Raw genomic sequence first — 104,349 nt, forward strand, 5'->3', positions numbered from 1 at the left:
ACTTGCAGCGAAAACGTATCCCAGTACAAAATTTAACTAGATTAAATTTCCTGCAAAATGGTCCTGCTCACTCTTTCTGAAGGATTAATAGGGGGTGTAGCGAGCGAGAGAATACGAGAATCTTACGCATGGTTTTTGAAGGCCAGCTATAGTGTTGTGGGTTGCGTAAAACGACGGTGGCAGGGGCAGCTGAATCACCCTTGTATTCGTCTCCATTGTTGAAATGCAGCATTCTTAGTCCTTTCTGCCGAAAATTTCCTGCATATGTCTTGTATTCTTTGAATGACTGATACTCTTCACTTTTGACAATGAATGTGACAACAAATTTCGCTCCACCAAGTGATTGTTGGCCAGAGTATCGAAGATAGAGGTTCATTTGTTCTGTCTTCAACCTGCTTGGGAAAAGGCATGGTCATTTCATCTTGCCTACAATGTACAAAATATATAACTGATTTATCCGGTCGCCTGGCGCTTCAAGTGTTATTTCACTATTTGACGTGTTTCTTAACTTTATCAACGTGATTAAGGCCTAGCTTTCGATGCCATGAATCTGTTTCCCGAGTAGTGGTTAAGATTTACGACAGGACCACGTCCACCCATTGAAATACTGGAGCTGAATTCGCTAAAGTAGTACAAATTGCCTTTCCTCGAAGCTTTCACGATTATTTCCGCGCTTTGTTTCACGATTCAGCTTCAGCACTTGCTAAGGATACCATCACCCCTCTATCGTCGCCTGAAGGACTGATATCAAATCACGTGTGATGTCTGGAATGTGCTGGATTGGTGCATAAGCACGTAGCGTTTTTCCGTAGGGTTACTAAACACAACAAATACACATAACAGACACTTGAGTCTTTAATAATATTTTCGCTATTTACAATATTCTGGCAAAGCTGGTGCAGCTTTTCGATTTCGTGACTGTATAAATCTTGTTTTCAGGCGAAGAACTCGTCGGGCCTTGTTTGGAGAGCATTTACATCCGAAAAGGAAGTTCCTTGAAGGTAGTTCGACAAAGAGCGGAGAAAGTGCTATTCTGAAGGTTCAAAAATGGTTCAAATGGCTCTGAGCACTATGGGACTTAACATCTATGGTCATCAGTCCCCTAGAACTCTGAACTACTAAAACGTAACTAACCTAAGGACATCACACACCACCCAGTCATCACGAGGCAGAGAAAATCCCTGACCCCGCCGGGAATCGAACCCGCTACCGCACGACCACGAGCTGCGGACAAGAAATTCTGAAGGTGCAAGATGAGGTGCATAATGGATGGGTGCAGAATGAGTTTCCAACCAACTCCTCTAAAGTGTGAGACATTGCAGACCACTCTCACTTCTAATGCAATATTATGCTGCATAATGTTCTTAGGGAAGTTGAGTTTAATTACTTGGTTGCTATACCTGGATACGATCTGACTTCGTACATCATGATGAAAGGGCGGGCAGTAGTTAACGCTCTTGCTTGTGTGCTCTAGTGAAGGAATAGCAGTAAGCTTTACCTGCATTCAGAGGAATAGGGTGCCGTTTTAAACGACTGCCGTAAAAGCGTACAGCGCCTGAGGCCTGAGGGGAACTACCAAATCCCACGGCTCATTGTGCAGACACGTTGGATGGCGCCGGTCGGTCGGCGGCCGCATCCACGTAGGCTGACTAGAGCCGAGAAGTCGCCGCTGCAATGGGCAGCTCATTGAAAACTGGCAATAAAGCAGAGGATGAGCCCTTGTTAGGCAGAAAGCAGAGGAGACAACTGTGAGCTTTCCGCGAATTTCTGTAGGACAGGTCACTGGCGCCCAGAATATTTATGAAGGCACGCGGCTTTTAGTGAGTTTATGGCCATTCTTTGGAAAGTTCGAAATGTACGCAACAGGGGAGATAACGATCTTTTTATGGGGGGCTGTGGTTCCATCCAGGTCATGCTGTTAGCAAAAGACATGGCATAAGCGCATGAGAAAGAGGCTGAAAGCTGAATCTTTTTTTCCTTTTCTCCCAATTAACTTTAAAGTCTCTTATTGGTCAAATATGTGTATGCAGAGCAAGGGGCAGTCTCCTATCTTCGACTGCGGCACTCCAGCTCGTGCTGACTTGCTCTAAAAGTGGGAGTAGTCCAAGATGTAAATGTGCTTTGCTACTGAGGTGGCGAGGAAAGTTGAGGGAAAGAGCGGAGGACACTCTTGTACTGGTGCTTTGCTAGTAAAGAACTGTGGGTCTTTGCCTAAATGGTGAGACTTGTTCCTTTGCTTGTGTGCCACTTAGAGCCTGTGCCAGTCACCTTCTGAACCATCAGATGCACTGCTTCAAGCATCAAGCACACAACGAGTGATGTGTGGGTGTAATTATTTGTTTTGAGTCGACCATCTAAACATTTGACATATTCCGTCACACATAGTCATGGCACAGAGTCAAATTGGTTTGGCAGACCAGCAAACGGGTCGACCTACACACTGGAATCCACCAGGATTTAAGATGCTCATAAGGAAGTGCCTGTTTTGCGAATTAGCTGAACGCAAGACCGCGTATTTGCATTTTTCGGGCGCGCGCCATTAATAACAGATTGCTGCCATCAATGACTTCAGTCGCCAAACACATCGTGGTGCCACCCTGACCACCAGAAAATAGTATTCGCCGCTATGACGTAGGGCTCCAATATATGCTTCTCAGCATCCTGTTCTTTGGAACCATATTTTTCTTTATGGAATAGTAGATGAGTTGGGTTCTTTGGGGAAGGAGACCAGACAGAGAGGTCATCGGTCTTATCGGATTAGGGAGTGACGGGGAAGGAAGTCGGCCGTGCCCTTCCAAAGGAACCATCCTGGCATTTGCCTGGAGTGATTTAGGGAAATCACGGAAAACCTAAATCAGGATGGCCGGACGCGGGATTGAACCGTCGTCCTCCCGAATGCGAGTCCAGTGTCTAACCACTGCACCACCTCGCTCGATATGGAATAGTCGAGTACAGCTGCTTGATTGTGGTGTAGTTTTTGTATCATACCCTGGATTCACATGTATGGAGTTACATAAAGCGATTAGTGTTCTGGTTAGTGTCGTGTGTCCATCCCCAGCTGATCACTTTGTCCACCATAGACCCCATATTACTGGAAGCGTTTGTCAAATAAAAATGTTTGTGTGACGTTTCTTTAGCCACTTTATTTGTCTTGTGATGTTAAGAATGAATAAATCTATTGTTATTTAGATCACAACTCCTCCCTGTGTTCTGATTAACATTACCTTGCCATTTATTAAAGTCCTGATTACAAAAGAAAGTAGACAGATTCCAAGTGTTTTTGTGAATCTAAGAGAATGCGGGTGGTATTCATCATAGAGTAGCATCACTTCACACAGACTTCCTGGCAGTTGCTAGTGGTCTGCTTCTGCAAGACGTCTCAGTGTTGACAAACGTCAGCAGTGTTGGTTATGTCTTGGGGAAGTAATTCGTAGTACAGCATACTGCCGCTGTTCCACCAGATGCGTAGCATTATCTATTGTGGATGTGCAGAGGGCTTTGTAAGGGGAGTTGCTGCTTCGTTTGGGCTCAACCATTCCATTCTTTACCTTATGTTAGCATAAAAGCACCATTTCTCGTCACCAGTAACGATACAGGATACGAACGGTTGGTGTTGTTCAAAAGTGAATTGATGAGGAGCAGCAGAGATGCAGATATGAATATCCCCTGGTTTTTGTGACTTTGTCTTAGAGCATACTGTGGGGCGGCGGGTGGAATAATAGAATAAATGTTTTGTATTTGTGCTGTTTGCCGTTCTCAACACTGGCTCTCTAACTACAATATTGGCAACCAGAAAGTGATTAGCAAAATGTGAAGCCTGTAATTAGAATTCCTAGTGCCCACTTCATCTGAGAAATACATTTATAGCTACAGTCTGTAAAATGTTCACTATATTCTGAAAGTCACAGACCAGTAAGAATCCAAACAATCCAACTACCAAGGCAGTTCAGAGTCTAATGCGCTGATGCAACTATAACTGTTCAAATTAAATGTTTCAGTGAATGCTCGCCATAATTTGATGATAATGTTCATCAAACGCCACGATAAATAATGGTAGAATGTTTGTCCTGCGGCGGCACGTGAAAATACAACATACGTAAACTAAAGATAGATCATTAACGTCATCCCAAAATTAACACTTCACTCGAAAACGATTTCATGGTTACGCGTATCCCGAGTAACTTATTACTGCAGCCGAGGCTGTTTATATCAACGATACCGACGCGACGCGACTCCCAGCACAGGTGGTGCGCTAATCAGCGTCTGGAGAGAACTGGGGCCTTCCTTCCTCGTGCAGCGTTCTTACATATAAAGCCGCGGTGCGGACGGCTAAGGGAACACCTGATCAAATCTGCTCTCCCGACTAGCCGCTGGGCTAGTAATGCACCACTTTAGGTTATCGAATAAATCATTACTTCCTTTGCTGATGGCCGATGAAGCTTTCAATTTAATTGTGCAATCAGCACACAAGTAAGTAATCATAATAAAAGTCTGACATGGCTAAGACAAATATTTTGGGCGAGAGAATTAATTTAATTACACTACACAAAACAGACGAACTCTGAACTTGCTCTTTGGAGATACGCTATCGCTATAGTTTTATAGTTATTCAGTTGAAACTTCTCACATCTTCATGATTATAGCGGATCTCCCTTCTACTTAAATGTAAACATCCTAGCTTCATTTATTCGCCTACTTAATCTATCTTGCTTCCTTAATTTTTAAGATAAAGACCAGAAAATCATGAATTTCAACTAAAATTTTAATTGGTGAGATCCAGAATACTGTTTCTACTAAATTATTATGCAAAAGGAATCTAAATATAAATTTTTAAGTTTCTAGCTCTTTTCTGTTGCGCCAATGATTTTTACAGGAAAACGTCCAAATTTCGAAAATGGTTAAAGTTATTGAACTGATATTCGACACATATTGATTTAGTATTACTCCTGACATGCTAGAAACGTTTCAGGTTATTTACTTGATTTTTAAAGTATTGCACAACATTTATGACGTCAGAGCTAGTTACAGCGGAATGGCTGGCACACAATGGAAAGACTGATGTGAATTTTATAAGGCGTGAGTAGGCTGCTTCCCTACAATACGGTACGTACGCAGTCGATTTCTGAATCTTCCCATCGCATGAAAATGTCGCACATTGGTGGAATGTTCACAGTTCATCATTGCCAGTTCTCGAGTACACTAACATAAATCATTGCGGAGTAATGCGTTTAAAAGCTCTCCATCAAACCGCGAAGGGAAGCTCTTCCTGAACGTGGGGAGTTACTAACGTCAAAACGATTCTCCTTCAAACGAGAACGATTTTCTTGTCGAGCTCCGCCCAACGGTATTATCCCCATACACGGCGCAAATGGTGCCGGCTGCCTCCGCTGCTGTCATCACTCTACTGAACTCAGATTAATACGTCGGAAACGTTCCGTATTCTCCACTTCGCACTCTATTTTCTAGCGTCCATAGCTCCACTTACTACTCCAAATGACAAAATGACAATATGTATACTCAAACAGCAACAGAGAACTACTAATAAAATATGACTCGATATACAAACGCATGCCAACCAGAATACCGTAAAACAAAAACGCTACGAACTTATGCACAAGCATAGGACGACTTATTGTGTAAGCCTGTTATTTGTCTTCCACATTCTCCTGATAGGTATCTTTTGACAGTGGCGAAACCAGAACTCTGCAGATATCGACCACCATCTACTTTTAGTGACTCTTCACGTCCTGTGAATAGTGATGAATTTATCACGTTGGTAAGTCATGTGGTCTGTTGCTCGAGAACACATATATTGTTTCTTTCATTTTCTCGGAAAGTGGACTATGTCGTATGTGAATGTTGGTGCCCAACGTGGTCGCACGCTGTTCATTTGTAGGATGACATTTTGTGTCATTGTGTTTCACTGTTAGTAACTCACTTTTGCTAGCTACTAGTGTTACAGAAGTTGAGGATGTTTTGTCTGGCCCCATTTATGGTTTACCTGCTCATTCCTTGAAACGCGATCGCCAAATTGTCGCCGATATTTACCAATATGTGCGTGCTCTTGACAACGAAAACTTCGTGGAGCGCGGTCATGTTTTTTTTATATAATTACCGTGACTGTTACCACAACGGCTGTTGCCTCGTCCCCTTTGAACAGCTCCGCCTGGTTTTTTCCCTCTAAACGACATTTTTCAAGTTTCTTGACAGAGAAGTTCGCCTCATTACACTGCATACTTTCTTGCAAAAGTTTCGCACGGTAGTAGATCCATCGAGGTATGCACAGCTGCTTGCTTGTCTGAAAACTCTACGCTGGAATTACGTACTCGGAACAGCGATGCATTGCGTCTCGCAAGCTAATCTAACTTCGATTCGTCCACTTTCTTCTCGATGTTCATATAATCCTTTAACGCAAATGCATATGGGAATTTTCGAACGTGCCCACACATCTTTTGCAGTCTTGTATACCAAGCGAATTATCGTCTACCATTGTCAGAATAATTCCTACCGCCCTTGCATTTGCTTTTCGTTCGTCCGCTGGGGGGGAATGCTTCCTACGGCAGAGTCGATCGAAAGCCAACATAGATTACTTACGAGAATTCCCTTAATTCTTCGCGACCAATGGCGGCAATTATCATTAAGTAGTCCCTACACGGTAAACAATATAGCGCAACATTATTGACGCTCTCTCATGACTATTCAATAACTTCTTCAATTAAATTGTGAATAATATTGCGCATTGCTACTGTTGTTCTAAATGTTGGGCGATAAAGATGCTGATGCTGTGGCAATTACTCTACGTTGTTGCAAGCAGAAAGGAAAGATGAATGAAAAATTGGTTCAAGGAGCGTACATGATCACTATGGTCACTCAAGAAGCCTTGTCGAGAGAACAGAGGTTGCACGAAAAAAAAAAAAGATTACATGTATGACAACTTCTTTATGTTGGTGGTTTAACATTACATTACATTGCCCCCTTCCCACCCCCCCCCCCCCCCAATAAATTTCTGCGGACGTCCATATCATCATCATCAAAAAATGAAATAACACAATGAGAGGCGCAGTTTCATCAAATCAGTGGTTATTTATTGCTTTACCTTACCTCGCTACTGACAGTTTCTTCAAAGGTTTGAAATTACAAGTGCAGTTTAACCTCACAGAATTTGAGACATAGTTATGGTACGCGTCATGTGACGTGCTTGCGCTAAAGGATTATTTTCGGGCAAGTATTGTGTGAACAGACATAAATATCTTTATGTACCTGTACTCACAGATTTCTACCGGTATTAATTAAATTTTTTAAGAACGTTTCTCTTTAAGACCGTTTCCTATATTTTCTGAGCAACAAATTATACTATTCATCTTTCATAACACTTCTGTTCTTCTACTCTTCCACCATAATATCCCACAATGCGGGCAGCGACCTATACATTTCGACGCACTTAATAATAATGGTCTATCGTCCATTTTTCACACTACAACAAACGTAGATCTTGAAGGTAAAATAAGGTAGATTCGAGCTCACACGGAGACTTACCAACACCTGTGGTATGCAAACTACCTTGCACACATACCGCAAGGTTTCTCACGGAGTACGCTGTATCTCGGTGTACGGTTTGTGTAGAACCGTATTCGCAATCGTAATTTGCGACGGTTGCTGTAATGGAATAGCTTCGTATTAGCAAGCCACGTAATTCTCCCAGTTTATATTTACGACGACAGTACGTAAGTTGTTGCCAGACTCACATCACTTAACGTTTACTGCCACTAACTGCGTGGGCAGTTCTTACAATTCGACGCGTAAATTCAATTCCATAGAGTGCGTTGCTTCTGCCACCTGGTGCCATCTAAGGCTTACTCCGTGAAATACGGCGACCGAAGTAGTTCACTACCCAGACACCAGAGCCGCTTGACGCAACCGGCGTTTCATTTGACAAAGTGCTAGCAATAGAATAATCTGCACCGCAGACGAACGTCATCTCTTTCGATTATATAACAACTGAAGTGTTCAGCAGACGTCGCTTCCAAGGCGTTTATGAGGTGTCACAGATCACAGTGGCACACGTGCACATTAGCACAACTGTTTGGGGATTCGTCCTCGTGACTTCGCCCAAGGTAAGTCTTGAACTTTCGTACACAGTCTTAAGCTGGTTTACACCGGAGTGAATATAGCGAGTCAACGTCGGCGAGTGACAGTCCTCTCAGCTCTAAAGAGTAGGCGAGTGCAAGCGAATTGCATTCGGTCGTGTTCGGCGGTTCACATTCGGGAGTGTTCGCTGGCTGTCCGTCTATTAGCGGATTAACAAAGGAAGTTTGCCTCCTCACCACTTCGGTGCTGACAGTACACAGAGCTATCGCCTGCTGTCTTGTCTACTTTAGCTGTTGTGATACGAGTTGCACGAGTGATGAAGTGGTGTGATGACAACATAATGTTGCTGACAGAAAAACATAGATATCATAGGTGCTTATATGACCAAAGACCTATTCAGCACAAACGCCGAAGGAAAAGGAAGTATGGGAAGAATGTGTATACAGAATGTTAAGTAATATTTGGGAAATCTCTGGGGGAATGGATAGATGCCCCAAAGAAGAAGCAAAATGCTCCGTGTACACATATGGTCAATTTTTTTATTATTATTATCTTAGTTGCAGAGACAGTTTTGTCGTTATATGTGTGTTTCGTTCCTTTTTGTTTTCATATTTCCTACTTTGCTCGACAGGTATTTCTTTCTTTTCTTAAATGTTTGTTTTGGGAAGTGTTGAGTTAAAGCCTATGTTTATCCTGATCGCCATGAAACCAGTAAATAAACAAATCATATTGAAAACACAACCAATACTGGAAGCTTACTCTTACAGTTCTTACTGGCCTGATGTTTAGTGTATTCTGAACATTTTTCCCCTCCAGGAATCGAATAGGCTACTTCCGAGAGGGGCGCCACCGAATAATAGTATGCGTTAGCCACCCCGGCTGGAGACCGACGTGTTGTGTCTGACTTCCAGCCAAGGTCGTGACGTCTGCTCTACCGATGTCGTGTTGGACTACTATACACTGTACATGAACTTGCAATTTGTGATGCGGCTGAAGCTAGACGTTCGTTTGCTGAAAGATTTCCTAACAGACACATCGAATAAATAAAACATCGACGTATTATTGAGACAGGCTCGTCCGACAAAAGGTTATGTCATTGTGGAAGACCGTATAGTTTTAGGACATCTGATTTGGAAGGCAGAGTACTACGTCATATCAAGGGCAATAATGGCAGCAGTACCGGCAAAGTAGCTGAACGAGAGAATGTGTCACGCGACAGGTTCTTGATCCAGCCATCTATAGAGAGTGGAAGGTCTTTGTGAAACAAATTTTCGATCCAGAAAAGCTTTTTGTAATTGATTGCTGGGACTGCGTGCTCAGGAGCTACACTTTCTGTCTACCATACTACTCACCGATGAACCAAAGTGTATCAGGAACAGGAATGGAGTGCCCAAGTTTTACAACACTAATATATGGGCCGATGAGAACCCTGTTGCAGTTTCAGAAACAAGAGATCACCAACAGTTCAGCGTTAATGTATGGGCTGGAGACAGGTTAAATGGACCTTTCATTTTCCGTGGAACAGTGAGTGGAGAATCTTAGAGTGAATTTTAAATGGAACATTTAACTGTTTTGTTGGAAGATCTCCCACTACACTTACGTCAGAACATGTGATTCATGCACGATAGGGCGCCACCTCATTTTGCGCTGCAAGCAAGAACAATTTTAAATCAGCGTTCGCCGGATAAATGGATAGGTGGTGAGGCAGCAACGTCTTGGCCTGCTCGATCTCCTGGTCTCAATCCATTGGATTTTTAATTTCGGGGGCATTTAAAGCACCTATTCGTCGTATTTTCAAGACCTCTCGTGAGTACTGACATTGTTCGCTTGACTTTCAATTAAAATGTTTTCCCGTGTGCAGGAATTACGTAATGTGTGTACGGGTGCAGGTTGTGATGCAGCCCAACGACTACATGCATGGAAGTTTCGATCCGGTTGTGAGTCGTTCACGAATAGCCTAAAGCGGTTAAGGCGACTTCTCGCCTGAAGCGGGAAATCCAGGTTCGAGTACAAATTTCCACTGCGACCATTCCCTCATACGGCTGATAGTTGTTCATATTCGCAGCTGCGAATACATTTCATGTGGTTGTTAGAAACTCGAATGAAGGATAATGGTAAACATTTTTGGCTCAAATGGCTCTGAGCACTATGGGACTTAACAGCTGTGGTCATCAGTCCCCTAGAACTTAGAACTACTTAAACCTAACTAACCTAAGGACATCACACACATCCATGCCCGAGGCAGGATTCGAACCTGGGACCGTAGCAGTCGCGCGGTTCCGGACTGCGCGCCTAGAACCGCGAGACCACCGCGGCCGGCGGTAAACATTTTGGAACATATCATTTGTTCAGCAGAAGACGACATTCGGACAGGGTAAAATACTTGTAGAACTAAGCTGCAAATTTGAAAACAAAGAGACAGGTACGAAGCAAACATATAACAAGGAAAAAAAGTGTCTGTAACTAAGAAAATAAAAAAAATTGACCAGATGTGCTTCATTTTAAGTCATCTGTTCTTTCCCCGAAGGTTTTTCATATCTTACTTAACACCCTATTGATTAAAATTAAAAATATACGAATCACATTTTATTGACAATATCTTCCTTATACATACGTGAATAAAATCCGGGAAGTGCTTCGCATATGTCGCTCTAGACATCAGAAACTATCTGATATGTAGCAGCTGCTGAAATGCGAAACAGTCACTAGAGTAAACGTCTTTGGCTGCAAACAGACAGAGTCTTCAGGTTCAATTGGGCACCGGTATTACTTTTCTGCGTTTAAATTTGCTCGTCAGTTGTAATGAGAAGCTAGCGAAACGCGTTAATAGTCACCTTTGCAAAGTTTCCGACTAATGCTAAGGGAAGCTGCAGTGGCAATTCTGTGTTGAGTTTAGTACCTCCACGCATTTCTCGCTCATATGCAATTTCAGACACCTACACTCTTCTTTTCCTAACCCTTTTGCCTTACCTCGTCAAAAATAGTGTACTTGGCATGCAAAATTATCCTCTCTGAATGTCAAAGTTTTGGATCGTGTGTCTAACATATATCTATAGTGCTGTAGCCTGTGTGCAGACTATTGGCGTCAAAAAAACAATAACATCACATTTGTAGAAACTTGTTCACGTGTACAAGCGAAAGGCACTGAACACTGGCGAATTGTCTATCAATGCTCATCGGCTTGTGTGCGCTTATGTTCGCTCCGGTGCAAACTAGATTTTATTACTGTGTGAAATAACTTGTTATCAGGTAATGGAAAGATTGACAGAGAAAAAACTTTTTTAAATACTGACGCAACGCGGTCTAATAGTTGGGATAACTCATTCCCTCTGTACTTTCAAAATATGCCACAGTACACGGTGAGCCAGCTAAGAAGACCCACCGAAAATACAGAGTGTGTCGAAAAGAAAACACGTATTCCGAACACTTATGTGTATAAAACTGTACGACATACAACTATGGAAACTGGGAGAAGTGTTTGCGAATCTCTAAAATTTAGATTACTGATATTCAAAATATCCTCAACCAGCGACAGGAAAAATATCGTATCTATACTCGAATTCTTCCCAAGCTTGTCCATCGTCACTGATATTATGGCAGTACGAATCCGATTCCTCAAGTCTTCTAGGTTCTGTGGTATTGTTGGTGCATAAACGTATTCCTTAATGAAACCCCACAGGAAGAAGTCACAGGGCGCCAAATCCGGCGACTGCAGAGGTCAGCTGAGAAGTGATAAGTCGCCGGCTGTCTGACGACTAATCCAACGGCGCGGTCGAGTTTCATTCAAATATTCGCGCACTTGGCAACTCCAGTTATGGGGTGCCCCGTCGTGTTGAAAAATTAAGTTATCGTCGTTTAGCCTAGACAACAACCAGTTTCATAACACTGCTAACCGTTCACCATGTTTCCATCAAAGAAGAATGGGCCGTGAACAGATGAGTGAGACATCGCAAAGAACACATTGACTTTGGGTGAATCTCGTACATGTTAGGTGTATGGATGTGGATTCTGCAGACCCCAAATTCGAACATTCTGTTTGTCTACTTTCCCACTAAAACGGAAAGTCGCTTCATCGCAGAACGCGTTGCGTTGTGCGAAAATGTTATCATCGTCAATAGCATTGTGAAGCTCTTCAGAAAATGCCACACATTTGCGTTTATCATCATGACGCAGAGCCTGTAACTGTTGCAACTTGTACGGCTTCATACTAACTGGTGTATCAAAAAATTCGCAACTGTAGTTGTCACTCTCGACTAGCACGACGAGTTGATTTTGTAAAACTACGTTGGACGGTGGTTTGAATTCGTGCGACATTTCGTCGGAAACACGATGGCGGCCAGAACTCTTTCTGTTACATATTGCTAGATATCATCAGTGAAGGCATGGAACTTCAGTCTGATACGTCTTAGCACTGTAATCACGGAATCACATTTCGCAAACTCGAGAATAGAAAATTATTTTGGCCATGTGCGTCACATATTATGATACTCGCAAACTCACTCATCAAAATTTATAGGTCAACCATCTGTATACATGTCGGATGGGCCTGGTGGGTTAGCGGTGAAGGGTGTGACAGCAAAAATGCGATGTAATCTTTTTTCAACATGTGACGGCAACCAAACAAACAGAAGGCAACCGACATCTAGCAGCAATGAACATAAACTAGACAATGTATTCGTTCCTCCAATAGCTGAACGCAGTGATCCAGAGTGTGACAACATAATACAGAGGGATAAGTATATCTTTGTCAGACATCATGTGTATTCGAAATATATAAATACATTCAAGCGTTGTTATAGAGGAGAATGTGAAAATTATTTGACATACACAAATAAGTTTACAGTAGACGAATTGGGACATCAGCTTTTTTCATTAAAACGACTTGTATCTTTCTAGAGTTCCTCAATCTGTAAAAAGTGGAATACCTATAGGATCACCTTGGTGTCCAGCTATCTGTCCAGCTTTTAAGACCACTTTTTCTTAGAAATAAGTAGACATACAAAGTTGAAATTTATGTCACATACTAAGTCTACGCCCCTTGTCGGTGCGATAAACTGAAGCTTCTAAGTCAATGCAGTCAAGAGACACGACTGCTTATGTCACACATTTCGATAATCGCAAACTCACTCATAAAATCTCATGGTTTTAACTGAAGAAGACGCCGGCCTTAAAACCGTACATTGTATGATCACTTATCAAAGTCTATAGGGTACTTACCGTTGACCTAGAATCGTAAAATTTGGGAAGATACAAGTTTTCACAATACAAATAAAGGAAAAAAAACCTGACAGTTGTAATTATATCACATAAAAAATATTTTTTGCCTGTCGTCCGTCTGTCTGTCGGCCCGTTAAGACCTCTTTTTCGAAGGAACGGCTAGACGTATGAAGGTGATATTACGTCAAATACTATTGTTAATAACGGTCCTTTGACAGTGTAAAAAAATTAAAACTTCTAAGTCAATACGACCAAAAATACTGCCATATATGACACAGGTTCTGATACAAACTCACTCATCAAAAATTGTGGGTTAACTATCTATACACATGTTGGGCCTGGTGGGTTAGCCGGCCGGAGTGGCCGTGCGGTTCTAGGCGCTGCAGGCTGGAGCCGAGCGACCGCTACGGTTGCAGGTTCGAATGCTGCCTCGGGCATGGATGTGTGTGATGTCCTTAGGTTAGTTAGGTTTAATTAGTTCTAAGTTCTAGCCGGCTGATGACCTCAGAAGTTAAGTCGCATAGTGCTCAGAGCCATTTGAACCTGGTGGGTTAGCGGCGAAGGGTGTGGCAGGAAACCGAGTGGTAGCGGGATCGAATCTCGGTCGGACGACAGAATCTTCAGTCTTCGTTTTACCACAGCCTTCACCACTAAACAATGTGAGGAGTCGCCAAGAAACAACACGTGATCCAGGTTACACGTTAAACTGTCCCGTTTCACTGATTGGATAAGGAGGGTAGGCTAGGGACATTCAAGTCGCCGAAATGGCGTCCAATAAAGACTTGCACCAAACCATTGGGCCACACCAAATATTATTATTATTATTATTTCTTTCTTGTCTCAGACGTTATGTCTGGTTAAAAATGGAAGGTGTAGCGGACCTTGATCAAGCGTGACTTCCTTTTAACTGTACGGTATATGTTACATTGCATTTAGGAACTTTCGGGTAATTGAACAAGTGTCAATAATTACAGATTTCTGTAGTTGTATGTATAAGTTTGGATGTAGCTGTATTGCATTGATGTACTGGTGGATATTGTGTGGTATGACTCCTGTAGTTGATAGTATAATTGGTATAATGTCAACTTTATCCTGATGCCACATGTCCTTGACTTCCTCAGCCAGTTGGGTGTATTTTTCAATTTTTTCTCCTGTTTTCTTTTGTATATTTGTTGTATTGGGTATGGATATTTCGATTAGTTGTGTTAATTTCTTCTTTTTATTGATGAGTATGATGTCAGGTTTGTTATGTGGTGTTGTTTTATCTGTTATAATGGTTCTGTTCCAGTGTAATTTGTATTCATCGTTCTCCAGTACATTTTGTGGTGCATACTTGTATGTGGGAACATGTTGTTTTATAAGTTTATGTTGTAAGGCAAGCTGTTGATGTATTATTTTTGCTACAGTGTCATGTCTTCTGGGGTATTCTGTATTTGCTAGTATTGTACATCCACTTGTGATGTGATCTACTGTTTCTATTTGTTGTTTGCAAAGTCTGCATTTATCTGTTGTGGTATTGGGATCTTTAATAATATGCTTGCTGTAATATCTGGTGTTTATTGTTTGATCCTGTATTGCAATCATGAATCCTTCCGTCTCACTGTATATATTGCCTTTTCTTAGCCATGTGTTGGATGCGTCTTGATCGATGTGTGGCTGTGTTAGATGATACGGGTGCTTGCCATGTAGTGTTTTCTTTTTCCAATTTACTTTCTTCGTATCTGTTGATGTTATGTGATCTAAAGGGTTGTAGAAGTGGTTATGAAATTGCAGTGGTGTAGCCAATGTATTTATATGAGTGATTGCTTTGTGTATTTTGCTAGTTTCTGCTCGTTCTATAAAGTATTTTCTTAAATTGTCTACCTGTGCATAATGTAGGTTTTTTATGTCGATAAATCCCCTTCCTCCTTCCTTTCTGCTTAATGTGAATCTTTCAGTTGCTGAATGTATGTGATGTATTCTATATTTGTGGCATTGTGATCGTGTAAGTGTATTGAGTGCTTCTAGGTCTGTGTTACTCCATTTCACTACTCCAAATGAGTAGGTCAATATTGGTATAGCATAAGTATTTATAGTTTTTGTCTTGTTTCTTGCTGTCAATTCTGTTTTCAGTATTTTTGTTAGTCTTTGTCTATATTTTTCTTTTAGTTCTTCTTTAATATTTGTATTATCTATTCCTATTTTTTGTATGTATCCTAGATATTTATAGGCATCTGTTTTTTCCATCGCTTCTATGCAGTCACTGTGGTTATCCAATACGTAATCTTCTTGTTTAGTGTGTTTTCCCTTGACTATGCTATTTTTCTTACATTTGTCTGTTCCAAAAGCCATATTTATATCATTGCTGAATACTTCTGTTATCTTTAGTAATTGGTTGAGTTGTTGCTGCCAGTAGTTTTAGATCATCCATGTATAGCAGATGTGTGATTTTGTGTGGGTATGTTCCAGTAATATTGTATCCATAATTTGTATTATTTAGCATGTTGGATAGTGGGTTCAGAGCAAGGAAGAACCAGAAAGGACTTAATGAGTCTCCTTGGTATATTCCATGCTTAATCTGTATTGGCTGTGATGTGATATTATTTGAATTTGTTTGGATATTAAGTGTGGTTTTCCAATTTTTCATTACTATGTTTAGGAACTGTATCAATTTAGGATCTACTTTGTATATTTCCAATATTTGCAGTAACCATGAGTGGGGTACACTATCAAAAGCGTTTTCGTAATCAATGTATGCGTAGTGTAGCGACCTTTGTTTAGTTTTAGGTTGATATGTCACCTCTGCATCTATTATCAATTGCTCTTTACATCCTCGTGCTCCTTTGCAACAGTCTTTTTGTTCTTCATTTATAATTTTGTTCTGTGTTGTATGTGTCATTAATTTCTGTGTAATGACTGAAGTTAATATTTTGTATATTGTTGGTAGGCATGTTATGGGGCGATATTTAGCTGGGTTTGCTGTGTCTGCTTGATATTTAGGTTTCAGTTAAGTTATTCCATGTGTAAGTGTATCAGGGAATGTGTATGGGTCTGGAATGTAACTGTTAAATAATTTAGTTAGATGTGAATGTGTTGAGGTGAATTTCTTTAGCCAGAAATTGGCTATTTTATCTTTTCCAGGGGCTTTCCAATTGTGAGTAGAATTAATTGCTTGGGTGACTTCATGTTGCAAAATTATCACTTCAGGCATTTGTGGTGTCATCTTGTATGTGTCTGTTTCTGCTTGTATCCACCGTGTATGCCTGTTATGTTGTACCGGGTTTGACCATATGTTGCCCCAGAAGTGTTCCATGTCTGTTACGTTTGGTGGATTGTCTATTTTAATGTGTGTGTTATCTATTGTCTGGTAAAATTTCTTTTGGTTTGTGTTGAATGTTTGGTTTTGTTTCCTTCTATTTTCACTTTTTTTGTATCTTCTAAGTCGTTTGGCCAATGCTTGTAATTTCTGCTTCTTTTCATCTAATTGCTCTATCACTTCTTGTTGTGAGATTTTACCTAACTTTTTTCGTTTTTTTCTGACATTTCATTTTTTATAAATTGTGTTAGCTGTCCGATGTCTTTTCTCAGTTTTTCTATTCTGATCTGTAGCCTGTGTTGCCATGCTGGTTTTGCGGGTTTCTTCTGTGTGTTGGTTGGTTCTGATCTCTGCCTAGTGTGTATATTTAGTGTAGTGAGTTCTCCTATATAAACAAGTAGTTGTAACTCTTCCATAGTTGTATTTTCATTTATTTTGTTGTGTATGATTGTGTTGATAGTTGTTATTGTTGTTTCGACTTGTGAGTTATTTGGTGGTCTTTGCAAGAATGGTCTAATGTCTGTATTTGTGTCTTTGTATTCTATATATGCCAGCTGAAATTTTTCTTCTGTATCTAACACGTGTGTCTCTTCGTGTTCTATTTGTGCTTGTTCTGGTGGCTGTCTTAAAATTTCCTTTTCCTCTGACTGTTTAATTGATGCGTGTTGTTCTTTGTTTGTTTGCTCTGGGATGTTTGAGTCCATTACTGTATTTTCTTCTTCTTCTGATTGCACATTATTTTGTTCCAGTATTTGTTGTACTTGTTGTTTGATGTTTTCTAATTCTGACTGGAGTATCCTGTTATTTTTTATTATTACACGGATCTGATCAGCTAGTCGTTGTTCTGTTAAAATTTTTAATTCTGGGTATCTATTAATAAATGTTGTGTATACTTGTGATCTGTATCCAGTTGTTTTGGTTCCTAGGTTTGTTGCTTGGTAATAACAGAACATGAGGTGTGGATTAACTTCATCTGACCATCTCACCCTCTGTCTTTGTTTTCCTTCTAGGGTGGTTGCAGGAAGCATATCCTGCAAAACACCTCTATTTGGATTTTAATCATTTTCCAGTTGGTAGCAGTGTCGTTACCATTGTGGGCGGGCATAGGGTTCAAGCGTCGTCCCCGACCATGACGGCGCTTGTCCGAGGCTTCTTTAGTTCTGTCCTGAACCAACCAATCACACTAAAAGGGGGGTTAGCCCTATTAGTGGTTTGTTCTTTTCGTCGCCTTTTACGACTGGCAGAACATACCGGAGGCCTATTCTTTTCCCGGGCCTGTTATTGTTATTATTATTATTATTATTATTATTACCTACATACATGGCTAAGTTTGTACGTAACTGTCAGATCGCGAGTACTAGTCGAACTTTTAAGCAAACGTGTGAGCCAGTCACGGGTCATGTGTTTACTATTTTCCCACGATGACCGGCTGCAAGCCCGAAATACAATTAGCCTGTCATAGCAAGTGCTCAGAAAGTTGATCTTGGGCGTTGCTACATGTTACATAGCGATTCTGGGCCGACAGTATTGCACCACTATCCCGTTTTTTACGGCAGTTCATGTCTTTAGGATTCATCATTGTTTCCTCCGCCTTTTGTTTCCATTTTCCCTACAGGTGAAATTCCGGAGATATTAAATGTGGTGAGCTTGTGTAAAACCCTCCCCTGGTGCTGCCTGTTCTTATTAAAATACAACCTCCTGTCTTGGCCTATACACAAACATTTACTGCTACTTCTACATTGCTGGCCGAAGTGGCCGTGCGGTTAAAGGCGCTGCAGTCTGGAACCGCAAGACCGCTACGGTCGCAGGTTAGAATCCTGCCTCGGGCATGGATGTGTGTGATGTCCTTAGGTTAGTTAGGTTTAAGTAGTTCTAAGTTCTAGGGGACTAATGACCATAGCAGTTGAGTCCCATAGTGCTCAGAGCCATTTGAACCATTTGAACTTCTACATTATTACTCTGCAATTTACAGTTAAGAACCTGGCTAACGGTTCTTTGAACCACCTTCAGACTATTTCTCTACTGTTCCACTTACAACGCTATACTATAACGGAACAAATAGTCGGCCGGCCGCGGTGGCCGAGCGGTTCTAGGCGCTTCAGTCCGGAACCGCGCTGCTGCTACGGTCGCAGGTTTGAATCCTGCCTCGGGCATGGATGTGTGTGATGTCCTTAGGTTAGTTAGGTTTAAGTAGTTCTAAGTTCTAGGGGACTGATGACGTCAGATGTTAAGTCCCGTAGTGCTCAGAGCCATTTGAACCATTTTTGAACAAATATTGCTGCTACGGGAAAATCCACGTGTAACATTATTATACAGGGAATTATGCATGTGGTGTGCACGTGTCATATTGACGGTACCCTTCTGACAGGATTTGACCGTGATGTATGACAAACGGATGTGGAAACCAGACTATTTTTTTCTTTTCCCAAGTGTTTTCCAGCTGTTAGAAAGAAACGCAGTAAAGTGGGATAATACTGAATCTAGGACCCTTTATACCAAATTCTTTAAGTGTCTGTTGGATTTACGGTTGTCAGGCTACCTAGGCAAGCAGATGGTTAAATTTCAGAAAAGTAGGAAGAGTAAATTCAGCCTACTTTCCTTCTGTTCCCTAATATAGCTCCACAAATAAATATTACCTTACAGGATATTTAGTATTTTATCCATCTTCAGAAAATGTAGTCCTTAGAAAGACACAGGAATCTTTTAGCTACTGCATCCACATTCGTAGTTGAGATCTAGAAAAGCCACGAATTTTTAATCATCACCATATGCTAAATAATTTTGGCCAGTGGGGGCTTCTATGTTTTCATTTTATATAACCAACAAATTAAATATTATAATAGCATAATCCGCACGTTTGAATTAATTAAGACACTTTGTTTATACTTTTCTCTTAACAAATGATCCATCAAAAGCCACCCGGCCGGCTGTCTTTCAGTATTTTTATGCAATACTGCTTCAGTGTTACTGAGCCACATAAACAATTGTCTTTTATAATTTATTGTACTTTACTGAATTTCATTTATAACTGAAATAATTTTATCTATACTATATGCAAAACCTATTTACTCACTTCCACTTTACTCGTTGCCACAAAGAGTGTAAGAATATAAAAATCTTTAAATTTGTCAGAAAAATGTCACTTCAGCACTTCTATTACGTATCATACAGTACTTTTACATTCACTTAAAAAATTAGTTCACAAATATTGTTTTCAAACATTTATTCAAAGATGAAAATTAGTGCTTGTAGATACTGATTAAAGCCCTTGAAATGTTTTTATAACAGGTTTGCTCAGAATTATCAAACACCAAGAAAGAACTCTGTATAGGTTAATGACTAGGAATAAAATAATCGGGTTAACCCAGTTTCATGTTTATCACAATAATTATTCAAAAAAAGTTAATTTTGAATTAATGGTTCAAGCTTTTACGTTTCTAGTTATACTGTTCGAAACTGTTATCTGTAGTAGCTGGGTTTGGCGGGTGGTAATGGAAGCTACACTACCCATGGTATGGTGTACATGTTTCTTGAAGTATGGACTAATTAAGTCTTCTTGGGGTCGTTTTAACGTCCATGACGTAGCTCAGAAACTTGTGCCAAAGCCGTAATAATTTAGCAGTCGTCATCCGAGGCTATTGTGAAACAAATTTCCAGGCAAAGCATCGCCTGTTCCGTCTGTGTGTTACCTCTTTCACCGCTGCCTGCAGACTACGTTTTCTCGTTCCAGCTCGCTCTACAGGTAGCGCGCCAAAAACCCAAGCCATCTTTTACGCTTCCCACAGTAGCTTCCGTACAGTACAAAAGCAGTCCATATCCTACACATTGTCCCCAAGCGCATAATACCGTTTTATACAAATGGCAGTTTGCAGATACATGTAAAACTTCATACACATACATTTTCATTTCAATAATCCATGATAAACTATATTTAGTAAATTATATATTTCACATATTTCCTTACATGAATTACAAAAAAAGATGGCAGAGCGTTGTAACTTCACATATATCACAAATTCACAAAAAATGTTTGCATATCCCATTTACGTTGCGGTAAAATTTAAATGGAAAGAATTTTTGTGAATTAGGTGACTGGTTGAATAATTGTGTTGTACACACTCTAACAGTGCATGGGCAAAATGAACACATAAATCTTTCTGTAAGAGTTCTGATTTATCTTATTTTATTACTATGATCGTTTCGCCCTATGCAGTAATAAAATATTTTCGCTTTTGGAGGAGAAGATGGTCACTGGAATGGTTCAAATGGCTCTGACCAATATGGGACTTAACATCTGAGGTCATCAGTCCCCTAGAACTTAGAACTACTTAAACCTAACTAACCTAAGGACATCACACACATCCATGCCCGTGGCAGGATTCGAACCTGCGACCGTAGCGGTCGTGCTGTTCCAAACTGAAGCGCCTAGAACCTCTCGGCCACACCAACCGGTGATGGTCACTGAAATTTCGTGAAAAGCTCTTGCCGCAAAGAAAACCCGCTTTGTTTTAATGACAGCCATCCTAACTTATAATATCCGTGGCACTCTCTCCCCTATTTCATGGCAATACAAAACGGGCTGACCTTCTTGTAGACTTCGCCAAAGTCGTTCGTCAATCCTATCAGCTAATGATCTCATACTGCAGCAGAGCACGGACGATCGTAGTGTAGGCATTTTATTTAGTAGAGCGGTTGCATATTCCAAGTGTTCTGCCAATAAAACGCAATCTTTGGTTTATCATCCCCACAACATTACATACACTATTGGCCATTAAAAATGCTACGCCAAGTAGAAATGCAGATGATAAACGGGTATTCATCGGATAAATATATTATACTAGAACTGACATGTGATTACATTTTCACGCAATTTGGGTGCATAGGTCCTGAGAAATCAGTACCCAGAACAACCACCTCTGGCCATAATAATGGCCTTGATACGCCTGGGCATTGAGTGAGAGCTTGGATGACGTGTACAGATACAGATGCCCTTGCAGCTTCAACACGATACCACAGTTCATCAAGAGTAGTGACTGGCGTATTGTGATGAGCCAGTTGCTCGGCCACCATTGAACAGACGTTTTCAATTGGTGAGAGATCTGGAGAATGTGCTGGCCAGGGCAAAAATGGTTCAAATGGCTCTGAGCACTATGGGACTCAACTGCAGAGGTCATAAGTCCCCTAGAACTTGGAACTACTTAAACCTAACTAAAGGACATCACACACATCCATGCCAGAGGCAGGATTCGAGCCTGCGACCGTGGCGGCCACGCGGTTCCGGACTGAAGCGCCTAGAACCGCACGGCCACTCCGGCCGGCTGGCCAGTGCAGCAGTCGAACATTTTCTGTATCCAGAAAGGCCCGTACAGGACCTGCAACGTGCGGTCGTGCATTATCCTGCTGAAATGTAGGGTTTCGCAGGGATCGAATGAAGGGTAGAGCCACGGATCGTAACACATCTGAAATGTAACGTTCACTGTTCAAAGTGTCGTCAGTGCGAACAAGAGGTGACAGAGACGTGTAACCAATGGCACCCCATACCATCACGCCGGGTGATACGCTAGTATGGCAATGACGAATACACGCTTCCAATTTGCGTTCACCGCGATTTCGCCAAACAAGGATGCGACCATCATGATGCTCTAAACAGAGCCTGGATTCATCCGAAAAAATGACGTTTTGCCATTCGTGCACCCAGGTTCGTCGTTGAGTACACCATCGCAGGCGCTCCTGTGTGTGATGCAGCGTCAAGGGTAACCGCAGCCATGGTCTCCGCGCTGATAGTCCATGCTGCTGTAAACGACGTCGAATTGTTCGTGCAGATGGTTGTTGTCTTGCAAAACGTCCCCATCTGTTAACTCAGGGTTCGAGACGTGGCTGCACGACCCGTTACAGCCATGTGGATAAGATGCCTGTCATCTCGACTGCTAGTGATACGAGGCCGTTTGGACCCAGCACGGCGTTCCGTATTTCCGTCCTGAACCGACCGATTCCACAATCTCCTAATAGTCATTGGATCTCTACCAACGCGAGCAGCATTGTCGCGATACGATAAACCGCAATCGCGATAGGCTAGAATCCGACCTTTATCAAAGTCGGAAACGTGATGGTACGCATTTCTCCTCCTTACACGAGGCATCACAACAACGTTTCACCAGGCAGCGCCGGTCAACTGCCGTTTGTGTATGAGAAATCGGTTGGAAACTTTCCTAATGTCAGCACGTTGTAGGTGTCGCCACCGGCGCGAACCTTGTGTGAATGCTCTGAAAAGCTAATCATTTGCATATCACAGCATCTTTTCCTGTCGGTTAAATTTCGTGATTGTAGTACGTCATCTTCGTGGTATAGCAATTTTAATGGCCGGTAGTGTATGTGATCGCTCCAATTTAAGTGTTTCGTAATTGTAGTTCCTAGGTATTTAGTTGAATTTACAGTCTTTAAATTTGTGTAATTTATCGCGTAACCGAAATGTAACTGGTTTCATTTAGTACTCATGTGGATGATTTTACGCTTCTCATTATTTTGAGTCTGTTGCCACTTTTCGCGCCATACATATATCTTCTGTAAGTCATTTCGCAATTGGTTTTGACCTTCTGATGACTTTAAAAGATGGTAAATTAAAGCCATCGGCAAACAATCTAAGAGGGCTGCTCAGATTGTCTCATAAGAAGCAGAGGGGCTTTAGAACTTCCTTGGGGAACAATGGATCTAACTTCTGTTTCACTTGATGATTTTCCGTCGATTACTACGTGCTGCGACCTTTCTGAAAGGAAATCAGAAATCGAGTCGCGTGACTGTGACGATTCACCGTAGGCTGCCAATTTGACTACAAGTCGCTTGTGAGGAACGATGTCAAAAGCCTTATGGAAATCTAAATATATTTATTCAGTTCGCCATACCCTGTCGATAGGCCTCTTTAATTACTTCGTGAGAATAAAGAGCTAGCTGTGTTTCACAAAAATTATATTTTATGAATCCGTGTTGGCTGTTTGTAAATAAATCGTTTTCTTCGAGGTAATTTATAGTGTTCTTACACACATATGTTCCAAAATCCTTCTGCAAATCGACGTTAGCGATTTGGGTCCATAATTCAGGGGATTGCTCCTACTTCCTTTCTTGCGTATTGGTGTGACTTGTGCGACTTTACAGTCTTTAGGCGGGGATATTTCGACGAGGAGCGGTTGTATACTGTTGCTTAGTATGACGCTATTGTATCAGTATACTCTGAAAGGAGCCTAACTGGTATACAATCTGAACCGGAGGTGTTGCCTTTACTAATTGTTTTAAGTTGCTTCGCTACACCGAGGGTGTCTGCTTCTAAGCTATTCATGTTGGCAGTTATTCTTGATTCGAATTCTGGAATATTTACTTCGTCTTCTTTAGTGAAGGAATTTCGGAAAATTGTGTTGTAACTTCGTGTTACGGCGTAAAGCCAAGCGCCGGCACGTGAGTCGGGAATGGGAGAGCAGAGATGGCTGCGAATTGCGCTGACAATTCCATCCGCGACAAAACTCCTTATTAAGTCGACAACGTCTCAAAATAGCTTCGATTAAACTTCTTCTAGTTTCAGAATTTGCTTTCGCAGTCATCTTCCCAAGTTACCATCTGAATATTGCTTGACATTCTTTCTTCTTTCCACATAAGACAAACAATTCCCCCACCATCACACCACCATCAAGCTCTGTCCACCACCAACACATTATCAAATGTCTCCTTCCTTGCTACCTCGATTATAAAACACAGATATTAAGTTGGACCGAACTGGCATACGTTTCGATTATACAGGGTGGTCCATTGATAGTGACCAGGCCAAATATCTCACGAAATAAGCATCAAACGGAAAAACTAAAAAGAACGAAATTCGTATAGCTTGAAGGGGAGAAACCAGATGGCACTATGGTTGGCCCGCTAGATGGCGCTGCCATAAGTCAAACGGATATCACCTGCGTTTTTTTAAAAATGGAAACCCCCATTTTTATTACATATTCGAGTAGTACGTAAAGAAATATGAATGTTTTAGTTGGACCACTTTTTTCGCTTTTTGATAGATGACGCTGTAATAGTCACAAACGTATAAGTACGTGGTATCACGTACCATTCCGCCAGTGCGGAGTATTTGCTTCGTGATACATTACCCGTGTTAAAATGGACCGTTCACCAGTTGCGGAAAAGGTCGATATCGTGTTGATGTATGGCTATTGTGATCAAAATGCCCAACAGGCGTGTGCTATGTATGCTGCTCGGTATCCTGGACGACATCATCCAAGTGCCCGGACCGTTCGCCGGATAGTTACGTTATTTAAGGAAACAGTAAGTGTTCAGCCACATGTAAAACTTCAACCACGACCTGCAACAAATGATGATGCCCAAGTAGGTCTTTTAGCTGGTGTCGCGGCTAATCCGCACATCAGTAGCAGAGAAATTGCGCGAGAATCGGGAATCTCAAAAACGTCCTTCCTCCTATAATGCCGCACCATACATTAACCCGCCGAGGTCGCTGATGTTCCACTTGTCGCAGCCATCGTGGATTTTCCGTTGCCCAATGGTGCATATTATGCCGGTTTACGTTACCGCTGTTGGTGAATTACGCTTCGTCGTTAAATAGAACGTGTGTGTCCTCGTCCCGTAATTTCTCTTGTGCCCAGTGGCAGAACTGTACACGACGTTCAAAGTCGTCGCCATGCAATTCCTGGTGCATAGAAATATGGTACGGGTGCAATCGATGTTGATGTAGCATTCTCAACACCGACGTTTTTGAGATTCCCGATTCTCGCGCAATTTCTCTGCTACTGATGTGCGGATTAGCCGCGACACCAGCTAAAAGACCTACTTGGGCATCATCATTTGTTGCAGGTCGTGGTTGAAGTTTTACATGTGGCTGAACACTTACTGTTTCCTTAAATAACGTAACTATCCGGCGAACGGTCCGGGAACTTGGATGATGTCGTCCAGGATACCGAGCAGCATACATAGCACACGCCTGTTGGGCATTTTGATCACAATAGCCATACATCAACACGATATCGACCTTTTCCGCAACTGGTGAACGGTCCATTTTAACACGGGTAATGTATCACGAAGCAAATACTCCGCACTGGCGGAATGGTACGTGATACCACGTACTTATACGTTTGTGACTATTACAGCGTCATCTATCAAAAAGCGAAAAAAGTGGTCCAACTAAAACATTCATATTTCTTTACGTACTACTCGAATATGTAATAAAAATGGGGGTTTCCATTTTTAAAAAAACGCAGGTGATATCCGTTTGACTTATGGCAGCGCCATCTAACGGTCCAACCATAGCGCCATCTGGTTTCCTCCTTCAAGCTAGACAAGTTTCGTTCTTTGTAGTTTTTTCGTCTGACGCTTATTTCGTGAGATATTTGGCCCGGTCACGATCAGTGGACCACCCTGTATACATCATAAAATTTACGGTAACGTTACATAAAAGTACAATAAAAATAATTCACAAAGGAAGTTTCATACAACAGTATACCCTCTAACACACACATACACACAAAACAGCGAGAGAGAGAGAGAGAGAGAGAGAGAGAGAGAGAGAGAGAGAGAGAGAGAAAGAGAGAGAGAGAGAGAGAGAGACCACGAAGGAACTCTTCGTTTGAGATGGAAATCACTAGACTGTGATTCACGTATACAGACAAACAAACGACTAAACTTTAATAAAAATTGGATCGTTTCTTCAAGAGAAACTGCTTCACAAATTGAGCAAGTCAGCAACTCTTGGATCCACCTCTGGTACTTGTGAAAGCAGTTCTTTTGCTTGGATCTGATTGACAGATTTGTTAGATGTCCTCCTGAGAGGTATCGCGCCAAATTCTGTCCAATTGGCGCACTAGATCGTCAACAACCCGAGATGGTTTGAGAACACTGCCCATATTGCTCCAAACGTTTCCAGTTGGGGAGGGATCCGCCGACCTTGCAGCCCAATGTGGGGTTTGGCAAGCACAGCGACAAGCAGCAGAATATCCCACTGTGCGGTGAGGAGGGCCATGGGGGGAGGGGGTGAGCGGCGGCATTGTCGTGCTGGAACTTAAGCCCAAGATTTCTCACATGAAGGGTAACAAAATGAGGCGTAGAGTATCGTCAGTGTACCTTTGTGCTGTAATGGTGCCGCGGGTGACAACCAAAGTGTTCTTATTGTGTAAAGAATTCGCACTCCCGGTTCTCAGGCTGTATGGCTGACCACAGTCGTGTTGCAATCCCACCACTGCCCAGGGCGTCTTCAGACCTGGACTCTCACTGCATTCAGTATAGTTGTCTTCAGTCATTAGTCCCACATGGAACTCAGCCCCAGTGACCAACAAAGATGTGTCTGGAGACGCCCTGGTCAGTGGTAGGACACCAACGTGGCAGAATCCTCCCACCAGATCTGGATTTCTGCGATATAACACACTAAATGGACAGATTTTGGTCTGATACCCGTCAGAACATTCAACAAATCAAATAATTCAAAGTCGAGTAACTGCTTGCACAAGTGCCAGAGGTGGAGGGATGCGTTATTGACCTGCTCAATTGGATAAGCTCACTCTCTTGGATAAATCATCCAATGTTTGTGAATTGTAATCATTTGCTTGTCTTTGCATGTACATGACTTCTACCAATTTCTGTCAAACTCGGATGATTTCTTCGTAGTGCGTGGTTTTTCTTTATATATGCATTTGTATTTTACTGGGGTACAAACAATAATCGGTAAACACATATGCAATAACTTTACACTGAACCAAGGACAGTCACCAAAACATGGATTGTTGTCGGATTAAAACATTGAAATTATACAAGAGGAAAATTCCATTTCTGCAATCAGTTCCTTGTTTGTAAGTGATACGTCAGTCAAGAAAATCATTCTGTAATACATTATTGAATGGAAATATGTAAACTGACTTAGGAGGTTGATTCGTTTGTTTCCAAGACTAGCAATTACTTGGTGCTTGTACGGACAGTGAGCCAGTGTTAGAAAGACGCGCTGCCAGATAAGTTCACGATGAGACAGCACCTATAGACATGGCGATTGCGCAACGTTAGAAAGACGGGCTGCCAGATAAATAACGTCTTGTTCACGATGAGAGAGCAGTATAGGCACGGTGATTACGCTGCCGCTTATAAAAAGTTACTGACCTTGCGTCGCACAACTGTAGCCTTCCTACTGCGCTCTTATAAGCCGTGAATCTGCTCCTCTGCAAGGTGAGCTCCCTTGCCGTGTACCACAGATTCATCTTTAGCCATTCGACACCCAGTACTGCATAAATGTCTTCTTCAGGCTTATCAATGCGTAACTGTCTTTAGCTGTAGCCAAGAGACTCATTCTGTTCGATTATGCTATTGGCGACAGATCACGGAAAATAGTAACCAGCGTAAAGTGATCAAAAGTATCCGGACACCTGGCTGAAAATGACTTACAAGTTCGTGGCGCCCTCCATCGGTAATGCTGGAATTCAGTATGGTGTCGGCCTGCCCTTAGCCTCGATGATAGCTTCCACTCTTGAAGACATACGTTTAATCAGATTTCTTGGGGAATGATAGCCTACTTTTCACGAAGTGCTGCACTGAGGAGAGGCATCGATGTCGGTCGGTGAGGCCTGGCACGAAGTCGGCGTTCCCAAAAATCTCAAAGGTGTTCTACAGGATTCAGGTCAAGACTCTGTGCAGGCCAATGCATTACAGGGATGTTATTGTCGTGTAACCACTCCGCCACAGGCCGTGCATTTTGAACAGGTACTTGATAGTGTTAAAAGATGCAAACGCCTTCCCCGAATTGCTCTTAAACAGTGGGAAGCAAGAAGATGCTTATAACATCAATGTAGGCCTGTGCTGTGATAGAACCACGCAAAACAAAAGGAGCGCAAGAACCCTTCATGAAAAGCACGACCACAACATAACAGAACCACCTCCGAATTTTACTGTTGGCACAACACACGCTGGGGCTGCAGATTCCTCGACTTGCGTCATTGGGTGGTGGGGTTTCGGGTTCCGTTGGATGGGTCAGGAGTCCACTACACACAGCAGGCGGCTACACGGGTAGCAGGGGTCATGTGGCGTGGACTGGGCGGTTTTTTTAGGTTAGATGGCCTCGGGCAAGTACAGAAAGTGCAACAGCCTCAAAGGGTGCGGGGCAAAGTCAGAACATGCGGGGACCAAGCAGCAATCGGTATTGTAATTGTAAACTGTCGAAGCTGCGTTGGTAAAGTACCGGAACTTCAAGCGCTGATAGAAAGCACCAAAGCTGAAATCGTTATAGGTACAGAAAGCTGGATGAAGCCAGAGATAAATTCTGCCGACATTTTTACAAAGGCACAGACGGTGTTTAGAAAGTTGCATGCAACCGGTGGTGTCGTGTATGTCGCTGTTAGTAGTAGTGGTGAAATAGAAGTGGATAGTTCCTGTGAATTATTATGGGTGGAGTTTATACTCAACAACCGAGCTAGGTTAATAATTGGCTCGTTTTACCGGCCTCCCGACTCAGCAGCATTATTGGCAGAACAACTGAGAGAAAATCTGGAATACATTTCACATAAATTTTCTCAGCATGTTATAGTGTTAGGTGGAGATTTCATTTTACCAGATATAGACTGGGACACTCAGATGTTTAGGACGGATGGTAGGGACAGAGCATCAAGTGACATTTCACAGAGTGCACTATCCGAAAATTACCTCGAGCAATTAAACAGGGAACCGACTCGTGGAGATAACATCTTGGACCTACCGATAACAAACAATCCCGAACTTTTCGACTCTGTAAGCGCAGAACAGGGTATCAGTGATCATAAGGCCGTTGCAGCATCCCTGAATATGGAAGTAAATAGGAATATAAAGAAAGGGAGGAAGGTTTATCTGTTTAGCTAGAGTAATAGGAGGCAGATTTCATACTACTTAACAGATCAAAACGAAAATTTCTGTTCCGACACTGACATTGTTGAGTGTTTATGGAAAAAGTTCAAGGCAATCGTAAAATGCGTTTTAGACAGGTATGCGCCGATTAAAACTGTGAGGGACGGGAAAAACCCAACCGTGGTTCGACAACAAAGCTAGGAAACTACTGCGAAAGCAAAGAGAGCTTCACTGTCAATTAAACCCCGCCAAAACCTATCAGACAAACAGAAGCTAAACGATGTCAAAGCTAGCGTAAGGAGGACTATGCGTGAAGCGTTCAGTGAATTAGAAAGTAAAATTCTATGTACCGGCTTGACAGAAAATCCTAGGAAGTTCTGGTCTTACCTTAAATCAGTAAGTGGATCGAAACAGCATATCCAGACACTCTGGGATGATAATGGCATGGAAACAGAGGATGACACGCGTAAAGCTGAAATACTAAACACCTTTTTCTAAAGCAGTTTCACAGAGGAAGACCGCACTGCAGTTCCTTCTCTAAATCCTCGCACGAACGAAAAAGTGGCCAACATCGAAATAAGTGTCCAAGGAATAGAAAAGCAACTGAAATCATACAACAGAGGAAAGTCCACTGGACCTGACGGGATACCAATTCGATTCTACACAGAGTACGCGAAAGAGCTTGCCCCTCTTCTAAAAGCCGTCTAACGCAAGTCTCCAGAGGAACGGAAGGTTCCAAACGATTGGAAAAGAGCACAGGTAGTTCCAGTTTTCAAGAAGGGTCGTCGAGCAGATGCGCAAAACTATAGGCCTATATCTCTGACATCGATCTGTTGTAGAATTTTAGAACATGTTTTTTGCTCGCGTATCATGTAATTTCTGGAAACCCAGAATCTACTCTGTAGGAATCAACATGGATTCCGGAAACAGCGATCGTGTGAGACCCAGCTCGCTTTATTTGTTCATGATACCCAGAAAATATTAGATACAAGCTCCCAGGTAGATGCCATTTTGCTTGACTTCCGGAAGGCGTTCGATACGGTTCCGCACTGTCGCCTGATAAACAAAGTATGAGCCTACGGAATATCAGACCAGCTGTGTGGCTGGATTGAAGAGTTTTTAGCAAACAGAACACAGCATGTTGTGCTCAATGGAGAGACGTCTACAGACGTTAAAGTAATATCTGGCGTGCCACAGGGGAGTGTTATGGGACCATTGCTTTTCACAATAAATATAAATAACCTTGTAGACAGTGTCGGAAGTTCCATGCGGCTTTTCGCGGATGATGCTGTAGTATACAGAGAATTTGCATCATTAGAAAATTGCAGCGAAATGCAGGAAGATCTGCAGCGGATAGGCACTTGGTGCAGGGAGTGGCAACTGACCCTTAACATAGACAAATGTAATGTATTGCGAATACATAGAAAGAAGGATCCTTTATTGCATGAGTATATGATAGCGGAACAAACACTGGTAGTAGTTACTTCTATAAAACATCTGGGAGTATGCGTACGGAACGATTTGAAGTGGAATGATCATATAAAATTAATTGTTGGTAAGGCAGGTGCCAGGTTGAGATTCATTGGGAGATTCCTTAGAAAATGTAGTCCATCATCAAGGAAGTGGCTTACAAAACACTCGTTCGACCTATACTTGAGTATTGTTCATCAGTGTGGGATCCGTACCAGTTCGGGTTAACAGAGGAGATAGAGAAGATCTAAAGAAGAGCGGTGCGTTTCGTCACAGGGTTATTTGGTAAGCGTGATAGCGTTACGGAGATGTTTAGCAAACTCAAGTGGCAGACTCTGCAAGAGAGGCACTCTGCATCGCGACGGATCTTGCTCTCCAGGATTCGAGAGAGTGCGTTTCTGGATGAGGTATCGAATATATTGCTTCCCCCTACTTATACCTCCCGAGGAGATCACGAATGTAAAATTAGAGAGATTCGAGCGTGCACGGAGGCTTTCCGGCAGTCGTTCTTCCCGCGACTGGGGCCAGGGTGGCCGAGCGGTTCTAGGCGCCACAGTCTGGAACGCTACGGTCGCAGGTTCGAATCCTGCCTCGGGCATGGATGTGTGTGATGTCCTTAGGTTAGTTAGGTTTAAGTAGTTCTAAGTTCTAGGGGACTGATGACCTCAGAAGTTAAGTCCCATAGTGCTCAGAGCCATACGCACCTGGAACAGGAAAGGGAGGTAATGACAGTGGCACGTAAAGTGCCCTCCGCCACACACCGTTGGGTGGCTTGCGGAGTATAAATGTAGATGTAGATGTAGATGGCAGCCGACGTATACCGGGCATTCGCCGTACCTACACCCTGCCATCGAATCGCCACATTGTGTACCGTGATTCGTCACTCTGCACAACGTTTTTCCAATGTTCAATCGTCCAATGTTTACGCTCCTTAAATCAAGCTAGGCGTTTGGCATTTACCGGCCTGATGTGTGGCTTATGAGCAGCCACTCGATCATGAAACCCATATTTTCTCACCTCCCGCCTAACTGCCGTAGTACTTGCAGTGGATCCTGAAGCAGTTTGGAATTCCTGTGTGATGGTCTGGATAGATGTCTGCCTGTTACAAATTACGACCCTCTTCAACTGCCGGCGTTCTCTGTCAGTCAACAGACGAGGTTGGCCTGTCCGCTTTTGTGCTGTACGTGTCCCTTCACGTTTCCACTTCACTATCATATCGGGAACACTGGACCTAGGGTACAGACGTAGGACACAAGTGACACCCAATCACCTGACCACGTTCGAAGTCTGTGAGTTCCGCAGAGCACCCTATTCTGCTCTCTCACGATGTCTAATGACTGCTGAGGTCGCTGATATGGAGTACCTGGCAGTAGGTGGCAGCTCAATGCACCGTTTTTGGGAGTGTCCGGATACTTTTGATCACATAGATTGCCTACAGATAACCGCCCGGAGTGAAGTACAGTGGAATGAGGACGTATTACAAATTGCAGAGGTGGCGTCTCTGATTAGTGATCAAAACGTTCTCGATCCCGAGTTCCAACCTCGCCACCGCTTAAATTCTGAATAAAAATCATCAGCATTGGCGGCCGAAGACTTCCGGCATAAGAATTGATCCAAATTCTACCAACGCCCTTATCGAAGTGGTCTGAGGAGCGGTTGGAGGTTCAGGGCACCCTCTTGACGGAGGGGGGGAGTTTAAAAGGAGAAGAATAAGCAATGATAATTGGCATGAGAATGCAAAAGGCAATGGAAACCACTGTGTTAAAGACACGTAATGTATATCCACAGGACATGTGGCCTATGATTGAAAAAGTGTCACGATGATCTCTCCATTGTCAAAAGATTCCAGTATAGTCCTCCATTCGGACCTCTGGGAGGGGACTGCCAAAGTGTAGGTGACCACGAGAAAAAGATTGAATAACGAATGAAAGGATAACTTGTTACGAGTCGGGGCGTGGCTTGTCAGATGTATGAATTGTTAGGGAAGCTAGAAAATCTGACAAGGGAAATGGTAAGGCTCAATCTAGACATAGTAGAGGTCAGTGAAATGAAATGGAAAGAAGACAGGGATTTCTGGTCAGATGAGTATCGGCTAATATCAAAAGCAGCAGAAAATGGTATAATGGGGTAGGAGTCGTTATGAATAGGAAGGTAGGGCTGAGACTGAGTTACACAGTTCTCTGATAGGGTTGTTCTCCTCAGAATCGAAGGCAAACTACTAGCGACAACGATAGTTCTCAGGTATACATGCCGACGTCACAAGCCGAATATGAAGAGATAGGGAAAGTATATGTGAAGATTAAACGTGTAATTCATTACGTAAAGGGATATGAAAATCTATTAATCATGGCGACTGGAATGCGGCTGTAGTGGAAGGAGTGGAAGAAAGGGATACGGGAGCATGTGAACTTGGAACTAGAAATGAGAGAAGAGAAAGACTAATCGAGTTCTGCAATAAATTTCAACTAGTCATAGGGAGCACTCTGTCAGTAATCACAAGTGGAGGAGGATACTTGGAAAAGGGCGGGTGATAAGGAAGATTTCAATTAGATTACATCATGGTAAGACAGATTCCGAAATCAGATACTGGATTGTAAGGAGCAGATATAGACTCAGATCACAATTTATTAGTGATGAAGAGTAGGCTGAAGTTGAGGAGACTAGTCAGGATGAATCAAAATGCAAAGAAGTGGAATAGGGAAATAGTAAGGAATGAAGAGATACGCATGAAGTTCTCTAAGGCTAAAGATGCTGTGATAAGGAATAACTCAGTAATCACTTCAGTTGAAGAGGAATGGACATCTCTAAAAAGGGCAGTCACAGAAATTGGAAAGAAAATATAGGCACAAACAAGGTGGCTGCGATGAAACCATGCGTAACAGAAGAAATACTTCAAATGGTCGATGAAAGAAGGAAGTAAAAAAATATTCAGGAAAATTCAGCAATACAGAAATACAAGTCGCGTAGGAATGAAATAAACAGGCAGTGAAGGGAAGCTAAGACGGAAGCTAAGTGCGGGTAAGCTACTAAAAACAGCATAGTGAACGCATTATTGTGGCCAAGATGGGCACGAAGCCCACGCCTACCACAGTAGTACAAGTTTATATGCCAACTAGCTCCGCAAGATGACGAAGAGATTGATGAAATGTATGATGAGATAAAAGAAATCATTCAGATAGTGAAGGGAGACGAAAATTTAATAGTCATGCGTGACTGGAATTCGATAGCAGGAAAGGGAAGAGAAGGAAACGTAGTAGGTGAATATGGAATGGGGGTAAGAAATGAAAGAGGAAGCCGCCTAGTAAAATTTTGCACAGAGCATAACTTAATCGTAATAATCACGGTTCAAGAATCATGAAAGAAGGTTGTATACATGGAAGAGGCCTAGTGATACTAGAAGGTTTCAGATAGATTATATAATGGTAAGACAGAGATTTAGGAACCAGTGTTTAAATTGTAAGACATTTCCAGGGGCAGATGTGGACTCTAACCGCAATCTATTGGTTATGCACTATAGCTTAAAACTGAAGAAACTGCATATAGCTGGCAATTTAAGGAGATGGGACCTGGATAAAGTGACAGAACTAGAGGTTGTAGAGAGTTTCAGGGAGAGCAATAGGGAACGATTGACAGGAATCCTCATTCCTGATACAGTAGAAGAGGAATAGGTGGCTTTGAGGGATGAAATAGTGAAGGCAGCAGAGGATCAAGTAGGTAGTAAGACGAGAGCTAGTAGAAATCCTTGGGTAACAGAAGAAATATTGAATTTAATTTATGAGAGGAGAAAATATACAAATGCCGTAAATGAAGCAGCAAAAAGGAATACAAACGTCTCAAAAATGAGATCGACAGGAAGTGCAAACTGACCAAGTAAGGATGGCTAGAGGACAATTGTAAGGATGTAGAGGCATATATCACTAGAGGTAAGATGGATACTGCCTACAGGAAAATTAAAGAGACCTTTGGAGAGAAGAGAAAGACATGTATGAATATCAAGAGCTCAGATAGGAACCAAGTTCTAAGCAAAGAAGAGAAAGTAGAAAAGTGGAAGGAGTATATAGAAGGTCTATACAAGGCCGATGTGCTTGAGGACAATGCTATGGAAATGGAAGAGGATGTAGATGAAGATGAAATGGGAGATGTGATACCGCTTGAAGAGTCTGACAGAACACTGGAAGACCTAAGTCGAAACAAGGATACGGGAGTAGACAACGTTCCATTAGAACTACTGACAGCCTTGGGAGAGCCAGCCCTGACAAAACTCTACGATATGGTGAGCAAGATGTATGAGACAAACAAAATACCCTCAGACGTCAAGAAGAATATAAAAATTCCAATCCCAAAGAAAGCAGGTGTTGACAGATGTGAAAAATACCGAACTATCAGTTTAGTAAGTCACAGCTGCAAAATACTAACACGAATTCTTTACAGACGAATGGAAAAAACTGGTAGAAGCCGACCACGGGGAAGATCAGTTTGGATTCCGTAGAAATTTTGGAACACGTGAGGCAATACTGACCCTACGACTTATCTTAGAAGACAGATTAAGGAAAGGCAAACCTACATTTCTAGCATTTGTAGACTTAGAGAAAGCTTTTGACAATGTTGACTGGAATACTCTCTTTCAAATTCTGAAGGTGGCAGGGATAAAAATACAGAGAGCGAAAGGCTATTTACAATTTGTACGGAAACCAGATGGCAGTTATAAGAGTCGAGGGGCATGAAAGGGAAGCAGTGGTTGGGAAGGGAGTGAGACAGGGTTGTAGCCTCTCCCCGATGTTATTCAATCTGTATATTGAGCAAGCAGTAAAGGAAACAAAAGAAAAATTCGAAGTAGGAATTAAAATCCATGAAGAAGAAATAATAACTTTGAGGTTCGCCGATGACATTGTAATTCTGTCAGAGACAGCAAAGGACGTGGAAGAACAGTTGAACGGAATGGACAGTGTCTTGAAAGGAGGAATTAAGATGAACATCAACAAAAGCAAAACGAGGATAAAGGAATGTAGTCGAATTAAGTCGGGTGATGCTGCGGGAATTATATTAAGAAATGAGACATTTAAAGTAATAGATGGGTTTTTCTATTTGGGGAGCATAATAACTGATGATGCTCGAAGTAGAGAGGATGTAAAATGTAGACTGGCAATGGCAAGGAAAGCGTTTCTGAGGAAGAGAAATTTGTTAACATCGAGTATAGATTTAAGTGTCAGGAAGTCGTTTCTGAAAGTATTTGTATGGAGTGTAACCATGTATGGAAGTGAAACATGGACGATAAATAGTTTGGACAAGAAGAGAATAGGAGTTTTCGAAATGTGGTGCTACAGAAGTAAGCTGAAGATTAGATGGGTAAATCACATAACTAAAGAGGAGTTATTGAGTAGAATTGGGGAGAAGAGAAATTTGTGGCACTACTTGATTGGAAGAAGGGATCGGTTGGTAGGACTTGTCCTGAGGCATCAAGGGATCACCAATTTAGTATTGGAGGGTAGACCAAGAGATGAATACACTAAGCAGATTCAGAAGGTTGTAGGTTTCAGTAGGTACTGGGAGATGAAGAAGCTTGCGCAGGATAGAGTAGCATGGAGAGCTGCATCAAATCAATCTCTCGACTGAAGACCACAACAATAACAACAATGCTCGATCACTACAATGTTTCAAAATCCTGGGCTTGTAATTTAGTGAATTATTCCTATTTTCTTTCTCGAATATTGGTGTGGCTTGTGCAACTTTCCAGTCTTTGGGTACGGCTCTCTCGTCGAGCGACTGGTTGTATATGAATGAAGTATGGAGCTATTCAGTCAGGACACTCTGAAAAGAACCTAACTGGTATACAGTCTGGACCGGCAGATTTGCTTTATTAAATGATTTATGTTGCTTCACTACTCCGAGGATATCTACTTCTAAGTTACTCATGTTGGCAGCTGTTCTTGATTCGAATTCTGGAATATTTACTTCATATTCTTTGGTGAAGGAATTTCGGAAGACTGTCTTTAGCAACTCTGCTTTAGCAGCAGTGTCATCGATAGTATTTCCGTTGCTATCGCCAGAGAAGGCATTGATTGTGTCTTGCCCATAGCATACTTTACGTACGACTAGAATCTCTTTTGATTTTTATTCAGGTTTCGAAACAAAGTTTCGTTGGAAACTATTATAAGAATGTCGCATTGAAGACCGATGCTAAATTTCGAGCCTGTGTAAAAGATCACCAGTCTTGAAGATTTTGCGTTCGTTTAAATTTGGCATGCTTTTTCCATTGTTTCTGAAACAGTGTTCTGACCCGTTTTGTGTAGCAAGGGCGATCAACTCCATCGTTTGTTAGTTTATTTGGTATAAATTTCTCAATGTCTGATGTGATAGAAGAAGAAACAGGAGTCGCTATAGAAGAGATAGGGAATTCAGCGTTGGTATCATAATTTGAAAGAGTTTGGAAGACTTAAGACCTAATAAGGAAGATCACATTCCATTAGAATTTCTAAAATCATTGGGGGAAGTGGCAAAAAAAAAAAAACAAAAAAAAACAAAAAAAAAACGATTATTCACGTTGGTGTGTAGATTGTATGAACCTTGCGATATACTATCTGACTTTTGGAAAAATACCATTCACAGATTTCCCAAGACTCCCAAAGCTGACACGTGCGAGAATTACCACAGAAACAGCCCATGGGTCCAAGCTGCTGATAATATGCAGAAGAATGGAAAAGGAAGTTGAGGATACAGACGGTCGGTCTGGGTTTAGGACAGGTAAAGAGAGAGGCAGTTCTGATGTTGCGGCTGATAATCGAAGCAAGACTAAAGAAAAATCAAGAAACTTTGATAGGATTTGTTGACCTGGAAAACGCGTTAGGCAATGTCAAATTGTGCAAGAAGTTCGAAATTCTGAGGAAAATGGGGGGAAGCTATAGGGAGAGATGGATAATATACAACATGCCCAAGAGCCAACAGGGAATAATAACAGTGGAAGACCAAGAACGAAGTGCTAGGATTAAAAAGGATGTAACACAGGGATGTTTTGTTTCGCCCCCTCTGTACATCGAAGAACCAATGACCGAAATAAAAGAAAGGATCAAGAGTGGAATTAAAATCAAGGTGAAAGGATATCAATGATAAGATTTGACGTCCTCAGTAAAATTAAGAAGAATTACAGGATATGCTGAATGGAATGAACAATGTGATGAGTGCAGAATATGAACATTGTAAATCGAAGAAGTAGCAGAAATGAGAGCAACGAGGAACTTAAAATCAGGACTGGTGCTCACGAATGAAGTTAAGGAATTCTATTACTTAGGCAGCAAAATAACCAGTGACGGACGGAGTAAGGAGGACATCAAAAGCAGACTAGCACTGCCAGAAACGACTTTCCTGGGCAAGAGAAGTCTACTAATACGAAACACAGGCCTTAATTTGAAGAAGAAATTTCTGAGAATGTACGTGTGGAGAGCAGCATTGTATGGTAGTGAAGCATGGTCCGTGGGAAAACTGGAACAGAAGAGAATCGAAACATCTGATATGTGGTGCTACAGACGAATGTTGAAAATGAGGTGTACTGATAAGGTAAGGAATGAGGAGATTCTGTGCAGAATCGGACAAGACAGAAGTATATAGAAAACACTGACAAGAAGAAGGGACTTAATGACAGAACATTTGTTACGACATCAGGGAATAACTTCCATGGTACTTGAGGAAACTCTAGAGGGTAAAAGCTGCAGAGGAAGATAGAGATTGGAACACATCAAGCGCCGGCCGGAGTGCCCGAGCGGTTAAAGGCGCTACAGTCTGGAACCGCACGACCGCTATGGTCGCAGGTTCGAATCCTGCCTCGGGCATGGATGTGTGTAATGTCCTTAGGTTAGTTAGGTTTAAGTAGTTCTAAGTTCTAGGGGACTTATGACCACAGCAGTTGAGTGCCATAGTGCTCAGAGCCATTTTTGAACACATCAAGCAAACGATTTAAGACATAGGTTGCAAATGCTACTCTGAGATGAAGAGGTTGGCACAGTAGAGGAACTCATGGTGGGCCGCATCAAACCAGTCAGAAGCCTGATGGCTCAAAAAAAAGGGGGGGAAAGCAGATGCCAGGATCAGATTTAGTGGAAGAATTTTAAAGGAATGTAGCTCGTCTACGAAAGATGTGGCGTTCAGAACATTTATTCGACTTGTTCTTGTGTATTCTCCATCAGTCTGGAAGCCTTATAAGGTTTGATTATTGGGAGAGAGAGAGAGAGAGAGAGAGAGAGAGAGAGAGAGAGAGAGAGAAAGAGAAAGAGACAAGGAGAGCACGTCGAACGAACAGCGGCGCGTTTTGTCACTAATAGTTTAGTAAGTGCGAGAACGTTACGAATATGCTCAACAATCTGTGCTGAGAAGTTGTGTATCATGGAAAGGTTCACCGTTATAGCTATGAGGTCATACGTGGGGCTTTTCAGAGCAATCTTCTTCCGTTGTAGAATTTATTTTATTCTATATTCTTCATAATTAGACTCTAAGACGAAAAAAAAAGAAAACCATGCACCACGAAGGAATTATCCAAATGGGATGGAAATCGGTAGATATGCGGTACATGTAAGAGGGCGAGTCAAATTAAAACCTTAAATTTGTAATAACAAATCGAAATTTCGCGCCGTTATCCTGTAAGGTGGTAAGCGTGCTACAAACAGCGTACAAGATGGCCAGTAGGTGGCAGCATAGTGCAGATCCACACATACCGTCGCAGTATCAGTATAAAGATGGCCGCCTCACATGCGACTTGCACCAGGGAAGAACAGCGTTCTGTTATTCGATTTTTGCGTAGTGAAGGTGTGAAACCTATTGAAATTCGTCGACGAATGAAGGTCCAGTACGGTGATCCATGTTTGTCACAGCAGCAAGTCTACGAATGGAGTAGGAAGTTCGCAAATGGTGTGACTTCAGTGGAAGATGCTCCTCGTCCAGGTCAGGCACAACGAGTTGTGACTCCACAGAACATTGCAGCAGTTGAAGCCATAGTGAAGGAAAACCGCCGAGTGACACTGAATGACATTGCAGCATGTTTACAGATTAGTCATGGGTCAGCACACCACATTGTGCATGATGTGTTCCAGTTTCACAAAGTGTCTGCAAGATGGGTGCCACGGCAGCTGACTCCTGAAATGAGAGAACGACATGTGGATGTTTGTGAAGGACTTCTTCGGCGCTTTGATCAAGACGGTGATGGCTTCCTTGCAAGAATCGTTATTGGGGACGAAGCCTGAGTTCACTTCCACCAACCGGAAACGAAGAGAGCGAGCAAGGAATGGCGCCATTCCTCATTACGAAAACCAAACAGGTTCCGAACAGAACTATCAGCAGGGAAGGCTATGCTGACTCTCTTCTGGGACGAAGAAGGCGTCATTTTGGAACATTATATGCCTAGAGGGAACGCTGTCACCAGTGCATCATACACAGATCTCCTAAAAAATCATCTGCGGCCTGCAATCAAATCAAAGCGACGTGGATTGCTGTCAGCAGGTGTCCTTTTGCAACATGACAATGCAACGCCCCACACTGCCCGTACAACAGTTGCAACAATCACAGACCTGCATTTTGAGTGTCTTCCTCGTCCACCATACTCACCAGACGTTGCCCCAAGTGATTTACATATGTTTGGACCACTCAAAGACGCAATGGGAGGAAAGAGGGTCCGTTCTGATGAAGAGGTACGCCACGCGGTGCATGAGTGGTTGCGCCGACTACCAAAAGACTTTTTTTTCTAAAGGAATTTATGCACTTTGTAAGCGCTGGAGGACTTTCATTGAGCGTGGGGGAGATTATGTTGAAAAAAGTGATACAGCTTTGTACCACTTCCGCACAGTAAATAATATTTAAAAAAATATTTAAGGTTTTCATTTGACTCACCCTCGTATAAAAAGAAACAAATAATTACAATTTCGGAAAAACTCTGTGATTTATTTAAGAGAAAGAGTTCCACAAATATAGAAAGTCAGTGATGCATTGGTTCACCTCTGGCCGTTATACAAGAAGTTGCTCGGCTTTTATTGATAGAGTTGTTGAATGTCCTCCCATGGCATATCGTGCTAAATTCTGTCCGAATGGCTCGTTAGATCGTTAAAATGCAGAGCTGGTTGGTGGACCCCGACCATAATGCTCTAAACTTTCCAAATTAGGGAGAGATCTGGCGACCTTGCTGGCCAAGGTAGGTTTTGGCAAGCATAAAGGCAAACAGACTAAATTCTTGGAGCGGGAATTATCTTGATGGGCAGTATGGCCAGGATTGCTTGCGTGAATGGCAACGAAATGGGGTGTAGAGTATTATCGATGTACCGCTGCTGTAAGGGCGCTGTGGGCGGAAACCAAAGGGTTCATGGTATAAAAAGAAATGGCAACCCAGACCATCATTCCGGCTGTCGTGCCGTATGACGGACGACAATCAGGTTCGTGCCCCACAACAGGCCAGGGCGTGTCTACACGCGTCTTCAGCTTGGAATCTGACTTACTGAAGTAGAATTTGCTTCATTGATGAGTCCCGCTTCGACCTGAGTCCTGATCACCATCGGAGACGTGTCTGGAGATGTGCCGGATATGGTTTGGCTACCAACCTGATTGTCTCCCGGCATACAGGCCGACAACCAGGAGTGATGGTCTGGGGTGTCACTTCATTTCATAGCAGGACCTCTTTGGTTGTCATCTGTAATACAACTACAGCACAGCGGTACGTAGACAATATTCTACGCCCCGTTTTCTTACCTTTCGTGGCAAGCCATCCTGGGCTTATATTTAAGCAAGATAATGCCCTCCCGCACGTGGTATAAGTTGTCTTCTTACTTTCCCAACCCAACCGCGGCCAGAAAGATGGCCGAATCTTTCCCCAGTTGAGCACGTGTAACACTTTCATGCCGATGTGCTCTTTGACGATTTATTGTTGTATAAATAGTTGCTTTTATCTTTATGTAAATTTATATGTACACGATGTATGAATTAATTTGTTTATTTTGCTGTATAATCAGTTATGTATATTATGTAAATATCGCTGAGGGAATGTTAGGGAAACATTAGGTTTTGTCAACGAATAAGTATCGGAGTAGCGGCATCTCTGGACGCGAGAGGATGTTACGTCAGAGCGCGCGCTACACAGAGAGAGAACTCTGGTATGAGAGACTTGGAGAAGTGCGGACGCATGGATGGCGTGCACTGTACTGGAGGAGTGATTGTTTAGCGGCACGTGGCAAGTGATGAGCGTGGGCGGTGGAAATATTGGCTGCAGCAACATCAAGGACCCGTCACGCCAGTATCATTGCCAATAACTCCCGTGCTCGCTAATTGTCATGGAAAGGAGCCAGCACCAGTATCATCGTAAGCAACTGCGTTACGGCGAGAATGGACTGAAGTAAGATTGCTGCATCACAGCTTATTGTCACTAGTTTTTTAACGGCGTTACTCAGCTTTGTGGTGTTTTGTGAGTGAATAATTACCATAGATTAATCAAAACTATTTACCCGCGGTTCTCCTAAAATCATACACCAAGTAGGTGTCCTATTGTTACAATAATCCGAGTACTGTTTATGAAAAATGAAAATTGCAGTGCCAGTTAATTTTGCTTATGAACTAAATGATTCAGTTAGATTAAAGATTTGAACTTAGAGCATTCAGTAATTTCAGTCTCACTAACTTTAAATTTGAACTTTAATCTGAGGCGATCTAATTGTTGCAAATAGTAAATCAACTAATCAAATTAAAATGATTCCTGGCAGTATGAACAAAAGCACTAACTAGAATTAATGAGTGAGTGCAAATATCAATGATTATGTAATTTGTTGTTAGTAAAGTTCTGGTTCACATTTTGACTTACAGTCGTACTAAAGTATAATAATTACTTTTCGATACAGTAATCATCAATTTCTACTTCCCTGTTCAGAAGTCAATAGAGTTTCTTTTAATTATTTTTTGCCATTTTCCAAAATTCATATGAAAATAATAGACGTTATTGTGAGGTAGCGCCATTATCACTTACAACAGTAAGTAACCATTAATCCAAGTGTTATCTTGAATGTTTTCCAAATTTCAGCTCTATTAGTTAATAATATTACGAGTGCAAACTAATTTCTTTCTCTCTTTATTACGCAAAGGTTTGAATTGTTTTTGCTAACGTGCGTGCAGCCCTCTGTTGCCGCGCGTGTTCGAGTAATTCTTGACATTGACTGTTCGGCTCATTAATTCACCTACCGAACAGAAATTTAGCCCAATTGGGCTGGCGACCGTATTTCTTTTAGCTATAGTTATTTCAGTAACCCTTGTTATTCTGTTCCGATCCACGTAGTACCCCTTCTCGCTGGCACAGTACGTGAATGATAGCACAAACTTTTCGAACAACCATACTAAATTTTACAGTAATTAAGTAGGCGAAATAAGTTGTCCTAGAAGGCATCTTGTTATTAACCTCCCCCTCATTTATCGACTTTATATTGAATCTTCGGAACGATAGCCTTTTCAAAATTTTATTCCAATTGCTTAGGCACATGCTTACACGGTCATATATTTCTAACATTGTCGATAGAAGGGAAGGGGGACGTTACACACGTTTGAGCATTATGGGCAGGCCCTGTAACCAACTCGGGATTTTGACAATGTAACGAGCCAATTGGACAGAAGTTTGCTCTATAACAATCAGGAGATCATACAACAACTCTGTCAGTCAGTGACAAGCCGAAAAACTGGTTGCTTAAGGATCAAGGGTAGACCAACACGTTATTGACTTGTTCAGATTGTGAAGCTCTTTCTTTTGGATAAATCTTCCAGTTTTTCTGAAAATATAATCATCTGTTTGTCTGTACATGCACATCACGTGGACCGATTTCCGTCCAGTTCGAATAATTCCTTAGCCGTGAGTCGTTCTTTTTTGAATTAGAATATACATCTTCCATTGTATCTTTGCTAAATAATTGCTGTTTGACTCAGTGTCAACACGCTCTTCATTCTTCAAGGTGCAGAATTTGTTTTTTAGTTATTAAATACGTTCTATAAACGTCTGTGAATTTCAGGCAGCTGATTTGGTTTCAGTCCAGCTTTGTAATCATCTTTACTCTGCGTCTTATTAATTCATGCTAACTTGACTCACTACGACTATGAGATCATACAAATTTTTTATAGCTTGATAAGATATTTCATTGTATAAAATCAAATGGGCCGATGGACGTCATTTATAGTCTCCATCAAGTCGATTTACCATTTTTCTTCTGAAAGAATATTTTAAATTTGAACTGGCTGTTTTCAGCAAATTCTTTTAATGTGCAGCCCTGACGTTTCTGTCACCCCAGCCTGCGTTCCCAACTGGAAATTAATTTTTGGTTTTGTACAAAGTTTCCTTTAAGATCGCTTATACCATACTGTAGTTGAATCTATTGTCCTTTATTAGTTTCTATAATTCTTTGTGTGGGACTTCTACGTCCTAATCTGAATGTGAGCTCGTTTCTGTAAAGTTCCGAACGATTTCTACGGAATATCTTTTGTTTACCTGTCTGTGCTTCTATAAAATATATTTTATTATTTTAAGTGAATAAATTTACAATGTAGGCTACAACTGAATTTCCTCCCTGCTCTGTTCCTCTGTAGTAAAGCATTTGCCGTTATTTTGTACTCTTTTTGATCTACAATTTTTCTTGGCATTTCTGATAGACCTGCTATATGTTATGCTATTTTCAGTTCCTTCCGATACAACTAACTTATCTTTTTAGCCTAAAGTCTGCAAGTTATTGCTCGTAAATAAAAATTATTTGAAGCATTTGGATTTATAGGAATTCATCGAATAGCAGGGTGTGAGCCTAGAAGCAGCTGGGTATTCTATATTGTCCAAAGTTGTTTCAGTACACTACCCCGAATGATCTTACACCTGGGCTAGAATATCTACGTGACAGCAACACGAACATATCGATAGGACCACCCCCACGCTGTAGTAGGCCGCCAATGCCTGAAGAGTTTGGCGAGACATGTAAACAGCGCTAAACCTCCAATCTCGGCAGTGCTATGCTCACAGCACTCTCAGCGCCGGTCTGAGTGCTTCTGAGTCTTGAGGTGAAAGTATCAACATGACCAGATCGCATACAGATCTCACCAGCCCAGTTCTCAAGTCAGCCGCCAGTCGGTCTTTTTATCACTTGTGAAGTCTCCCTCTCTCTCTCTCTCTCTCTCTCTCTCTCTCTCTCTCTCTCTCTCTCTCTCTCTTGATTCTGGCAGCCAGTCTTTCAGTCGCACGTCCTTAAAACCAATTTTTAACATGGCAGAATCTTACAATTTTCTTCCTGGGTGCCGGTTCTCTTCACACGTTTGCTACTCTGTAATTGCCCACATTCTCATCTTTTGGTTTGTTGTGGGTTGCTAGGAGAAAGTACGGCCTGTCGAAACATTTATCGTGTTGTGTATACGCATCACTGCCGCAGAAAAGTGATGCAACCACAGTATTACCACCAAAACCGAAGTGTTGAAATTTGCCTGTCACGGTTGGAATTAATTTAGTGCTCAATCTCAGAGTCACTCCATTATAGCGGCGAAGCTCTGAGGAGTACCTGGAGGAATTGTAGGATGCTGGCAAGAGAAGTAACTCATCTGTCTCGTGGTACGATTTCACATGTTAAAATTGGTTGTGAAGCTACCCTGAGAAGCTATTTCGCTATGGGTAGCTCTAAAATGCGGCTTCGGATTCTCAGGCCCAAGACGTTGTGCCGCGATTGGTGCAGTAATTAAAGACTTCCTGCTTATCTATTACGTAAGCGGTATCAGCTGCCGCAGTTCTGCTGGAATTTTCTTGCTAAATCGGTAGGTCACGAAACACTACGCAATGTGCCACACTTTTCCGGCCAGATAATTCACGATAAGATAACAGTCTTGGCGCGTCAGCTGCGCCGCTGTCGGTGCAAACATACAAGCTGCGAACCTCACATTTTCCATAAGCAGTGACCAGCGAAGTACGTTCAATGAATTCTGATTGCTAAAATAATCAGGCACCGATGCGTCATGGTGTACAGTACTGCCCCAGTATTGCGACAGGATCTGCTACCCAATATTCTATAAAGTAAGAGCAGCCGTATGAACATCAATAGCTTGAATATTACTAGCTCAGATGGCAAACCAATACTATGCAAAGAAGGGAAAGCCGAAAAATGGAAGGGACACACAGAAAGGTCGTACAAGGCAAATCAGTTTGTAGACATAATTATAGAAGGTGGACTTCTCTTACTGCAAGTAACAGAGCAGTTTTTTGCGATCCGGCCCATTGTGGAGGGGCGGCTCTTTCCAGCCAATATCCCAGTGGGCTGCGAGAGAGGCAGAGAGAACCAAATTGGGAACACTTCTTAGTGTTCACACGGTTTCGACGTTCGCCTGATAACCAACGGAAACCTCCCAAAACCTGTGATCTGAACTGAGGTACTGGAACTATCTTAATTTACTTTTGGGACAATGTTATCCACTGTGAATGGAAATTCACTACCCTTAATCTGAAAATGATCACAGACCTCTTCTTGTCTACAGCGATGAAAACATTATCCATCATCCCATACAAAAGTTAAAGTTCTATGTGTAGTATATTATCTATATATCCATATCCATACAAATTATAGAAATGTATGTAGGTATGTGTGAACGTATGTTTACAAGTTCCACATCTCCTCCTAAACCAGGGGACCAGTTTCAATCAAAAGTGGTACACTTATCATTTACTGTCTGGAAAAAAATCACAGTGAGTGTGAGAACCATCCACCAATCAAAGGGGTGGGGGTGAAAAAGCACTGTAGACGAAGATGTGAAAATACCCACACCTTAGTCATTCAGCACTTGAGAACGAGAGCACTTTCAGACGTGCAGCAAATTTTACGCATAATTTCAAACTTTTACGAAACTTTTTCTCGCTGATGACACCCACAAAATGAAGGAAAGAAAACATTTATTGCTTATTACATTTTTGCAGTTCATGTAATAAAACTGACATATGAAGCTGCTGCTAACTGTATTCATGGCAAATTTTACAGACAGTATTCATACATAACGCTGAATTTACCAGAAAATTTATATCGTTATATGACACTTAGGTCAGGGAACTCTTTCTTTCGCTTACGCCATAGTCCCGCAGCGATCGCAGGGTCGGCGTGGTTACAACGGATTTGGCAGTGGGGATGGCCGGATGCCCTTCCTGCCGTCACCCCTTAACTCCCCCCCCCCCCCCCCCCCCACCCCAGGACGGAATCAGTGTACCTCCAACTGCCTGCGTCTAGTGTAAATCGTGAAATAGAGCGGACGTGCTTCAAATGTCTGTGATGCGTCGATGCGTGCAACTGAGGCGGAACGTGGGGACCAGCCCGGTATTCACCTAGCGGGATGTGGTAAACCGCCTAAAAACCACATCCAAGCTGGCCGGCACACCGGCCCTCGTCGTTAATCCGCTGGGCGGATTCGATCTGGGACCAGCGCGCCTACCCGAGTCCAGGAAGCAGCGCGTTAGTGCGCTCGGCTACCCTGGCGGGTTTAGTTCAGGGTATATGATGTCATAAACAACTACCGCATCTTGTAAGACGTATAAATTTATTACTTCTTTGTTACTGACTCTGTTCACAACTACTATTTTCCGCAGACAGTAACCGCATTTGCCGCTGAATGTACCGACAAGAATATATCTTTGTACGACACATAGTTCAGGAGATGTGAAGTCAAATACTCAAGGAGCGAGAAAAAGTACCACATCATGCATCTCGTTTCAATTTATTACTTCTTTCCTGCTAGCTCTGTTCGTAAGACTCTTGGAGACAGTATCCACATATGCCGCTGAATGTGCCTACAAAATTATATATAACACATAGACGAGGACATACGACGTCATAAACTCTGAGATGCGTGAAGAACTTCCAAATCATGCATGACGTTTAAATTTATTATTTCTGTACCACTAGCTCTGTTCACAGCATACTTAGGGACAGTAGTCACATATTCCACTGAATGTACCTGGAAAATTCTGTAGTGTGGCATATATTTCTGGAGATAAGACGACATGAACATCGAGCTGCGTGAAAATGAAACTGCAGAGCGAAAATCCCTAGACATACAAGTGGAAAAAGTATACGAATACGCGTTAAATGCGTTACATGAAATGAAATGTATTTGGCATGTGAATATGGGAGCAAAGCCATGGGAAAAAATGTCGTCCTAAACTGCAGGAACGATTTAATTCAAATTTGGTACAAACATGGAAAGAAATACTTTGGTGATAATAACCAACAGCCCCCTCTTGGGGTGAGACTGCTAAAGTGGACCGAGAAGAGGAGGGGAAGAGATCGACAGACGAGAGGGGGAAGGAGGAGACAGACAGAAATAGGGGGGAAGAGGAGGAGGAGGACGAGGAGGACGAGGACAAAGATAGGGTAGGAGGAAATGGACTGAGAGAGGGTAGATGAGGAGATGCACACAGAAAGATAAAGTGATGCACGGTAAGAGGGGGAGAAGGAGATGGACAAAGAGAAGGGAGAGGAGACGTTGGACAGAAATTGGGGGAGGAGGAGACTGCCAGAGAGAGGGGTTGGAAGAGATGGAATCAGAGAGGGGAAGAGAAGATGCACAGAGGGGGAAGAAGGAGATGGACCGAGGGGGGAGAAGCAGGTTGACAGAGGGAGGGGGAGGAGGAGGAGGAGGAGGAGGAGGAGGAGGAGGAGGAGGAGAAAGACAGTGAGAGGGCAGGAGGAAATGTGCAGATAGTTGGGGAATGGAGGATGTGGACAGAGAGACGCGGTGATGAAGATGGACAGAGAAAGGGGGAAGAAGGAGATGGACTAATAGAAGATTGGAATAAATATATACCCATGCAATGCTGGGTATTCACCTGGTATTTATATACAGGGTGATGTTTTCCACCGTGTACAAATTATAGGGATTGATCGATGAGAGGCTACAGAACAAGAAAGGTCTAATGAAATTACGTCGCCGGCCGTGGTGGCCGAGCGGTTATAGGCGCTTCAGTCTGGAACCGCGCGACCACTACGGTCGCAGGTTCGAATCCTGCCTCGGGCATGGATGTGTGTGATGTCTTTAGGTTAGGTTTAAGTAGTTCGAAGTTCTAGGGGACTGATGACCTCAGCTGTTAAGTCCCATAGTGGTCAGAGCCATTTTTGAAATTACGTCCGGAAATGCGTGGTCTCCATTCTAGAGACCATTTATTGCTACAGAGACTGCGACCTAATACGCACTGTACCATACAGCCACAGTTACAGTGTCCATGTGCATGGAAACCATTTTCAACACACAACGTAATTTTGGTGCATGGTACAGAGCGCATTAGACCGCAGTATCTTAAACAATATACTGTGGTGAGCTAGTGCTCTGTCAGATTCTTCTCGCAGTATTGTATACCGTATCTCATCTTTATCTACCTTTTCTTCCCATTTCTATAAAACGTACACCTCAGCTGTGTAGAACGGGAAGATAAAGAAGATGGATCTTTCAGATACGACACTGCGATATTAATTTTAGTAATTTGACGGAGAACTGACAGACTTAATTCGAAACAGTGCCCCTATTGTAGACGACATTCCCTCTGACAACCCTGGGCTCATTTCAGATGCGGCAGAAATCCACCATCTGATGTGCAAGATATATGAGAGGGCCGAAGCACTGTGAGACTTCAAAAAGAATGTAATAAATACTCTTCAAAAAAAGGATGGTGCTGACAGAAGAGAATACTACTGAATTATGTGTCAAATAAGTTAAGAATGCCAAATTATAAAAATTTTACACTACTGGCCATTAAAATTGCTACACCAAGAAGAAATGCAAATGATAAACAGGTATTCATTGGACAAATATATTATACTAGAACTGACATGTGATTACATTTTCACGCAATTTGGGTGCATAGATCTTGAAAAATCAGTACCCAGAACAACCACCACTGGCCGTAATAACGGCCTTGATACGCCTGGGCATTGAGTCAAACACAGCTGGGATGGCGTGTACAGGTACAGCTGCCCATGAAGCTTCAACACGATACCACAGTTCATCAAGACTAGTGACTGGTCTATTGCGACGAGCCAGTTGCTCGGCCACCATTGACCAGATGTTTTCAATTGGTGAGAGATCTGTAGAATGGGCTGGCCAGGGCAGCACTCGAACATTTTATGTATCCAGGACGGCCCGTACAGGACCTGCAACACGCGGTCGTGCATTATCCTGCTGGAATGTAGGGTTTCGCAGGGCTCGAATGAAGGGTAGAGCCACGGGTCGTAACACATCCGAAATGTAACGTCCACTGTTCAAAGTGCCATCAATGCGAACAAGAGGTGACCGAGACGTGTAACCAATGGCACCCCATACCATCACGCCGGGTGATACGCCACTATGGCGATGACGAATACAGGCTTACAATGTGCGTTCACCGCGATGTTGCCAAACACGGATGCGACCATCATGTTGCTGTAAACAGAACCTGGATTCATCGAAAAAAAAAAAAAAGTTTTGCCATTCGTGCACCCAGGTTCGTCGTTGAGTACACCATCGCAGGCACTCCTGTCTGTGATGCAGCGTCAAGGGTAACCACAGCCATGGTCTCCGAGCTGATAGTCCATGCTGCTGCAAACGCCGTCTAACTGTTCGTGCAGATGGTTGTTGTCTTGCAAACGTCCCCATCTGTTGACTCAGGGATCGAGATGTGGCTGCACGATGCCTGTCGTCTCGACTGCTAGTGATACGAAGGCGTTGGGATCCAGTACGGCGTTCCATATTACCCTCCTGAACCTGCCGATTCCATATTCTGCTAACAGTCATTGGATCTCGACCAACGCGAGCAGCAATGTCGCGATACGATAAACCGCAATCGCGATAGGCTAGAATCCGACCTTTATCAAAGTCGGAAACGTGATGGTACGCATTTATCCCCCTTACACGACGCATCACAACAACGTTTCACCAGGCAACGCCGGTGAACTGCTGTTTGTGTATGAGAAATCGGTTGGAAACTTTCCTCATGTCAGCACGTTGTAGGTGTCGCCACCGGCGCCAACCTTGTGTGAATGCTCTGGAAAGCTAATCATTTGCATATCACAGCATCTTCTTCCTGCCGGTTAAATTTCGCGTCTGTAGCACGTCATCTTCGTGGTGTAGTAATTTTAATGGCCAGTAGGGTATGTAAAGAAGAATCGAAGTATGTTAGGAGACCTTGAGGACGATCTCTCAGGGTTACAAAGAAGTATGGGACCACGTGGGTCAGTACTAATCCTAAAGATTTATGTCACCACGAACAACCAAAACGTTTCCATTTCAGGATGTTGCTGCAGCGTATATGACGACCAGCGCGATCTGATGCGGGTACATAAGCACCGACTTGTAGGCAAGGCGTTAATGTGTCACTTGATTGAAAACTTTTTGATCACCCTTTACGGAAGATAGATTGAAGGAAGACATACACACACCAATAGCATTGTTAGGTGTGGAGAAAGTTTGTGACAATGTTAACTGGAATACACCCTTTGAAATTCTGCGGTGTCTTCAGAAGATGGTTTTTTAGAAGATTAACAAACAATAAAGGGCGAAAAAATTAATAGTGATTAATAATGCGGAAATAGTTGCCGGTAGTGGGAGGTGGATTTCATAGAAATGCAAAGAAAAGTCTGTGCTCATTTTGGGAATCTAGGTTCAGTCTGTCACAGGCTAGGACAGATGAAAGTAAAGTCGTATGGCCGAATAGTTGGAAGATACTGCGGGGAGTTCCAAGCGCCTAATTGGAAACGTTTTTCCTACCCTTCGCGCTGCAGGTACACTTCTTTCGCAAGTGTGACCGTTGAATGTAGATGACAGTAATGTGTGTGTCGAGTGTAGTGTCATGTTCGTGTTGGATACGAGAAGAGAAGGGAGAGGATGGATCCCGGTGCCGGCACATAACGTACTCCTCCCGAACTGTTTCAAGAGGGCCTCCGAGGCTAACGTCTTTTCCGACGGACGGATCACCATCTAGTAAATCCAGGACAATGGCGCGATGGTTGGTGATTAGGGACCTCTCCTGCTCCCTTCTACCGTAAAGGAAAAGGGAAAATTGTCAATTGCACGTGGCGTCCGTGATCGGTTATCCATCCAACTGCGGCCACGCCCGCAGGTGCTTAATTTCGGCTATCTGATGGCAACCTGCATATCCACCCCGGCACAGCAGGTGACTCCAGTAATTTTAACCAACATGTTATGGAGTAAAACGATCTCCCCTTGATGATCAACTAGGGAAGACAATCAAGATGGCATAATATGACATTCATTAAAGTGGCCATTTTCGACACGTTTTTCTAATTGAATAGAGTTGACTCCAAGACAGATGACCAAGCTGAAGAGAACGAAATTTCAAGGCTGGTTTACGTGGAGGAACCCAGGGGAGAAAAAGCTGAGGGGTAAATCTGCTGATTTGTAAGAATTGTGGTGGCAGTCCTACCATCAAAATTACCTTGCACAGCGCCAGTAACGAGGCCAGATGAATATGAAATCGTTGTTAAAGTACAATAAAGCGTCATAAATCTAGGGGTTACGGTGGGAAAGGAAACGCAAAAGAATAATGTCAGAACAGTTACATTTTTCGTTGGCAAGAGGTTTTTCATCAAACAGTTCGTCCTACTAATGTTGACTGTAGAAAATTAAGCTTTGATACAAACTACTGCATAATACAGTGGTCTCCTAGTAAAAAAGAAATGCTACTCCCGTAAACTGTGTGATTATTAATTGTAATGTCGTTTGTTTCTTTTCATTTCTATGAAAATCACCTTGCCTTTCTGCAGATTCTTTTCGAATTAGTGATTCACAATTCTTACCTCATTTTGGGATCATGTGGTAATTCAGCAACTTGATAAATACTCTATCTGACGAAGTTCTAATTCTATCAGACAACGAAGAAACATGTGGTCTCACTATCAGTCTGTGATAACGATGTATTTGTCACTGAGTCCTCTGATATTGGATGATCTTAATCTTTCACATCTCGTCTAGAGGAAATAACTCTAATCTGTGTTAAGCTCCTCAAGTAATGGAACAGTATCAATACGGTGGTTTTTTTAAACCACGTACTATGGCAGAGTATGATTGTTTTCAGTGGAAGGAGTAAGGAAATTTTGGGCTGTGTGAGTGTTTACGTATTGTTCCATGTGTATAAAACAGAGGTTTAACGACCTGCTCTATATGTGCAGCGTATGGAAGAGAGCGTATAGTCAGGGCCGTAGGTAATAAGTGCAGGGGTACTTGGAAAGTATTCTGAAATTAATAATATTTTGTAATGTCGTTTGTGGTATTCTGTGAAGTGAAATCTGAGTTTTTGATCTCGAGAACCCTGTGCTAACTTGGGGAGGACCGAAAAACCTCGTCCTTTTCGGTCTTCTTTTCATATTTAACTTGTAAGTTATAAATCACGCGTTTTTACTGAATTGAATAGCATTAAATTTCCTGCTCATATCACTGGTCAAAAATATTTTTGACCCACTGTTTACCGACGTACGATGGTTCAAAAATGCAATAAATTTCTCTAGTTACCTAGAATAAAAGCAGAACGCAGGTTTTTGCCTTGTAACCTTTTTTTTTCAGATAAGTATTTCTGCAGCTGTTCGATGTGGATGTTCGCTGGTGACTTCTTATTTGAGTGGCATTACGACACGTTTTTCTTAAGCTTTCTGCTGTTAGATATTTCTCGTGGTGATACTGAGCTTATATGCTACCTTCAGTAGCGTTAGAGCAGTGTTTCATATGCGAAGAAAGTTTTGACAGAACGTGAAGTGGCTGTAGTTAAAAAGAGAGGAGTGGCTATTTTTCCTCCAGTGTTCAGCGCAAAAAGCCTGAACATCAACGGTTGCTTGTAGGAAAAAAATTACAACAAGGAACTTATTTTCGCCTCATTACGTTGTGAACGTTACACTGTTACAACTGCTCCCAACCCAACCCGCTCAGGTAAGCCATCGTTATCATTTGATCTCAACAACAAAATCTTATAATGCGAGGAATAGGATACTGAAGAGTTCAGACGAAAACAGACCAAGTTACCCCAGTCAGGTAAGGCGCAATCCCGCGGTTAGAGTAACGCTCCCAGAGGTAGCAAGCACGATTCTGTTATACGTAATACTGCGAGGCGATTTAATTGCAGTTTCCCTTGTTTTTTTAGCTCAGACGCTAACCACATTTACAACCTGTGTAAAAAAGAATTTCCATTCATATACCCGTCAAAACGATATGGTATGAACAGTAATCGTGATTCCATCCCAGACAGCATTGCAACATGAGGCGGATTTCTTTAAAACTCTTGCACATAACGTGGGTTTTCCTGGACAGGAAAATCACATTTCTATTGTGTGAAAGGCGATATATCGCATGTTCAGCAGAAAATTAGGAAATTGCGCCAACAGAGCACAGCAGGCTCCAGTTGATTGTTCAATGTTGTTGTGAGAGTATACATTTGTGATCTTCGGTCTAAATCCTGTAATTTTCATGTGTTTTCTTCAGCTTCAAACCAAAGATACCAGTAAAACAATTATTTAGTTCCCCAATTGTACGAACTCGGTATGAGTACGAGGACTTATAGGATATCCTGCACATGTTTAGTACTGAGAAAATGAAATGCCCATGTTTTGTTGCAGATGAAAGGCTGTTGGCATTTGACTTTGGTGGTGTCCACGGTGTGTACCTTATTTGCTGGCCATGTGGACACAGCAAACGTGTTGGCTCTTTTCCCCTTGCCAGCCAGGAGCCACTGGTTTTCACTCAAACCGCTCATTACTGGACTGTCGCAACGAGGCCACAACATCACATTGCTGATTAATGAAATGGAGAAAGATATACCTGAGAACTGGGATGTCATAAGAATTCCAGTGATTTTTCCGGATTTCGGTAAGTAATTTTCTGTAGTTTCTTGTGTCTCAAGGTTTTCAGCACTATTATATCAAAGATTTTTTGCAACCCAATGATATAAACAGAATGTACAATGTTTTTGATGCATTTAGCTGTCCTCTCTACATACCATGTTTCAGATAATGTCTTAGAAAAGACTTATTGGTATCACTGTTAGTCATTAGAGAGTCTGAAAATCAGTTTTTTGGCGTTTACAATTTATAAGTTCTCATAATTTTTCCCAGCGTTTCGGAGAAGCAGGATGGAAAATGTATGCTTTCTACATAGTGTGAAAATGTGGCATTCTACTTATATAGAATAAGTTAATAGTAGAAGTCAGAATCAACAAAGTGTAATTCAGGATTTCTCCAAAATATTGCATTTCTGTTGCTTTCAAAGTGACTCATAAATATGCGTCATAAATAAGAATAGTAACATCGACAATATGGAGGTAACATACATGACGCTTCTTATTTAATGCTAAATATAAGTGAGAAAAACATATAAGGAGCTTTTCTAAAACTCTTTCGGCTGGTTCATTTTTCCTGTTTTCTTTTCTACTGCCTTTTACCATCTTACGTGTTTTATTTGATAACTTCATAAAATCTGATATTTCTTGATTTTCTCTTTATACTAACACAGTTTCTTGCTTCATTAAACCAATGTCCTCCAGATTATTGAGTACGTTCGAGGCCTCTTAAATTTTAGTATTTAATGTACATTTCTTTTCTTTCTGTCTATTATGAATGTTTCTTTGGACATACCCATTTTTCTTAACATTATCTGTAACGTTCCTTATGTATTTTATACTTTTGTGATATTTCCAAATGTCTTCGTTTAGCTGTTGTTCTGTGAAATAGTATCTTGTGCATGATTTTTTTTATGATTTTTTCGTTTATATTTACCAATTCAAGATTTAGTGTTTATGCTACACATGTAGAATTTGGTCAAATTGATGCTATAATTAATATTGTTGAAGTTGTGATGTTTCTGGAAAAGTATTCATAATTTTTATGTTTATTTATTTTCTCATATATGTTTCCCACATCAGACAAAGCTACTTGGTAATTCAGTGAGTCTTTATATAACTGCCATGTGCTCATAAAAGCTTTAGGAAACATATAAACCTAAAAATAAAGGAATGTCAAAGATAATGTTGACCACAGTATATAGTGCTAAAAACAAAAAGTTCTAAATTATTATGAGAAATTACTGTATAGAATGACAAGTGTGTGCCACAAGGATGCCTTCAACTTAAATTAGACAACATTCAAGTCAATTGAAAACTGAACTTTCTAAATAGTGCTAAACATTAATAGCTTCAAATAAAAAACCTTCATAATCAATCACTAAATTTTCCATGAGCAACAAATTTGCAAATCTAACAACAGTCTGCACATAGGATCTATGATGATAATCTGAAGATTTTTATCTCAGAATGTATGCAAGTCTCTGGAATATGACATTACCAGAAATTCTTATAATTAATTACTGGTTATTATGTGGTTTTATTGTCTTAACAGTTTACACAGTCAGACAAGTAGCCATCAAAAATATTGTTGCATCTAAGTGTATATATATGTTGTACATTCGCTAATCTTGCTCTGAAGCATTCTTTTATATTACTTTTGAGGTACGTTTGTTTATTGTTCGTCTTTTGTACATTTTCACGTATTTTCCAGGTGTTGGATATTTATTGTTAGTCTTAAACTCTGTTTTTTCATCAGTGATTTTTTAGTATTGCTTTATTAGTTGTTAGATTATAATATCAGTTCGATTTTTGTGTTTTGTGGATTTTATCCATTGGAAATCCTAAACCATCTTCAAATAGTAAACACTCAATACTGAAATTACTTGGTTTTCAGCTGATTTATATTCCACCCCTGCTGTTCAGTGCTGTGTATTCCTTCCTTTATTTGCAGATCACATATTCAGTTAATGGTTGTCTTAACTCAAATGCATATGATTCTTGTACAACTGATTTTACTTTAGACCTTGTGTATGTTTCTTGTAAGGGTTTCCATGTTTGCCCTCTCTCCCAAATTCATTCAGCATGTTCAATAAGGTCAATCTGTCAGCAGAATTATAAACATTTTTAAAAGTTATAAACAGCAGCACCATTCTAGAGCTGTTTTGCTCTTTGAGCCACTATAAGTTTCAGATTGTTGATTTGTTTTGTACAAGATCTACCTTTTCTTATTCCTGCTTGATATTCTTCTGATGCAGTAACCAAGCTTCCTTCAATAACTTGCAAAAAGTTATGTATGTTTTGGAAATAAGAGAATATCCCCATATTTATTGACATCTGTTTTGTCACATTTATGATGTCATAGATGGGTCAGCACGATTTTCACTCATTCTGTATTTCTTTCCGGAATTTATTTACCAGTATATTCAGGCAAAATTACTGCTTTTACTACTAAATTTTAAAAATATCAGCTGTTGTGTTATTTGCTATTGAAATTCTTTACAGAGTCTAAATTACTCATATTCCATATTCATTTAGAAGCCTATTTGTTTATCAAATTATTTATATTTATGAAATATTTCTTTAGGTTTATCATCACTTATCAAATTATGGAAAAATGTGGCTAAAACATGGCACCGATGACACATTATTCTTTCATAAATGACCTTGAGGTTAAATTTACTCACAAATAATTGATGGTGATTCTTCCCATTCTTTTTATTAAGTTCTGTTCAATCAAATCTCATTTATCTATTATCTTATTGTGCTATTACATACATTTTCCTAATGTTTCTGATTAAGATTTCCCTTAATGTTATCTCATTCCATAGTGATATTATTATTTGCAATAATCCTTCTTGTATTTAATTACAGTAGTGTGTTATCATATCATTCATCATTTTCTCTGGTATCACCATCGCCCCTACTACTGTATCATTTATTTATTTCAATTCTTCTGAGTTTTACAATTACAGTTCTTGCATACTTTTCAGAAATTTGTATTATCATCTTAAAGGTTTAACACGTTTTTCATTAGATTTTCGCCAGAAATCTTTCTTCTATAGTCAAAATGTTGATCACTTTCTACTTTCATCTCTTTTATACTTTTTGTTAATTATCCCTTTGGAATCCTATAATCTATTTAAAGGATGTTGTCAATCCTTACTTCATAAACTTATTAATTCTGACCATATGCATATTTGTGCAGCTTTTTTTGCTAAGTACTTCATTACAGATAGCTGTGTAATCTGCAAATAATATACTGTCAATGTTGCAGTTCGCATTTCTGAAGGGTTCTGATATTAAGAAGGCTATGTACATTTACAATGAAAATATACTTAATTCATTAGACAAAAAATTGCAGGCAACTGGTAAATTTTGCGATCTGTCAAAGGCATTTGACTGTGCAAATCGCAGTATCCTTTTAAGTAGATTAGAATATTATGGTGTAACTGGAAACGCTGCAAAATGGTTCAAATCTTATGTCTCTGGCAGGAAGCAAAAGGTGTTATAAGGAAAGAGATATGTATTATGCTATCAAGCATCATCCAACTAGGAACTAATGACATGTAGGGTCCCACACGGTTCCATCTTAGGGCCCTTACTTTTTCTTGTATATATAAATGAGCTTTCATCAGTAACATTACCAGATGCCAAGTTTGTTTTGTTTGCTGATGATACAAAACATTGCAACAAATAGCAAATCAAGTGTAGTCTTAGAAAGATCGGCTAATAAAATATTTGTGGACATTAATCACTGGTTCCTAACCAATTCTTCGTCATTAAACTTTGAAATAACACACTACATGCAGTTCAAAACTTGTAAAGGGCGTCCCACGAGTACATGCCTGACATATGATGGCAAGCAGATAGAAGAAGTGGGCAGTGTTAAATTCTTGGGATTACAGCTTGATAATAAATACAACTGGGAGGAGCACACCACAGAACTGCTGAAGCATTTTAACAAATCTCTATTTGCAATGCGAATTGTGTCAGACATAGGGGATATAAAAAGGAAAAAGCTGACATACTATGCTTACTTTCATTCCATAATGTCATATGGGATTGTTTTTTGGAGTAATTCATCAAACCAAGCTAAAGTTTTCTGGGCACAAAAGCGCGCAATGAGAGTTATAAGTGGTGTGAACTCAAGAACATCCTGCAGAAGCCTGTTTAGGAAACTAAGGATACTAACTACTACTTCCCAGTATATTTATTCCTCAATGAAATTTGGCATTAAAAATATATCACTTTTTCAAACCAACAGCTGAATTCATGGAATCAATACTAGAAATAATAATAATCTTCACAAGGATTTAACGTAACTTACTCTTGTACAAAAAGGTGGGCATTATTCAGGAACACACATTTTCAATAACATGCCAGCAGCGATAAAAAGCTTAACAACCAATGAAATTCAGTTTAAGAGAAACCTAAAGGATTTATTGGTGGCCAACTCCTTCTACTCCATTGATGAATTTCTCTGTAGAACTAACTGATTTGTGTATTCTAACTTCTGCACCATGTCAGTGCAGTAATGTGTTCATTGTAAATAAGTATTGTAGTAGTTCTATTATATTTTTATTACCTTATAAATAAACACTTTTTTAATTTTAAAATCAGTTCATTAATGTGATCTTAGTAAATGAGTGTTTGTAAAATGATTCTTTCATACTGTGTTCATTAAAAAATGACGATCATTCCAATTGGAACCTGTGGAAAGTACATTAGCTTATTTGTTTAAGTTGTAAATATTTGTTATGTGTTATTGTTTTCTGGCATGCTGTACATCTCAGAGGACCTCCTCACTGTGGGTAAATTGGAATGAAAGTAAATCTAATCTAATCTGATCTAAAAGGTTGCTATTGATATTATCTGCTCCATCATTAACAATATGAACAGCAAGGGTCTCAATACGGTTCCGTGGAGCACGCCTGAATTTACTTCTCTTCTGTCGATAAGTTTCCATCCAGGATAACACGTGGCGTCCTCTGTGTCAAGAAATCATTAACCCACTCGTAAATTTCGTTATATATTCCATATTATCGTACCTATCTGACTAACCTTTGGAGTAGTATTGAGTCATCTGCTTTTCAGATTTCATACACTTCAATGGTGGACATGGTGTACGTTATTTTGTTCGAAGTATCTCACTGTGTTTATGTTCTACGATTCTAAACAGATGGACGTCAGTTACGATGGATGGGTAGTTCGGTAGGTCACTTCTGCTGCAATTCTTGTAGACAGGTGTGATCTCTTCTTTCTTAGAACCACTGTGCACAGTTTTTTGTTTGAGCGACCTACGGAACATTGTGTTTAAAATGGGAGTTAACTGAGCTGAAAATTACGGATAGGACAGGGCAGGAATTCCATCGATCTCTGGAGCCTAGTTTAGTTTTCGAGATTTCAACTGTTACTCAACGCCACCGACACAAATTTCATTAATTCATCAGAATTAAACTGTGGCAGTAAAGGAGCATTTGAAAACGGATTTTAACAGTTCTGCTTTCCCTTTGATACCTTCCATTTCTGTTATTTTCTCACCCATGAGTGTCTGCACACTAACTTGTCAAGGACAGCATTTACATATGGTCAGACTTTTTGTAGGATCTGTGATTCTCCTACCCAGTCGTTGAAGACTTAACGCGTTCCACTTTTAGCAGCCAAACACGTTTCATTAGACATATCTCATTCTATAATGTTATACACTTCCTTTTACAACTGCTGTGGAGTGAGTACTATTTCTATGTAATTTCTTTGTAGTGGGTGTATACAATGGAGGGTTCCCTCCATCATAAACAGTTTTGTACATTTTATTTTAAATAGCGATCAAACGCAGACGAAGTCCACATTTTTATAAGAAGGCAGAACACACGTCTCTCTGTCGAAAATCTTTTTATAAAAACCATGACCGGTTTCACGCCAATTTAGGCGTATCCTCAGGTGGTCTAAACAGGGGATAGAAGGGAAGCATTTTACAACTTTTTCTCATTTTTACACTGGCTTAGTTAACGTTGTTAGATGGAGTAGAATAGTCCTGTAAGTGACGTATTTACATAAATTGTGTGTACAACATTATTTTACGCTGTCCCGAAGATTTTCCCTTTCCTTTACATCATTGATAAATTAAAACCCGCTCGAAACTTTTGTCAAATTGATCAAAATCATAAGAAAGATGGTGTGCTCAAAACAAAATAAAGCGAGTATTTGGTGCGGAGAGAGTAAAATAGCCCCGGCAAAGCGTACGAAAATGTACATAAGCACCAGTGAAAACGTACCATATTATAAGCTGTAAGAGATGTCTTAAGGAACACTCAACTACCTAGCACTACTCAATCAGCCATGAGAAAAACTGCATTGGCCGTGGTATCTGAAAACCCAGCGAGATTCCGATAGAGAAAGTGGAGCTAATGCACCGAACCGCGAAGGGGGAGGTGCTGTGCATAAAAATAAATTACAATGTAAATCAGTTAATCATATCCGTTGTACTGAAGCTACTTAAACCGTGTAGATCTTATTTGAATCCACGTAAAAAGATATGTTGCCATGAACAAAAAGATATTCAAACTAGGTACTATAGGTACTAAAATCAATGCATGAAGCTCTGTCATACGTCGCAAGTGAACGCCGAGGATCAGCAGAGAGTTATGTCGTAAAAGAAGATGAGAAAATGGCACTCGGACGGCGTCATGGATGCTGTTGATGACGCACTTCTCTTCACTGTAACACATGGCAGCACCAGTTGTGGGCTGGATTCCTAGAATACTGATATGTAGGAGGTGTAGTAGGTTCTTCTTTTGCTTGTGTTCTTGCATAGCAGTAGTAATAGTAGTAGTAGTAGAGTTTTATTCATTTATGAATCATTTTTATAAGGATTTTGGATACGCCATGGTATACCAGATTCGAAATAAATATAACATAATTGATTTACCGGGTGATTTAGCCTCTACCAATGGCTTTTATGCAACCCTCAACGCCTTCAGATATCATGCGCAATGTTTCCATATTCTCGTTCTCGCCGTGTGCAAACTATTAGTCCTACAGAGGTAATGAACAGGACCTTTTTGTAGGAAATTTTGTGTAGTTTAGTTTTGTGCTTGCATACATTTTCACTTACGACCACTATTTTCGAATTATTCAAGAAAACCGTACAAAATTGGCCTTCAGACGCCTTTTTCTTCAATAACTCGAAAACTGTGGCCTCCAGCGAAAACGTATCCCATTACAGAATTTAACTACATCAAATTTCCTGCAAAACAGCCCTATTCATTTTTATGTAGGACTAATAGTATGCGCGTAGCGAGTGAGAGAATCCTGATAATCTCGTGCATGGTTTTTTGACGTGTAGTGGGTTGTGTAAAACACATTGGTAGTAGCTAAATAACCGGATCTGTTCTAAGAAGGCTCAATGTCTTTTCTGCAAACAGAATATGCTCGAATTCTCTATAGATACAGTGCGTGTTAAATGCGTACACATAAGTTCGTAAATAATCACTGTAGCTGAACGAACATTGTGCAGACTGTATAAGTAAAGTGTCTCATCTTCGAATCCGTGTGAATTCCTTTTTGTTTCTTTATTTTCGCCGAAGGAGACACATTATCCGGATCAATGTAGCGCTTGATTGTATATTGTGGGACACATTTTATAATGTGTGATTAATATACCACAGAAGAGGCGACTGAATTTTGGCTATAAATCAGTGTCTCCTCTGTTGGAGAATGACGTCCCTGAAGTCGAAAACTTAAACCTACTATCTGTGTTTGACATAATACGTTAGAATTATTCTCAGTTTCATTGTCACGGTGTGTTAGGTCTGCCAGCGTACCATTAGTTTTCTTATAGCCAATAACAGTACACGAGCAAGGTCACATACTTGCACCGCGTAGCTTTCAGTCGAACCGCCTCGCGTATGCGCTCTGCCCCGCAGTCAATTCGTGACCGCTTCATCGCTCTTGTGAAGGAAAGGAATCTGACGGCGTTGGAAGGCCAGGGCAAGGTACGAGGGTCACTCCAAAAGAAATGCACACTATTTTTTAAAAAATACAGTTTTCATTCTGCATGTGTGAAAGTTTTACATCCTTCCCGCTTGTTTTCAAACTTAATTCAACCTGTTTCCGTGAGTGGCGCCGTCACATCATGTCTTCAAGATGGCTGCTACACTTGACGTTCGTCAGAAGCAACGTGCTGTCATAGAATTCCTGTCTTGTGAAAACGAGACGGTGTGAAACATGCACAAAAGGTGTATGGAGATGCTGCTGTCCATGGCAGTACAGTTAGTCGGTGGGCAAGCAGGTTACGTGATGAAAGCAAGCACGGCAATATTGAAGATTGTCCTCGCAGCGGCAGGCCTCGTACTGCACACACTCCAGACAATGTGCAGAGAGTTAACGAATTGGTGACTGCTGACAGACGCATCACAGTGAACGAATTGTCACGCTACGTTGGGATAGGGGAAGGAAGTGTTTGCAGAATACTGAAAGTGTTGGCGTTAAAAAAGGTTTGTGCCAAGTGGGTTCCCAGGATGTTGACAGTGGCTCACAAAGAAACAAGAAAAACGGTACGCAGTGAACTTTTGGAACAGTACGAGAATGGTGGAGATGAATTTCTTGTAAGAAATGTGACAGGTGATGAAACATGGCTCCATCATTTTTCGCCAGAGACGAAGAGGCAATCATTGGAGTGGCATCATGCAAATTCACTCAAGAAAAAAAAATTCAAAACCACACCTTATGCTCGAAAAGTTATGGCTAGGCCTCGTACTGCACACACTCCAGACAATGTGCAGAGAGTTAACGAATTGGTGACTGCTGACAGATGCATCACAGTGAACGAATTGTCACGCTACGTTGGGATAGGGGAAGGAAGTGTTTGCAGAATACTGAAAGTGTTGGCGTTAAAAAAGATTTGTGCCAAGTGGGTTCCCAGGATGTTGACAGTGGCTCACAAAGAAATAAGAAAAACGGTATGCAGTGAACTTTTGGAACAGTACGAGAATGGTGGAGATGAATTTCTTGTAAGAAATGTGACAGGTGATGAAACATGGCTCCATCATTTTTCGCCAGAGACGAAGAGGCAATCGTTGGAGTGGCATCATACAAATCCACTAAAGAAAAAAAAAAAAATTCAAAACCACACCTTCTGCTCGAAAAGTTATGGCTACGGTGTTTTCCGATTCCCAAGGACTCTTGCTTGCCAAGTGGAACCACCATAAATTCTGATGCATATGTGACGACATTGAAGAAACTTCAAGCTCGACTGAGTCGTGTTCGACCAGATCGGCAAAAGCAGGATGTTTTGCTGTTGCACGACAAAATTCAAATGGCTCTGAGCACTATGGAACTTAACTTCTGAGGTCATCAGTCCCCTAGAACTTAGAACTACTTAAACCTAACTAACCTAAGGACATCAACACATCCATGCCCGAGGCAGGATTCGAACCTGTGACCGCAGTGGTCACGCGGTTCCAGACTGTAGCGGCTAGAACCGCTCGGCCACCCCGGCCGGCTGTTGCACGACAATGCATGGCCACATGTCAGTCAAAAAACCATGGAAACGATCACAAAACTCGGATGGACAACACTGAAACACCCGCCATACAGTCCTGACCTGGCTCCATGTGACTATCATCTCTTTGGGAAACTGAAAGACACTCTTCGTGGAACAAGGTTTGAAGACGATGACTCCCTTGTGCATGCTGCCAAACAGTGGCTCCATCAGGTTGGTCCAGAATTTTACCGTGCGGGTATACAGGCGTTGGTTCCAAGATGGCGAAAGGCAGTTGAGAGGGATGGAAATTATGTGGAGAAATGAAAATATTGTTCCTAAAGGATGTATCTACACACTGTAAAACTTTCAAACATGTAGAATAAAAGATGGATTTTTTTTAAAAAAAATAGTTTGCATTTCTTTCGGAGTGACCTTCGTATTTCCCGAGCGCAACTGCGCAACGATGGATCAAACATTATCGTTATACTGGAGAAACCAGTAGGCGTGTGACAACACTTATCCATAAGAACGAACTTGTCAACCCTTCATAGCAAAATCTAAGGTGCAGAAACAGCTTCGAGAGGCTGGACAACTTAGCAAACATACGACCATCAGGACAGTCTCGTCAATTTTTCCGGCGAATCTGTATTGTCCTCAGTGAAAAATTGTCCAGAACGAGTATACAGGTCGCAAGACGCCCGTTTAGACCCCAAATACATCCCATGAGTCATCTCGCTGTGGCTGTCCGTCTGTAGCAGTTTGGGGTTGAATGTCTTTCAATGGATATGGTGTGCTTCACAGGATAGATGGCCGACTTGATGCTCCTCAGCATACCTGCATTATGAGTAATATTAAGATCCTATCAGTGCTTCAACTATATCCTGAGGGGATAATCTGTTTCCAGCAGAACCACTCCAGCACCATTTATGAGATGTGTAAAGACACATCTCATAAATGGTGCTGGAGTGGTTTGCAGAACTGAATCAGATTTCTCTTCTCGACCTCCTAATAACGTGTCGGGCCTATTTTTTCTCCTCATCGTGCAGTACCTTGACGTGGCATGGATTCAACAAGTCGACGTAAATCCCCTGCAGAAATACTGAGCCATGTTATCTCTATAGCAGTCCATAATTGTGTAAACTTTGCTAGTGCAGGATCTTGTGCACGAACCGACCTCTCGAGTATATACCATAAGTATTCGCTGGGATCCATGTCGGTCGATCTAGGTGGCTAAATCATTCACTCAATTTGTCCAGAATGTTGTCACTTGGCACACTGTCATCCATAAAAATTCCATTGTTGTTAGGGAAGATGAAGTCCACGAATGGCTCCGAATGCTCTCCAAGCAGCCGAATGTAACCATTTCCACTCACTGATAGAGTCGGTTGGGCCAGAGGACCCAGTCCATTCCATGTAAACACAGCCCACACTATCATAGAGCCACCACTGGCTTGCTCAGTGCATTGTTGACAACTTGGATCCATAGTTTCGTAGGTTCAGCTCACACTCGAGCCCTACAATGAGATCGTACCAACTGAAATCTAGACTCATTTGAGCAGGCTACGGTTTTCCCGTCGTCTTGGGTCCAACCAATATGGTCACGAGCCCATGAGAGGCGTTTGCAGGCGACGTCGTGATGTTAGCCAAGGCACTCGCGTCGGTCTTCTACTGCCACAGCCCATTAACCTGAAATTTCATCGCACTGCTCTAACGAATATGATCTTCGTACGTCTCACATTGATTTCTGCGGTTATTTAATGTAGTGTTGCTTGTATGTAAGCGCTGGCAACTCTACGCAAACGCCACTGCTCTCCGTTGTTAAGTGAAGGGCGTAGGGCCGCTGAGTGGTCTGTGGTGAGAGGTAATGCCTGAAATTAAGTATTCTTGTCACCCTGTTGACACTGTGGATCTCGGAGTATTGAATTCCGTAACGATTCACGAAATGGAATGTCTCATGCGTCCAGCTCCAACTACGATTCGGCGGCCAAAGTCTGTCAATTCCTGCCGTGCGGTCATAACCGCTCCGGAAACCTTATCACATGAATCACCCGAGTACAAATGACATCTCCACCAATGCACCACCCTATCATACCTTGTGTACGAGATACTATTGCCATCTATATACATTCATATCGCAATCGCACAACTTTTGTAGCCCCAGTGTAAAACCTGCCTATGCGTCTGGGCTTTAGGAGGAGCTGGTTCCTGTACAACACCTGTGCGCCTCTTGTTACTGGATGTGTTACAAGGTTTACACAGAACCAGAAAGCGTTACATGAAGATTTCTGTGCCTCATGATTCTTGAATTCTTGTATTGTTGCCAATGTGTGTGGTATTGGTTCAAATGGCTCTGAGCACTATGCGACTTAAGTTCTGAGGTCCTCAATCGCCTAGAACTTAGATCTAATTAAACCTAACTAACCTAAGGACATCACACACATCCACGCCCGAGGCAGGATTCGAACCTGCGACCGTAGCGGTCGCTCGGCTCCAGACTGTGTGGTATTAACATGATATTTATATGTACTGCACTCTCATCATCTTTCATAATGGCTTGGATATTAATACAGTCTCGGTATTTTTTTTTCAGCAAAAAGTGGAAATACCATGAAACTACAATCTTCAGCTGGAGGTATGAAGCTATATGATGTCTTGGTGGACGCGGGCATCGATATTTGTGGGAAATTATTCCAGCTGGAGTCTATTCAGAAACTGATCAACACAAAAGAGAAAAAGTTCGATCTGCTTCTTATTGAATATTTCATGGACGAGTGTCTCCTAGGCTTGGCACACAAATTTAGCATTCCTGTGGTCGCTTTGTCTTCCTTCGGAGGGTTTCCCTTTACAGGAGATGCAGTTGGTGATCCGTATACACCATCATATGTTCCGGATGTTGTGTACACATATACAGACCACATGACTTTCTGGCAGCGGCTGCACAACTCTCTGTCAGTGGCGTATGCAAGATATGTGTTCAATTATTACTACTGCCCGAAAATTGATGAAATGATGAAGCAGAATTTCAAAGATCCTACAATGCCAAGTGTGTCAGCTTTGATAGCTAATGCGTCACTGCTGATCGTCCAAAGCCACGTGAGCTTCGCGTACCCTCGACCCCACTTACCCAGCGTGATTGAGACCGGCGGTATGCACATACAGCAACCACAGGCACTACCACAGGTAGGTACAGCGCTTTTAGTAGGATTATTAGTGCCTTATACTAGAATCCTTAACCAATTTTTCTGATATACAGACATGACCATGATCAGATTTTTATTTCAATATACAAGGTCCATAGAAATGTTACAGGCTGACAATTATGAACTACATGAAAAAAAAAAACGTAAATTAGAAACGGCGGCATGCACAAACTTTATTCAACATGTAAATGTCACTACAGATATTCGGATTTAGGTTATGACATGGTCGATATGCCTGCCATCATTGGCGATGATGTGACGCAGATGAATAGCGAAATTCTGCATGACCTCGTGAATGGCTGTTTTCAGTTCAGCAAGGTGTAGGGGTTATTACTGTACACCTTGTCCTTAATACAGCCCCACCAAAAGGAGTCGCATGTGGTCAGTCCGTAGAATATGGTGGCCAATCGTGGCCCATGCCAGTGGCCTCTGGGTACCCGAGAGCCAGAATACGGTCCACAAAGTGCTCCTCCATGACTTCAAACACTCTCCTGCTTCGACGGGGTCGAGCTCCGTCTTGCATGAACCACATCTTGTCGAAATTAGGGTTAATTTGGATAATGAGGATGAAATCATCTTCCAAAACTTTCACATACCGTTCGGTAGTCACTCTGCCGTCAAAAAATATCGCACCGATTACTCCATGACTGCACACCGCACAGTCACCCGTTGATGGTGAAGAGACTGCTCGATCGCGAAATGCGGAATCTCAGTCCCCCCAATGCGGCAATTTTGCTTATTGACTAACCCATCAGAATGAAAGAGCGCTTCATCGCTTAACCAAAGAACAATGCGCATACTATTTCCCATAATATCCGCTTCCAACCGTGCAGTTTGAACATTCGAACGCAAACTGTTGAGAAGTTATGGCGATTTAATTTCATAAAGTTCAATAATTGTCACTCTGTATATTAATGCGCTGACGGAAGCCAACCAGGGGAGAAGGCGAGAACATAAAGTAGGAAGAAACATGGAAATGAGGAGAAGAAACTGTGCCAACAGAACATTGAGGACAGCCCATAGCTTACATAAGTATTTTATAAGCTTACGTTAATAAAATACTTGTAAGCTGTGTCCTGTGTTCGTGTGTTTGTTACCACAGTTTCTTCTCCTTATTTCCCTGCTTCTTCCTAATTTGTATTTCCACCTTCTCCTCTAGTTGGTTTCCGTCTTCCTTCCGCCCCCCCCCCCCTCCCCCCTAGCTTGCTATCATTTATTTTTTATTCGTCTCTGCCTTGATCTATAGACACTGTGACTTGCTCAATAATATCGTTTATGGGTTCTCACCCCCTTTCTCCCTCTCTTTCCTCCATATTACTTTTCTTTTTTGTTCATTGTCCTATGCTCATAGTGGATCATTAAAATTACGCTTTAAAGAAATGGTTACTCCGCTCTTCCTCTTATTTGGCTATGCTGCTTAAAATTAGAATATTTAACTATGCATTCGGTTTAGTTGAATGTAATTCACAGTCAGTTTGACGTTCTCTGTTTCTGTTTGGTTCTAACTTAATATTACGAGCTATTTCACAGTTTTTACTTTCAACCAAAGACTATATTGCAGCACGTTGTTTGTTAGGTTGATGGGTCAATTGTTAACATATGCTGTGATATTTTTATGTTTACTATTGATTATCTTTGCCTGTTCTCCACGTGTTACTTGACCTGTTTTCATCCGTTCGTTTGTTACTGATTTTCGACGTGAATAAGCCTTGTGGTGACAATTGATTTGTACAGTTATTATATCGCTGACAATTTTAGTGACTATGGTTGTCTTGCAACAACTGCTTGTAACCTTTTATTTCATGGTGTAACATTCCAGCCATTTATGCCTGTAAGTACGATGTTTATAGCCTTACACTAACTTGTGACATTTTGTATTTCAACTAAGGTTGAAAATGTAGCGCTGTGGAAAATAAAAGACATCCGAAGATTTTCACCATGAATTACAATATTTATTTAGCCGCTGATTTTTCCCACCAGTATGCACCTTCAAAACTTTTGAACGAAGGATGCTCGACAAGCACTGATGGGCTTCTTTTGAAAGTCTCTTGATCTCCTCTACCATTTCACCAGGTGTGCATTTATTTCCAGAACCTGATTGTCTGTTTACACTTCCAGTGGCTGAAAATTTGTCGTAACAAGCCATAATAAACCTTTGCTGTTCTCCCTTTTAGATTCACTTCGGAAATTTCTTTGGACGTCAGAGGGTCATTTTGTTTCCGCATAACACACCATGCACTGTAGTGGTGTAGTCATTACTGGTAGTTATTTAGCACCTGAAATAAAAGAAAGGAATGGTTTAGAACAAAAATCTACACAAAAGTGTTTGAATTGTTTTAGATGCTGCTGCAAACCACAAGTATGTATGTCTCATTATTTAACTGCATTTGGAAATCGGAGAGGTTTCATGTAGTCATGCTGTGTAAAGTGTCTTAAAGACGTTTACTCCTGCATGCACGTATTGAGATGCATCAAGAAGGGCGACACAGAGTCGAATAACCGAGTCTGAATCAGTTTTGTGTGCTGCGCCCGATGGTCTGTAACGTATGCAAACTGTTGTTGCACAATGAACGATTTTTCAGTTTTTATCATTGTACGGAAATGGTTTATACTGAGCTGTACTTATTAGCTAAAAACATCAGAGTCAGAAAGCAAAGAGACATTTGTATGAATGCTTGTCTAACGGCGATATGAATTAATAAAATCTTCTCAGGCTACCAACCAAGACAGGTGTTCCTCGGATGCTGTCAAGATCTGTGTGGCTGCCATGTGTCGCCTTGGTCTCGCTGTTGTGTGGCCACGCTGCTGTCCTTGACGTCAAGGGTGTTCTCTTCCTCGCTAGATGTGGTAGTCTTTTCGTCCCGCGTTCATCACGTCCGCTTCAACTTCACGATGGCTGGGTGCCTAGTACGTAATGTTTGGCCGACGTAGTAGCAGCCCCACTGTCATGATATCTTGGCGTTCTGAGGCCTAGATCGCCCTTCGTAGGCCACATGAGCTGCCGTACTTTTGCTGGGGGTCTGAACGCTGATGAAATGTTGTCTCTTCGAGAGCGAGCTAATTTTTACCGAGACTGTCACAGAAAGGTAAAAACGATAGATTGCTACTCTCTTCTTCGCTGGTGTTTTTCCTGCGATTCTCACCAGGAATAGCCTGTGATACCCGGTGATGAAATGGCTCAAATGGCTCTGAGCACTATGGGAGCCATAGGCTGTGGTCATAAGTCCCCTAGAACTTAGAACTACTTAAATCTAACTAACCTAAGGACATCACACACATCCATGCCCGAGGCAGGATTCGAACCTGCGATCGTAGCGGTCGTGCGGTTCCAGACTGTAGCGCCTAGAACCGCACGGCCACTCCGGCCGGCATCTGGTGATGATTGTAGCCATTCTCCTGGAAGGCTGTTCGGGGGTCGCTTAGTTCTTGTTGCAGTTTCCAGTGTCTCTGAGATTATTTTAGCACGATGGACGAGGGAGTTCAGAACGCCACGCATTTGTGCCAGATGGTGGCGGCTAGAAGCGTACAGATACTGATCCGTGTGTGTTCATTTCCTACAGACGCTGTGGTTGAGGCGCCCATTGGTTTTCCGTCGAACCAGGGCGTCAATGGACGGAAATGCACCATTTGTCTCTATTTCCATCGTAAGTCTAATTTGGTTGTGCAGGCCGCGTTCGGCGAGCGGTTCTAGGCGCTTCAGTCCGGAACCGCGTGACTGCTACGGTCGCAGGTTCGAATCCTGCCTCGGTCATGGATGTGTGTGATGTCCTTAGGTTAGTTAGGTTTAAGTAGTTCTAAGTTCTAGGGGACTGATGACCTCGGAAGTTAAGTCCCATAGTGCTCAGAGCCATAATTTGGTCGTGAATGCCATCCACGTGTTCTGAGAAGTCTCCCAGTGTTTGATGTCCATGGGGCATGATGTTAAATGTGTCGTCGCAGTAACGACAAAAGTAACTTGGCTTAGTTGGAGCCGTTTACAAAGAGATGTCTACAAAGATCTCCATAAGAAGGTTGGCTATGGATGGAGGTATCGAGCTTTCCATCGCTACGCCGTCCATTTGGTCGAAATACTGGCTGCCATATAGGAAATACGACGATGTCAACTTGTGCCTAAACAGTTCCACAATCGTCTTTTCAGATAACTGGGAGAGGAGATCTATGCAGGCGTTGACAGGCACACGCGTAAGTAGAGAGACCACATCAAAACTGACCGATACATCGCCTTGCCCAAGACGCAGATGTATAGTTCAGTTGATAAAGTCGTCGGTGTTCCTTTGACGTAATGCACACAGCGACCCACATGATGTCTAGATGTTTTGCCAGTCTATAAGTTGGTGAACCAATGGAGTTAACACAGGGGCGAAGAAGAGAATCCGTTTCGTGGATCTCTGGTAGCCCATAAAGCGTAGATAGTCTCTGGCCTATGGGAGGAGATCCTTAACAACGGCCTCTTCCAGTGATGACTGTTTTAGGAGCTCTGATGTTTTCCTCATTATTGTTGACAACGGGTCCTGCGGCAGTTGGTAGGTATTCTCGTCGAGAATCAGCTGAACTTTAGCGTCGTAATCAGGTTCATTCAGAATGACGGATGCACTGGCCGTGTCAGTTAGTAGAGTCACGATGAGGAAATCGTTGTGGAGCGCGAGACGTCCATGACGACCAGTCCTAGTCAAGTCAAACTGGAAGGTTTAAATTTTAAAACAATCTAGTACGTTTCGCGACGAATTTCGTCTCCACTCTCACGTGACATCTAGCGGAAAGCTCGTTCAACCCTTCTTATAATTTCACAGAGAGGGATGCCCCTAAGCGCTGGTGCAACGTTAAAACCTTTCTCAAATGCCGAAATGGCACCCGCGTCGACATCTCTGTCCGTTATATTGATGACATTTCTCTTGCTATTTGTTTGTGGTCTTCTTCTGCAATGAGACATGATGTGCTATAGTGGCACCATCGGTTCACTGCAAAGCCCATCGTGGAAGAAGACCACAGAGAAACAGAAAGGGAAGTTCATCCTGCTGCCTCAACAACAACACGGTGCAGAACCAAATCAACCGTACGGTCATCAATATGACAGAGAGAGATATCGACGCGGGTGCCGTTTCGGCATTTAAGGAAGGTCTTACGTTTGCGACAGCGCTTCGGAGTATCCATAGGTGTGATATTATGAGAGACCTTAGACACAAAAATCCGCAAAATGCCTTGTGAGAGTGCAGACGAAATTCGTCGCGAAACGTGCCGGTTGTTTCAAAACCTAAACCACCCTGACTAACTTAATTTGGTCTGAACGTAAGGGACGTCTTGCAACTCCCTAACGATTCCCCCTTCCCTCCCGTCGTGCTTCTGTCAGCTGACAAGGGCTATGCATCCGTCATTCTGAAAAAAGCTGACTCGGACGCTAAAATCCAATTGATTCTCGACGGGGATACCTACCAGAAACTGCCATGGGACCCGACGTCAAGAATGATGAGGAAGCTCCTGAAACAGTCACCCCTGGAAGAGGCCGTTTATAAGAATCACCTCTCTCAGGAGCAGAGACCACCTACTCTTTATGGGCTACCGGAGATTCACTGAGAACACCATCAACTTATAGACTGGCAAAACATCTGGCCAGCCTCCTTACACCGCATGTGGGTCGCTGTGTGCATCACATCGAGAACACTGATACATTTATCAGTCGAATTAAACATTTGCCTCTTGGGCCAGATGATACAGTATTATGGTCACTTTTGATGTGGTCTCCCTATTTACGCGTGTTTCTGTCAAAGACTGTATAGGTCTCCTCTCCCAGTTATACCTACAGACACAAACACACACAAACATAAACTGTTTAAGCACTAGTTATCATCATAGTATTTACTATTTTGCGTCCAGTATTTCGTAAAGTTGGACGCCTTGGCGATGGGAAGCACGTTAGCTCCATGCACAGCCAACGTTTTTGTGGAGAAAGTTGAAGACATCGCTTTCGACGCGGCTCCAGTTAAGCCGAGTTACTTTTACCGTTACGGCTACGACACATTTATCATCTGGCCCCGTGGACGTGTGGTGCATTGCTCTTCCTTCATGACCTCGTTCGCCGGAAAACCAGTGAGCTCCTCAGCCACAGAGTCTATAGGAAACCAACATACACAGATCGGTTACCGCACGCTCTCATCCACCACCCTCTGGCACAAAAGCGTGACGTTCTGAATTCGCTCGTCCATCGTGCTACTAGAACTAAGCCACCTCCGAAGACGCTTCCAGTAAAATGGCTACAATCATCGCCAGGCTATTTCTGGTATGATTCTCAGGAAAAATACCACTGCAGAAGAGAGTGCGAAATTATCGTCATTATATTTCTATGGCACTGGTCGGGAAAGATTAGCTGGCTACTGAAGAGAGACAACATTTCATCAGTGTTCAGGCCCCCAGCAAAAATTTGACTATTCATGAGGCCTGTGAAGGACGGTCTAGGACTCGGAACGTCAGGAGTGTACGAGATACCATGTCATTATGGTTGTTACTGCGTTGGCCAAACAGTACACACTGTGGAGCAACGCCGGACGGAACACGGGAGGTGCTTATACCTACGCTATCCTTAACACGCTTTAAGGGGTAAAAACTGTAGAAATAAAAATTGGAGGAATTTGCAACTCAGCACAGCCTATTACCCAGCCATCGCGAGATCTAAGCGGGCACGACGGACGCGGGGCGAAAATATTACCATATTTGGCGAGGAAGAGAACACAAGACCCTCGAGAATTACAGACCACCGCACGTACGACACAGCACGTGACACTGCAGGTCTTACGAGTGCCAGCAGCTGTCTCTAGCAGGGAGCGAGTAACTATTTCAAACAAGCTTAATAATTTCTAACTGCGCATTTAAATGCTTGCATGCTCTCGATAGCATCGACAAAGTTAAGAGCTTTAGTGGGTACATTTTCGTTGACATAATGATTTCCCATGAGCTCTGTCAGAGCCGAGCATTAAGTATGGTGGACAAGGCGACTAGTGTGACGACACAAGTTCGTTGTGGGACCCGTATTTCTTATGGGTCCTGAAGAGAGCACTAGTGACGTTACAGCCAGAAACGTGGCTATATAAAGGCGTAGCCAAGGCGACGCGGTAGTCATTTACCACTTGACAATGGCTGAGCTCAATCGGTAGCTCGTGGGGTTTTAACCACCTAAAGGCGCTGGAAGCATGAAAAGATACTACTTAAAAAACATTCATCTGTCGGAAGTCTGTTGGTATTCGAGTCTGAGGATAGACGGTATTCGTTCCACGTACTATCTTGGAAAGTAACTTTAAGAGACGACCTGTAGCCAGCGGTCAGGAATATTTTTCAACTTTGTGTTTACTAAAATGCCTGAGTTTTCGATATCGGCTGAATAGAACAGAAGTTGGTAATCGGAAGAGATTTTAGAATACAAGTTGCACTGGTTGACGTGAAGCTGTAGGTGCTTGTTTAGATGAGCTGGGAAAGCATGTATAATAATAGTTTGATAAACTTGGAGGTGAAGGTGAGGAGTACGTAGGATGTGATGTCATGGGTAAGGTTTGTTGGATGTAATGTTTTCCAGAGGTCAGGATAGTGACTTGGACATAGTTCATGAGGGTGATACGTACTGTTAGAAAACTATGAGCGGAGAGTTATGACTAACATTTACAGTGGTCCCAAAGCTACTGACCATCAATGGGCGCATGGAGTTTTTGGACCTCTTGACGATTTTCAGTGGCTGTATCCTGAAGTACATGGACTACTCTGACAACCACCAATTAGCAATATGTATGTACTGTGCTTGTCATCTGGAACAAAAACAAAATTTCAGTGATGTACTCTCTGTGTGTGTTTCTGTGCGGACAAAGAGTAGAAGCACATTAATATTTTAATTTCGTACTTTGTATTACGTGGCTTTTCGATTACCGTGCTGCTGTGAAAGAACACTACACTAACATTCAGATCGACAAACATTCAGATATGATTTTCAAGTAGACGTACTTTGGATAACACAGCACTTGCCAATACGAGTAAAGCCTTGACATACGCGAACTTCGCACAACGAAACATAGGGTAGTGCAGTTAAGTGTCATATTCACAGACTTTAAGTAACGTCATTTACGAGTTGTTAAATTAACTGTGTAGCTATACCTGTTAAGAAACATCGGCCTTTTATTTTGTCGTGACGCACCTATTATCGTTTCCTTTGTGTGCTGTAGGACTTGAAGAAGCTAATGGACAACGCAAATGACGGCGTCATTTTCTTCAGCATGGGATCTTTTGTAAGGAGTACTGATTTTCCCCAGGAGAGTGTTCAAGCTTTTCTAACTGCTTTCTCTAAACTGAAACAACTAGTCCTGTGGAAATGGGAGACGGACACTATGCCTGGGAAGCCAGAAAATGTGCATCTTGGCAAATGGTTTCCACAGTCTGACTTGCTAGGTAAGTTCCACTGCGGTTTCTCTCAAAGTGCATTATCACTTGCCGAAATATAGAGTGTCTCAAAAAGAATGACCTGATTTCGAAACTCCGTATTGATCAAAATATACTACAAACATCCGGTACATAGAAAATACAAAATCTTAAAATTTTAAATGTGTTGTTGTTGCTGTGGTCTTCTGTCCTGAGACTGGTTTGATGCAGCGCTCCATGCTGCTCTATCCTGTGCAAGCTTCATCTCCCAGTACTTACTGCAACCTACATCCTTCTGAATCTGCTTAGTGTATTCATCTCTTGGTCTTCCTCTACGATTTTTACCCTCCACGCTGCCCTCCAGTGCTAAATTTGTGATCCCTTGATGCCTCAGAACATGTCCGACCAACCGGCCCCTTCTTCTTGTCAAGTTGTGCCACAAACTCCTCTTCTCCCCAATTCTATTCAATACCTCCTCATTAATTATGCGATCTACTCATCTAAACTTGAGCATTCTTCTGTAGCACCACATTTCGAAAGCTTGTATTCTCTTCTTGTCCAAACTGTTTATCGTCCATGTTTCACTTCCATACATGGCTACACTCTAAACAAATACTTTCAGAAGCGACTTCCTGCCACTTAAATCTATACTCGATGTTAACAAATTTCTCTTCTTCAGAAACGCTTTCCTTGTCATTGCCAGTCTACATTTTATATCGTCTCTACTTCGACCATCATCAGTTATTTTGCTCCCAAAATAGCGAAACTCCTTTACTACTTTAAGTGTCTCATTTCCTAATCTAATTCCCTCAGCATCACCCGACTTAATTCGACTACATTCCTTTATCCTCGTTTTGCTTTTGTTGATTTTCATCTTAATTCCTCCTTTTAAGACACTGTCCATTCCGTTCAACTGCTCTTCCGCGTCCTTTGCTGTCTCTGACAGAATTACAATGTCATCGGCGAACCTCAAAGTTTTTATATCTTCTCAATGGATTTTAATACCTACTCCGAATTTTTCTTTTGTTTCCTTTACTGCTTGCTCAACATACAGATTGAATAACATCTGGGAGAGGCTACAATCCTGTCTCACTCCCTTCCCAACCACTGATTCCCTTTCATGCCCTTCGACTCTTACAACTGCCATCTGGTTTCTGTACAAATCGTAAATAGTCTTTGGCTCCCTGTATTTTACCCTGCCACCTTTAGAATTTGAAAGAGAGTATTCCAATCAACATTGTCAAAAGCGTTCCCTAAGTCTACAAACAATTTTAAATATGCTATTACAAATGTTCTATGTGTCCACCAAGAGCAGGACGAACAACATCTAGGCGATAGCTGAGTTCGTCATAAACTTTACACAATTTATCTGCTTTTACAGAAGTTATGGCAGCTGTTACTCTGTTCTTCACTTCTTCTATGTCACGAGGCAAAGGGGAGATGAACGCACTTTCTTTCACAAATTTCCACGAGAAAAAATCGCTTGGTGTCACGTCTGGCGATGTTGGACGTCAAGAGTGCAGGGCCGTGTCTCGGGTTACCGTGCCCCCTATCCAGCGTTGAGCTATCTTCAGAAGCATGGAGCTCCACCACAATGGATAAAAAGTACGTCAGTTTCTCAGTGACATTCTGCTGCTGGTGGAGACGCAGAGCATTTGTATTAGCATAGTTAAAACTACCAAGATTTTTGTGAGCATTTTGAAATTCATCCCATGTTTGTCGCATGTTTTTATCAATACATATGGAGTTTTGAAATAAGGTAGTTCTCTTTCAAACACAGTGTATGTTGTTATAATAACTGCGTCTTTGTCGCTGTCCAACAGAGGAGTTACACTACGGTGCTGTTGGTGTATCGATACCTTGAGGAGAAGAAGCGGAAAATCCTTCAGCTGAATATTTCAAGAGTATGATCTGAGATTGCTTTGTCGACTCGCCACAAAAATTACTTTCCGTGAAACCATTTCCTTGTAATTAAAACTAAAACAAAGTATTCCTTTTCCAGCAATCATTGGATGAAACTCTCCGTGACCATCTTTTCTTTGGATTCATACCAACTGTGTATCATGTAATAAAATTGAAAATGTCTTGAGAATAAGGAAAGATGTCTATAACATAACATGCGAATAGTTATTTCACTCACAGGCATATTGCATACACTTCTCTCTCACCGTACGGTAAATGACGATATGAAGACGGTGATCACAGTAGACACCTTCGAATCTGGATTACATTACTGAATATCATGTGTAGACCCCAAAGACGAAACAAAGAGGGAAAGAGACAGACAGACAGAGAGAGAGAGAGAGAGAGAGAGAGAGAGAGAGACAGAGATAGAGAGAGTTAGTGTTGGGCAAATATACGCTTGCAGAAAAAGGCACTGAACACAGTATATAACTTGTTCCACCTCCTAATGCTACACTTGCAGATTTGCGTTAGAATGAATGGACGAACTTCCAGTCTTGAGCGACCGTGAAACAAATAATAACCTGAACTACAATTAACGTATATTAGTAATTCCAGTTAAGTCTAACCTACCTCTTCAGCTTTCACTGACAGTATATTTACCTGTACTACTAATTCACCTGCCTATACAAGCGCCATTACTAAATACATACTACTTGTCAGTCCTGTGGTGAGCTTGTTTTGAGAGGTAAACACCTGAACATAACTATCTATCGTGTATTTTTAACAGTAGCATGAGTGTTTGACACTTACAGTGATTCTGTTTCAGCTCACAAACACGTGAAGCTCTTCATCTCCCACGGAGGACTGCAGAGCAGTTTGGAAGCGACCGCTCGGGGTGTTCCCTTGATTGGCATACCAGTCGGAGCCGAGCAAGGTTATAATGTCCAAAGAATCGTTCACTACGGTTACGGGATCAAACTAGATCTGCAGAACATAACTATCCAGTCGGTGGAATGGGCTATTCATGAAGTTTTAAATAACCCAGTGTGAGTTATTCTCCATCTTTCTGTGTCTCGTAAACTGTTTAGCATAATTTGCAAGTAATCTTTTGCGACTCAAGTCCTCTTAGGTGCTATTTATACTGAACGAAATGGAACTATGTACCATCTCAGAGCAGCTACCCTGATTCAGAACAACTTTAAAATTTATTCTTCAGTTTCAGTTGCACATATCCATTACAGTATCACTAATTTCGATCTGCCTTCAGTTCCATATGCTTCCGCTAGCAAATGAGAACCAGACGTCAGATGTGTAGTTTGATGCAGACACGGCAGTTTGCTCAAGCAGCTACATAGATCGAAGATGATCCAGGGAGCTCTAATCTAGTCATACTACGAAGGAAATGAGTAACTGGCACTGAAAAATCAGCGATATATTAAAATAGTTTTTAATATTAATGTCGGTTATGGTACCCTGATTCTGTTTCTGCCATGGTTTTCCTAAATATCTTCAGGTAATTGCTGACATGGTTCTTTCAAAGTCATTGTCGATTGAGTATCTTTTTCTTATCCAGTGTCAAGTGCTCCATCTGCAATGAGCTGACAGTTGCATTCTATTGTTATTGGCTTCGTTTGTCTGCTTCACTCAAATCGCCCCTCTCGGTGATTTGAATCATTTGGTCATAGCTTCAGTACTCTCCGCCACATCATCTGCACCGCTGTTCTTCCTGCGATGTCCCTATCGCAGCTGTAGTTGGCACATCTGAAGTTTGTCTTTAAGTACAGTAAGAGGATAACAGTCGATTGTTCAAAAATATAGTCTGAGGGAAACCTCTTGTTTCGTGTACTGTAAACATCGTACCTTGTTATACGCGAGACAATAAACCAGCAGGAAAGTATCCGTCTGACTTAACAAATGCTGTTTACTTTTGTATGGTACCAATACCTCTAGCTTCCCGAAGACTTCTTAAGTAATAGAACGCAGTATGTTGTCCTCGACGGCAAATGTTCTTCAGAAACAAGGGTATTGTCAGGAGTGCCCCAGGGAAGTTTACCAACAACAGACTGAGCGCTTAAGTGGTTTACGGACGTCGCGTCGGATAATGTTGAGCACAACATTTCAAGGAGACAGCTGATCGTGATCTTCAGGCACTTACTGACATGTTATTGCATAGACTCGCTAGAAAAGTGTAGGCGCCAAGGGGTGGAGCAATAACGTGACACATTAGTATGTCGTTGTCAATACTGTTAAATACATTCGTGACGCTGTGACACAGTGCCAGCACACGTATTCAACCATCGTAAAACAACATAGCCTGTAAGTGCACATGTTGTTTTACAATGTTTGAATACATCTACATCTGCATCTACATCTACATGGATGCTCTGCAAATCTCATTTAAGTGCCTGGCAGAGGGGTCATCGAACCACTTTCATAATTGTCTATTATTCCAATCTCGTATATCGCGCGGAAAGAATGAACACCTATATCTTTCCGTACGAGCTCTGATTCCCTTATTTTATCGTGGTGATCGTTCCTCCCTATGTAGGTCGGTGTCAACAAAATATTTTCGCATTCGGAGGAGAAAGTTGGTAATTGGAATTTCGTGAGAAGATTCCGTCGCAACCAAAAACGTCTTTCTTTTAATGATGTCCAGCCCAAATCCTGTATCATTTCTGTGACACTCTCTCACATATTTTGCGATAATACAAAAGCTGCTGAATTTCTTTGAACTTTGTCGATGTATTCCGTCAGTCCTATCTGGTATTCTAAAAGAGGATGGACAAGCGTAGTGTAGGCAGTTTCCTTAGTAAGTCTGTTACATTTTCTAAGTGTCCTGCCAATAAAACGCAGTCTTTGGTTAGCCTTCCCCACAACATTTTCTATGTGTTCCTTCCAATTTAAGTTGTTCGTAATTGTAATACCTAGGTATATAGTTGAATTTATGGCTTTTAGATTAGACTGATTTATCGTGTAACCGACGTTTAACGAGTTCCCTTTAGCACTCATGTGGATGACCTCACACTTTTCGTTATTTAGGGTCAACTGCCTCTTTTCGCACCATTCAGATAGCTTTTGTAAATCGTTTAGTAGTTTGGTTTGATCTTCTGACGGCTTTATTAGTCGATAAACGATAGCGTCATCTGCAAACAACCGAAGACGGCTGCTCAGATTGTCTCCTAGCAAAGGCCCTATAACATTACCTTGGGGAACGCCGGAAATCAATTCTGTTTTACTCGATGACTTTCCGTCAATTACTACGAACTGTGCCCTCCCTGACAGGAAATCACAAATCCAGTCACATAACTGAGACGATATTCGATATACACGCAATTTCATTACTAGCCGCTTGTGTGGTACAGTGTCAAAAGCCTTCCGGAAATCCAGAAATACGGAATCGATCTGAAATCCCTTGTCAACAGCACTCAACACTTCATGTGAATAAAGAACTAGTTGTGTTTCACAGGAACGATGTTTTCTAAACCCATGTTGACTGTTTGTCAGTAGACCGTTTTCTTCGAGGTAATTCATAATGTTCGAATACAGTGTATGTTCCAAAATCCTGCTGCATATCGACGCTAACGATATGGGCCTGTAATTTAGTGGACTACTCCTACTACTTTTCTTGAATATTGGTGTGACCTATGCAACTTTCCAGTCTTTGGGTACGGATCTTTCGTCGAGAGAACGGCTGTATATAATTGTTAAGTATGAAGCTAGTGCATCAGAATACTCCGAAAGGAACGTAACTGGTATACAGTCTGGACCAGTAGACTTGTTTTTATTAAGTGATTTAAGTTGCTTCACTACTCAAATGGTTCAAATGGCTCTGAGCACTGTGGCACTTAACTGCTGAGGTCATGAGTCCCCTAGAACTTAGAACTACTTAAACCTAACTAACCTAAGGACATCACACACATCCACGCCCGAGGCAGGATTCGAACCTGTGACCGTAGCGGTCGCGCGGTTCCAGACTGCATCGCCTAGAATCGCTCGGCCATTCCGGCCGGCGCTTCACTACTCCGAGGATATTTACTTCTACGTTTGTCATGTTGGCAGCTGTTCTCGATCCGAATTCTGGAATATTTACTTCGTCTTCTTTTGTGAAAGCATTTCGGAAGGCTGTGTTTAGTAACTCTGCTCTGGAAGCACTGTCTACAATAGTATCTCCATTGCTCTCACGCAGGGAAGGCATTGATTGTTTCTAGCCGCTAACATACGACCAGAAACTCTTTGGATTTTCTGCCGGGGCACATACGGAGGCGTGTAGACAGTCGCTTCACCCTCGCACTATTTGTGAGAGCAACGAGAAAGGAAATGACCAGTAGAGATACAGGTTACCTTCGCCACACTCTGTACGGTTTCTTGCGGAATGTGTATGTAGATGTCGATGTAGAACTCGGCGGTTATTTTCTGAACAGACATCGGATTTTCTCGATGAGATAACTAAGAGTTTATAACTGTTCGTATTAGAGCTAAGAGTTATTCTGAACTGATACGCATATCTTCCTTACATTTGAGCTTGTTAGTTTGTATCTTCACGATTCGTTTGTTTCATCTTACTTGTCCTATGCTTTATGTAAGCCTACTCACATTCAATACATATCGTGATTATCTGTTAACAGTTTTTAGTGTACCTCCAGATCTGATGTCACATGTCTCTGTTTGCAGATACCGCGAGAAGGCGGAGCAGCGGTCTCGCCTGTTCTGGGACCGCCCAGAGAGCCCTGTGGAGACGGCCGTCTACTGGACAGAGTATGTGCTGAGGCACCGGGGCGCCCCCCACCTGCGCAGCGCCGCCCTCGACCTCAGCTGGTACCAGTACCTCCTGCTGGACGTAGCTGCCCTGCTGCTGTCTGGAGCGCTCCTGGTGCTTATAGTCGCTATCGTGGCAGTCAGGACACTCTACGGGCTAATCACAGCAAGAACTTTTGCATCACACGAACAGAAGAAAAAGAAAACAACGAAGAAGGAGTAAAGGAGACGTCTTACCCTAGCGGTGCCGCAGCTGAAGAGACGCTACTCTCAGTGTAACAGGATTAATAACTGACAGTACAAACAACGTGTCCATGACGATTTGCGGCTCACGTTACAAAACGTGATATCAAGACTCCGAGTGCTATTACACCTAGGTAAAGCCCTTCTGCTCCATCTCATGACTGACCTTATTTATGTGCTGGAATTCTGTTGCTAGCCAACTTCAAAGTACTCTAGTCGTTGACAAGAAATGTGCTGGGAATTCACATACTCGTTAGGCTCTGAAGGGATGAGTAGTTGGAAAGCTTCATTAACTACAATAATGTTATGGAAATATATAGTACTGAAGTTAATCTGTTTATTCTTCTGTTGTCTTCAAGATCTGAAGTGGAGATGGTGGATGAGACATACAGGGTGGTTTATCTGTCCCTACAGATGTCGTTCTATGCAACCCACAGTGTTACATATGACCTTAAAAAACACCTACGAGATTTTGATATTCTCTCGCTCGCTATGCGCAAACTATTAGTCCTACAGAAAAAAAATGAAGTGGATCTTTTTGTAGGCAATTTTATATAGTTAAACATCGGAATGGGAAACGCGTTCACTGGAGATTATGGTTATTCCAGAAAACGTACAAAAATTACCTTCAATCGCACCTCCCCCAACACACACATTCCTCATCAGCTAGAATTAAAGTGTGTTATTCGTGGCACTCCCTCTTACCACTATATAAAATTTTGCGACTACACCAATTGTTCACGAGACCGAGCGAGGTGGCGCAGTGGTTAGCACACTGGACTCGCATTCGGCAGGACGATCCCACGTCTGCCCATCCTGATTTAGGTTTCCCGTAATTTCCCTGAATCACCACAGGCAAATGCTGGGATGGTTCCTTTGAAAGGGGACGGCCGATTTCCTTCCTCATCCTTCCCAAAGCCGATGAGACTTATGACCTCGCAGTTTGGTCTCCTCCCCCCAAATCAACCCCGAATCCCCACACCCACTGTTCACGATATTCGATCTTTTGCGGTCTCTATTGATTGATCTATTGCGCCACCAGCATAGTCGGCTACTTTGTTAACACTATTAATTTGAACGCACGCATAAGGGTAATTAACGAAAAAGACTAAGGTAAACGTTACGCTAAAACTAATAGCGTTGATAATTCGATCCAAGTTTAATCCTTAGAAGCACAGTAGTTTCATAGTCCGAAGCCCTGATGAACACGCCGATGGAATTGTTTGTTATATGCTGTTAAAATTCACAGAATTGTTGGACAATGTTTACAGTGCGGGGTAGCCGTGTGGTAATAAGGGTAGTTAACGAAAAACGACTAAGGTAAACGTTACGATAAAACTAATAACGTTGATAATTCCATCCAAGTTTGATCCTTAGAAGCACAGTAGTTTCATAGTCAAAAGCCCTGATGAATACGCCGATGGAATTGTTTATTATATGCTGTTAAAATTCACAGAATTGTTGGACAATGTTTGCCGCGCGGGGTAGCCGTGTGGTCGTAAGGCGTCTTGTCACGATTCGCGTAGGTCTCTCCCCCCTCCCCCCCCCCCCCCCCCCCCCCCGCCCCCGTCGGGCATGGGTGTGTGTGCTGTCTTTAGCGTAAGTTAGTTTAAGTTCGATTAAGTACTGCGTAAGCCTAGGAACTGATGACCTCAGCAGTTTGGTCCCGTAGTCCTTACCACAAATTTCCAAATTTTCCAAATTGTTGGACAATGTTTACACACACGCTACTTTTACAATAGTACGTGCTCGACGAAGGCGGTGGCGTAATAGGTCAATCAACAAAAATCAGAAAAGGGCGACTGGGGAAAATAATTCGTGCAGTCGCAAATTTTTGTACAGTGGTGGATGGAGTGTCACGAACAGCACACTAGAAATCCTGACCGGTGGGGGCTGAGTGTGGGTGAGGATGTGGGTTTGAAGGTCACACCTCTAGCCTACGTTTTTCTTGAATAACTGGAAAACTACGGTCCCTAGAGAAAACGTATGCCAGTACAAAATTTAACTTCATTAAATAAATGTCTTGGTGATTTTTTTTCTGTTGGACTAACAGTTTGCACGTAACGAGCGAGAGATTGTGGAAATTTCGCTCGTGGTTTTTGAAGGCCAGATCTAACATAGCGGGCTGCATAAAACTACATCACTAGGGGCAGCTGAATCACCCTTTATATGACATGAAGAGCAGATTAATTTTGAACTTTTAGTGTTTACTGGGCTACACTTGACTCATTTCATGTAATGTTAATGATAGTGTAAATAGTAATTTAACTACGTTTTTGCATTCATTTGTACGAGATTTTCTTAAAAATAGTATGTGCTGTACTGCAGTGAGCAATAAAAGTCTTACTTGTAATGATTAAATGATAACTGGTATACACAGGCGACAGCGATATTAGTCTCATTACAACTGTCATTTAATTTTATTGACAAGGATGTGTAGAACCATGTGGCTCAAAGGCATTTGGCCATGGAACGAGTTACTACATAGTTCAGAGAAAGACGGCAAGAAATTTTAACTATCAAAAGAGGAAAAAATAAAAATTGAAAGAACAATAAGTTTACAGTAGTTTACGCAATAAATACTACTACAGTACTGCGTGGATCGCCGGCATAGAATAAAAGGGTTGTGTCTTAAGGAAGCTTTTCAAGTTAAATTCGAAAACCTGAGGTTTATCACTCAAATTTACAGTTCTGCCGCAGTCGTATTGGAAATGAAAACTACGAAATAATCCACATCTTCCGGTACAACTGATAAACAAATCTTATTAATCAAATCTTTTTCCGTTTAATGCTACTGAGTGACCACCTCCATACTCGAATGCCTTCAAAGGTGAGGGACCCCGCCGAAATATTCTACTGGCATTAACATCTGGAGAAATCGGCGACGTGCTAATCACATGTCCCGCAAGCGTATATCGCTTCTCGTACTGCCTTGTAGGCAGGAGTCGGCCGGTAGGAACAGGCGTAAGGCCTAATCCGTGAGTAGTGATCACCTTTTCTGGAAGTGAGTGAAACGGCAGGTTTTTTTTTTTTTTTGTTGAACCCATATTATTAACCATTGTTCCTTCCGAATGAATCCGTATCATTAACCACAAATCTCACGAGACAGACACAGTCAGAATTTCGAGACCCTTGAACACTGACCAGGACTACTTTCAAGACTCGAGCGATGTGGCGCAATGGTTAACACACTGGACTTCGTATTCAGGACGACGACTCAAACCCGCGTTCGACCATCCAGACTTAGGTTCTCCGTGATTTCCCCAACTCACTCCAGGCAAATGATGGGATGGTAACTTTGAAAGTGCACAGCCGATCTCCTTCCTCATCCTGGAAACAACCCGAGCTTGTGCTCCGTCTGGAATGACCTCGTTGTTGGCAAGTTGTAAAACAATGATCTTTCTTTCCTTCTTTTTTTAAGATCGCTATCTGACATAACCGATCGTTGGAACTGCTTTTTCCTGGACTGAAAATATTCTTTGTGAGTGCACAGAGTTGTTCCAAGACTTCATGCTATAGAGTAAGATAGAGCGAAAAATGCAAACTGAACGAACTTTCATTGTATTACCTTCCAGCTGTAATCTCTGAACTACACTAAGTGCTCTCCCCCCCTGCGGGTCCGGGGATTAGAATAGGCCCGCGGTATTCCTGCCTGTCGTAAGAGGCGACTAAAAGGAGTCCATCCCCCTCACGGGGGTAGTTCGCGCCTGCGTCCGGAGACGGACGGTTCCACGACCTATCATCGTGGTCCTTTTGGTTTTTTCACTTCTCGTTTCTTCCTTCCTTTTGTTGGTTCCTTTCTTTGCTCTTCTCCACCTCACTGTCTTCCTTACTCTTTCCCTTGCCTTCTCCTTGCCTTCTCATTGCCTTTTTCTCCTTGCCTTCTCATTGCCTTTTTCTCCTTGCCTTCTCATTGCCTTCTTCTCCTTGCCTTCTTATTGCCTTCTTCCCCTTGCTTTCTCATTGCCTTCTTCTCCTTGCCTTCTCTGGTCTCCGCCTCGGCGTTTGAGACAGTCTGTCCTCTTTCTCCCTCTCTCTTCTTTTTCCTCTTCTTCCTTCCTCCCTGTGCGTGCCTGAAGGCCGACCCACGCGTTCGCACGCGTAGCCGGTGACGGGGTAACGCGTAAGTCCCCGCCCTGGGTAGACATGTAAGGCACGCGCGTACCCCCTGGTAAAGGCCAGGCCCGGGGAGGGGTGATTGCCTGAGCTGATACCTTCTGACCATGCCGATTGGTCCCTCCGTCTGTTTCTCGGGAGGTGTGACCTGAGGTGTAAACATTCACCTAAGGCGGGAGTGCCCTCTGAGAGGGTCCCCACAAGGAAGGAGCGCGCCATCGGAGACGCTGGCAATCATGGGGGATTCCTCCGCAATGGATTCTACTCCATCTCTTTCGACTTCGACCCAAAAACGGAAACGTGACCAGCCAACAGTGACAAAAGTACTACCGCCTGCCCCACAGTTCCTCGTAGTTTCTCGAACTGAGGACGGAAAGGATTTTTCCTCTGTCAACCCTTTCGTTATTCAGAAGGGCGTAGATGCCATAGCCGGATCTGTCAAATCCTGTACCAGGTTGCGTAACGGCACCTTATTACTGGAAACTGAGAATGCCTTTCAGGCACAAAAACTGCTTCGGGCCACCCTCCTGTACACGTTCCCTGTCCGGGTGGAGGCCCACCGAACTTTGAATTCGTCTCGTGGTGTGGTCTATACTGGCTCCCTCGACGGATTGACTGACGAGGAGCTTCAATCATTCCTCGCTGAGCAGGGCGTGACGGCTGTCCATAGGGTCATGAAAAAGGTCAACAATGACCTTGTACCGACCCGGACAATTTTCTTGACCTTCGATAGTGTTAAGCTGCCATCGCGCATCAAGGCGGGCTACGAGGTTATTTCTGTTCGCCCCTATATCCCGACACCTACGCGCTGCTACCAGTGTCAGCGTTTCAATCACACTCGACAGTCTTGTTCCAATGCGGCTAAATGTGTCACCTGTGGCAGGGATGCCCATGAGGGTGACTGTCCACCTCTGTCTCCTCGTTGTGTGAACTGTCAGGGTGACCATGCAGCATCCTCCCGCGACTGTCCTGTCTATAAGGAAGAACGCTGTATCCAGGAAATTCGGGTCAAAGAGAAAGTGTCCACCTCGGCTGCTCGCAAGCTATTGGCTAGTAGGAAGCCCACGCTGCTCCCAGCGGGGAAATACAGTACTGTCCTCGCCTCTCCTCGGACTACCCGGGAGGTAGCAACCCAGACATGCGATCTGACCTTCAGCACCACGGTCGTCCGTTCGGCCAGTGCTAAGATCGCGCGGTCGACGTCTCCTCTTCCTCCCATCACCCCACAGACACGAGCACCTTCTTCAGCTTCTGCTAAAACGAAGACACCGAAGTCAGATGCACGGGCCTTCAAGAAGGAACCATCCCGTGCAGACTTCCTCCGTACCTCGACCTCACAGCCTTCGACCGGTACTTCCACTACACGTCCTTCCAAAAAGGCGCATAGGAAGCACAGTTCTCCTTCCCCGCCACGGCGCATTTCTTCTCTTGCGCCACCCAGCGGCTGCCGCCCCAGGCCGTCATCCGTTTCGCCTGGCCGCACCGCTGGTCGCCGTACATCTGGCCGTTCACTGGCGGAGGAAGCTCCCCCTCCCGGCCATCCTCCCGAGATGGCCGATGACCCTATAGACCCAATGGACGATGACTGTCCGCCTACTGATAGCGGCGGCAGTGCTCGCTCGAAGCCAGGCCCTAAGCGGCCTTCGAGGTGACCACTTCTCTCATCTTTCTTTTCTTACGATGGCACTTATTCACTGGAATATTCGCAGCATTCGCTCCAACCGAGAGGACTTGAAGTTGCTGCTCCGCTTGCACCGTCCGCTTGTCGTAGCCCTCCAGGAAACGAAGCTACGCCCATGCGATCAAATTGCCTTGGCACACTACACCTCTGTGCGTTTTGACCTACCCCCTGTGGTAGGTATCCCAGCTCATGGAGGGGTTATGTTGCTGGTCCGGGATGATATTTACTACGATCCCATCACGTTGCACACCGGCCTGCAGGCAGTTGCCATCCGCATTACTCTCCCCACTTTTACGTTTTCCTTTTGTACCGTTTACACTCCATCGTCATCTGCCGTTACCAGGGCAAACGTGATGCAACTTATTGCTCAGCTACCTGCACCATTTTTGTTAACTGGAGACTTCAATGCCCACCATCCCCTTTGGGGCTCTCCAGCATCCTGCCCGAGGGGCTCCTTGTTAGCAGACCTTTTCAACCAGCTCGATCTTGTCTGCCTCAATACTGGCGCCCCTACTTTTCTTTCGGACACATCTCACACCTATTCCCATTTAGACCTCTCTATATGTACTCCCCAACTTGCACGCCGGTTTGAGTGGTATGCACTTTCTGATACATATTCGAGCGACCACTTCCCGTGTGTTATCCATCTCCTGCAGCATACTCCCTCTCCGTGCTCCTCTCGTTGGACCATCTCCAAGGCAGACTGGGAGCTCTTCTCTTCCAGGGCTACCTTTCAGGATCAAACCTTCACAAGCTGCGATCGTCAGGTCGCACACCTCACGGAAGTCATTCTCGCTGCTGCTGAATATTCCATCCCTCACCCTACTTCTTCTCCACGTCGCGTACCGGTCCCCTGGTGGACCGCAGCATGTAGAGACGCTTTACGTGCTCGTCGACGTGCTTTACGCACCTTTAAGCGCCACCCTACAGTGGCGAATTGTATTAATTATAAACGATTACGTGCTCAGTGTCTTCGTATTATTAAAGAAAGCAAGAAAGCCAGCTGGGCTGCTTTCACAAGCACCTTCAACAGTTCTACTCCTTCTTCTGTTGTCTGGGGTAGCCTGCGCCGGCTATCTGGCACTAAGGTCCACTCCCCAGTTTCTGGCTTGAAGGTCGCGAATGAAGTCCTTGTGGCCCCTGAGGCTGTCTCCAATGCCTTCGGCCGCTTTTTCACCGAGGTTTCGAGCTCCGCTCATTACCACCCTCCCTTCCTCCCCCGCAAACAGGCAGAGGAGGCTAGGCCACCTGACTTCCGCTCCTCGAATTGTGAAAGTTATAATGCCCCATTCACCATGCGGGAACTCGAAACCGCACTTGGCCGATCACGGTCCTCCGCTCCAGGGCCTGATTCTATTCATATTCAGATGCTGAAGAACCTTTCTCCTGCGGGTAAAGGTTTTCTTCTTCGTACATACAATCGCATCTGGATTGAGGGACATGTTCCCGCATGCTGGCGCGAGTCTATTGTTGTCCCGATTCCTAAGCTGGGGAAGGACAAGCACTTGCCTTCCAGTTATCGACCTATCTCGCTTACCAGCTGTGTCTGTAAAGTGATGGAGCGAATGGTTAACTCTCGATTGGTTTGGCTGCTCGAGTCTCGACGCCTACTTACCAATGTACAATGTGGATTTCGAAGGCGCCGCTCTGCTGTTGACCATCTGGTTACCTTGTCGACCTTCATTATGAATAACTTCTTGCGGAAGCGCCCGACCGCGGCTGTGTTCTTTGATTTGGAGAAGGCTTACGACACCTGTTGGAGGGCGGGCATTCTCCGCACCATGCATACATGGGGCTTTCGCGGTCGCCTCCCTCTTTTTATTCATTCCTTTTTAATGGATCGACAGTTTCGGGTACGTGTGGGTTCTGTCCTGTCCGACACCTTTCGCCAGGAGAATGGGGTGCCACAGGGCTCAGTTTTGAGCGTCGCTCTCTTCGCCATCGCGATCAATCCAATAATGGATTGCCTCCCAGCTGATGTATCAGGCTCCCTTTTCGTGGACGATTTTACCATCTATTGCAGCGCGCAGTGTGCACGTGTCCTGGAGCGCTGTCTTCAGCGTTCTCTTGACTGTCTTTACTCCTGGAGTGTCGCCAATGGCTTCCGTTTTTCTGCCGAGAAGACGGTCTGTATTAACTTCTGGCGCTACAAAGAGTTTCTCCCACCGTCCTTACGACTCGGTCCCGTCGCTCTCCCACTCGTGGAGACAATCAAATTTTTAGGCCTTACCTTTGACAGGAAACTTAGCTGGTCTCCACATGTGTCATATTTGGCCGCCCGTTGTACCCGTTCTTTAAATGTCCTCTGTGTTCTCAGTGGTATGTCGTGGGGAGCGGATCGAACCGTCCTACTTCGTCTATATCGGTCGATCGTCCGCTCCAAGCTGGATTATGGGAGCTTCGTATACTCCTCTGCACGGCCATCCATCTTACGCCGCCTCAACTCCATACAACATCGGGGTTTACGACTTGCGATCGGAGCATTTTATACCAGTCCCGTAGAGAGTCTTCATGCTGACGCTGGCGAATTGCCACTCACCTACCGGCGCGATATACTGCTTTGTCGGTATGCCTGTCGGCTACTGTCAATGCCCGACCATCCGTCTTATCGTTCCTTTTTTGACGACTCTCTTGACCTTCAATACGGGTTGTATGTCTCTGCCTTGCTACCCCCTGGAGTTCGCTTTCGTCGCCTCCTTCAACACCTTCATTTTTCACTCCCTGCAACCTTTCGAGTGGGCGAGAGCCGCACGCCACCTTGGCTCCAGGCTCAGGTCTGCGTTCACCTCGACCTCAGCTCGCTCCCAAAAGAGGTCACCCCCGGTTCGGTCTACCACTCCCGTTTTTTGGAACTTCGTTCGAAGTTCAACAACATGACTTTCATTTATACAGATGGCTCTAAGACCAATGACGGGGTCGGGTGTTCCTTTATTGTCGGAGCACAAAGTTTCCAATACCGGCTCCATGGCCATTGTTCGGTCTTCACAGCTGAGCTCTTTGCCCTCTACCAGGCTGTTCTTTACATCTGCCGCCACCGACATTCTGCTTATGTCATCTGCTCAGATTCCCTGAGCGCCATCCAGAGCCTCAGTGATCTGTACCCGGTTCACCCTTTCGTACACCGGATCCAACGCTCTCTTCAGCAGCTGGTGGACGTCGGTACGCCGGTTAGCTTTATGTGGGTTCCTGGCCATGTCGGTATCCCTGGGAACGAAGCTGCAGATGCCGCGGCCAAGGCTGCGGTCCTCCAGCCTCGGACAGCTTCTTGTTGTGTCCCATCGTCCGATTTTAGCAGGGTCATTTGTCGGCGCGTTGTGTCGCTGTGGCATGCCGATTGGGATGCACTTACCGACAACAAGCTTCGGGCCTTAAAACCTCTTCCCGTGGCTTGGACGTCCTCCTCACGCCCTTCTCGGCGGGAGGAGGTCGTTTTAGCAAGGTTAAGAATTGGACACTGCCGGTTCAGCCATCGCCATCTGCTGACGGCTGCGCCGGCGCCGTTCTGCCCATGTGGGCACTTGCTGACGGTTAGACACATTTTAATGTCCTGTCCTGATCTTAACACACTGCGCCTCGATCTTAACCTGCCTAATACTTTCGATGCCATTTTAGCGGATGACCCACGAGCAGCTGCTCATGTTCTTTGTTTTATCAATTTGACACACCTCGCTAAGGACATTTGATGATGTTTTTTAATCCTATGCCTGTCAGTCTGTCTTTTATTGTGTTTTCCCTTTTAGTTGTTGTTGTCAACTTGTGCCTCGCGGTGCATTCTTAGAGTAGTCAGGGCGCTAATGACCATTGAAGTTGTGCGCCCGAAAACCACAAAAAAAAAAAAAAAAAAACTAAGTGCTCTCTTATACAATGAGTGTAGAAACTCTTGAGTGCCATCATAACGGCATTTAACTTCAAAGCGACTGGGCAACTGATATTGTATGCAGATTAGCCGCGTCGTGGGGGAAGGCTATTAATGTGAAATGCATATTTAAAATTCAGGTTATTAGCGAGAATAATTATCGCACCTGTCGTGAAAGAAACAGGAAAAGAGAAGAAAAAAAACAAAAAAGAAAAAAGAATAATTTGTTAGCAGTAATTCAAAAAATTAATCAATGCCATAGGGTATGCAAAAACTATATGTGTAAAATAATCATTAACCCTTTTTATAGATCTGCATTCTTTTCCAGTCCCACAGGAGTATTTGCTGTCCAAGAGGTTTGATAAATATGGACTAAGAAATGAGATAATTACGCAGTGTATGCGTTATATTCCAGTTAAAGGGAAACAGTATGGCGCAGAAAATAAATGTAGATGAAATTAGTGTGCCCAGCACGTTGGCGGATAAAAGGTGGGCGATATCAGTCAAACTACTCCAGATCAGGATTTTACTGCCATCCTGCAATGTCATTTCATTATGTGGGGGGAATTACGAGGAGGAGGAAACATACAACAGCACAATTTCAGAACAAGAGACTTGCATCAAGCGCCCAAAAATACCTGTCCTGCTTAAAGACATTGTAGCAAACTCTGCGTTGTACATCAACCATCAGGTTGTCTATCAACAGTTTGTACAGGATTCTCTGCGCGCTTGTCGACCCATCATAAGCATTCCCCTTACGAAAGAAATTCGTTGTGGTTGGTCGGGTTGGGGCTGTGGGAGCGGAACATCAGTTCTCAATCCCTCGTTCAAAGAATAGTTCATCTGCATTTACATGAGCAACAAATTTGATAGAACTGCTATAGTATGGCATTGAATATTGATATCACAGATGAGAAGTAGTTTAAAGAGAGGTACAAGTACATAGGTGAAAACAGGCTGCAGGACAAAGAGCAGACAAGATCCCTCCGAGGTCTTAAGTGCAACGAGAACTTCCTGGAAACAGGGTAGGACAGAACGGAATAAATAAGCTGTAAGAGAAAAGGAAAAAAAACGCACCATGAAGAAACTATCAGAGAGGCATGGAAATCAGTAGAAGTACAAATACATACAAACAAATGAATACAGTTTCAGAAAAATTACATGATTTATTCAAGAGAGAAAGCTTCACATGTTGGATGCCCTCCTGAGAGGTATCGTGCCAAATCCGACACATCACAATCCGACACTGGTTGGAGAGCCCCTCCCCTAATGCTACAAAAGCTCTCAACTGGGCAAAGACTCAGCCAACTAGCTGGCCAAATTAGTGTTTGGCAGGCATGAAGACCAGCACTCTCCTTGTGTGTAGGAGAGCATTGTCTTGCTGGAACGTAAGGCCAGACTGCCTTGATATAAAGGGCAACAAAACTGGGCCTAGAACATCAGCGACGTACTGCTATGCTATAATGGTGCCACAGATGACAACCAAAGGATAATGATGATGATGTTTGGTTTGTGGGCCGCTCAACTACACGGTTATCAGCGCCCGTACAAATTCCCAACCTTTTCTCACTCCAATCTCGCCACTTTCATGAATGATGATGAAATAATGAGGACAACACAAACAGTCATCTCGAGGCAGGTGAAAATCCCTACCCCGCCGGGAATCGAACCCGGGACCCCATGCTCGGAAAGCGAGAACGCGGCAGCGAGACCATGAGCTGCGGACGACAAGCAAAGGAGTCGGGCTGTGAAGTGAAATGACACCCCACACCATCACTTCTGATTGCTGGGCCATATGGTGGGTGACAGTCACATTGTTACCCCACTGCTGTCTGGAGTATCTCCAGACATGTCTTCTCTGGTCATGTGGGCTCAGTTAAATGTAGGACTCATCACTGGAGACAACTCTACTCCACGCCATGCGGTTCCAGGTGGTATGTGCCCGACACCACTGTAGACAGAATATTGGTTTACAGAAGTCAGTGGTAATGGCCGCAAGGGGCGTTGTGAGCTCAGCCGCCTTTCTGTGAGCCACCTGTTAATGCTTAATGTGGTCACTGAAGCACCAGGGCTCTGAGAGTCTGTCTGACGATTTCTCAAAAATGTTCAAATGTGTGTGAAATCTTATGGGACTTAACTGCTAAGGTTATCCGTCCCTAAGCTTACACACTACTTAACCTAAATTATCCTAAGGACAAACACACACACCCATGCCCGAGGGAGGACTCGAACCTCCGCCGGGACCAGCCGCACAGTCCATGACTGCAGCGCTCGAGACCGCTCGGCTAATCCCGCTCGGCGACGACTTCTCGTTCCTTACGTTGCGTCGTCTCTCTAGATTGACCACTTCCATCTTGACGCTGTTTTCAGCTATGTTTCACCCATTCCTGCCAGCATCATCGAATAATGGCATCAGTCCTATTCAAATGTTGGGCGATTCAACGATTAATCCAACTGGCTTCTTTGAGCCCAATTACACGTCCTGTCTCAAATGCTGACACCTGCGTATATTGTTCATGTGCCTGTCCACAACCCATAGTTGCTGTTCGAATCAGTACATGGAATGAAATTCGCAAATACTTTACGCTCTGGCATCGACATGTTTCATGTTTACTATCCTTGCCAGCTGCGCTGCAGCGTCACACATTCATCCATCAGCTGCCAAAGTCTACAGTTTTACATTTTCCATCGATATCTGCATGAATATGAGTTTGCGACAATTTGTATAACTTTTCCGTGTTGCATCGCTTTCTTTTTTTCTTTTGTCTTGGAGTGTAAATCCTTCTAGCCAGGAGTAATGAACATCAGTACTACCGACAATAGTAAAATAAGTAAAATAAGATGAGAGAAATAATCTGGTTAGTAGCTGAGTGAGCATAGTTAAAATGTCCCCCCGCCTCTCGGGGCACAATATTCGACTGGGGTTCCTTCCCAAAACCATCTCATCCTCCATCCGATATAGTAAAAAATGAGAATAGAATCCATTTTGTCGCAGATAGGATGAAAATCTGTCATCGGCTAGTGTCAAGGCTAAGGAATCCTTAAGCTCTTTCGTTCATTAGAGTGCTGTCGGATGGGCACCCCTAAAAATGTGAAAATGGCACAAAAAACCATTTTGTCAAAGAGACGAAGAACTATTTGAACTCATAGATCGTTCGTCAACAATAGAGGCAAGACCATGTGTGGAGAGCCACAGCGAGGGGTCATTCCACTAGGATCCACAGCTACAACTTGAGGGTGGATGCTTCTTTACAGAAGATAAAACTACCAGTTCATCTTGTATAACCGATGCGGACGTGACACAAGTCGGCGTATCCGTTTCAGGAAGAATAGGGGGAGCCATGTAGCAGTAGTCTGCTCGACAGTATGGAGACATAGAATTAGTCCGTCTCACGAAATAAGGTGCTATTCCTTCCGGGTTGGATACAGTAACTCTGGCGCAGTGTCCCATTTACAGATGAGCTTAGATTTAGGCAGGATAATGATTCCCGTCGGCTGTTCTTCTAGAGTGCCCATGAGACACGTTGCAACTCTGCAGCTGTTGTGGAGAGAGATACTGGTGTGGTGGCACCATTATTCTCGTTTCGGACAACTTTGTTAGGAGGATGTATGCCATGCATTTGTTTCTTAGTAGTATAGCAGCAGTCTTCACTGATATTATCCAGCAAAGGAATGTGTGCCATCTTGATATGACATATGAACGTTGGTTCCATCTAATGGACGCGAATGTCTCGAGTACAAAAGGCTAGCTAGGTGGGTGTCTGTCACGTGGGGACATAATGCTCAGTTTCGGGATCACTTTCATTGTAATTCACAATTACAGAAGCACAGCCATTGAGAGACTACAGAATAATCGTGTCGAGGTGCTAAACACTGCCGACGCTGCCTAAAGTTCAGAGACGTGGTGGAGTCGAGTGGCCAACTGAAGCATCATCTAAATACCAAAAATATATCCCATGTTTGTAACTAGCGCAAAGAGCCACAGCGTAGCTCGGACGTACGTTCAGATTCATTACGAACCTAAACAATAAATTAAATGAAACTTCCTGGCAGATTAAAACTGTGTGCCGTACCGAGACTCGAACTCGGGACCTTTGCCTTTCGCAGGCAAGTGCTCTACCAAATGAGCTACCCAAGCACGACTCACACCCCCTCCTCACAGCTTCTATAAAGTTTGGAAGGTAGGAGACGAGGTACTGGCAAAAGTGAAGCTGTGAGGATGGGGCGTGAGTCGTGCTTGGGTAGCTCAGTTGGTAGAACACTTTCCCGGGAAAGGCAAAGGTCCCGAGTTGGAGTCTCGGTCCGGCACACAGTTTTAATCTGCCAGGAAGTTTCATATCAGCGCACACTCCACTGCAGAGTGAAAATATCATTCTGGAATAAATTAAATGTTCAAATGTGTGTGAATTCCTAAGGGACCAAACTGCTGAGGTCATTGGTCCCTAGACTTACACGCTACTTAAACTAACTTATGCTAAGAACAACACACACACCCATGCCCGAGGGAGGATTGGAACTTCCGGCGGGAGGGCAATAAATTAAGAAGAGACAGTTAAATACGGTGCATTTTATTTGATTAGGAACGAATTTTCACTCTGCAGCGGTGGATGCGCTCATATGAAATTTACTGGAAGATTGAAAGTGTGTGCTGGATCGCGACTCGAAGTTTGGAAAGTAGTAGATGACGTACTGCGGAAGCTAAGCTGTGAGATCGGGTCATGGGTCGTGCGTGGGTAGCTCAGTTAGTTTTGCCGGCACAGTAGCTCAGCATGTTCGGTCAGGCGGTTAGCTGCCCTCTGCAATAAAAAAAAACTGAGTGAACGGAGCAACGATGAACTTGAACAGGTGTCAACGAACATCCGCCCCGAGCAAATGCAATGAACAATAACGAGCAAAACCACTTACTAAGATTAAAAAAAAAATCATAAAATATTGGCAGAGCACTTTCCCACGAAAAGCAAAAGTCCTGAGTTCGAGTCCTGGTCTGGCACAAAGTTTTAATCAACCAGAGAGTTTCAGTGAATAATCAGATCTGTTGAAACAAATTAGAAAAAAAATAACTAATTTAACTGGCGGCCAAAGGCACTGAAAAAATTTAACATTAAATGATAAGGATAACATGGCTGGTGGCCATAAAATACCATTAAAACTATTCTGATTCGAGTATCAATGTCTAATGCTTTTGTACAAGCTGGTTCACAAAAAAGTGCTAGCAATGGCCTGAGGGCGTCCTGCTCTTACGCAAGCTCGAGCTATAGCCATGTTAGTGACGAGATAAAGCGAGTTAAAACAGGATATACATAGTCATTAATTAAACTGGTTTCATAGGCTAAGGTGCGTGTCTAAAAGCAAAACATAAAATACGATAGAATAATTAGCAATAAAATCCATCCTTATGAGGGTGGTTTGATATGTCACGTAAAAAAATTAAAAAAATTTGTTGTACACAATTCACCTTACTTATCGACATAGTTTCCTTTGAGGGATATACACATGGTCCAATGATCCTCCAGATTTTTCATCCTATCAAAAAAACAAGTTCTGTCAAACTCTGCAAAATACTCGTCGACTGCAACTATCACTTCTTTATTTGACGAAAATTTCTTCTCGGCAAGCCAAAGTCTCAAACTGGGCAATAGGAGTAAATCGCTTGGGGCTAAGTCTAGTGAACAGTTCATGTCCTTTCCCCATTGTTATCGCTGATGTGCGGGATGGTGCATTATCATGCTAAAAAGAGCACTTTTTGCGCCAACCTTGGTCTTCTTCCAGCGAATGCATGATTCAAACGATCCGATAATGAAGCATAATATGGTTCAGTAATGGTTCTGTCTTTTTTCAAGTAATCGGTGGGGATTATTCCTTAGGAATCCCAAAACAACAGTGGCCATCACCTTACAATCTGACAAAATAATCTGTGTCTTGTGTAGTGCGTTTCCACCAGCCTTTATCCATTGTTTTCACTGTCGTTTTGACTCTGGTGTGTAATGATGGATCCACATTTCATCAACAGTCACAAATTCGCTCAAAACGTCTTGCTTATTGCGACTAAACAACGCCAGATATTGTGTTGAAAATGTTGTGCCGGATGCTCTTTTGGTCGACTGTGAGCAATCGCGCCAGTCCAAACCTTCAAATGAAAATATTTAATAACAGCACGAAATTCGGGTTTTTCCATTTTCGATCGCAGCCGACACACTGATCATTTCAGATCACTGGCAACAATGAACTATACACAGTACATTCTTGGAATTCTTTACACGATCCTTGGAATAATCAAGCTTACCAGCCATGAATGCGGAACAAATATGTTCCGTTCTTTCGTGGAAATTTTCCAGATTTATCAAACCACCCAAGTAAAATCAGAATGAAATGTGTAAAAGTGGTATGAAATCTAGTTACAGAAAACCTTCTAGCATGACAAAGTACATAAAGCAAGACGTCTAGTGACAAATGATGACATCAAATTGTAACTGTTTAATTAAAGGGTGCTGTTCATACTAGTAAGTTCCCCAAATATGCATTCAAGTTAAACTCGTTCTGTTCTTTAAGCAATAACTCCGGCTACCATTTTCTGTGTAAGTAAATCTTCATTTTCTGAAATAGGTCTAATAATTCTGCTAATTTAGAAATATTGCTTAGAACAGTAAAACAACAAGTATTAAAGCTACTGGAGGAAATGAAGATTGACGTACATAGAAATTGGCCACCGGCGTTATTGCTTAATGAACAAAGAGAGTTTAACACATTGAAACGGTTCGCTTGTGCTGACCGTTAGCAAGTAATTTTACTTTTCGGGCAATACGAATCGTTAATGCAGGAGAGTTTATCGAACAATATTGTCGAGTGTCCGAGGTGAACCTCAAGTGGGGAATTTCTTATATGCAAATGTGTGTAAAAACGTGCCCTAAAAGAGATTCTATAACGACCCCACGCAGTATCCATAAGCGCTGGGAAAGATATAAGTGCTTGGCGTAGACTGCATGCAATAGGAAATTAAATGGTTTATAGTCACTCCCTGCAGTGCATTCTTAATTGACCGACGGCATACCTTATACTGCACGGAGACATGCTTTTGTTCCGTTTAGTATGGATTTTGAACTGAACTGAAATATTCAAAAGGTAGTGAGAGAAAATACGGCGCATTGCGTGTAGTAACTGTTGAAAGAATACGAGTAAATATGTTGTAGTATTTGCCATCTGTATGATTCGTAGCTTTAACTTCGTTGTTTGATACCCAGGAATTGTGAATTCTAAATTGAAGTTTAATATGTTGAATATTTTTATTTCATTATGGAGAAAAAACTACGAAAAGTGCATAATATTTAGACCTTGGAAACGCTAGGCTTTCGAAGAGATTTGGAAATTTAGCTTTCGCAAGCAGGAAAGAACTTTAACTGCAACGCAGTGATATCATTAATCATTTAGGGCAATCAGTCTAATACAACATTATGCTTTTACGGGGATTCGAACATTAGGACTCTGTGCAAGATCCCCACTATGCGTTTCAGTAAGAAACTTAGCCCAAATTTACCTCCCTGTCTATAAAAACCCCATGTATCACATAAACTATGTACCCACAAACAGTTATCGAACTTATTAAACTCGTATGCCAACTTTTGACGAAACAGAACCCAATTTGAACTGAACCGTAACTGGTCTGAATTCAGCTTGTCTTTATATTAAATGCGCAACTGAAGTAAAACAATTATTTGGACCTCAACAAAATTTCCACTTACCTCGGGTCTTGACGACATTGTTGCAGATTTATCGAAAGCACGACAGAAAACAACAAGCAGGCAACGGCTAAGCTAGATTTCTATTTTTTTTTTTTTAATTTTTCAAACATAATTCAAACTGTTGCATACGATGTGCTGCAGTGTGGCAATGCGTAATGATAAAACCTCTTTAAACAGTGACGTGGAACGAGTAACTATTCCTACGAAATGAAATTCCAAAACAACGGCTTTAGAATGAAATATATACTCAAAATGACAGAGAAAAATTTCGCGAAATCTTCACACATGACATTGGCCTGAACAGTACTACGCTTAACAAAGTAAACAATGATTTGAAAAGGGTACAGAGTTAACAGAGAATTTCTATAAAAACCAAATAACTTAATCAGTTGATACCTTAATGCATGACTCAGGAAAGTCGCCTTGTCTTTCTTTCAGCTCTGAGCAAGTTAAATGGTTCAAATGGCTCTGAGCACTATGCGACTTATGGGGTCATCAGTCGCCTAGAACTTAGAACTAATTAAACCTAACTAACCTAAGGACATCACACACATCCATACCCGAGGCACGATTCGAACCTGCGACCGTAGCGATCGCTCGGCTCCAGATTGTAGCGCCTAGAACCGCACGGACACTCTGGCCGGCCGAGCAAGTTAACTAACTGACAATAATCACTCCGAAAAACTAGCTGCGCAGTGCTGTAGTCTTACCTCAGACTTCTTATCTTCAAAAATAATAACGTTATTCAAAATTTATATCGTTTTCTCCTTCTGATATATACATCATATTCATCCTTGCTGTCCTTTACAACAAACCTTCTTCGTCTAACGGACACAATTACAAGTCAACACAACTCTACAGAATACGTCCATCACCAGCCAAATTTCAAATAAGGATATATCAGACTGCACAGAGGCAAAGCCTGTGCCACGGTAAGACCACCGATCGTTTAACAGTAACGTAACTTGCTCTCTCTGACGTCCACATCAATGGCTTAGAGACATCAAAATTACATGACCGCCTTACACCTGCTGTGGGAGTACTCATCTTAGCCAAAGACTTCGATAGTTTACGGACTGTTCTAGATCGGGATCGTGAAATCAGATGGACCATCATAATTTCACTCTCTAATCATCTCCCGAAAGGCAGAACGCCTCAGACTGCTACGATTTATTCAGGAACTTAAACTAAGGTGACAAAAGTCATAGGATACATTATAATATGACCGACCGTGGTGGCACAGTGGTTAGCACACTGGACTCGCATTCGGGAGGACGACGGTTCAATCCTGGTTTAGGTTTTCCGTGGTTTCCCTAAATCGCTCCAGGCAAATGCTGGGATGGCTCCTTTGAAAGGTCACGGCCGACTTCCTTCCCCGTCTTTCCCTAATCCGATGAGACTGATGACCTCGCTGTCTGCTCTCTTCCTCCAAACAACCCAACCCATTATAATATCGTGTCGGACCACCTTTTGCCCGGCTTAGTGCAGCAGCTCGACGTGGCGTGGACTCATCAAGTTGTTGGAAGCCACTGCAGAAAAATAGAAACATGCTACCTCTATATCCGCCAAGAACTGCGAAAGTGTTGCCGGTGCAGGCATTTGTACACTAGCTGACCTCTCGATTATGTCCCATAAATGATGGATGGGATTTATGTCAGGCGATCTGGGTGGTCAAATAATTTGCCCGAATTGTCCAGAATGTTCATCAGACCAATCGCAAAACTCTGTGGTCTGGTGGACATGGCGCATTATCGTCCATAAAAATTCCATCGTTGTTTGGGAACACGATGAATGGCTGCTAATGGTCTAAAGATAGTCGAACATAACTATTTCCAGTCAGTGATTGGTTCAGCTGGACCAGAGGACGCAGTAGATTCCGTGTAAACACAGCCCACACCATCGCAGAGGCACCATCAGCTTGCACACTGCCTAGTTGAGAACTTGGGTCCATGGTTTCGTGGGGTCTGCGCCACATTCGAACTCTACCATCAGCTCTGACCAGTCGTCTAGCGTCCAACCGATATGGTTACTAGCCCAGGAGAGGCACTGCAGGCGATGTCGTTCTGTTAGCAAAGGCACTCGCGTCGGTCATCTGCTGCCATAGCTCATTAACGCCATATTCCGCCTCAGAGCTCTAGCGGATACGTCCGTCGTACGTCCCACGTTGATCTCTGCGATTATTTCGCGATGTGATGCTTGTCTGTTACCACTGACAACTCTACGGAACCGCTACTGCTCTCGGCCCTTAAGCGAAGTCCGTCGGCCGCTGCGTTCTCCATGATAAGAGTTAATGTCTGAAATTTAGTATTCTCGGCAGGCTCTCTGGCTCTTTGGATCTCGGAGTATTGAATTCCCTAGCGATATCCCAAACAGAATGTCTCATGCGCCTAGCTCCAACTGCAATTCCGCGTTCAAAGTCTGTTAATTCTCGCCGTGCAGTCATAATAACGTCAGAAAAGTTATCAAATCAGTCGTCATAGTACAAATGACAGCTCCACAATTGCACCGCCCCTTTATACCTTGTGTACGTGATACTACCGCCACCTGTATACTCGCGTATCGCTATCCCATAACTTCGCCACCTCAGTTTATTAGTGTGAACAGCGTCCCACGCTGCAGCAGCTTGGCATGAGCTTTGAGTTTATTTGACCACCAAAGACATGCAGAGCGGGCCTCTTCCCGCAGGCATCGTCATAGCAAAACAAAGCATTCCACAGAGAGGCCACGAGGCGGCGTCTACTGGAATTTCCCCCTTAATGCGCTCTAGATCGTCGACATCTTTAACTAAATAATTATTTTTGTGTTCACAGCACTCCCGCCCCGCGCTGCTTGATTAAAAGGAGTTTGCCCTAGTTTGCAAATGCGATAAATATTAACAGGTTGCTGGGATTTTCAAACTTGATACCTATTCAACGTCCGAGTGTTTAAGGTCTTCGGCGACATTCCTTCCTGCAGGTGGTCCATGATTAGATTGCAGACTGAAGAAGGTTTGGGAGACGTCGCTAATCAAAAAAACAAGAACAGATTAAAGGCTAATAAAATAAGTGTAATCCGAAGTTACAGATTTGTCCGAGAGCATCCTTCGCTAAGTTTAAGACATACTAAAGAACATAAACATGCATGGAGACCTCAGCTTTGGGGCATAGATACCACACAACCTGATACTAAGTTACTTGGACTGTGCTAACTCACATACTGTGCTAGGTGGAGACTGTTTGAGGACATTCAGTTAACCCAGAGAGTACTGAGCCACAAGATACCGATAAAAGTAATAGAAGAGGTTGCTACGGTGAAATATTATCGCATGGCTGGCGTCACTAGTTTTCAGCCATGCTGAGGGATGATGACGTTGCCAAACGTATCATTCAGGGCGACATTACTTCACTTTTGTGCAAAATACACTGAAGAGCCAAAGAAACTGGTAAGCCTGCCTAATATCTTGTAGGGCCCCGCGAGCTCGCAGAAGTGCTGCAGCACGACGTGGCAAGGACTCGACTAACGTCTGAAGCAGTGCTCGAGGGAATTGATATCATGAATCCGTAAGGATGCGAGGGGCTGGAGATCTCTTCTTCAACAGCAAGGCGTCCCAGATATGCTCAACAGTATTCATGTCTGGGGAGCTTGGTGGCCAGTGGAAGTGTTTAAACTCAGAAGACTGTTCCTGGAGCTACTCTGTAGCAATTGTGGACATGCGGAGTGTCGCACTGTCCTGGTGGAATTGCCCCAGTCCGTCAGAATGCACAGTGGGCATGAATGAATGCAAGTGGTCAGACAGGATGCTTACGTACGTATCACTTGTCGTATCTAGACGTATCAGGGGTCGCATCTCCCTCCAACTGCACTCCATTACAAAGAGTCTGCCATCTTGAACGTTTCCCTGCTGACATACAGGGTTCATGGATTCTTGAGGTTGTCTCCATACCGGTACACGTCCAGCTGCTCGATACAATTTCAAACGAGACACGACGGACCAGACAGTAGTGTTACCAGTCATTAACAGTCCAATGTCAGAGTTGACGGGCTCAGGCGAGGCGTAAAGCTTTGTGTCGTGCAGTGATCAAGGGTACACGGGTGGGCGTCGGTTGCGAACGCTCATATCGATCATGTGACGTTGAATGGTTCGCACGCTGACACTTGTAAATGGCCCATCACTGAAATATGCAGCAGTTTGCGGAAGGGACGCACTTCTGTCACGTTGAACGAGTCTCTTCAGTCGTCGTTGGTTCCGTTCTTGCGGGATCATTTTCC

The 104,349-nt window shown here is 42.8% G+C and overlaps 1 protein-coding gene across 1 annotated transcript; it reads left to right on the forward strand.

Annotated features, from left to right (window-relative positions):
- The first annotated feature begins 7,921 nt into the window (after positions 1-7,921).
- On the forward strand, positions 7,922-83,505 carry LOC124711381 (UDP-glycosyltransferase UGT5-like). The gene is made up of 6 exons (XM_047241433.1): positions 7,922-8,114; positions 54,514-54,763; positions 66,809-67,398; positions 75,617-75,839; positions 78,541-78,760; positions 82,386-83,505. The coding sequence occupies exons 2-6, from the start codon at positions 54,514-54,516 to the stop codon at positions 82,690-82,692; spliced, it is 1,590 nt and encodes a 529-aa protein (XP_047097389.1). The 5' UTR covers positions 7,922-8,114; the 3' UTR covers positions 82,693-83,505.
- Positions 83,506-104,349: the final 20,844 nt, after the last annotated feature.

This window comes from Schistocerca piceifrons, chromosome 8, assembly GCF_021461385.2.
Source record: "Schistocerca piceifrons isolate TAMUIC-IGC-003096 chromosome 8, iqSchPice1.1, whole genome shotgun sequence".
NCBI classification, from domain to species: domain Eukaryota; kingdom Metazoa; phylum Arthropoda; class Insecta; order Orthoptera; family Acrididae; genus Schistocerca; species Schistocerca piceifrons.

What these genes read in the sequence shown, in the direction of transcription:
- LOC124711381 (XM_047241433.1), top strand. Translation starts at nt 54,514, where the DNA reads ATGAAAGGCTGTTGGCATTTGACTTTGGTGGTGTCCACGGTGTGTACC. An exon ending in AGTGATTTTTCCGGATTTCG is followed by an intron (nt 54,764 to 66,808) that starts GTAAGTAATTTT and finishes TTTTTTTTTCAG; the next exon opens with CAAAAAGTGGAAATACCATG. An exon ending in TCCACAGTCTGACTTGCTAG is followed by an intron (nt 75,840 to 78,540) that starts GTAAGTTCCACT and finishes ATTCTGTTTCAG; the next exon opens with CTCACAAACACGTGAAGCTC.